General features: G+C 41.0%; 11 protein-coding genes and 1 non-coding gene across 13 annotated transcripts in view; 9 read left to right on the top strand and 3 right to left on the bottom strand.

Annotated features, from left to right (window-relative positions):
* The window catches only part of and2 (actinodin2), a 5964-nt gene extending 1946 nt beyond the window's left edge, over nucleotides 1-4018 (top strand). Inside the window, 5 exon segments of the mRNA XM_068748855.1 lie at nucleotides 845-923; nucleotides 1034-1129; nucleotides 1995-2158; nucleotides 2537-3427; nucleotides 3629-4018. Of these exon segments, the coding sequence (XP_068604956.1) occupies nucleotides 845-923; nucleotides 1034-1129; nucleotides 1995-2158; nucleotides 2537-3427; nucleotides 3629-4018 (1620 nt within the window).
* Nucleotides 4019-31668: 27650 nt separating this feature from the next.
* LOC137904564 (RNA-binding Raly-like protein) lies at nucleotides 31669-48610 on the top strand. The gene is made up of 7 exons (XM_068748760.1): nucleotides 31669-31924; nucleotides 45451-45526; nucleotides 45899-45946; nucleotides 46729-46925; nucleotides 47468-47581; nucleotides 47827-47981; nucleotides 48578-48610. Exons 1-7 carry the CDS (start codon nucleotides 31669-31671, stop codon nucleotides 48608-48610), a joined length of 879 nt encoding a protein of 292 aa, XP_068604861.1.
* A 3488-nt stretch (nucleotides 48611-52098) lies between these two features.
* Nucleotides 52099-64846, top strand: lrrcc1 (leucine rich repeat and coiled-coil centrosomal protein 1). Its single transcript, XM_068749094.1, has 19 exons — nucleotides 52099-52142; nucleotides 52769-52974; nucleotides 53146-53211; nucleotides 53291-53458; nucleotides 54454-54617; nucleotides 55438-55632; nucleotides 56005-56204; nucleotides 56844-57012; nucleotides 58363-58511; nucleotides 59384-59588; nucleotides 60054-60193; nucleotides 61217-61418; nucleotides 61902-62087; nucleotides 62328-62502; nucleotides 62930-63093; nucleotides 63250-63458; nucleotides 63738-63875; nucleotides 64093-64228; nucleotides 64736-64846. The coding sequence occupies exons 1-19, from the start codon at nucleotides 52099-52101 to the stop codon at nucleotides 64844-64846; spliced, it is 3027 nt and encodes a 1008-aa protein (XP_068605195.1).
* A 1260-nt stretch (nucleotides 64847-66106) lies between these two features.
* Nucleotides 66107-70346, top strand: e2f5 (E2F transcription factor 5). Its single transcript, XM_068748854.1, has 8 exons — nucleotides 66107-66223; nucleotides 67584-67693; nucleotides 67965-68126; nucleotides 68430-68538; nucleotides 68866-69184; nucleotides 69513-69638; nucleotides 69764-69802; nucleotides 70270-70346. The coding sequence occupies exons 1-8, from the start codon at nucleotides 66107-66109 to the stop codon at nucleotides 70344-70346; spliced, it is 1059 nt and encodes a 352-aa protein (XP_068604955.1).
* Nucleotides 70347-73449: 3103 nt separating this feature from the next.
* On the bottom strand, nucleotides 73450-74562 carry ackr4a (atypical chemokine receptor 4a). The gene has a single exon (XM_068749134.1). It carries the CDS (start codon nucleotides 74560-74562, stop codon nucleotides 73450-73452), a length of 1113 nt encoding a protein of 370 aa, XP_068605235.1.
* Nucleotides 74563-79097: 4535 nt separating this feature from the next.
* Nucleotides 79098-90515, top strand: myripa (myosin VIIA and Rab interacting protein a). Its single transcript, XM_068748852.1, has 13 exons — nucleotides 79098-79222; nucleotides 80596-80817; nucleotides 82156-82274; nucleotides 82942-83022; nucleotides 83152-83249; nucleotides 84592-84666; nucleotides 84873-85022; nucleotides 85675-85810; nucleotides 86560-88598; nucleotides 89054-89233; nucleotides 89973-90134; nucleotides 90238-90304; nucleotides 90400-90515. The coding sequence occupies exons 1-13, from the start codon at nucleotides 79113-79115 to the stop codon at nucleotides 90513-90515; spliced, it is 3555 nt and encodes a 1184-aa protein (XP_068604953.1). The 5' UTR covers nucleotides 79098-79112.
* A 2664-nt stretch (nucleotides 90516-93179) lies between these two features.
* On the bottom strand, nucleotides 93180-97739 carry LOC137904320 (caytaxin-like). Its single transcript, XM_068748484.1, has 9 exons — nucleotides 97663-97739; nucleotides 96250-96308; nucleotides 95960-96187; nucleotides 95211-95369; nucleotides 93973-94075; nucleotides 93746-93877; nucleotides 93559-93645; nucleotides 93352-93450; nucleotides 93180-93219 (listed from the first exon to the last, which is right to left on the bottom strand). The coding sequence occupies exons 1-9, from the start codon at nucleotides 97737-97739 to the stop codon at nucleotides 93180-93182; spliced, it is 984 nt and encodes a 327-aa protein (XP_068604585.1).
* An 8546-nt stretch (nucleotides 97740-106285) lies between these two features.
* LOC137904827 (retinal homeobox protein Rx2-like) lies at nucleotides 106286-109808 on the top strand. The gene is made up of 3 exons (XM_068749032.1): nucleotides 106286-106565; nucleotides 108947-109203; nucleotides 109371-109808. The coding sequence occupies exons 1-3, from the start codon at nucleotides 106286-106288 to the stop codon at nucleotides 109806-109808; spliced, it is 975 nt and encodes a 324-aa protein (XP_068605133.1).
* Nucleotides 109809-113654: 3846 nt separating this feature from the next.
* Nucleotides 113655-117186, top strand: LOC137904211 (calreticulin-like). Of its 2 annotated transcripts, XM_068748360.1 has the most exons (10): nucleotides 113655-113792; nucleotides 114203-114304; nucleotides 114562-114765; nucleotides 114851-114945; nucleotides 115166-115375; nucleotides 115626-115739; nucleotides 115824-115967; nucleotides 116049-116141; nucleotides 116253-116417; nucleotides 116548-117186. In XM_068748360.1, exons 1-10 carry the CDS (start codon nucleotides 113696-113698, stop codon nucleotides 116596-116598), a joined length of 1275 nt encoding a protein of 424 aa, XP_068604461.1. In that variant the 5' UTR covers nucleotides 113655-113695; the 3' UTR covers nucleotides 116599-117186. The 2 variants fall into 2 exon arrangements, with proteins under 2 accessions (XP_068604461.1, XP_068604460.1); XM_068748359.1 differs by having other exon boundaries at nucleotides 116253-117186.
* A 659-nt stretch (nucleotides 117187-117845) lies between these two features.
* trnat-cgu (transfer RNA threonine (anticodon CGU)) lies at nucleotides 117846-117919 on the top strand. The gene has a single exon. It is a non-coding gene; the product is annotated as a tRNA-Thr (tRNA).
* Nucleotides 117920-119206: 1287 nt separating this feature from the next.
* On the top strand, nucleotides 119207-133843 carry LOC137904315 (epidermal growth factor receptor substrate 15-like 1). Its single transcript, XM_068748479.1, has 25 exons — nucleotides 119207-119236; nucleotides 119728-119769; nucleotides 119918-120007; nucleotides 120110-120157; nucleotides 120259-120354; nucleotides 120450-120515; nucleotides 120590-120715; nucleotides 120807-120866; nucleotides 120982-121233; nucleotides 122234-122391; nucleotides 123113-123278; nucleotides 123418-123438; nucleotides 123646-123672; nucleotides 124578-124663; nucleotides 125278-125350; nucleotides 125802-125963; nucleotides 126599-126796; nucleotides 127044-127208; nucleotides 127397-127505; nucleotides 127692-127828; nucleotides 128059-128119; nucleotides 129227-129312; nucleotides 129591-129651; nucleotides 131751-131767; nucleotides 132272-133843. Exons 1-25 carry the CDS (start codon nucleotides 119210-119212, stop codon nucleotides 132416-132418), a joined length of 2481 nt encoding a protein of 826 aa, XP_068604580.1. The 5' UTR covers nucleotides 119207-119209; the 3' UTR covers nucleotides 132419-133843.
* A 1120-nt stretch (nucleotides 133844-134963) lies between these two features.
* On the bottom strand, nucleotides 134964-137269 carry klf2b (Kruppel like factor 2b). The gene is made up of 3 exons (XM_068748630.1): nucleotides 137089-137269; nucleotides 135920-136832; nucleotides 134964-135788 (listed from the first exon to the last, which is right to left on the bottom strand). Exons 1-3 carry the CDS (start codon nucleotides 137158-137160, stop codon nucleotides 135613-135615), a joined length of 1161 nt encoding a protein of 386 aa, XP_068604731.1. The 5' UTR covers nucleotides 137161-137269; the 3' UTR covers nucleotides 134964-135612.
* Between the last annotated feature and the right edge of the window lie 4546 nt (nucleotides 137270-141815).

Below are 141815 nucleotides of genomic sequence, written 5' to 3'. Positions count from 1 at the left end.
AAGTGAAAAATGTCTCATCAATAACAGGAACAACTGGGAAAAGGACAGCAATATTAGAATAGGTTTTATTTTATTTCTTGTAATCATTTTCATTCCATGCTTGTGTTTTTTTTTTTGCCAGAGGTGAACTGTATGAAGGTATATTTACTCAAGTACTGCACTAAAGCAGATTCAGGCAAATTGATTATTTTTCCTCCACTGCATTTCTCTGATATCTTTCGTGATGGTTTAGCTGGCCATTTTGTTGATAGTACTTATACAAAGACTGAATATTTACTTCAGTAGACTCTTGAACGCAGGGCCTGCACTTGCACTTGTCACGCAGTATTTCTTACTGCTGCATGGCTACTTTTACTGGAGTGATTCATAGTGTCAGTATTTCTAAGATCCTGTCTGTGGCCTTATGCACATTAATAATGACAGAATTACAGAGACAGAATTACCCATATCCCCCCCAACACTGAAACAGCATGACATTTTGATGAGCGCAGCGGCCTCGGAGCACTAAATCCTTCCAGAGTCATTAAGGAGACATTCGTCCGTGCACCGCTGGGAGCTTCTTCCATAATCAGCTGACTTGGCTGTTAGTTGTAGACATCTGAAGAAAACCCCTAATGGAGCAGAAGACACCCCACCTGTGGAAGCATGAATGTAGACAGTCAATCCCCCCTCCCCTCCCCACCTCCCCTAATTTCCCTTCCTTTCACTTTTACAGTGTTCTGGTAATTGTTTTTTGCGAGGGCTCACACTTTGTGGTTTTACAGCTTAAAGAGGCCTCCAGGAGTTCTATAAACTCCATCAATCTGGTTCAAAGTCTGACGGAGTGTTTTTGGGGCTGTGTCAGGGTCTGGGGGAGGAGGGAGCGGTGTTTAATCAGCAGGCTGCTGCTTATGTCAGGGCGCCAGAGCACCAGCGCCTGCAGGGTTTCACTGAGGGGCTTATTAGCCAACCAGCGGTTTGCCCTGATGTTGAGGGAAAGCTCAACATCTGGACCTTATTAGCTGATGTTTCTGCTGCTGCTTGTCTTTTGTAGAGTTTCTGGGGGCGGTTCCAGTGGAGCAAAGCAGGCAGGAGGATGGTGAGGACCAGAGACGTGGCATGTGGGACACGTTGGCTTATAAGTCATGGAGTGAGGAAGACATTTATAAAGGATCATTCAACTAGCCTCCTTTTCGCCTATATAATAATATAACTTTCAAAGTTTAAGAAAATGTTTATATTGCTCAAATTAAAGCTGGAAACCAGTGTTGACATTTACAATATTTATTTTATACTGGCATTAATGAATATAAACTTTATTAACTGATTAGTCTATCCAAGCAAATGAACTGATGAAACTGAAACTATGAAAGTTACTACCAGTACAAATGTTATGATGTTCGGCTTAGTTGGAAGTGTCCCAGAGAAATAGCGTTATTAAGAATGATGGTACAATTATTTATTTTCTTTTATTGGGTAACTTTACATCATTTGAATTCGTTACTGTGGAGCTCTAATATCAACAGCACCAAAGAATACGGTGTAGAAATATTTCACCTACAAACAAAATACCAAAACATTATAAATAGAAAAAAAACATTCAACATCTTTTCAAACACAAAACTAATCACATACAAAAGAATGGGTTGATGCTTTTGTGTGACGGAGCTGTGAGCTGAAAATGCTGCCGATAAATGCTGCACTGTCCATGGTGCTGAAGTAGTAGCAGGCAACCGTGTCTTTTCTCTCATCTCCATCATTCTTCCAGTTTCCTCTTGGATCTCTAATATTCTCTAATGTATCTATTTTATATAATACATTTTATTCCATGCTGTCGCCTTTATATTCTATAGACTAGTATAACGGCTATCCATGCGGGAACAGTGTGTCGTCACAGCGGAGTGAGAGAATAACAGGGACTCACTTTACTGCCTGCCTAATATTTGTACACGTTTATGCTGCTTCTGGCTCCACAGCCCATCATTCAGCCTCGTTGCTGTCTCGTCCCGTTTCAGCGCCTGCAGTATCTGATGACGTGAACGCCGAGGCTGCGGCGAGCTTCACTAAGCTAATTCGCAACAGAAGGAATGCCCCCTTCATGGCGGCGCCCCAGTTCAAACGCCTGCCAGACTTCTGGGGCTGGTACAAGCACTTCATGGACACTCAGAACCAGGAAGGAGTACGTTTGTTTCACATCAATTATCCAGTCTCTCAAGTCAGGATTGTAAAAGAGACCCCCCCCTCAGTCTTTTTTTATAATTTCATACAGTTTTTAACAAGTTTCCTGGCTTTCCTCTGGAATAAATAATTTATTGTCCTAGTCATGATTGCATAAATGTATCAATTTGCTATTAATCTTTTAATAGCACGTCTTCAGTACAAGACGAGACAAGCCACGAGATGATCAGCTGAATATGGACAGACAGTTCTTTATAGAGGATTTGTGTGAAACTAGCATCTCTATTAAGCGCTTTGAATTCCTTTATGTTTAGCATGTCATTTAGCTGGAAGTGGCAAACCTAAATTCATTTTGTTTCCTGCCCTATAATCATGTTAGGTTGAGGATCTCGATCGTTTGTACGTGGCCTACCTGCAGAACAAGCACCGATCAGAAGAGGGTCCAACCTTCAACCACTACCTGACTCACCTCAGTGAAATCTACAAGGCTTGTGCCAACTCGGATGATCCAGAGTGCATCGCTGAGTCCACCAGCAAACCGAAGGCTGCAGTTGTGATGCCCGCCCCCATTAAGTCTGCCGCCGTCAGGTTGTGCAACCCTTACCTCGACCCCTACTGCCGCTTCCCTCTCACTCCCAATGCTGCTGCTCCACAGACAGCTCCAGCCAAGGCGCCAGCACCTATCCTCACCCCCATCTTGCCCTCACCGATGAAGGGCCCCGCTGGCTTCTACCACCATGCCCCTGTCCTGGAGCCGTTCCTGAGTACTGAGCAGCAGACTGAACTGATGAGGATCTGCAACCCTGAAGATGTGGAGTGCTTGCAGTATCACCTGAGGGCAGCTTACGGCTACCGCCCAGCCCCTGGCCCCGCCCCATCCTATGCTGCTCTCAACTGTGACCCCAAGAACCCCTACTGCATGCCTCCCCTGGTCCACAAGGCCCCCACTGGCTTCTACCACCGGCTTTACCCCACCTGTGACCCAGCAGTTGATCCTCTGTGTGTGGCTAAAGTTGCTGCTCCTGCTCCCCTCGCTGCAGAGGAGGCACCAAAAGAGCAACACTGCAATCCTCTGTTTGATGTTGGCTGCAACCCCCTGACTGCCACCAAGTTGTCCAGCCTCACCAAACCCGTGCTGCTTTACGCACCCAAAGACGGGCCTGCCCCTCCTGCTGCTCCTCTGTCCTGCGACCCTCGGTATGACCCATACTGCATACGGGCGGCCGCCGCCGCCCTGCGCAGGCCTGCTCCACAGATCCCCGAGCACCAGGTCTGAATCTGAAGTCCCGATACTAGAAATATAGAATTCAATGCTTTGACTAAACTAGTGTAATCTCGCTTTTGGCATTATTCATCTTTTTCATCTTTTATTCCTTTTCATATAGTTAACTCAAAATGGGTTAACTCAAAACGTCTTCACTTTGCATCTGTTTTGAAACCCCCCCCCCACACAAATCAATCAATCAACCAGGTTCGCTACTAACTTGGTGTCCACGGCAAGACCAAGGAGGGCTACGACTGCTATGTGCACTATGACAAAGACTGCACCCCTGTCCAGTCTGACCACAAAGCCAGGGCCATCAAGGCTCCAGTCAAGCCCTTCTGCCATCCATACGACCACAACTGTGGCAAGTTTGCTTCACCCGTCGGTATTGAGGAGGCCCCAAAGCACGTCAAGGATGGTACGATCCTGCCCCACCCAGACTGTGACCCAGAATACGACTACAACTGTCGCCTGCGTCCAGCTGAGCCCGCCATAGTGTCTGAGGAGCCAGCTGCTGCTGAGGGGAAGGCCGCTAAAGACGCCACTGTCCCACGCTTTGGAGACTTCCTCAGGAGCATCATGCGCCAGCAGAAGTAGGAATAACAACAACTTTACAGACTCCATGGAAAACAAACTTCCACCGAATCACAAAGTATAAAACATATAGCGCTTAAATTCTCTGATCATCTGAAGTGAGCAACATAGATATTATGTAAAACCCGTGGGATAAACATTTCATGTATGCACGTTTGTAGAAGAGAGTCATGTGGATATATTTGTGATAGATAAAGGCTAGTTAGAATTTGACTGTGGGCAAGAATAGCTCTCTTTTGTACATTCTCTCCTTCCATCTGAGTAATCCTGAGTGTATTTAATGTTGTTTCCCTGAGTTTTTTCTGTCGCTCTAAACCTCATGATACTTAATTTGTGTAGTTTTTATAAAGTTCTAAATAAAACAGGTTTGAAAAATGTCTTGATGTTTAACAATCACATACACATAAACATAAAACGTCACGATGGCAGAATGTTTTACATTCACTTCAACCAGGATGCCTCTTCTCTGTGTTCCTTCCATACAGCATTTCAGTCTGCTGTTGCAATGCAGGATGCAGCTGAGCCTAGTATTCCTGCACCAGTTTATCTTCCACCATTACTGCAATATATTATTATACTCCTTCCATTGTAGTTAATTTATTTTCTTGAAAACTATAAATTAATTCATGCTCTTTACCCACCAGCCCATACGATGCAAAACAAAAAAACACGACAAAAAAACAAACAGACAGAATAAACACCCACAAAACATAAAGAAATGGAGAATTTATACAATAATGGGGAGCCTACAATAAGGAAAAGGAGATAAATATAAATATAGGTCTATAAAAAAACAAACACTTGATCTAACCAGATCAGAGAAATCATAAAAAACCTGCTCTCTTTGGGGTCATAGCTGAGGTCAGTGTCATAAGTTTGGAAAATAGTAATTAAGATGAATTCAATTCATTTCGAGACAGACAGAATTTCTGGAAAAAAAAAAAAAAAATTCATGCCATCCATCCTATAGCTTTTATTGAGATGTTTAGGCCGGACCCAAACCGGTCGATCAATCAACCAATTGCTGCCATCCCTGGTGAAACGCTGCTAGTTGACTCCCACCGAAGTGCTAATCCCACACAAAAGCCAACTGTTTTCTCGTTAAAGAGGTGTAATCCAAATACAGCTTGTACACGCAGTTTATTTCTCCGTGAGCAAATTCATTCTTTGGTTGTGACTTACAGTATGTTTAACACACGAACCACCAACATTCAAGAAATGAATAACGGAATGATGAGCTGAGGCATTTTTTTCTCCCACAGCTGAAACAGTGCAGTATATTTTAGAAATAAACCGTAGCTGGAGGCTACAAGAACTGCAGCCTGCTTTGCAAGAACCAACATTTAAGCAGCTCCAGCTCTTGTCAGTCTCAAGAAGACGCTGCTCCTGCTGTTGGGCTTAAAGTCAGATAATGTATGTCCGGGTGGCAGTGGCTCAGTGGGCGGTGCCTTGGGTTGGGAAGCGGAGGAGTCCACCGGTTCAAGTCCCGGTCCGGACAAAATGGGGAATGTGAGGCGGTGATTTTACCAGTTGTAATAAGTTCAGATGTTCACATTTTGTTTTATTTTTTTACACTTTCCAGTTAAGTCCCGTAGTCCTTTAATTAACTTTAATCTCCCTCATTCCCATAAATGAATTTCTTGATCAAAACAGCCCTTATTGTGAGTTAAAGCACACAATGGCAGAGAGGTTTCCACTTCATTTTGGTGCTTCCGTGTTTACATGCAGTCTTCCAGGTGGCGCTGATCTTCCAGCACTGATGGCTGTGAAGCTGTCAGTGGTTTAGTTAATGCAGGTCTGCCATCTGTGTAAACCTGCTGTCACAACTGCCTCCTTAAATGAATGTCTGTCTCCATTACAGTTTGATTCTCATAGCCTTTATTAAAAAAGAGAAGCTCAACATGTAAAACATTCATTAATAAAGCATATTTAAGTCATCTATCCTAAAGCCGATTATGTCAGTGAAACATTTTTACTGCATCCTGTACATCGATTAGATGAGAGTTCCATATCTGAATGTCAGTCGTGAAAAAGGTGCGCAAGATGTTGCTGTTTAAAATTTACTTTTGTCAAAGGTCTTTGCAGGGGAGCAGAGATCAAATGGTGTGAGGAAGAAAATAAGAAAGTGTTTGGAATCAATTTCACACTTCCCTGAAGAATAATTGCTGTGGATTTGAAACATTATGATATTAAGATAAGCCCCTTTCACATTGCTGCAGCGGAACAGATTTTAGTCTCCCGGATCATCACGGCTGCCTGTTTCGTGTTAATTAGTAAATAATAGATGCATTTATCTGCTGTGAAAAGATGTTTTCAACCAGACAGACAGATAGATATACCCCATCCAAACTAAACTATACTCTCCTGACATTTTCTTCTTGAATTATTCACAGCAGAGCTCGCTCTCTCTCTCTCTCCCTCTCTCTCATATTTGTGCAGCAGACCGACAACTATAAATTATGCATGGCCTCCATGGTCATCTTATGCTTTGTGAGGACAACGTCTTTGTCACAGACAAGCGCAGCGTTTCCTGAGTCGCATGCATTCATACTTTGACTCCATCCTTTATGTGGAGACAGCCGGACAAAACGAACAGCATACATACAGCACAATAGTAACTCTGTGGGAATTCAACTTTTCAGTCGACCAGAATGTATATGGTGTAGATAGAGTCTGCGGCCAGTGTTGGTCTCTCTAACGGAGTGACAATATAATATTGCATTTTCTTTCGTCCTTGTTATCGCTTCTCGTATGAAGCCATAAATTGCGTGGGCTTTTATATCCAGCTGTTTTTAGGGAACCTTTGCACGTGTGCTAAAGGTGATTATTATGTTTTGTCGACTGCGCTATGTTCTCTGCTTTATTCTTTGCTTTTTCAGGCAGGTGATGGAAAATGCAAATGATTTGCAGCGTGGGAGACAAAAATTTGCGAGAAAGTGAGTGTGACAGGTGGAGAGTGAGTTATTTGAAAGGTCAGCGCTGCATAAGCTCTCGCTGTGGCTTCGATTTAAGTAATCTAATGAAGGTTTTGCATATAGACGTGTTACTGGCAGAGCTAGTTTATGTATGCATTTACTTTGTGTTGATTTTGGTCTACTGTATCACATAGTTTTCCTTATTAATTGTATTAACACATCCTTTAATTGACAATTTTAGGTGAACGAAATAATGATCCCTGGCTGCAGCGCTGTTAATGAATATGTGGACGTGAACCAAAAAGTAGCTGGAGCTCAGTAATCACCTTGTTGTCTTATCAACATTCATTGTGATTCAAGTCAGCAGGAGGCCACAGCAAGACCTCAAACATGGAGAACCCCCCACAGAGATGTTCAGCTGTTGAACAGAGCTGCTTCTGTTCTTAAAATATTTTTCCCTGCATAAAAAAAAAATCCTCTAATAAACCCAGACTGCTACACTTAAAAAAAAAGCCTGCTGCTTTGTAGAGAAGATACTTTAAGAGTGTAATCCCCTGCCAAGCATATATGAGGCTTTTTTTTCTTTTTCTAAAATGTAAAACAAAGGACACTATGCTGTTTGAGTAGATTAATTTAAGTTTCTTACTCTTAATGGGGATGCTGCTTTGCTTCTATATTTGAAGGACCTCATGGTGTTGAGCGCAACTGTTCTGACAGACTTGTGACCGTAGATAAATAATTCAACACACACACACACACGGACTTAATAAGTGTTATTCAGCTTGTGTGTTGATACTGCTGCTTAGTCATTTATTATTTACCTGTTATTTTCATTCATGATTATTGACACATTTCTCTGTGAGTCGTACTTTTCCCTTTTACAGACAGCCTGTTCGTTCCATATAAACTCCACTGAGCTGAAATCAGCTGCAGTTTACCTCGAGGGCATGCAAAGGTTGCAACCCAACATGTTTTAGCAAAGTCTCCCGGAGTCTACAGATGTCTCTGAAATTAAATCAAATGAATATCTAAAGTAAGACTATGTGGTATGTGATGTCACAACTACTTCAATATTTTACAACTAAATCTTTGGAAAATCTGAATATGTATTGTATTTAATCATTATTTTGATAACAACATTTGATGGCACATCCCTTTTCTTCCATAAATATTGCCTCTGTCTATGTGGATTAACTTTAAAATTAGTGTCTGGACACTTTAAAAGATAATTCATTAGCCGTGTGCCGCATGGTCTTTCCGATGCAATCTCGCCTTGAATAGCAGTGAGCGGATCTGACAGCTTTTGCCATAGATCGGTTGCAGCTGGGCAGCTTTGCCAGCATAGATCAGACCTGTGGGTAAACCTGGAGATGCCTGACATTCGTCAGGAATTGACTCACAGTCACACCACAGTCACATGAATGGTGACGGATGGTGGGGATGAGGGAGAGCTGTGGTTTAGGCTGGATATTTTACAGGCAGACACAGTGAGCAGAGAAAATGGAAACCAGAGATGGAGAAACACAGATGGACAGATTAAGACTTAGAGAGAGGCTGACGGGAGTGAAACAGAAACCGAAGGAAGGAAACAGGCAGACAAACAGACTGTGGGAGTAGGGGTTGAAGGAGTCAAATGGAGCACTGGTATAGTATCTAAACTTTTCCATCGTGATTTAAAATTTCCATCTTGTGAATTGAATAGAAACTGCCCAGTCTAAAAACACCAGACTCCATTATTACTATTCAGCTGGAATCCTATGGGTTTTGTGGGCTACAATTTTAGCTGACTCGCTACAAACACATCTCCTGTCTAAGTCTTGGCCTCTGAGGCTGTGAGGAAGACCCTGGTGTCGTGGGACTGCTCTCTGCTGCTTGAGTAAGCATGGGGGAGGTTTGTGCTGACTGAGGCGCAGTGAGGCCCTGGAAGGGCAGGGAGCAGAGCAGGGGGGATATCATTAAATCCAATCAAACCTATAGTCTGTGAATCCCAATGAGGGTGAGTAAGGTAACTGAAATTAGCTGCTTTGCACATTCATTATCTCCAGTCCTGTTGCTGCACTGTCTGACATTGAGGATTCTGCACACATTCCGGGCATCAAAAGAATTAAAAGTTACGATTTCAGTGTGAGCATTCCTATTTCAAATTAAAGTTACATTATTCCAAGAGACAAAATGCAAATATGAATTAAACACATTCAACAAAGATGGCAAACACAATTGCATTTGTGGGGTGATTGTTGAGTGAGTCACAGTCAACGATCATGTGTGCGGGCAGATTTGTGATGGAAAAGCAGATGTACCAGAGGATGGAAATGCACAGAGTTGCATGCAACTATACATATATTTCATCAAACAGGCAGCAAGGAGCAAAGAGTTTCAGGCCTGGTTCAGGAGGGATGCAGTCATGTTGAATTACGGCTGTTACAGCCTCATCTCGTAAGATGTACTGAAACAAAGTGCAGACAAATATAGCATTTTTTAAAACATTCATTGGAAATATGGAAATGCTTATTTCCAGTGCTTACCGTTTTCTTCTCCGCATGGTTTGCATACAAATTTGGTTTGTGTTAATAGGAGCTGCAAAGTGTTTCCCTGCCTTGGGGGTTATTTATAATTTACATTTAAAAGAAATTCTCACATTTTTCAAAAGAATAGGACTGTGCCTCATCAACAACTACAACACAACCTTTTTAAAATCCACATCAAAACTCAGACAATGTTAGTTTTACAATAAAAATGGAGCGTCACTGTAAATTAGATCATTTCTTACCTAATATCTGGTGGTGAATTTGTTTATATGTAATGAGCAATATATTTTTTTTATTACTCAGTTATTTTAGCATTGCTTCATTGCTTCATGAAGCATTTTTAATCCCGTGACTTCCTAAATTCACTTGTGCTGACCGTATACTGAATGGAAAAGGAAGCATTGACAAACAAACACACATACCGCTCAGCATTTGCATTAAAAGACATGATATGCTCCCCACAATAATCCTCTCAGTGAGAATGTCTCACAGCTGTTACATATTTAGTAGACGTTTGATCAAAGCAGGAGTCAAAGGCCAGAGTCTTGGCAACGTTTTGAGTCAAATACCCCTAGATTGCTGTCAAAGACAGAGTTGTATAGAGAAATCATCTTTCATGGCATTTAACTGTAAGAAGCATACCTCTCACAATCTCAAGGGCAGCTGCATCTATCTGTCTATCTATCTATCTATCTATCTATCTATCTATCTATCTATCTATCTATCTATCTATCTATCTATCTGTCTGTCTATCTATCTATCCATCTATCTATCATCTATCCATCATCTATCCATCTATCGATCATCTATCCATCTATCTATATATCCACTGCAGGGTTATGGTTAGGGTTGACACATTGCATATTCCTTCATCCCTCTCTGCTGACTTTGGAATTTCACAACTCATTTACTGAAGGTCAGTCGTTGGCTGCAGCAGAGAGGAAATGAAAGGAGAGCAGAGGTGAAATGACACATCCTTTGTCTGTGAAATCAACACATCATTGACTTTGTCAGACAGTGATAACTGGCAAAGCCATTTTGTGTTGCTGGCTTCCTTTACCTTCCTTTTCCCAACAACACTCCCAGTGTTGGAGCTGCATGATTTGATGCCCTGAAGGTACATCCACATCATGTCTTTCCTTTCATTCTTCACTGATTGAAAGTCCTTTCCCTGCATAAATGCAGGATCATCTAATTTTCTGATAATAAACATGCAGTGCATTATTTCTATCTTTATATATCTAACTCCTATTATCAGCTCTCATATTGTCTTCTTGAGACCGATAAGAGCTGGAGCTCCTAAAATGTTGGTTCTTGCAAAGCAGGCTGCAGTCCTTGTAGCCTACAGCTACAGTTTCAAAAATACAATGTACTGTTTCAGCTGTTGGAGAAAAATTCCTCAGCTCATCGTAAACTAGGGGAGCATACGAGCTCTACACAGATAGGACTCGAACCCCGTATCTGCTGGCTGTGAGGCAACAACACTAATCACTCTGCCACCGTGCGGTTTGCTAATAAACAGACAGACAGACCGACCAAGACAATGTCCTCTGGATCTGATCCAGAATGAAGTCAGGAATAAATCTGACATTTTAACATTAAATCGAATTAGGAGGGGTATGAGCTGCTTGGCGGAGGTTTGCGCTCTGTGTGCTTTTCTAGTTCTAACTACATTTTGGTTTATGATACAGTCTTTACGCTAAGCTAAGCTAACAGCTGCTGGACTCTCATATGACTTCTAAGAAGACAGCAAGTAAGAATATTCTAAAATGTCATTTCCTTTTATAATCCATGTGGAACTAAAGCAAAAAAAAGAAAAGAATATGACATAGAGATCCTCTACTTTATTTTCCATCACTCTGCCCTTCAGAGAAACACTGACAGCTCTGCCCTCTCGCTGTGTATTCTGTCCAACATTCATTTTTAAAAACACATTTCTTGTTTGCTTGCTGTTTACTTTTTTAAATAAAGATTAATGTACTGCAGCATCTTGGGGCAGATGAGGTTCTGAAAGATCTTGGAGAACTGCAGAAATGATTATTAACACGATAGCAGGGCGTTTAAGAGCTCTTAATACAGTCCGTCTCTGAAGCACTGAGGAGGACGTGCAGGAAGGAAAGCAAATGTTTGTCAAAGTTAAAACATGCTCGTCGGAGTTCTCCTCTCCTTCTGTTTAATAGCCAGGTTAGGATATGCCTTTCAGCTTGAAGGGGGGAATTGGTATGCACTATATGTTTGGAGATTTTGAATGCACCTAAGAAGCAACATAAAACTGGAAACATTTCTACATGGGGAATTTTCAAGCAAAGTTTCCTTTGTGTTTCAAGATTGAGTGTAGGAAAAGAAAAACACAGATCTGGAGGGATAAAGTTATGCAGTCATGAGTTGAGGTGATGCTTGCTGCGCTCTCATGCTTTGATCGAAGGTAGGTAGGTGCCAGCCACAAAGAGAATAACTTCTCCGATTCAACTTGAGATGGAACCCTGCTTCCTTTTGAAACCTATAAAGGACCACCGCCGCTCATCTTTTCACTAGCAACATGAGCGAAGGAGAGTCAGCAGGGAATGAAGGAAAGACAGAAATGGAGAACGCATGTAGACTGCCACGCTGCATTGTTCCAAACTTTTGACACATGTAGAACACACTTATTTACACATGACCAATTTTCCTTTTTATAAATTGAAGAAAGCACAAGGAAATGATACTGAGCAGCAGCATACACGCATGCATGGAAGACATTCCTTCCCCTCGCTCAGGGAGGATACTGTGACTGACAGCTTGTGATTTATGGCAGACGAGAGACAGAAGGCTTCAGCTTCTTTTTCATCTCTGACAGTAACAACTTCTCAGTGGAACAAGCCCTCCTATTAGATTAGCACAAGGATTCACAATTACTGCTCAGTTTTCTCAGCCATTCTTCTATGCACTGGGCTTCACACTTCATTCGCAAGAGGGATTTTGCTTTGATTTTCACCTCATGCCTTATAGGTTGACTCATTTTTAGCTTTTATATATATTTACCCTTCTTTTGTTGTCTTATTGCTTGAGGATAAGCTTTGCATAAACACAAACAGACCATTTTAAAAAAAGGAACAAGACGATTGCGTTGTTCCGGAGAATGGCACTAATGCTGCAATATGAACAAGACACAATCAGAGATTGCAGACCCTCGCCTCCAATAGACTATTCGATCTTGTGAGACAGTAAACAGGGCTTCCGGATCAGAGGGGCCAAACCTGCTCTAGCTTGCTGCTCCGGAACGGGAAAAGATACAACTACAACTGTAACATATATGAAACTAGAATGAACTATGAGTGTGCACACCAAATTTGAAGTCTCTAGCTCCAGAATTGAGGTCAGGATGGACTCCTGAAAAATGCAGATTTTGAGAATGATCCGGATACCTGTCTGGGCCAGGGTTATAATAGTTTTGGATTTTTTATTATAGTTTAGTTTTAGTTAGTTTTGAATTTGTTTTCTCTAATTCAGTTAGTTTTTAGAGTAGATTTTTTAGTTTTAGTTTTGTTTTTATTAGTTTAATTTAGTTTTTATTCGTTTCAGTTTTTCATACTTTGAGTTATTTGTCAGATGCAGGATTAAAAAATAATAAAATAATACAACTCAACAATAGATAACATAGATATAATTTATTCAGTAATTTTAAACAACCAACCGTAACAGTCCGCAGCATAGCTGCCTAACGTGCTACAATCTCGGACCAGACTTTGTGATTAATACTTCATTTGCCGCTGATGATTTCCTGACAGCGTGGACGAGCTTTCTTGCTCTTGATATCAGCAAGTCAGTATTTGGGTGCTTCAGCACAGCGTTCAGGGTGAGCTGAAGGGTGTGAGCCAGACATGGATCCCCTGGAACTTGTTGGTTTCTCCATCTGGCAGGTCAAGTTCTGAGCAAAAAGAACAAACAAATGTAAAACACACAAAGAATAGTACAGTTTAATCATTATTTATGAATTAGGACTTTGTCTGTAATAACACTTGTTTTTACAGCAGGGATAATAACATTACTTGTTTCATGATATTTAATTTCTTACACTGTTAGCACCCTAAATTAGTTTCCCCAGGATAACCCATTTAATATTGTATATTTATAATGAAGCCCAATATTAGACATGAAATCATGACATGACAGTAACGATGATGTCAGTGTGACAATTATACATTTCAGGTTTTAGCAGATGGAGGCTCTAACATTTGTGATTGGCATTTTAGGTTTTGGATCAGAATGAGTAAAAGAGACCAAATACATTTTATTCCTCTCCTTTTGGGACGTTATGGGGTTTTAATACCACAAAATAAAGCATGGGTGGAGAGAGAGGGAGAGAGAGAGAGATACGATTGAATTGTCTTTACCTCCATCAAGTCGGTTACGTTTTTTCAATTACTGCTTTATCTTTGTGGTTAGATCAGAAGGCCGAGTGTTGTCAGTGTCAGACGCCAGGCTTGGGGGGAACCCAAGCTGGCTGGAGACTCAAAAGGAGCTATTTCTCATCACCTCTAACCACAAAATAAAGCATGGATGGAGGGAGGGATGTAGATAGATAGAATATGGTGATTGAAGTTGCATTACATCTGCAAAGGAGGCTATGTCTTTGATCCTATTTCTTTGTTTGCTTGGGGGCTTGGTTCGTGAGACAGACACCATCTGTATGTTCAAGAGTAGACTAAAGACTTTCCTTTTTAACAAGTACTATAGTTAATCGATACAGTAATCAATATGCTGTCATAGGCCAGCACTGGTGGCTTAACATCATGACACACTGAGCTCCTCCCTCTCACCCTGATTATTCATGTTATTAATATATGTGAGTAATCTGTCTCTATTCCCTGTAGTCTTGTGTTCTCTCTCCCTCTGTTTGTCCCTCTTTCTCTTTCAGGTCCTTCTCTCCGTGGTGCTGCAGAACTTGAGCTGTAGTCCTCACTGCTGATGTCCACATCGCCGGCATTAGCATTTCTAGTCTTATACATATTGTTTTTGTCTCTCCTCCGACCTGCCATTCTCTCTCTCTCTCTCTCTCTCTCTCTCTCTCTCGCTCAACCCAGCCGGTCAGACAGATGGCCGTCCACCATGAGCCTAGGTTCTGTCCAAGGTTTCTGCCTGTTAAAGGGAAGTTTTTCCTTGCCTCCGTTGCCAAAGTGCTTGCTCTTGTGGGTCAAGTTGGGTTCTGTCTTTCCCGGCAGGTCTTTCCCTGCTACTCCTGTAAAGTGCCTTGAGATGACTTTCTGTTGTGATCTGGCGCTATAGAAATAAAACTGAATTGAATTGAATTGAATTGAATTGATGCCATTTCTTTCTTTGCTTGGGGGGTGGACTTGTAACAGCAATTCCTTGTTGTTTCATTTTTCATTTATTCGTTTATTTAACAGGGACAGCGCACATTAATAAACATTTCTGTAAATGTGCCAGAATTAGCCAAAAGGCTATTTTTCATCTGTTGTCCCTGGAAAGAGCTTCCAAGGCACCCCAAATATATAAACTTATGAAACAAAATTAACAAAAATACATACTGCATATAAAATAACCACTTAATTAAAAACGATATCAAATAAAAAATTTCAAGTCACCGTAAAACATGATGTCTATTGACTTAAAATTTATGAAGTAACTCAAACCATAAAACAGGTGACAGTAAACAACAACAAAATAAACAGCAGTTTCTTTCAGTGGTGACAGAAGTGTGTGCTAATGAGCCATTCCTTAACTTGAAATTTAAATGCATTACAGGTCTCTTGATTTCTGACAGTCACTGGGATAGAATTCCACTTGTGTGCAGCTTTAGACACATACTTTGAGATTCCGTAGAACCCGTCGTAACTGACTCGTCGTGAGGACCAGCTGTATTCAGCAGTACATCCACCAAATACGCTAAAATCATAATAGAGGAGAAAAACTTTGGACTTACCATCAGATGTCTTCACTACGAATCAATACGTCTGTTGTTATGGTTGAGTGCAAATGCATTAATGATGTTGTCGCTGTCCAGGGCCTTGATTTCTCAGCATGTATAGCAGAGAGAGAGAGAGATACAATTGAATAGTCTTTACCTCCATCAAGTCAGTTACGTTTTTTCAATTACTGCTTTATCTTTGTGGTTAGATCAGAAGGCTGAGTATTGTCAGTGTCAGACGCCAGGCTTGGGGGGAACCCAAACAAGGAGCAGAGGGCGAGCGGGGGACGGGAAGAGTGGAGGAGAGAGGTCAGAGAGGAGGGAGGGGAGGTGAGGGGGCCATGGCCGCGCCAAAGTCACCAGCCGGACCCGGGTCGCTACTACCAGCGGAGGAGTGACAGACTGCGCCAGCTCAGCGCTGTCCCGGACGCATGGGCCAGCACCCCGGCACGGCAACCCAGGGAAACACCGGGGGCCGCCCGAGAAGCATGCGCCACCCAGCAGAGACCAGAGGGGCCGGGCCGCACATATCAAGCCACGGGGACAGCCCCTTAAGAGTTGGCCCAGCATGCAACAGCCCCAGAGATCAACCATCCTTGTGTGAAGAACATTGAGCTGGAGACTGGAGCTGAAACATAGATAGCTAGAGTGGCTGGGAGGTGATGTAATTCTCAGGTCCACTCGGTCCTGGTGACAGAAACCGGGTTCCTAAATGAAAACAAAACAAGATGAGTCATGCAAAAAATGTAAGCAGCATCATCATTTACATCGCTGTGGTGGCTTTTGCTAGCAGGCAGAATCAGATTGCTACAAACTTTCTGTCAAATATTTCAAATGTTTTTTATTTATTTTTTTGGAGGCAGAGATTTTCTCCATTTATATGTGTTCTGTGAGGAGGTTCGACCAATGGTTGATGTTTAAAGACTGTTTATTTTTCCAGTTAACCAGGATCGTTTTCTTGGGGAGGGCTGAGAGTGTGGGGTGCGTTTGTTTCTTTGAAATAACGATTTCTGCTAAGTCGCCGAGTAGACACGTGATCGGAGATAAAGGGATCGTACAATCCAAGATGGACAACAGTTTATGTGATACTGCGACCTGGATGGGTGAGCACAACCATAGGGCATGGAAATAAGTGTCAGCAGTATTTTGGGAGCATTGAGAACAGATATTAGATTTGGAAAAGCCCATTTTCTTCATCATATACTAATGTGTGTTCTACGAAGGATTTTATATTGGATGAGTTGAAGACAACTTAAATAACCCTCGGTGAGGGTTAATATGCCTGCAAATCCTTTTCCGAACGTATCCTCAGCCAACCCTCAACTACCACTAGTTGTAAATGATGATTTATTAATATGTTAACACCCTCCGATCATGCCCTGTGTCGTGTGACCGGCAGGGAGAGGATTCCGGTCGCACCTGTCAGTCAGTCAAACACAACCTATTCAATAATTCAAATGTGCAGGGACCCACATGGCCTGAGGAAGCAGCACACTCAACTCCAGCAGGAACTTACTGCTCATCATCAGCCGCTGATGGCTAATGAATCTTAATGAGCCCACATGGGCAGAGAGAGAAATGAATGAAAAGCCCCAGAAGTACAAAATATTCACAGCGGGTATTTATATTTGAAGTACACGGTGGCCCAGTTGGTAGAGTGGGTTGGCCAGTGACTGATAGGTCAGAGGTTTGAATCCTGGCTTTGACTGTCCACATATTGAAGTGTCCTTGGGCAAGACATTGAACCCCAAATTGCTCCCAGAGGAGCTTGGCAGCGGTTTGCACTGGAGTGTGAATGTGTGTGTAAATGGACAACTGTTTAATGAAGCTGTGGAGGTGTGGAAAGCTCTTTAAAGGGGCAGTACATTTATACATTATAATGATCCGCCATTTCAAAGAAAAGGTTCATATTTTGTACATTTTCACATGGTCCAATAAGAACTTGCATTGTGTAATAGGAACATACCCCCAAGTGTGCCATGATACATCATGGAGACTGCTTTGCAGGCAAGCCACTATACATGTAGTTTCAAATTTGCAATTCAGAGCAGCAGCTCCCGCTACTTCAGCGCACTCTGTCATTGGTGAGTCCCTGTGGCGCTCAGAAAATGAACCCTCGATCACGTCTGTATCGATCCACCCGAGAGTCCTACCTGATTTACATTGACAAGAGCATTTGAGTCCAAATGAAAGTAAGCATGCTTTCCAAACTGGAAACACGAGGGACATAGACGGATAGCTGGGAAGGTAAACATTGACATTTGGACTGAGCTCTGGATGCGAATGAAGGCCGACTTTCTGGCTCGTTCCTTGAAAGTTAGTGTTCACTTTAATGAAGTATGTTGCCAGGCTTTAAGCAACTTTAATATAAGCTTTAATCATAGCACAAAAGTAGAAGCTAGACTACAATGGCGACAAAAACTTTGGATGTTTCATCATTTTGTTGCAGATTACAGATTAAGAACACCTCTGTCTAGGAGGTCCAATCTGGTTCTTCAGTATTCCTGCTCCATTATGATAAAAGAATCATCCAAGCAATCACAGAAAAGTCAGAAGATAGCTATACAAAGATTCAGTTAAATCCATCATTAAGAAATGGAAAGCGTGTAGCACTAATCTGCATAGAGCTGGCTGTCCTCACAAACACAAACTGAGGGAGGCCATCAAGACATGAACAGCGCTCTGAAGGAGTTCAAAGCTTCAGCGGCTCAGATGGCAGAAACTGTGCCTGCTGACAGCCTTTATAGCGGAATATAGAGCAATTTCATCGCGTGATTTGATGCCAAAAGCATTGACCAGTGTAGTTTTCTAAACTAACACTAATACCAGTACCATTTTTTAAAACTGGTCCTGCGTTCACATCGATACATGTTATTATGAGGTAAATTACTGAGCTTCCCTGCTCCCTTCAGAGTATGATATGCAAACCTGCGTAATACAAGTTGCCATTCTAAGAAGCCATCTGAACAGATGGAGTAGAAGCCGCACAGCCATTAGAGGCCGGGGCTCATTTAATAGTCCGTATAGTAAAATGGATGTGTGACTTCAAGTTGGCATTGCTTTTTAATTTCAGAGAGATGTAGCTGGCAAGGTTTTATGAACACAGAGTGAATGATCTGTCAAGTTCCTAAAAAAATATCTGCTTAATGATTTGAGATGTTGGTGAAATCCATTTGAGTGAAGATGATGGAGAGAGAGCAGGATTGTGAGATCTGTATGACAGGAGGCAGATGAGGTAGTGAACCTGATATAATTGTGTTGTTGATACCCAATTTTGAACGATATAAGAGATGACGGGGCCAGCAGCTCGGGGAAATGTGAGTATATAGAATGCCAAGGGATTTAGAGTCTTAACTTAAGAAATGTCAGCGTGCAGACACATCAAAAGGTTACACTTCATCAGTTGTATGCATGCCGGCAGATGACAAATACGGGTTCAGCGCATGCACAAGCTCTTGCTGTCAACAACAACAAAATATTAAACACACTGCACCCCAGACACACACACACACACACACCAGATTCGTCCGTAAATGACTTTTAGTCTAATCGTCATTTTTTACTGCAAATGTTTTTTTGTGTGTGTTTTTTTAATTGGCTGACACTCAAATGACTTCCTGCTATAATTATAATAAGAGAAATAACAGCATGTCTAAATAAAAGCCTGCATAATAAGAAACCAATGAACAGAGGACAAGCCCTCAAATGTCTTTCGCAGCTGTAACTGGCACCATTAAAATGCTTGATTTCTTTTTTTCTCAGAAGACCTTGAATAACGGGACAAATAAAATTTGAGTTGCATACTGTATAATAAACCTCACTCACTTCCATTTGCTCTCCAATTTTATGAATTACACGAATAGCTCCAATCATTGTGGGGATTGTGAATCCCTGTTGCTAATGTACTTTTCGGGTTTGAAAAGAGGACACTGTGCAGCACACATCAGTCCCTTTGCCATTAGCGTTACATTACAGGTCCTATTCCCCCTCGATAATTACCATTCTTGCTCTGGTGCTCGGAGTGTACTCTGAAGTACAGAATAAATCTCAGGGGTTATAAGGACGTAAAGAATTGCCTATGTCTATGATCAACTCCTTCTGCTGATGCATGGCAATTACGATACAAATAATCATCAAAATAGGCAGCCTTTTTCTAGCAGTTTTTGGTTTTCCAGCTGTTGGTTTTCCTGTTTGATCTCACTGTCACTGTGATCAAATCCCTTTAGGTGGCAGAAGGCAACTGTTTTAAGCAAAAATAAATAAATAAAAAAACCAGCTGTTCACCACAAGTTATGGATTCACTGGTAAACACGATGGAGCATTTAGCAACTAAAACCACATAATTCTCTCAGAAGTTGGTGGAGTTCAAAACAGAGCTAAATGAGCATGAATATTGAACTTCAGCCTAAAGTGTTAAAAAAAAATACACTAACATTAGAAATTTTGATTTTTTTTTATTCATCTACCGGTACTTTTGATGAGAACTAGTTTAAAATAAGAAACTATTTCTTATGTTTGTATTATTTCCCCCTTGATCTTTTATTATTTGGTGTCCCCCTTATTATTCTTATTCAGTTCATGATTTGGACCCTCCTGCCAAACTTGCTTTTCATATTCTTTCATCACACAAGTTGCTGCATGGAGCTTATCCCAGCTGACTACGGACGAGAGGCGGGGTACACCCCGGAAGCGTTGCCAGTGCATTGCGGGGCCACACAGAGACAGGCAACCATTCACACCTACAGACAATTTAGACTAAATATTATAGTGGTCAATTCACCTAAATTGCATGCTTTTGGAGGTGGAAGGAAAACCCACACACGCTGTGAGGCTACAGCGCTACCTTCCACAGAGGATTTATACTGACTGATTTACTGAATGGCACTCAATGGAACCAGCTCTTGGTGATTCATGCAGCAACTTATTTGTTTGTGACAACATTTGACAACAGCATTTGACAGATTGAGGGTACTCCGGCTTCGTCACACAGCCCACAAACATGTAATAAAGTTGAATTAATGAGTTTAAATTGACGTAGGAGGGAGTGTGAGTGAGTGTAAATGTCTGTTTGTCTTTCAATTTGTTAATCCTTTTATGAGCTGGCAAACTGTCCAGGGTGCAGCCTAACTCTTGCCATCAGCTGGGATGCTCTCCAGCCTCCATGCAAGGAAAAGATATCAGAGACAATGAACAAATCTATTTTTATAGATTGAGATTGAAGCAACATCAGACATCTCATTTCACGAACACAAGAACATGTTGCATATAATGCTGCTCCAATGACAGTTGCCCAGATCTATCAGGAAATCAATCTATCCTTGTAAAAACAAGACATGGTCGGAAGCATGCCACCTTTGCATCTCACTGTCTCTGCCTATCTCCCTTTGGAAACCGCTGATCCATGCAGAACCTTTTGCTCATACACTCCGCAGAACAGCTTCTGTTCCTGCCTGACAGCATGACCGCTTATGTTTCCGTCAAGACAGGGGACAGGGTAGAACCCCTGGAGCTGTCAACCTCACAGACTGAGATGAAATGAAACACGACGACAAGCCAGCCTGCGTCCTTCAGTTCCCTTAATGTTTCAGAAGATGTTAAATCAGTATCGATTTTCACCTGTGGGCTGTACGTGAACTCGTTACTTGTCATGAACTAAGTCTTGAATCATCTCAAGATCTGTCACTGATAACATCGATATTGATGATCAATATAAATGAAACACTGTATAGAACCTCTGTTAATTTAAATAGTTTCTCCTGACAGATGTGTGTGAGTGTGTGTGCGTGCATGTGTGTGTGTGTGTGTGTGTGTGTGTGTGTGTTCTCAAGCTGTCCTTTGACAGCAATGATTGCAGTTTACAAACAATCTGGTTCTGGTTTCCTCGAATACATAATATGTGTAAAATAAATGATTACATAATATTGGGGAGAAGTCCAAGAGGTGTAGTTTATTACATGAAAGACTCAGGGGAGCAATGAAAATTTCAGAAGTGAGGGGGCAGACTGTTCAGGAATAAATAAATCTTCCTTCTTTCCAGTTAAGATTATCTGTTCAAGACTCTTGATCATTAGCACGGCTGTATTTTTAAAGTGTTTTGCAAATTGGAAACTCTTAACACCTAACCTTGAAATATTTTGTTCTAAGCAATCAACTGAAGAGGGAGGTACATTGGATGGACAGTTTTAGACTTCAGTTAAACAAATACATGTCAAGAAATTAAAAATTTGGAGTAGAAATTAAGAGGCGTAGTTTAGTAAAAGCTGTAAAAATATATAACTTAAATGACATCTTATTCAGTCCAGACATTTAGCATATAACCCCACCACACCTCTGAAGCCTCATCATGAACATTCGATTTGCCTGCTGCTTGTCCTGATCCCTCAGAGACTGATCCTTTCCATGCTCTGTCTATTAAAAAAAAATAGGATTAAATCAATGCTGAAATTCAGAGCAGAACAGAAAGTAAGGAGAGAGGGTCTTGGACTCGCTGGTGTATCAGAGCTGCCACATTTCGGTTATCTATACTTTAACAAAATTAATTGTGTGGGATTTGAACCAATTTATTTAGTTCTTTCTTAAATGAGACCTTATAAATTCCAATTTTATTAATGCCATTAAAAATAATGAACTATTCTGTAACCAATTTAACTTCATTTCAATTGTGACTTCAAACAAAATTGGACCAAAACTCCTTTTCAATGCTTACTACATTTATCATCAACTGAGCAAATGAAATTACTGTACATCGAAGCACAATGTTCCAAGATGATAACTGACTATAAAAGTAGTCCTGCTGGCTTTGATTGAATCTATTACACTTAAACATGAATGAGCCAAATTGCCTCGGCTAGCAAGCGGACATGTCAGATGATCAATGAGCCTCTCAGGCAGTCAGCCCTTCAGTCTCCTTTCAGAAACATGCCAATTAGACCTGCCACTAAAGTGCTGAATTTTCCAATTAAGTGAGGGGACACAGCAAACAGTTACAGGAAGTGTCTGGGGTGCCCCACATGTTCAACATGGCAGCTCCGCCCCTGAGAAGATCATCAGCATTCCGATAATTTGTTGAACGCATTGATGAATGTAAAGTTCATTAGAAAGAGAGATAAAACTGCTCCTGTTTGCATTGAAGTTTTGAGCTAAAATGGTTACAATGGAGTCTTTATGTCTTCTGTTAATGTCTGTTTGCTTCCAAACTAACATCACTAGCACTTGATGTAATAATGGATGTAAAAATGTTTTTAAAAATGTAGAACAATTTATAGATTTTACTTACCGGTATTATATATTTTTCCACATTTCCCTCTTCTCTATACTGATGACACACTCGTCTTTTTTAAGATCTGAAATCAACCCTGATACGTAGCATAGTAAAGTCCTGAGCCTGGACCTGTTTGACCTTATATGTCATGTTTCAATGTTAAGGAGTTGCCAGGAAAACATCAATCCAAGTGATGGGTTTCAGGTCTGTTTAGGTAAATGTTCTATTTCATCTTAGCATTTAATTATAATTTCCATAATTTCCATAAATGCTCGGGTGGCTGGAGTCTCTAACATTCTACACAATGAGAAGTGATTGTGTCCAACATCAGTAATCTCCCCTCATGGACCGGCAGAGCCTCCAGATGTCAACACCTGGACTGTGGCGTGTGTGGAAGATGATCTCCACCTTACAGAGTGTAGTTCAGGGCTCACCATCGCCCTGAACCCACGTCTCCAGCCTCCAGCATGCCAATGTCTTACTGTCCCACCCATTACCCACGGGAGATGCCCCTTTCAGGTTAAAAAGGATCAATAGTCCTAAATATATTAGCGTGAGAAGGTGATTTCTGATTGACCATCGCAGCCTCGGATGCGTCGGAGGAGCCGATTCAAAAACTCGGGCCAACCCGAGTCACGTGACTCCGTCTCCGGCAGCGAGCGAGAGCGCAAAAGGCACGCAGGGATCCGGTATTTACCAGCGTGCACGTCGCCAGCCCGCCGCCGCGGTACGGCCCGTTTCTTTTTAATACTCCCGGTGAGTACATCAATGCCATTTTGCTCAAGCTCATTTTTTAAATCCTGTTTTTCTCTTCCTTTCTTTGGCGTGTTGCGACACGGGCAACATCTTTTCTCGCTTTCTGCATGCAATGATTCAATCTTGGCTGCTGAGCGTTATTGCTCCAGAGACATCCGCGCAGAAGCATCCATCCGTACGTGCTCGCGGGCGTGCTTGATCTTTTTGCCTCCTCTCTCCCTCTTCTTCTCCAGACGAGGATTCTTTACCAGCTCACTGTTCGCCTCTTTTGCCTGTTTTCAGCTTTTCTCCTTTGCCATGGCTTGTTTGGATGTGGTTTTTGTGCTTTTCTCTGGTCTTGCCGTGTTTATCTGGTTTCAGGGACGCAAAAAAGAGTTTTGATTTTCATCTTTGAAGATTTTGCTGTTCTGATAGGTGAGATATTTAAGTCAGCTCGAGCTTATTTACCACTTCTTTATGCAGCATTGCTGGAGCACACATTAACTTTTTTTTTGCTTTGTGTCAGACACAGCTGCATTTGTGTCAAATTTGAGAATTTCTCATTTATACGAGCAGATTTGCATCCAAAGCTCAGCAGGCACACATTCAAAAGAGGATGGAAAGTTGAATTAAAGTCATTTTTCATGTAAAGTCACTATCCTGTTTCTGTAGAGGAAGAGAAGAGAGATGATACATCACATAATGCAGGGTTTGTTAAATTATTCTTGATTTTATGTAACCAATATTTGGGAAGTCTTAACGAATGCAAAGAGAACCGTGGAAACTTCAATAGGACTGAAAGAAGCAATGGACAGGTGGGACTGCGAGGAAGATTTCAGGCCTAGTTAAATTTTTCCATCAGGTCGTTATTACAAGTCAGACTGTAGATTTCATTAATAGTTTGACAGGCAGGTAGATCTCATCCATGAAAACCGCAGGGATCAAAAAAAAATCCCCCTAACCTCCTCCAATGAACGACTAAAACAGCGGCATTAACCGTTTAGATGTCTCAAAAAAGATAAATAAATCCTTGACCAAAGTTTTGTTTTTGTGCTCGGGGAAACTGCTCAAGAAAAAAAAAAACATCCCTACTCAATCATCCTCTTAAAAGATATGGGGGAAGGCATTATACATTTTTTTCCCAGCCATCAGACTTTGCAGGTCAGGGAACAGGTGGGGGAAGCCGAGCATGAAATGTGCAATAAATAACTCTCTTGCTCTGAAAAAGCCAGCCCACACTGAATCACCACGAGGAGGTAGGAAGGGAGAATTAAAGTTTAGCCAGGCGTTTCTTAGTTCACGGGACTGGCCAGTAATCTGTCTCAGCTCTGGCACAGCCTGCCTTTTATGTTTCTGCCCTCTTGGGATCGAGAAGATCATCGATCCTCGGCAGGTGTACGATGTGGGCTGTCTCAAGAGCCACACGACGCAGAGTCCATCTTCTGCATGATAAAGATGGAAAATATACGAGCGCTGCTCCGGCTCCAAAGCTGTAGGTCAGAAAACAGATGACAGAAGCTGCATGTCTCTGTTGCTTTTCATAAACCTGCGTGTGAAAGCTAATCACGGAGGAAAACAGACGGATGAGTCACACAAACGAACATGATCTGTAATGGCTTGCGAGTAAGAAAGTGCCCTCCACACAGAACAGCTTTGTGTTGCTTCATACACATCCACCACTCCTCCTTGGAGAGCTCTTATTCCTGCGTGCGGATGCTCCAAGTCTGAATTAGTGATATTTTTCAATGTGCTTTTCAGCCGGCGTAAAGCAGGATTTTAGATAAGCCTCATGCACAGCACACACACACACCTGATGCTCAGTTCTGTGAGACGTACCATTAACTGAGCAGCATCCGTATCTTAGCGCCTCAGTCGTCTCCCTTTTTCCTCTATTCACAGTGAGAGAGAGGTTAATTTCAGCACCATGGACAGCAGACACTTTATTACTCTGGCAGCTGCAGCAAGCTGATGCTTGTCTCGGAGTCTGGAGTGCCACATCTCACTAACCCCTGCCCCCTCCGCAGCACCTGCCTTACTCTGAGCTATTTAAAGCTTTGTCACGACCCCCCCCCCCCATTCAAAAGGCTCAAAAAGAGCCCCCTTAGATGAGACACAAAATAACGACGACATTTTCTCACAGTTCCTGTGGACTATATTTTAACACAAGCTGAAAATATATAGTTAATCTGTATCTGTGGTTTTATTTGATTTAAACAAAAGATGTAAAAGCAGGACAACTACAGGAAGCTAAATTTACCATTCCTTTGGTTAAGCTTATCTCTTACTAATCCCTCCAGAAAACAACCATTATGAGCGCTATGAATGCAGCTCCTTTTAGGCTGCATTAACGGTGGACTGTATTGTGTAGCTGTGGCAGATTACCACTTGAATTGTGTCCTTCAGGAGGTATAGTGATAGATTTTTCTTATTGAGAACAAATCCTGTGAAGAACAAACAAACCGATAAAGGAATCTGTGCTGCTGTCAAAGATTGGTTATGATTGGTTGGATTCTCACTCATCCTAACAAGTCCAGCTGTTTCTGATTCAACCTAGTCAAACCTAAGATCTTATATTGATCGCTACGACAGGCCCGTGACTCGCAATCGTTGTATGTTTAAAGGAAATGAATGCATTTACTTTGAAAAAATTAAATCGCATAAATATTGTGGCAGACATAAACACATAAATAGGATTACACATTGGTGTGTCGATGATATTTAGTGTATTGGTTGTATGGTTGTAACACCATAAACTGCGACTGAAACCAAACCATGACAACTAGTTAACGTGTAAAAAAAAAAGAAAAAAAAGACCAAGCCTAGAATAATTGTTTGCTGGGTGGAAAACACATTGAAATACATTTCAAATATGGTGGATACTTTATGAAGCAGTGCTTCATTTAATCTGATTTGGGAAATCACTGCCATAAACATCTATTATCCACAATGTGTTCAAATAAACTCGATATGCCCCACTGTTGCACTAACATTTCCCTTTATGGCCATGAGTCAATATCGCATTTATATTGAGTCTCTCATACTTTGTGCTTCCGCAAATATGCTTTATTGTTCCACTGATGCACTATTTATTGCTGTTTGAGCAATGTTTGCTCAAATCTATATTGGGTTGACGTTTAAGGGAAAATATATATATTTCTGCTAAAGATTTAGATCTTTACTAGGAATGAAAGGACGCATGGCTGAAGACAACAGCATGACCAAGAGAATTTTAAGTGGAATGAACTCGGGCATCATGGTTGTCATCTTTTATACTGCATTTTGTATTATTCAGGAAAGAGACGGGAAAGTGATGCCTGCCTTCTTTTTTTTTTTTAAAGCATTCTTATTTTAAATACAATAGACATACTTTTAACATGGTGTGTATGCACCTTGCTGTTATTGCCCCTACAAATCTGCCACCATTTGTTATGTTCATGTCTCATCATGAAAGTTTTAAACCATATACCCGGTCATTAAGTAAAACCTCATGTAACCTCATGTAACACAATTCTAGCACAGCTCCACACATGTAACTATTCTCATTAGATAAGATAAGGGAATAATCCTCTACTGCATGCAAACTCTTCCCCACTCTCACCTCTGACCTTTGACCGTCACAATTAGTCAGCTCATTACCTCACACTAAAGCCTTCTGGTGCCATAAAGGAGAAATCAGCTAATTACTCACAGCTCTAGTGACCCAGTTATTGAGCCTAGTCGAGCGGTTGCTATATTTGGCAGTCACATAAAAGAAGAATTAAGGAAATGGAAAAATACATTTGTGCCAGATGTGGGAAAGCATGGCATATGTTCATATACCCTCGAGGAGAGCTGAGGACTCCTCTGCAATAACAGCAGGTGGAGTCTCTTTCTCCCCTTTTTTCTTCATATGCACATATTGGTGCAGGAATAATCCTCCATGTCTTCCACAATGCCAGAATGAGAAAGACTCTAAATAAACAAAAGAATAAACTTGAAAGTGGTAGCATGATACGCTCTGATGTAACAGAGAATCTCTAAAGCAAAGCAGTTGACAAAGATCGTCAGTGCAAAAGAGAAACGGGGTTTAAAATAATGATTAAAGTCACTGTGGAAATACTGAAGCAAGATTTGAGGAGTCGTTTGGCATCCAAAAAGATCTGAAGCTAGGCTAAGAGTGCTACACACTGACCTCAAGGTTTGCAATTTGTAATAAATCCATGCGCACAAGATGCAAGAACATGCTGTATAATTTTAAGATATATTATTTCATCTCGCCATGCAGGTCACATTGTGCTTATATCTCTCAGCTGTCATCTCTGGTTGAGGCTATAGGGTGCTGAAATCAGATTATGCTACAGGCTCCATAAATTCACTTTTGTTTAGGGCGGTGGGGGGGGGGGGGGGGGATAGAATGTAATATTCCGTACAGGATCACTATATAACCATGAACATGTGAGCATCGACACAACAAAGGCCCACAGGTGGAGAAAGCCAGTTCATGAATACCATTAAAACTGTAAATGAGAAAACTCTGATAGGAGGGTTATATAAAAGAATAGTCATAGCAATCATTTATAAGCTCGCATTATTTACCTACCACATGGTGCATGTCTGCATCTTCCATCTTTGATATTCTGCTCTCAAGCCCACTTCTAAGCTCCTTGAAAATGACTGGCATTGAAACTATCTATTTCCCCCCCTCTTTTTTGAAGTTCCTTCATCCCCTTTTATTTTCCTCTTTTCTTTCCTATAGCTCTCCTTTTGTTGCCATTTTCCACTCTCCTTCCTCAATTCAAACCTCAAGACAGGTATTATACAGAATTTAATGGGGTATTCTGAAATAAGAATATTGTTTGACAGTCATCCGCCCGTGTTAGGATCAGCAGCAAAACAGCCTCAAAGAGAATCCAAGCAGTAAGCAGGCCTCAAAATTGATATTCAAGTTGCTCATAATGTGTGGGCAATAAAAGGCTATTCTCGAACTTGTTTGTGCTGTTAGCCCGTATTTACTGTACATGTACTGTCGGAGAGATTAGACTCCTCTGGGCTTTTCTAGGAGCAGAATGTGACCTAGCAAGGACCTCTATTCGTTAAGCTCTTAATTGCAAATTGAGGTCTTTGAATGATTCTGCAATAGCTGCTGCCGTTGGAGCATTAGCTGAGTAATTTATGGCTGTGAGGGAGCAGGAAAGAAAATGAGCAAGGGCAAGAAAAAGGGCATGGGTGCTTGCACAGTGCTGTTTGTTTTTGTCTCAAGAGGCATTGCAGTGGCATTTTTATTGCAGAGTTTCTCCATTTTTCTCCATTAAATTAATTCAGTTGTCTGAGTAAATGTGATTTTTTTTTTCTTGTCAAGGCATTTTATTTTTTCTTCGTGAAATTTGTAATGATGATCTTTGTAGAGAAACAGTCATTCATTTCTGTTACCACTTATTATGGACAAGGTTGCACCTATATTGCATTATTTGGTTGTTTTCAGAGAACAAGAAGCAAACCCCACACATGAACATGCAAACTCCACACAGAAGAGTCCCAGGTGTCGAGACCTGGTAGCTCTCAGCTCGGTCTGGAATCATCATTATTCTTGCTTTTAAATGCTCCAGTGACTTTTTAAAAGCATTATTTAAAGAACTACTAGGAACAGCATTTTGATAAATCCTATTTTATGCTGCATATGTTCTCATAATGTAGCGGAAAGGGAAAGATAGGCCCATACCTACACCGCAGAAGAGTTAGTAAATCAAGATTGTATATAGAAGTAATTAGATTTCAGTCCACATGTATGCCCTCTTACTGCCTTTGGCTGTCTTTTAAAAAAAATGATGTAAAAAGGAGAAAATTATGTTATTATAGACTCTCATGCAGATATTTTTTTTCCAGCTGAGAGACACTAAAAGTTGAGATAGGGAGAAATATCTTTGAACTCGATTGTGACGATATCTACAAATTATACTTTGCCTCTTTTAGCAACAACTGAGATGAGGTATTTTGGTTTTACGCTGCTCAGACAAACACAAAAGCAGTGGGAAGTAGGTTTAGGCATCGAAGCCCAGTTAGGAATTGAGACAATTTCTAAGGATCTTATTCCATCGAGATCATGGAAGTTTTTGTGCTTTGATTCTGCTTCATTGGATCCTGAACACTTTTCACTCGCACTCTCACTTCATTCTACTCCCTCAGTCAGCCAACATCCAGCAGCACCTTGTCACAAATGTTCAGTGAAAATTAAATCACCTTCGTCCTGTTCTCAACAGCGAGACAGTAAACATGTTATATTTAAAAATAATAAATCCCTACAATCTGAGTCAAACTCATAATGCAGGAATTTATTTTTTCATAGATGAACATCTGCAGATTCCAATTACAAGCAACCAGTTTATTGCTGCTACACTAGCAACAGTGATCCCCCAATGTGATATAAACATCCAACAGGTATTTACTGCTTGAATGGGTACAGCCTTTATGCGGCTGCACCTCAGCAGCCACATGAGACCTAGAATTGTGAGTGAACTTATTTCACATAAATCTATACGAGACTAGAAAACAAATTGAAATACAGAACATCACAAAACACACAGAATGGCTTGTGTGAACGTTTTTTATTTTTATTTTTTAATTTTTATTTTATCTGTGCAATGAATACAATTCCCAGCCCTAGTAGCCCGGCCTAAATGTACCCTTTACATCCTAGTGTTAATCATATTGAATCACCATTTGCCATCTTTTCTGTTACGCAGTGAGGTGGGATCAAGAAGAGAGCAAAGTTAAATTAAATATATAATATATGAAAAAAAGAATTATATTTGCCACTTCCTCAATTTTCTATTCCCAGAGCATTCAGTCTGAGGCCTCTGGCAGTCTGTGTGTGAAAGGACCAATCAGGAGCCGTGAAATACTTACCGGTATACTTAGACAACACAGGAGGATGCTGTGGAATGCATTGCAGATACATTCACTTCTAAAAAGAATTTTTAGAGAAATAAAAAAATGTCTTTGCATACAAAGCATGCATGTGATGCATGCAATGTCATATTACGATCACTGCACTATATGCAGAGTCTTAATTTCTTTTTATTAAGTTTTGTTGAGTGGTGCACTGTTGCTAATAGAATTTCCACCTGGGATCAATAAAGTATTCTGATTCTGAAAGTATTCACAGCCACACTGTGATGCATCAAAATATTATATAGCATTCATTTCTGGAACTTTGTGAACAAGACCAACATTTTCCAGCAGCTACGTGACATGGCCTTCTTAAAAGGCTTTGAGTATCTTGGAAAGGAATAGTCATAAATAAGATGGAGGATTAAAGAAAAACCTTTGAGACCATTTTCAATAAGAGCAGCAGACAAAACAAGTCTAAGGACCTCTGGGGGTTTGATGCATGAGGAGAAAAAGAGAGATGACCGGCCACAGATTTCCTGCAGTTGTTTTTTCTTTCTCATTCAAAATTCCCATTGCAATTCATTCAATGTTATTACATTGCTGCTTGTAGCAGTTTGGTAGGTTTAAAACTGTAGAAAACCACAAATCATTCATTGAATTAATGCCTTGTGTCCATGAGCAGGTTTACAGAATCTCTGAAAAGTTTTTTTTCAACATGATACACAGCAGCTTGTTCATTTTCAATTTGGTGAGAAAAATAATAGATTTGTTTTAAATGTATTCAAATTAAACAAAAATCTGCAAAATTCACTAGTTGTTTTTGTAATAAAATTTGCTGACTTCTTTTTGGCAGTCAGATTTGTTTGAATGTTCGAGTTTTGGTTGAACAAAATAAACAATTTTAAAGTGAAACTGCTACAAGCAGAATCACTTATTTGATCATCAGAAGTTCTTCTTAAGTATAAATCGTCATGTGTACACTTTTATTTCATGTTAACTTTGAACAGGGACAGCACAGAGGCGCAGTGGTAAGCGCTGTTGCCTCACAGCAAGCAGGTCTCAGGTTCAGGTTCAGATCTGAACCTTTGCAGCCTTTCCAAGAGGAGTTTGCATGTTCTCCCCGTGTCTGCGTGGGTTCTCTCCGGGTTCTCCGGCTTCCTCCCACCACCAAAAACAGAAAGGTGGATTGATATATCCGTATATGTGAGTGTGTCTGTCTATGTGTGGCCCTGTGATGAACTGGCAGCTTGTCCAGGGTGTAACCCCGCCTCTCGCCCATTGACTGCTGGGATAGGCTCCAGCACGACCTGGTAACGGACAAAACGGTGAAAGAAGATGAATGAATGGATGATATTTTGTAGACCTCCATGGTCTAACCTTCCCGTCTTTCTGAGGAATGTGCAACTGTGTCTCCCAGCAGGCGTTTCTGCAGGAATAGGATGACTGGGAAAACCCAGACCAGCAACGTGACCAACAAGAATGACGCGCGATCACTCAACTCCCGCGTCTTCATCGGCAACCTCAACACAGCTGTGGTGACCAAGGCTGACATTGAAGCCATCTTTGCCAAATATGGCAAGATTGTGGGCTGCTCGGTGCACAAGGGCTACGCCTTCGTTCAGTACGTCAGCGAGAGGAATGCCAGAGCAGCCGCGGCCGGAGAGAACACCCGGGTCATTGCTGGACAATCACTAGGTAATGTTGTCCACTGGACTCGGTTTGCAGCCCAAACCTTTAAGTGGAAATGTATTGTTCATGAATGGTACCAAAATGGAAAATACATTTCCTTTTGCAACCTGCACACACTGGACCTACAATATATAACTCATTAGCTTAATATAAATCAGATAACCTTATCTTAATTGCTTACCATGTAACGGGCCCCTTATTCCCTCACCATTTGCCTCCTTTCCCTTGTACTTTTACTGGTATATATATATATATTTAGATAGATAGACCTGTTGGTCCTGGATAATTGCACTGCTATTTGCAGACTCAGACGTGTTAGCAGTGCATTACTGTAGATTGTTTGCATGGAAAAAAAGCAATTTATTTGTTCTCTCTCACACACACGCACACACACACACAAGAGCAACATTTTCTCTGTGTCTGTGCTGGTTCCCTTGTGATTCTGCGGCTTGCTCCCACAGCCCAAAAGCATGCATCAGAGATGAATTGGTGACTCTAAATGGCCTGTAGGTGTGAATGTAGGTTTGTCATCTGGGACACGCTGCAGCCCCTAGGGACCCTGCACAGGATAAGCAGTTAGAGAATGGATGGATGGACGTAACAAAAGTAAATCCACATTAAATGAGGAGTACGATTGGAGATTTGACACAGATTGTATTAATCTCAGATCTTGAAGCATGTTATTTCAAATTTAACATGATTATAATTATTTTTAATCAATGTTACTCGAAGACGTACATTTTCTGGCTAATAGGTGGATGTTTTTTTATGTTTATTGAAGGCAATCTGATCTCTATCTGTCTGACCACTAAAACCTTGAAATAATTGTGAAAAGTAAGAAACATCCTGTTGCCACGTGAGAAAAGGATCCAGTATCCATTTTTCGAGGTGAACGCCGCAATGCTGCGAGGACATAAGGACAACTCTGAAATAATGACAGATTGACAAATGTAGAGACGGCAATAAACATTCAGTCTGGCATTCAGTGGCTTCCTGTGAATCGTCTTATATTACTTATTGATTCGTTTAACGCCTCCATGGAAAATAAGCATAATCGTCAACTCCAACTGTGTCATTAAATATGAATATATGAGAGCATCTGCAAGTCCGCCCGCTTTCTGCCCAGTGTCATGCATTTTTATGAAATTACATGCATGTATATAAGCTGTAAAACTAGCTTCGTGTTGTGTTCACATCAGTCTGCCAGTAACTATTCAGGAGGTATTTATGTATTGCAGGAAAACATAATGACTAAGACTCCTTTTATACCTTTAGAGCAGGGGTCCCCAGACCTTTTCCTGTGAGGGCCACATCACTTTTCCCTTCTCTGATGGAGGGCCGGGGTCAGTTTGTACAGGAAAAGTGTGATGATGGCAGGGGGGTGCCTAAACATTTAGGGGCCGAATGCAGAGGCGGGCTGTAGTTTAGGGTTCATCTCACCATCACAACTACATACAGTGACATGAATGGAGTGTCACACACGCAATGCCTCTCACACCCAAACTCAGTCTCTCTCCAGCACTATCACGAAGTGCAGAGGCAAAGAACGACTGGATCAATCAGCTGATCCAATACAGCTGCAGAGGACCAAACAACAAACCCCAAATTCTTGTAAGAAACCCGAATGCTGCACACCTTGGTTCCGAACCCAGGATCTTCTAGCAGGGAGTCAAGTGCACTACCCACTACACCACCTAGACTTTACCCCATCAAACATTAGGATAAATAGACAGTAGCATTGTTGACTTTAGACTGGTTTTGAATCCAGTACGACGTCACCTACAATATCAACTCCGGTAACAGGGAAAGGACGAGTTTGGTCTGTTGTTTCATAGAATTCTCGGCTTCACATTTGATATCTTGATTAAAATGGTTTTGTATTCAGCCGCTTTTACACCTTTCCCATTCTGAATCAATTCTTGTAAAGTATACTAAACCTAAATAAATGATGTGCCTGTAGTTATCTCACTCGATGCACAATATGCTTTGATTAGATTTGATTGAAACGTTATACACTCTACTTTGAGATATATTGGATTGGCCAAGTCTTTTATTTAGTCCTGATAGGTTTGCTCTACAGCTGCCGTTTGTGTTACTTTTAATCTGAATTGTGGGACAAGGCAGAGCTGCTGTTCCAATCTCTATCAATAAGACTTGAGCCTCTGGCAATTAGCGCAGCAAAATGTCATTAGGGGAATTATCCGGGAATTCTGAATATAAATTGTGTTTTATGCAGATGATTTGTCGATTTCCTTTTTTATTGGACCGCCCATCATCCCTCTCTGCACTCTAGCTGCTTTAATCTCTTGCTTTTGAACCTACTAAACTTTAACAAATGATTCATTTCTGGATATTTTCTCAAACACGGTGTGTAATTGCAAAATGTATTTAAGATAATGGCATCCCCCAGATTTATACTTTGGTTTCAAAACATTCCAATTACACTTTTCTCATTTTTTTTATATTGATTCAATAATAATGGCACTTGTTCCTGAATGTGAATGCGGTTAGCAGGAGCTAACATAGCATTGCCAGTTTGTCCCTTGTCCGGATAAATGCAGAGTTGCGTCAGGAATGGCATCCGGCGTAAAATTTAGCCACAAGAAGTTATGCAGATCAATGTAAATAATAATGTAATCGTGTGATCTGCAGTGAGAGCAGGGAGAAGGTAGAAGAGAATTTAGAGAAGTGGAGCTCTGCTCTAGAAAAGAGAGGAATGAAGTCGAGCAGGAGTAAAACAGAGTACTTGTGTGCAAATGAGAAGGTCCCAGGGGGAACAGTGAGGTTACCAGGAAGAGACGTAAAGAAGGTAGAGGACTTCAGGTACCTCGGCTCAACAGTGCAGAGTGATGGAGAGAATGTGGAAAGGAGGAGAAGAACCATGTGCAGGCTGAAATGGGTGGAGGAAAGTATCCGGTGTGCTCTGTGATAGGAGAAAGTTGATTTGCTGTGGCGACCCCTCACAGGACAAACCGAAAGTAGAGTAGTAGTAGTTGCTGTTTGGGCTTACAAAATCCATTGAATCACAAATACTCACTTAGACAGTCCTAGAAATGTGGAGATGTATCTAATATTATTACTAGGCTGATAATGGTAGTCTTAATTTACTAGAAAGATTTGTTTGCACAAAAAGTGAGCTCTGATACACCCAAGTGGCAGCAATTGGAGTCTCATGTGGCAAGAAACTGTTCTCTTTCTGCTCCTCTGTTTTCCAGAGAAATGTTTTGAGAATAGCCCCGTGTGTCTGCAAGAAGATTAAAATTCAACTTTATAAATCAACAATAAGGTTGCTTCAAGAACTCAAACTTTCTGCACACTAATCAATTAGATAAATACGTCTACACTAGGAAAATGTTTGTTGTGTCTAATTATAGGTAGTTAAAACAATTTTACTTCCAAATTTGTGCTGCCGTTTTCTAACTCGTTTTATTTACCATTTGGTCTGATCAAATTTGCAATCAAGGCAGAAGAGGCAATCATCAGTTTATCTCTGCGTAATGACAGGTTGCTCCTAATCCGTGAAAAGATTAGGTACATTTTTAAGATTAGAAAAATATATTAACTCACTAATGTATTTAATATTTATGACAAACACGATGTACTAAATGTTCTCCAGGTCACATGTTCTGGCTTGGTCCACATTCATGTGTGCCACGTGATTTGTCTGCATCATTTCATCCCCTTTTAGAGGCTCCTCTCATTGTCATGCACACTGAAATACCACCACAGGTGTATAATCTGAGAAACACAACAGACACACGGAGAGAAAGAAAAGAATAAGTTAGCAACCGATTAAACTCAAGTATTCACTTCCATAGCAAGGAGTGCTTCTGCTCATTGTAGTGACACCAGAGGTGCCAAAAAAATAACGTCTCCCTCTGCCATGGAAATAATCCCTTTATTCTCCTCCTTTATTCTGATGTGCTTGTGAAAGTTAAACCTTATCTTTTAAACATGAACTTTATATTAGATTATTAGAGTCTGGACTTATGCTGAAGATATGCTGTTAGCACTAGGTGCTGTCTGCAGGATGTATACATTCATATTTTGCAATGCAGTCCAGTTTTATTGAATTACACACAGTGAATATTGACCTGAGCAACATCTATGTAAACTAATGACATGTGGCAGGAGATGAGCAATAAGTCTCCAGCAATTATTTTACTAGATTTAGCCTCTTTGGACATTATCAGATGAATCTAAAATTAGCAAAACATTTAAGAATACTATTTCGTTATTAAAAGAATTAAAAAAAACAGTATAGTGTTAATTTGTTTGATTGTAATTGCTAGATGGAAACAATCTGAGCCTTAATTTATGCTTTGATGAATTTCCACCTTTAAACACAAGATGGCGATGAAATTATAGAAATGAGGGCACTACTTTCTCACTCTGCATGTATACGAAACAAATGCTGTCTGCGTTTAGTTTTGAATATTCAAGGACATTTTTCTTTCTATCAGAATTGTTCTTTTTTTTTAATGACAAGAAATATTTTCTATGCTAGAGTGTATCATGTTTTCACAATTGGTATCAATAAATGGATTTATGGATATTTGGTATACACAAACAATATAAAGGTACAGAAATGTCGTTGTCCTAAGAACAGCCTACAGCATATCCAAATCTGAGCAGTTTCAACACTATATATACACCATACAACAGTATACTGGAACAAAGAGAGCTGCACATTAGTCACTAAATTTAGACCATGCATGAGGTGGACAACGGCATAAAAATTAAGATTTCATAAAAACAAATGGGTTGCAGGTAGGTGAAACAAAACATAATTAGTAACAAATATTGTTATTACCTGCAATGACTCCCAAGCAGTAAAAATGAAATATGCATCTTCATATTAAAAAAGGACACTTTTGCTCAAGGCGTTTAATAAAACCTAAAATGTATTCTCTGTACTGTGCAAAAATTCTGCCCTTTCAAATTTACAAGTTATAAATATCAGCTTTTAGCGGTACCGCTGTAACATTATTACAGGCATGGGAACATTTATCTTGACACAGAGAGCTGCCTCTCTAATTTTGAAAGTAATTTGTTGAAACCAAAAACTCAAGGGTGGTGGGTGGATGATTTATGCCTATTCAGATGACCTGAGAGCCAATCTGTGCATCATTAGTCACAGACAATGCGGCAGTGAAGTCTCTGCAATGAATTATTTTTAGCTATTACATATTGCAAGCCATCCACTTCGATTTGCTGTCCTACTTCAACCAGTTTATTTTTCGAAATCAGTTTTAGGTTTTTTTTTGTTAAGATATTTTTTTATACTGGTGAAGACGGTTGTGCAGATGCACTTGAGGAAATGTTACGTCAGCATATTTATGCACTGAATGCTCATTATTTATCAACTGCCCTTCGATTGAAGTGGTCCATTTCACTAACTGCTCAGCTCCATCTTTGGGGTACACCCAGTTACCCTTGAGCTTGATTGAATTTGAATCGATCGGAAAAGCAGTGTTGCTCCAGTGGCCACTTAAAGAAATACCGTAATATAGAAGAGTACAAAACAATGTAGTAATATTATAGTAATATTTTCAAGCTACACATACAATATATTCAACCACGGTTTACCAAATGAAAATTTACAGTTTATAAAAACATGCATGATCCAAATTCAAAGCAATAGTTATTTTTAAAACAGTCCTAATTGATTGGTTTTCTTTCTCTTTTAAATTTAAGATTGGATAAAAAAAATTCACTGGTCAGATAAAACACAACTGGAAAAAACATTTGTATCATTGAATCATTTGTAACTTTTGTTGTCTTGATAAATATTTGTAAATGTAATAATTTGGCTGACATATTAATTATGTAAATCATGTGCAGATTAATCCATGAAAAAAAATCCATTGTATTCATAGACATGATGAGTAAGAGAGTAAGACGTAGACAATTTTATCAATTGAAAATGAAAAAATACAATATTTATTCTCCACAAGGAGAGTGCAAGTGAACAAATTATTCATGTAAAAGCAAGGTGATTTTTTTTTTTTTTTTTTGTGGTTGCACTGGGAGAGGCTTCATTAAATTCCTGGCTAGGGAATTAACAATTTGTAGCATGATTAATATATTGAATAAACAGTTACAGAGTAGCTGTAGTACCATTTTCCTCTTTATCCATATTAGTTACTTCAATTTCTTATCAATTCTCTCACGGTAGCAGACATTTAAGGGTCCGAAATGTAAATCTTCTTAAACTGTCACTCCTGATTTTTGTTCAACCTGTGTGTTCCTGCATCTGGAGCAGAGTGGAATTCTTAAGGCTAGAGTTCCCCCTGGAACCGTTTGACGAATGGTATATTCTGAAGCGGCTGGGCTGTGAGGCTGGAGCTGGAAGTGCGCCTGGCACTCAGTCTATTTTTGGGCAGAGAGTAAGGGAGGCACAATCGACACAGTAGAGCCATCACCTGTGTTTGCCCGCTTGTCGTGACAATGTACAAAGGCAGACGTCGCAACCAGAGATGTAAGTATGAGGCCTTGATTTCTGCTAACATGAAGTTAATGCTGTTGGTTTCAACTTAAAGTTGATAAACCTAGGAGTTCCTAGGGGTCTAGGGGTCGTTTACTTATTTTGCAATGACATTTCTCCTCTACAAGAGATTCTTAATTAATCTGTAGTATTATTAAAATACATTTACTGTGTGTGCAGCTGACTTTGCAGTGGTTTTCTGTTCAGTTTATTGACATCTGTATCATCTGCAATTTGTCTCTCCTACTGTGGATCAGGATGTGTCTGCATTTGCGTGTAAATTAAAAATGTTGTGGGGGAAAAAAAATGAAACCCTAATTTGATCTTGAAATAAACTATGGAAATCATTCACGATAATCATGCATTATAGAGGTATTTCATCCTTTTGCTTTTCACTGGGATTGTATGAGAGATTCATTTTTCTGCTGTGCTTTGATCACAGCAAGGAAATTGCTGCCTACATGGCATAACATTTCTGTAGGTCGACTACTGCTTTGGATTCATAGGGGCCGTATCCATGTCTTGATTGGACTGCATAAGTGAAGGAAAACACTTCTGCAGTCATTGCTTCAGGTGTGATGTGCGCCTGTGTGCATGAGAGGCATCTGATGGGAGAATTTATGCTTGGTTAGACGAGTGGCTTAATTAATAATTCATAATATAAATTATTAATATCTATATCCACATTTTCATTTTCAAAATCCATTAGTATAGTCTGTGTGTTTTGCATTTGAAATAAGATATTAATATTTATAAAGCTGTAATAAAGTTAAGGCTGACGGACAGAAAAACATTGTCATTAATAGAATTAGCAGTGGCTCCGTTCCAGTCGAGTGTCCCGTATGACCATGTGACAGGGAGCCAACTGAAACCGGAGCAGTTAAATGGAATGAAGTCCTTGTTGTGTTGTTGTTGATGTTGTTGTTGTTGTTGTTGTTGACGTATGCAAAACCCGTGTCAAACTGTGACATAAAAAGTCCCTTTAATTAAATTAATGAAAAAAATGAAACCATATATTATAACGTGACTGTTTTTTGCTCTCTCGACAATTTACAAAATTACAACCACATAAGACAACAACAATCATCACAAACTTTATTTCAGTTATTTAATGTATTAATTTGAAATGAATAAAAATCAATGATTCCCAACCTTTCAAGGCTTGTGATAGTGTAACAACATTTCATTGTGACACCTTTTTAACTCTACACCTTTTAAAGGCTTGAAGTTACCCACTATTGTGTATATATATATATATATATAAACAAACATTAGGAGAATATCTGAAAAACATTATTAGTTTTCCTCTTATCCTGTAAATTGTTTAAAGAGCACTCTTATTTTTATTTACAGCACTTTAAAAGTGGCACAATTTATTGAATGGCCAAATGTTGTTTTTTTTACGTTTACGTTTGCTGCTACATGAAGTCTCCATGAACAAGCCCAGTAAAGCACAACGTGGCACAGAAGTGAGTTGTGTGCCTCCCTTTTATGACTCTGTTGCTCATCGGAGGTGAAGTTTCAGTGCAGGCATACAAGTGGTTCCAAAGAGGTTTCAGCAACCAGATTTCTTTCCAGCTTTCCACATAGCTTCATGAATAAGAAATACTAAAGCGATGACCCAGCTCAAGAAGTTAAAATGTTACAAAATAGTTACATCATAAGCAGAACTCCAAAATGGCAAATAGGGAAAATCTGCACTAATAGTTCAAGGGTGATGAAATGCTATACTGACTCTCCCGAGGCCATGGTGATATGCTCATTATGATTTAATGCAAAAGTCAACACATAACCGTGTTGGGATTTTCACCTTGTGCAATACTTGGTGATTGCATACAAGAGCACCCCCCCTCGAACAAAATATATATCCAATGCAATATATGGAGCACAGTCGATGTGAACATTTTACAATTCCACATCATGTTCCACCTAATGGAGCATAACTCAGCAGGACTAATGAAAATAGCTTTATTACTGGTAGATACTCTTAGCTTGAGGACAGGCTGCCAAATTTCTGTGCTGCCAAGTAACAATTTTCTTTAAGAGGACGAAAGAGCAACGTGCAAGGAATGCATTAAGGCAGGACAGGCAGCTGAGCAATGAATTTACCCGGCGCTCTGTAACCAGAACTGCAGAACTTTATGACACTGTCCAGGTAGGTAAGATAATATTGGTGATTGTCTATATGGCTCCACATGCAATATAACACACTGACATGATTCAAAGTTAGGATATTCTATCCATCCATGCATTTTCTATTAGATGAGACAATCGTCTCATGACATCTACAGCCACTTCTCCCAAAATTTTGGCAAGTAAATTTAAGATATTCCTTGAATGCCAAAAATAACAGTAATTAAAAACATATGACAAGCATGTCTGATCTGAATGTGCGTAAACGACCTGGATGCTGCACCCTTGCCTTGCCTCCAGTCATTCATGGAATTCCTACCCCAAAAAAATCAACAGTGGCTAGTAATACACAAAGATCTCACAGATCATCTTTAAAAGCCAGCATATGGAAAAACTGCTGACCTCCTGGACTGCGACAGGGGAAATCTTGACCTTTAAAGATCAGAATCTGTTGTTTTCTGTTCAGTTCTTATTGTACCCACTTTAAAATAATACATAGGCTACAATAGAAAACATGGCCCAAAAACACATTCCATCTGCTTCTTGTTTGCTTCCTGTGCATTTTACATCGGCTGTCTTGTTTCGTCCATTGTGCATGAGATGGGATTGCAAAAGGATCCTCTCTATAGTAAGTGCCATTGTCCCATCCATTTAGTTTGTAATCAGCGTTCGTTATAGGAAAGTTTAAAACAATGCAAATTAAAAAATAATTTATAAAAGGAAGGAGCCTGTTTTGGAAAATGTGAGAAGAAGAAAATTACAGACTTGTGTCCTAAATTTAGTCTGTAAATGTCAAGGTTGTCAATCTAAGTGCATTAACCAAATATTTGGACTTTGTTGCTTTACATCTCTTGTCAAAGTCCCTCTTTGCTTTACTAAAACATTTCAGTAATTTCCATAATTATCAATAATTACGGTTTCTGGTACAATTATTAAATAGCAATAAATGAATCTACAGTTATCTGATCAGGAAGATAAATGTAACTCGTCCCCACATTCACAGTGACATATACAGATACACATTTACACTGTCTACGCTTTCCATCTTGGACACCCTGCCCTACTTGAGGAAACACACCTTCAGGTATGAGCTGAAGCCCCCTTGTACCCTTGCGCTGAGATCAGAGAAGATTCATTTTCCCCTGTCAGATTCACAGGATGCAGGAACACAGTGTAGATGGAAAGTGTGACGACTGTCACGCAGGAAGCCTCTTAGTGGCACATTTGTATTCACGCAGCTCCCTGCATGATCTCTTAATCAAATACTGCTCGCTTGCACTCAGGAAGACTGCTACACTAAAGATGGAGTGTGTTCTGAGTCAGGCGCCATCCTCTGCCTGCCAAAGATTATGTTTAGGCATTATTTGAGGCAGGAAATGAAATGAATTGACCTTTTCAGTTGCTTAGGACAAGCCGCATTGTATTCTACTCATTTAACCGTTATAATCACTTCCTAAGAGCCATAAAGAAAAAACAAGTTGCCATGTGAATTCTCTTCTGATGCATTATTTGAATAACCTGAATAAAGAGGGAAATTGCTATGATGCTATAATTCAGCTTCTACTTGTCTAAAGAGAAGCAACAAAAGAGCTATACAGTTATTTAACTGCTTTTTTGTTTGAACTCAAACTCATCCCTGTGGGCTGGTTCCTCTCTCTCCCTCTCTCTCTCTCTCTCTCTCTCTCTCTCTCTCTCTCTCTCTCTCTCTCTCTCTCTCTCTCTCTCTCTCTCTCTCTCTCTCTCTGTATGTACCACTACTTATTTCCTGCGCCTGCTCTGGCTATAATGGCTCATCCACACATCCACAGATCATGAGCTCAAGGGCAAGCAGAGCTGACAGGTCAATATCCAACTAAAAGACACACACACACACACACACACACACATGCATACACGCGCAATAAAGCAGCAACATTCTCACAGGTAATTTAGCTTCATTAATATGAATGAACAAAACTGTGTCAGAGGCCTCTGGAGTAGCGTTGATGATGATGATACCGCTGAAGGATCCAGTGTGGATGGATTAAAGTGATGCTGACCTTTGTTGCCGTTGGAGACTGTCAATTAGAATGCTGGAGATTAATGCTTTCATCTGGGACACTGAAGAGGGAAGACGGTACGAAAACATCCCTGCAATCTCGGAGTGTGACAATCTAGAATGTGCAGGATTAAAACCAAACGTGTTTCATCGTGCATATAAAGTTCTTTTTACGGCTGAATAATAACATAGAGTATAAAAATATTTCTAATTTCATTTATAGATTTGTAACATTATATAAAATTGGTGTTAACTAAAATATCAGCTGAGCCTGTTTATAATGCTGACAAGGTTCTCCTTCTTTCACACACACACACACACATATATATTTTTTTGAATACGTCTTTGGCACAGTTAAGGCCATTTCTGCGTGCGTATTTTGTGTTGTTCCTGTGCTTCTGTAGATTTCCTCCACATCATCACCCAGGGATAATTCTCCTGTGAGTTGTCCTTGGCCAAGGTCCTTGACTGTGAAGTTGAACTGAATGGCTTCCCGCTGTTCCTCAGGAGAGGAGGTGAAGAGCAGTGAGGGGGGTTATTTTCATACAACTCTGAAAAGCAAATTCCTCTTTATTCCTCTTATCGTTCTAGAGGTTGGCCACTGGTTTCACAGATTGAGTGTTTGATTTAGTTTGAAGCAAACTCATTTTCTTTCTTTTGTTTTGTTTTGTTGAATTGATGTGGCCCACTTGTTTGTTGTTTGCCTGCAACATGAAGCGACCCTTTACATGCCCTTCAGTGCAGTGCGATGCCAGATATCGTATGCAGTATCACTCAAGTCCTAACTGGCTATTGCTTAGCAACACAGTCTCCATCTTCCCCATCTCCATTCACCACCTTTTTATAGCTACACATTTAAACATACAAGCAGAGAGTCCCTCCCTCCTTTTTTTCCTGTACATAATTAGTAGAATAAGTGCAATTAATCAGGAACTCAGTTTTTGCCTGTCAAGTCTGGATGGTCTGGATGCTGTGAGGTGGTGGCTTTCATTTCTGAGTGCTTTTTAATGCTTCGCTCTCTCTATAATGACCCCAGCAGGGGGCCAGTGGAGCGCACACTTTACATTGTGAGCCATTTATCACATCTTCATGGACCCTAATGATAATGATACAGTCATCCCATTGCGCCTGAGAGCGGTTGATACATCATTGCATTAGTCCAGTTGGTAGAGAGGTGAATGCGGAGGAGCCAGGAGGAGAAGGGACTCCAGGAAAAGCAGCATGCATGTTCTGCATGGAGCGTGTTTGAAGAACTGGACAGGTGCAGCCGCTGGTGTGTGTGTGTGAATATGTGACATAAAGGTGCAAGGAAAACAGAGATTGTACATTGTTGAATTCATAAGCATGATGTGTGAAAGTCGCCTCTCCTTCAATTATCATTTCTACCCGTGAGAAAAACACAAATCAATAGCGCACTCAGGTGAAGATTTGATTTCAGTTCCTGCTATGACCTTTGCAGCTGGACAGGTTCCAAAAAAAAAATTAATACAGAACCGATTCTTTATCTGTGCAAGTTGTTATAGCCTTCACGGGTGATTGATCTATCAGACAGGATCTCTCCAGCGTGTGTGTCTGTGTGTGTGTGTGTGTGTGTGTGTGTGTGGGTGTGGGTGTGTGTGTGCGTGTGCGTGTGGGTGTGGGTGTGAGTGTGCGTGTGTGTGTGTGTTTGCAGTTTTTTGTGTGACCGCCTCACCACTCACGGCTGATTGGGTATGAGCACTCAGACAGAGCACGACGATACCATCCTGGTTCGGCTCGTCGTGATCTACTGAAGTATTTCAGTAGGATTTCATTTTTACTTGACTTTTTAACTCGGTCAGTAAACAGCTGATGCGCTGGTTGGTGCACTTTCAAGTCGGACCATCTTTCACCTACAACTGTTTTCTGACTGCGCATGCACACACACCTCATCCCTCTATTTATAAAGTCTCTGAAAAGGCCCAGTTATTGTTCTGGCTTTTCTGTTAGTCTGAGCATTTCAGCTATTTGTAACGCAGCCCCAGCCACAGGTTCAGTAGGTAAGTTCAACCAAAGCTTAAAATGCTTAGACGCTACACAGGTAGTCCGACCAGGTTCAGCTTTTATTTGAGATTATAATCGGGTGTCCGACCATATGAATCAGCACAACAGAGCTTGGGAGCTAGGAAGAAGGAGAAATATGTCGATTTGGTGGATACCATATAAAAGTAGAGGCCATCCGTCTCACATCCAATCAGTCACGGCCCAAACAGAACACACGAGCAAAAAAGAAAATCCAATGTCAACACAGATACAAATTATAAGGGACATCTTTTTCAAATGTTGTGTGAATCTGCAGAGGTTCACTAAGCCTTGCGTAAAACATTTGAGAAATCTCCCACAGCAAAATAATTTTATCTGCCAGGATACCGGAGAGGTTCAGTTTACAATTCAGTGTGAAGCCTGAAATGGTTTGATTTGATTACCCTCTGGATATTTGTCTGCGACGCTCTTCCTCTAATCTCACTCTGTTTCATTTATTCCTCACAAACTAATGCTTTTTTCACAGGCATCACCCAGCTGATGGAATGCGGAATATTTTGGTGCACATTTGTGCAAAACTTTGCAACATAAGTGGCATTGTGCTTTGTGCTTTCACAAAGGCTAACAGATATGTTCCACTTGGGTTTCTGTCGTTTGTCGAAACACATGATTTATAAAGAAAATCTGAAAAGATTAAGTTTAAGCTTCAATTAAAATCCTATTGAATATGTGTTTTCATTCAAACACAGTAGGTGTGTAGATACAGCCATATCCTACACACAACTGTCTTTCGCTTGTTCAAAATGCGTCCTGCATATCATCAGCTTCAACTGTGACATCAGGACATTCTTATTCTTATTTTTTTGTCTTTAGATATCAACATGGCAGGAGAGCCAAAACCATACAGGCCTAAGATTGTCTCCAAGAGGCCTCTGTCATCGCTCTACAGGTCTGTCTGAAAGTGTGAAATGAACATGAAGATAGAACCAGCCTTGAACAATGATCTGAGAACAAGTGGGAAAACATGGCGGCTCGAAATGCAGCAGAGTTCATGAGTAGTTTGGGCAGAGGGCTGCCGACTGGGCCGATAACTGAGACAGAAGTCAGACGTTCAACCGTTATGGATTTCTTGACTGAAGGAAAGCACCAGACAAATGATTCAGCTTAGCTGTATATGTGGTCAGGGCTTATTGTTTATAACCCGTAAATAAAGACGGTAACTCCAGATGTTGTGACTTCCATGCTAACACATGCTCATATACTCTTAGATGCATTTAACCCTCTTGCAGAATAATGGATACAGCCTCCTTTATCTTTTCAGTGGCTACGAGTTTGACTATGACTACTACAGAGATGATTTCTACAGCAGGTATGTAGAAAAGACAATCTGATCATAAATGGAAGCACAATGTGGCTGAAGAAAAAAGTGAAAAGTGTCCTTTTCACTTTCCGTATTGTTCGCCACGTTTTCCTAGATATCTTCCCCTTGGTGTGCCCTTTCCTTTCTTCCCATTTCCAAGTCAGCTACTTAGACAAAGATGAGTTTGGTGCAGAATAGCCCATTTCCATCTGAGACAAAGTAACTACGTTATCATAGGCATAACGAATGTCATATTAGGGAGGTTTTTATTCCTCCCCGTTGGGCTTACTAATGATGCTTTTATCCGCATAGGCGAGTGTGGAATGTCAGATAGTTCCCTGGCTGGTCATTTGCACTGCGCGGCAGAGAATGTATCTTCCTCCTGACATTTTCATTGGTTTGTTTACTTCCTCTATTTTGCAATATCTCAGAGAGTTTAATGCTTCAGCTTTGACTCAATTGGATGTGTCATAGGCAACGGGGGGATACGACCTGGCTGGATGGCTGCGTTTTCAATAAGTACACTGGCATTAAAAGCAAACAACAAATGCTGTACAATCTTTTTCATCACGCCTGCTTTTCTCTTTGCATGTGCTTCTTATTTCTTGAATAACGATATGCCAGGCATGTACAAGTGACTCCTAGAAAATCAATCTTGATCGCACAACTTGCCCGTAATAAATGGAGATCATTGCTTCCTGCGTTCCATAAAAGGCTTTTTCTGCACATTGAACATTCTGCAATACTTCTATTGATGGTGTGGTATATACTATTTTCCATGCTGTCCTCAGACTCTTTGAGTACCACGGCCGTGTTGCTCCTCCATCCCGGGCTGTGATTCCCATCAAGCGTTCTCGGCTAGTTGTCCCGCCTGCTCGTAGAGCCAAATCCTCCTTTCCAGTCAGGGTCTGTTCTTCCTCTTCGTCGTCCTCCTCCTTTTCCTCCTCCAGGGTTCTGAATGTTGGTTCTTCAAACGCAGCTCCTAAATGTATGTCTCATTTTGTTTCCATTAAGTCTCTGTGTTCCGATTTATTTATATTAAATTATTTGTCTTAATTTTAGAGAAGATCTTTTTTAGAATAGTATTGTATTCTCTAATGAGTATTGTATTCTCTAACGAGTAAATGATCTGTTAAATAATACAATAACAAGGCAATAAATACATAAATGAATACAGAATCAGACAGACTAATCATGAATTACTTTCCCAACGCTTCAGGTAGCTCGGACACTTGTAGTTTGTTACCGCTATACTCTTCATGTGTGCCTTAAGGATGTAAGGCAGCAGCTGACTAGCTTAGCTTTGAACAAAGATATAAAGATGAGAAACATTATTAGCTTCTAATCAGTATTCTGCCCAACATGTGTTATAGTGACAAGTAATAATCTTTGACTAACACCCTTATACACGATTTTTAATTACCTTCATTGTAAAATGCGGGAACAGTACAGAGGCTGTTATAACTGTGTAAGTCTCCTTGTCAATCACCAAGTTAGTTATGCTTATGCTGGATTAATATATGCTCGCAGTGAAGACGGATCAGCTCCTAACAATCAAAAAGGAGCTGTCACAGATCAAGACCAAGATCGACTCGCTGCTGGGAAGGCTGGAGAAGATTGAGAGGCAGCATCGCTCTGACATTGGTAAGATTTGCAGGGTGGGGTGGGGCCCTGCCTGCATGCACATAAACAGGGCTCCCCCTGTGTAAATGTGCTCATGAGGCAAGGAAATGAAAGACATGCAGAGGGCAAAACGTTAAAGTAAATGTCAGAGCTTTAAGGAGCGGCTGAGCTGAAAGAAATGGCTTTCTATTATGAGAAGTGATAGAGCAGATCCAGAAATCCATTATACTCTGATGTTAAATGGCAGTCGCTCCCTGTTTTGCCAGACTTGCAGAGGAAACAAGAGGAGGCGTGTGAGTGTCGCCATGGTGATTCACCAGACCACTCTGGTGGAGAGGAAGTAGAGGGGACAGCCGAGGCGGAGGCGGGGGAGACGACGGACGGCTGCGAAGACTATGACGATGGAGGCGCCAGTGATATGGTGAGCAGGCCAAGTAGCCACTTACAGTCTGAACGAGAAGTGAGTGGGGTGAGATGCGCAGCTTCTGATGTACATGCATGATTAACTCTTTGAGTGCCATTCACATCTAAAGATGTTTTTTGAGACCCAAACATTCACTGCCAACCCTGACATTGAAATCTGCCTCTCTTCAACGGCCAATAACTCCAGAATGAAAAATGGTAGGAACACACTTTAAACTTTAATCTTTCATTTGGTAGGCTCCGCATTTGCAGTCAGTCATAGGAAAGAATATTCTGTGGGACTTGGAAAATTGGGAAAAAAACAATGGGGCACTCAGCATATAGCTGAGTTTGAAATGGTTGGCACTCAATGAGTTAATGTACTCTTATTGAAGCTATAGTGCACTCTATAATAAAAACAAAAAATAAAATATCTTCTTGACAAATATTATATTATATTATAAACAATAACCCTACATGAAAACAACACAAATGAATTATTTCACTAAAAATAATAAGGAACTGAATAAGGACTGTATCTTACTGGTCAGTAAACCCACTCATCTTTCTATCAAAGTCACAACTAACTGTTTTTTCTTCTTCTTTTAATTGCAGGTAGAGAATCACATATCAGACATTGACAACTGAATACAGGTCAGTATTTGGTCTCTGCTTGAAGTGCCACATCTATATCTTTATTTATGTGAGCACAAACTTGGATAATATAATCTCTGCCATGACATTTTATGAGCTGAAAGTTTAAAGCGTGTCGATAAAATATGTGTAGTTACCCCTGTGCAGTTCCAAACGACCCATAGTCGGCGTGACACAAAGGATTCGAGGCAAATGTTTCCTCTTTTAATCAGTGAGACACTGAGAGAAATAATAAGAGTTCTTAATGGCCTGTCATTCTCCCCATCTCGGAGCGTAGAGAAAGCCAGCGTCTCTGCAGTTTTCACTGATGAGAGCCTGAACAGCCACAGAGATAGGATGCTGTTTCATCCACAATTTCTATCAAAAGACACTTACATCCCCTGCTTTTCTTTGTATGAATAAATAGTAGCTACGAGATTTAATTTGCCTCCTGCCTGGCACTTCCTACCTGCTGTCCTCAAGTGCTTGATAACAGAAATCTCTTTCAGCCGCAGTCTCAGTGGTTGCAAAGTAATATCAGGAATGTTAACAGTATTCCAAGCACCCCCCCCCCACATCTCCTCTGTTTTTACATGCATCTCGCACAACTAGCTGGCAGATGGTGTGTGAAACTGTGTGAAACACAGTCTGGTCATAATAATGAATTTGTCTGTCTGTCTTTTTTTTTTTTTCTGCAAGTTTGGGGAAAAAGGAAGCCTGCAGCATCAGACAATGAGAGAACTGATACCAGCAAAACCTGCATTTTCAGGAAGATGTATTTTAAATGAAAGAAAATCATTCACGAGAGTGACTGACAGCAGAGGATGGCTTTACCCAAACTTGTGTGTTGCTTGTTTTAAAACTTGACGGTCCTGATGTGTACTTCCTCAAAATGCTGAGTAGGAATAGTGTCCAGACTGCTGCAAGATTGACTGCAAAGATCAATAGATCATTTCTTGTCATACTGATCACCTCTCTGAAAAATATGGACAATACATTGTCTGCTTAATATATTTATGATCTGTATTGTGCATAAAAATGCAGTTAAGTGATTGATCAGATTAACCATGGAATGCCCTCCTTTTGTTATACTGCAAATGTACATTTATTCTATTCAGTGCATTAAATACTACAACAAGCTACAAAGCTGACAGAGAGCTAAATCTGAATGTATGAGGAACATCTTTCTTTGATTACTATGTGATTTACTCTGATCACCTGAAAAAGACTCCACTCAGTACTGTGTGCATATAATGTTTATCATTTCTTAAAGTCTTTTTGATGCATCTGGAATTATGTTTACTTTCGGTTAATGGAGAACAAAAATGACTATTTTTGACTATCTGCATGTTAAAATGTGGTTATTATGTTATTTGTATTATTGCCTCTGTTGTACAGCTGTCGGTGATATACATTTTTGAAATAAACCTGCTCCTCCACACATCAAAAGCCTGTCATAGTATTTTGGATTTCATTTTCACAAACAGTCAAATAGAAGAACACGGTTTTTCAGTAGATGATCTTCTGCTTGTTGCAGAATCTACCAAACAGGCTTCCTCTCACCTTAAAGCATTTACAGCGAGATGGCAGCATCAATATGTCGATCGGTAAGTCTGAGTCTGAGTCTGAGTGTAATTAAATAACTTCAGAACTATTTCCATTAGCCTTGACAACATTTTTATTTGAATACTTTGACCAAATGTTAGATCCAAGTCTGATAAACTCAGAAATAATAAACATTTTCTATTCTTATTATTTGATGCTTAATTGATCAGAGCAGTATTATGTATATGCATATATATAAAACTAAAAATAAGTAAATAAGTAGTATATTGTACTATTTATTTAGCTTGAGTCAAACTCATTATTCTGTGTACCGTAAATCTTTACTTCACCATCAAAATATGATTTGTAAAAAATAAAATAAAATATGTAGCACAGAATTATGCTAAATATACTAATTTGCTTCTCAAGTTTAATTGAAACATAAATTATTCCTGTTCTCTAATTGGCTGAGATGAGAATATAATTTCATTTTTAAAATGCAGTGTCCTTGAACACCTCCTATGAGAGATAAGTGATGGTGAGGCAGATGGCATTTCTAATTCACTCACTTCATCAGCACCAAATCATCATTTTCACAGGTGAAGGAGGGCTTTTAGCTGGGTTGCAGGTATAATTGATTCCATCGTTGCTGGATAGCATCCAGGGAGTAAAATGATCAGTCATGCAGCTCCTCTAATATGGACAATGTTAAGTGTGTGATGAACTGAATTAATCACCAGCCTGTAGCTGCTGGATGAATTATGAGTCTAATAGGGGTTAGCCAAATATGAGCAAGGATGCATAACGCTTGTTTGTAGCAAGCATTGTTTCACATGCCTCACAAGTCAAAGACAGAAAAGGACAGAAATCTACAAATTATCTAATTATCTAGACAATTTGTATTTGGGATTATACTCAATTAATAATGCCAGCATTGCAGTCTTCAATCATTAACTTTATATACTTTTAAGTTTTTATGTCAAAGTCTTTTCTTATTTCTTCTTTAGCAAATAATTTTGTAAGGACCATATCCTTTACTCCGGGGCGTGCCAGGAAGCATCAGCAACGTACAAAGAAAAAGTATACGAAGATGTGCAACATAGTCACAATAATAATAATCCTAGATATACATATATTATATACACAGTTTAGTTTTAAGATTGTGGAAAACTGCTCTCCTGAATTTGGTGAGACTTGTTAGATAGCATCACACTAGGAAGAACCTTTTACAATTTCGAGAAGATGTGGGGAACATTCAACTTCAGCTGAAGATAACAGGGATGCTTTGATCAAACTTAACTGGAAAAAAAGAGAGATTCTAATTATTCGAAAATATGTAATTTATATATGAAAATGTAAATTTTACATGTAGACGTTTTACATTTCTTTTTACTAAACCCTCACAGGTTAAACTTTTTTCATGCCAAATTTTTAGTTCACATTTTAAAACAGTAGGTGAAATTGTCAATTCATTTCCAAAACTTATGAGAATGATTCAAATTGTACATTATGTTTTTGTATGGTGAGTTACAAAATATGATTTCAGATTAAAGACTGATCTTTTTCCCATTATTTTCGTGTAATGTGGTTAAACCGCAACATTTCATGACCTTGAGACTTCATGGCGAGTTGCATTATGAAAAACTCTGTTTCGGCGCATATATTGGCGCATAATAGCATTGAACTCTACTATAATATAATATTATTATAGAGTTCACTGCGTAATAGTACAATGCACATTGTAGCGCGCAAGTGTGACCCGGATGTTATGTGTCAACGCCTCGTGTAAACCGGAAGAAGATGTCATGGAGCGGCTTGTTCAATTCAAACAGGATGCTAGGTGGCTAATTCCGAGCTAGTCCTCTGCGCACTGTGACAGCAGCGTCTGATTTCTTTGTTTTGTTATGTCGCCGGTTTCCTTGTCAAAGGAGAAACCTTAACGATCGCTGCGTGTTGTTATGGGAGATAAAGAGCTGACGCTTATAGACAGGAATATAAAATGGTAAGTTCCAGTTCCTCGAGTCAGTCATAGCTTTTAGAGCGTTTTTCAGTATATTTGGGTGCAAGTAAAACCCATTAAAACATTTGCTATGTTATTACAGTCAAAGTATCGACATAATATGTTACATGTACTTCAAATGTCAAAAGTACTCATAATGAAAGCAAACGTGTTTTAATGTTTTGGCAACAGGAAGTAAAGTTATGTAATTTAATTGTTCATGAGCAGCAATTCATGAATTCTTATGAGTCCATTATATGTTTTGTACTGTACTGTAATAAATTACTAGAATAACGCATTTAGATAGAATTATTAAGTCCAGAATGTCCAAAATTTAGTAGATTTGAACTATATAAGGCATACATGCAAAAGTTGGATTTAGACCAGAATCAATTACTTAAGTCCTGATAGTTTTGATAATCATATCGAACTTTAATGCCAACATTTACGAAATTGTAGTACTTTTTGTGTTGGATATTTTTTTACACTCTTTGTGAATTCTATTGGGCTACATAAATATTTGAATGATTAAAAATGTTGTTATTGCCACAAATCTTCCAACATATTTCCTGCAGGGTGGATGGGCATGGCTTTCTTTAAATCGTTCATCCTTGTTTCTTTCTCTCTAGTTTATTAGATGTCCTCCTGAGTCCCACTATAACATCACTTAATCTGCACTGCAATCGCATTCAGAGGATCGAGGGCCTGAACTCATCTTGGAACCTTCGGCACGTGGACCTTTCCTCCAACTGCATATCAAGTATTGAGGGTTTAACTTCCCTCACGTCCCTTAGGACTTTAAATTTATCCTGTAACTTAATTACCAAGGTTGAAGGTGAGTCTTGAGACATCATTTTATTTGAACAATGAACACTTCAGATTTATGGGTTCCCTTCATGTAATAATTCCACACTACATGGAGATTATACACTGAACTTCTGATTCATCAGAAATTGTTGGCACCTTTTTATGAACTGTAAAATCACTCAGTTGTCACTCAACATAGGTCTGAATGGCCTCGTCAACTTAACAAGATTAAACCTGTCCTACAATCAGATAAACAACCTCACTGGTGAGTTAATATCAATTGAACAGTTTTTCTACACTCACCAGAAAACGCAAGTGACTGATTCTTCAATGTTGTTCAATAGGCTTGTTGTGTCTTCATGGCTTGGAATACAAGCTGAAGCACATCTTTCTCCAAGGCAACCACATTGACAGTATTGATCACCTCCTGCAGTGCCTGCTGGGATTGCAAGGTTTAAGAGAGCTCACTCTGAGCAAGCATGACACGGACAACCCTGTGTGCAGGCCAGCAGGTATGGTATGAAACGTTCTTTTTGAGCACACTCGTAATTTGACCTTTTATTTTTGACTTTTAAAGATGGACTGTATACCTGTTAGCTGAAATGCAAAATAATAAATAAATAAAACAAAAAACTGTTCAGACACAAGGCTTTGGCATACTTGACCTGCATGTAAGATTGTCGCTGTATGTATGTATTTCTTTTATATTTGTCTTTCTAATTTTGCATGTATTTCCAGTACTGATCATGCTTGTAATAATTTGCTTGGGCATGTCTAATCTAATGTGATATATAATTTATTATATGTTATACAACAGTCCGATATAAAAATGTACTTTTCTGAAGCTTTTCCTAATGATTTTTTTTGCTTGCTATTTTAGAGATGTGTTGAGTAACCACTTTCACCATTTCTGGAGCTTTGTGTTTTGTTATTCTTTCCAAATGTATACAAAGCAGGTAGAACAAATATTACATTCAGTGCATCTCTCGGTTTAGTGGTTTACAATTCAACAGCACCACAAAGCACAGCCTCTAATTCCCTGTTTTCTTTATGCTGTGCACTCGGGGTAAGGACAGCCAGCCAAGCCACAAGTTGTACAACACTGTTTACGCTGTTTGGACAAATCACATGGTTTGAGCTATTTGGTTGGATAAATTAATTTTAATTTGTTCGCATGGTGTGGATCTGCTAGTCATTGAGGATGTGTGAAGTATTAAAGTATGGTGTGGACACTATACGGTTATAAGGGTCTTCCTTTCCTTTAGCAGCTGTAAACTGTATGTAGTTTAAATCCTTGAACACAAACTTGAGGGCAAATCCTTCTTACAACCCTTTATGCCAACATGTACACATACACTCATGTTTGCTGTGCACAGATCTCATGTGCGCCACATGAATAGTGCATATGAAGATAGCACATACATGTCATTCAGATATAGAGTATTTAATTGTCTTTATCCAGATCACAACCTTCAATATGTTTATGAGTGTGTCTGTCTTGCTGCAGGCTACAGGGACTTTGTTCTGCAGTGTTTGCCGCAGATCTCTGTTCTGGATGGGCTGGACAAGCTGGGAAAACCATCACATGGGGAAGAGAATCCCTGTGACGTCCCTGGACTGGAGGACTACGTGGACCTCTTGTTCTCCTCAGATATCAGTCACAATGAGGCGGTAATTTTTCATGTCACACCACCGTTAGGATATTACATTTTATTAGGGACCATTTTTTATTTCATTGTATACAATTAACGCTTTTTTTTTCTTGGCAGAAAATGTTCAACATTAACTTACAACAACAAAATAGGACATGGGACACATGAAAGAGGCTTGAATGTCAAATAGATGCTACATATAACATATTACACAACTTAATATTTTAAATATGATATTTTTGTGATGTGAAGGAAGTATTCCAATTAATTTTAATTTGTACAATCGAAGTAAATACTTTCTATCCCTATCTACTGTGTATATAAGCGTATAGAAAACATGATCACTCACATAGTAACACTTATTATACTTACTATAACAAGCGCCCTAATCCAAAATACTTGTAGCATTGAGGGGAACTCGGTAATGTAAGTTAGTGGATGTATTTAAAGTGATTTACTTCAGAATGGAACTTTCAACGATGTTTTTCTACATATAGTATGTACCTTGATTTGCACTTGCTAAGCGTGCATAAGAAAAATGACTGACTGGATGCATTGGGAAGACTTAATGAAAAAAACGCTCTTACTGTGATGTGAGTGAAAGTGTTGATCATTGAATCACTGCCACACCAGCCAGTAGCATATTTCTAGTGTTTACTTAATTGCTGCATCATTATTTATCTCTGAGGACTTATACAAGGTTTTTAAAAAATGCTAAATGTGATTTTATTTTTTTGTAAATCATTTCATTAGATGGTTTTACCCACAGTAGAAACACAGAGATAGGAAGATGGTGTCCCAGTGAAATGGAATACATCTCATTTGAGTTTCCTTCACAGGTTAGAGAAGACGTCCCTCTCCCCACACCTCGCATTGATGAAGTGCTGACCCAGTTCCGTCACCGGATTGCCTCCGAAGCAATTACAGATCGAGTCTTGCAACCAGTTAGTTCCACTGCAGATGATCCAGCAGGCCCTGTTAATGAAGAGCGCATCAGGAAACTTGAGCACCAGGTGTCCCGGCTCATCCAGCAGGTCGCTATTTAAGACTGCTGACAGCCATTAACCCGTTTATTTAGAAGTGCTGATGTGGGTTTTGGTATATATTTACAGTTGGGAGAGAAAATTCTTCTTTACTGCTCCTTTTGATTAAGACATAACCTAAATTTACAGCTTGTGGTATGTAAGCTGTCAAAGCTTTTATATTGCACCTTATTTATTTATTTTTACTTTTTAAGCATATGTCGTAGTCTTAACATTCAAATTACATAAAGGTTGTTTTCTATGTTCCAAAACAAGTTGATCAAATATTCCAATATTTGACTCATTTAGTTTGTGTTTATCCAAATCATCGCTTAGATATTTTTGCATACTATTTTTATGAATATTTCTGCGATATTTACTCAGGCTCCTGCAGGTGATAAATCCAGCAGCTCCATTCATTCTGTTGTGACGGTACGGAAAGCTAAGAGGGACACAGATCGTACGTCAGAGAGTGAGTATGACAGCGGGAAGGAAAACAGGAGACAATCTCGGATCCCAAAACCTCGGAACAGTTTGACTTCGCGGATGTCACCCAAGGATACCAGGGGTCGTAGGTCAGACAGGTATGTTACTGAAAATCTCTGCTCTAAAAACATGCTTACACTATAAAATACTCAGATAATTTGTTATACTATCCTGGATACATGTATCTTTCCTGAGTTTTTGTTGTCTAACTACCACCACTCTTGTGTAATGAAAATCACATTCAAACACTCAACATAGTTTGTCACAAAAGCGTTAGAAATGTTGTAATTTACTGAATATGTCCGAACATATGCTGGATATTTTAACTTTGTTCAGCTTGCAGCAGCTTGAACTCTAGCTCTCTTGATAAAGTAAATCATATTATTGCTCAGGTGGTAATTTTTCTCCAAGTGAGGGTTTTAACTTTCTTCCTCTGTTAGAAATCATTTGACTCCCATGATTGATGACCGTACTGACCCCCTCATATTACTTCATCAGCCACTGATGACATGTGCTTAGTATTCACTCATTTGTCTTAGTCAGCTTCCAACTATCCTCATGAAAATTAAAGTGATTTTACGATACTAATTTCAGTTATTTAAACTTTGACTGCGTATAAAAGATGGAAAATTCATCCACTTTGACCTTCACAGAGCCAGACAGTAGCTAGAGAGCTACTTATAATCAACTCTACAGCTGGATCAATACCTCGGATGTTTTATTTTTTTTGTCTGTAGTGATCAGGAAAATCAAAGGAGTTCAAAGTCAGCTGTGGGAGCCAGGAGGAAGGCTTGTGGTGCGGGAAGTAGAAATGCATCAGAGAAAACAAGAAGGGTTCCTTCCAGAGCTGTGAAGACATCAGGCGATGTGAAGCCCAAATCCAGAGAGGAGGAGGAAACCTACAGGGTACTACTATGAATAGTTCACCTGCTCACTGAATATAGACTTCTATTTTTTTATCAAATACATGTAATACGAAAAGGTTATGTTCCCGTACGAGTGTGGATCAAATCTCCCTGAAATCGCACTTTAATTTCTATTTTATTTTGTTTTCAGATTGTCTACACCGTAGCTTGGGATTTGAGTTTAATGAATTTCCAGGTCTGTCTTACATGAAAAAAGAAGAGGAAAATTGCATTTGTGATTGCCTGGTTTTTTTAACAGTTGAAAATGGAGTGCTTTTCATGTCACATGGAGAAGACATCCATTAATGATTTTGTGAGGCCATACTGGGCAGAACATGCTTGATGCGTGATAGTGCTATTCTTTTTTTCTTTCTATTTTTGGTTTATTGTAATTGAGAGAAGGGAGATAATTCTGCTAAATGTCTGAATCCACACTCCTACATATACTTGCTTTCTGTCCTGAAATCCTGGATGGTTTTAAAGAAAATGCAGGAATATCACAAATAAACAGATGCTGGTCTGATGTGAAAGCCCCAAATGTAAGGCCTGTGTGGTTAAGGAATCCAAATAGATAAAGATATTTAACATATCTGACATCTTCCACAATCTGTTGGAATTTTTTTTATTATATTCTAGATAATCAAGTTATTTCTGCTCATATGTTAATCTCGTCTGTATGTTTATGAAGAAGTATGAACATTTTATTCTGACAGTTTTGTGATGGAAAATGCATTAAAAGAAAGTATGAACAAAAAAATCAAGCTCAACCAAGGACAGAAATAAAATCAGATACCCCCATTTGCAAAACAAAGATGAAATGAAAACAAAATATAATTCTTTCATTGTTTTTGTGATCCTGTAATTCTAATCGGTGTGTCAACAAATGTTATAAGGAGTGCACCATTTTTCTCTCATATTTAAATCAGTATTTACCCTGGCTTCCACTCAATCTCCATTTGGGCATTTTGCCATTCTTAATAGCCATTAAAAAAAACATTAGTTAATGTAGCCTCAAGCAGATAAAAACTGGGCAACCGAGTTCGAGTAAACACATTTACAAGCTTGAATTTTGAATTTTGTTTTCATTTTCTGGCTTGTACTGCTCAGACCACACTGATGTTGCCTCAAACGACATCACTTCAGGCCTTTTATCAGACTCTGCTCAGTATCATCTGAAGCCATATTCTTTTGCTCTCCCCAGGAGCGGTAAACAGACTTTGATGTATGTAGTTAAAAGAGTTCCTTCATTCTTCACAAAACTTACCGATACTTAAAACATAAACTTTCAAAACAGTCAGGATTGTTTTGTTTTATGACTGATCATTTAATTTTGTGTGTGTGTGTGGTGCAGACTATAGTGGAAGAACGTGACCAGGAAAGGGAGAGGCGCTGGAAGGCAGAGCAGGCTGTGAGGAAACTAACAGAGGATCTGAAATGCTTGCAGACAAAGGTCAGCGAGGAAAAAGACCTGCAGAGCATGGCCCTGCACACCACTGACCGGTAGGAGGGAAAACTAGATGGACACATTCACACAAGCGCCCACGTGAATTGGTACATTAGGTACCAATGCAGAAATAATGATGGAAAGGGATAATTGAACTCCTTAGTGGATTTTTGTTGTTCACTTTTTAATGGATTCTCATCCATTTCCACCCCCTTCATCCTTTGTATTGGCTTTCCTGAGGAGGACCTGCTGTCTGTCTCATATGTGAACAATTAGTATTCAGCCCACCATTAAAAGTATTCGCTATCATTTCACACGTAGCCTCCGGGGATGAAATCAAGCACACACTTTGGCTCCATTAATCCCAAGCCCTAAAGTATGCCTGCAATTTTTTGTCATAATATTGCTATAAAGAATAAATATCACTAGCCTTTGCAGCTACCATGCTCATATGCCTTATATTAAAATTCCAGTGGCTATAATAATCCATTATTAAATATTCTTATCTCTTCCCCTACACCCACATGAGACAATTTGGCCTTTGCAGTCCACAGATAGTCGTGCACAATTGTTTGTTGTGCAGTTGTTTCAGTTGGATCGCACATTGCTCAGATGAATCTGCATAATGGATGTAATTAGAGGAGAGGTGATAAGCATATTTCAGGAGTGTTACATGAATCCATCATCGCTGTAACGATGCTGCTGTTGTTGACTCGTAAAATCATTAGACAGATTGAAAAACGAGTCATTGTATCAAATGAAACAGATGATTGCTGTTGGTAGTCATAGTTTTGTAGTCATGCTCTGTGCTGCACTGTGCATGCACACACACAAACACGCATATGTATCAGATTGGGTTTCTTCCAGCATTTCCACATTTTAACAGTGGTAGATGGTGACATTGTTATTATTACTTTTCACAATCCAGACTGAAGGAGTTGCTGCTAAAGGAGCGATCGGGGTGCGCTGAACTGCAGACTCGTGTTGATGAGCTGCAGGGGAGGTGCCAGTCCCTAAACCAGCAGCTAGAGCATGTCCGAAGCAGTGAAGAGCAACACAAAGCGGCTCTGCACAGACTAGAAGAGAGCAGCTCTCAGGGAGCAGCACTCAGGGCTCGCCGACAGACTGAGGAGGTACAGTAGATCGTTTAATATGCCTACAGGAAGTTGAAAACCTGATCCGATAATGAAACATTGGAATTGAAATATTAGTATTTTGAAAATGTATCAGTACTGAAGCAAATATTTTTCACTGAAATTTCAACTGAAACATGAGAACACATATTAATGAGAAATGTCACTCTGCTCAGGAGCTGCTGAATAAACACGAATGTACGCTCACACCTAGCATAAAGCTAGCATGACTTCACCTGAAGCTACCAAAACACACGAGTCTCATTCAACGGTTTCATGTTGAACTGTGTTTTAACACATCTGGTGATATAAGCGCTCCAGTAGTTAGCTAATGTTCACTATTGCCAGCTATCATAGCTAACAATTGTTCAGAACGAATAATACAGACAGATGAGAGGATTTAGAAGACAGAATCATTTATCCAACCGTCCAGATGGGAATAAGATGTGTGTCGCCCTTCCTCAGATGAAGCATCGCCAGGAGTTTGAGAATAAGGCAGTGGCTTTGAAGAGAGAGCTGGACATCCAGAGGGCCTCAGTGCGTCAGCACAAAGACAGACTTCAGCAGTTGCATGAACTACTGGCAACCAGGGAGCAAGAGCACAGGTACAGCTGAACTTCTTCCTGCGAGTGATGTGCTCCTTTACAGACGCAGCATTTATCCTGTGTCCCTGAAGTGCATCTCAAATGATTAACCAGGTCAAACACAAAGAGAAAATATCACACAAACAGTGCTGAGAGGATGTTCACTGAATGATTAACCGCCACAGCTGAAGCCTCATATTCGTTTTACATAAAGGCTTCAAAACAGTTTTGCATTGAAAATGTGGATTTTGTCCATTCGCATGCATCGAAAAGACTTCAGTAATGGTTGAATGCTCAGCATGAATAATGACTACGGGAAGAAACCATGGACCTTTTTCAAAACGCTCTGAAGCACATGGTCTAAACACCATGAATCGCTAAATGGCACGTTGCAGAGTGCAACATGCAAAGGGTTTGTATGTAGTCACTCAATTATTCATAGACGTGTGTAGGCCATAACAGACATTGATTAAACCAATCAAAAGTGTCATTCTCCATTCGCTGTAAATGTCAGGCGTCTCTGCACCATGGGACTTTGTGATTTAAAAAAACTCCAAGCATCTAATTGAAATAATAAAAACATTGTCTCCCCGTCTTTTGTTCGATAAATGTACGTGTCTGTGTGTATGAGAAGTGTAGTTGTGGTTCTGTACCGACAAGGTCATGACAATGATCATTCTGATTTACGGTAGATGTAAGCTGGAAAAATAATACTTTATCAATAAGGAAAATATGATATATTTCCTGACATGCCAGAAGGATCGAGCAATCTACATTCAAAAGTGATACCGTGTCAGCCACCTCCTGTTACGTCCAGCGTCACTGGGAGCGGCGCCGTAAAATGTCCTCGTACGTGTGAAACTGTAAATTGGAGAAATGTACAGTTTCACACCTGCATTAAATTTCATTGTAAGTGGTATTAAAAAGGTCTTAAAGTCTTATATTTTACCTGGACAATCCTGGAGGTTCCTCATACAAAGTCTGAAGTGTGGCGATGCATCGGTCAAATTCAAGTTCACCATACTTGTTTTTATTATTTTGCAGAAAACAGCTGGACATGCAGTGCCAGCCTGGTGGGCCAGATTTCTGTGAAGCGGTGGTGAAAGAAGTTGCATCAGCGGAACAAAAACATGCCATGAGGGAAGCAGCACTGCAGGAAAAACTGGAAGAGGGACGGAAACAGTACGCTGCCCTGGAAGACGAGTTTCGCGTGGCGCTAACAATTGAAGCTGCCCGATTCTCAGAGGTCTGCTAAACATGAACAGCTGCCATACAGATGGCCTGGAATCACTGAAGTGCTTCCCTAAATTGTACAAATTATTATTGTAAACAGTGAAAAGGGAAGTAATTGAACTTTAATTGAACCCAGAATTTGATGGACTGAATCATTTCTCTGGATATGTATGTGTCATTACAACTGCAGGAAAGTTCTAAAAGAGGATTGGATTTGAATCAATTTGAACTTTCTTGTAATGGTTACAGGTTTTGTTCAACATTCGCCCAAAATGTAATGTAATATCTTGACTGCTACCATTTGCACAATTTTCTACTCAGTTTCTTATCTTTTTGGAAGATGTCTTTTGCCATTCACTTGTAAAATCTATATTTTCTTTATATAAACTTTAGTCACTCTTTCATGCTATGTTATTTGATGGAATGTATCCCAGAGTTCACTGTGTTCAGCTCCTGGGCGTCTCGTTCACATTTCGCATCCGCTCTGCTTCTGTAGGTAAAGGACGATTGTGATCAGATGACTGCAGAACTGTTGGGGCTCAAGGCGACCCTCGCCCAGTCTCAGCAGATGGAGAAGAAATCCGGCTCTCTGGTGCGGGAGCTCACGGCCATGGTCAAAGAACAGAAAAATCGCATCTCTGAACTCATCAAAGCCAAGAGAGCTGCTGTCACAGAGCTGAAGGTACATGCCAAAGGATCTCATTGTTTTCTCACAGCATTAATTAAAAGATGTGTGTGTGTGTGTGTGTGTGTGTGTGTGCGTGCGTGTTTGTGTGCATGTACATTGTCGATGAAAAAGAACTGAGCCCTGAGGGCACATTTTTGAAACGCATGAATACTGAATGACTCCTGCGGCTTTTCCTCCTGCTAGTGTTGCAGATGGCTGTTTTTCATTTCCATCATCGCATTGTGTCTTTGCCAGGGCCGTCTGCACTCCTCGGAAGCAAAGGTGGAACAGGACCAGCGTGTTGCTCTGAAGCTTGAGTTGCTCAGAAAAGAAAAGGCACAAATGTTTTCTCAGCTCACAGCTCAGGAGTCCGTGATAGATGGCCTTAGGGCAGAAAGAAGGATCTGGGGCCAAGAGCTCGCTCAGCAAGGTGGGAGACGTCTGGAGGGCACTGAGTTAGCCTCATGGTGCAAGACAAACATCACCTTATCATTCAATGCTAAGACTTTTCTGTAGACACTCTCACTCCAGTCTGTGGATGGACAAAGTGAAAGTCATAATGTTTAGGAGATTTATTTCGTACATTTAGTACAAATGAGACATTAACTGTTTGTATCAGGTAAGGTCTGCCATCTTGTGGTTAAATGGGGGAAACACGTCAGGCCACACAGAATACCAAAAACGACTGAAATGCTTTGTAGAGGGAATAAAAACAACACAAAACGTTTTAAATACACCAACACACAAAGAAAAATGAAGTAATAACACTCTAACATTGTATTTTTTAAATTGTTAAGGTCATGACTGCTAACCTGTGTGATACAAAATGTGTATTTTGATGCGTTTTTCCTTGTAAGGAGTGTCCCTGGCTCAAGATCGTGGACGCTTGGAGGCCAGAATAGAGGTGTTGGGCACTGAGCTGGAAACTCTAAAGAAGCAGAATGAGAGGGACAATGATGCCCTTAAAATCAAAGCCAAAATCATCGATGACCAGACAGAGACCATCCGCAAACTCAAAGAGGTGGTAGAATACTTTGATACTACTTGAAAATTGTAACATGATACTAGAACCAAAGAGTGCATTTTACCATGAGCAATATTTTTGAGTTGTCAATGTGTATTTATGTATTTACATGAGTATGCCTTCTTTCTCTCCTCCGCTGTCCTGCTGTTGAAGACTTTGCAGGAGCGTGACGATCGGATCCGCAGGCTGCGAGAGGAGGCAGCTCAGGCCCAGAGGAGGCTCCAGCAGCAGCACGAGGATGAAACGGCTCAGCAGACCGAGCTCAGAGAGCAGCTGCAGCATCTAAGTCTGCGCAAGGAGGAGTTGAAACAGCAGCTGGAGGAGAAGGAGGCAGAGCTTGAGGAGGTGAAACAAGTTTACAGGCAAGTGTCCATCACAATTATATGAACACACACACATGCTAAAAATGGTCTGCCTTTTTGTCATGATTGTAATTTACAACAGCATTTTTGTACTATTACTAAATAGTAAAATTAAATCTAAGGAAGGAAAAATTACATTTTATAAGTCGCCATACTGTTTATAGTGTAGCCAAATATACAAATGGGTGTTTGACAGCGCTCACTTATGATTTTTAGAATGAATAATTTTTCCATCATATTCATTTTTTTCCTCTTATCTATATCTATTCTTTTTATAAGTGCTTCACGCAAGAAGTGGCAGGAGAAGGCAGAGCTGCTCACTCAACTGGAGAGCCAGGTGAAACGAATGAAGGAGAACTTTGAAGTTAAGGAATGTTTGCTGCTTGAAGAAAGAGATCAAGCAACGGAAGCACACAAGTATGATGCATATCAAATCAGTTCTCCATTTTATCTGGTTAACAAATCCTGCTTGTATAACCAAAATGTGTACAGTGGTGGAGTGATTACCCTGGAAATCAGTATGTCACAAGTCCCTCATATTGCACATGCCCGTTGTATCAAAGGCAGCTACTTTACGTCAGCATTTTCCTTTATATTATATGTACAACATTGTGGTTTATTTGTTGTCTTGCAGAGCTGCTGTAGATAAGCTCCACTGTGTGGATGATGCATTCCGTAGGCAGCTAGAGTCTGTCCAGACGGCACATCAAGCTGACCTGCTTCGACTGGCAAATGAAAAGCAGAAACGGATCGAACAAGCCAATCAGAAGGTAAGATTTTCCTCATGACTCGAGTGAAAGGTTCTCTGTGAGTGTGAAAAATCTGCCCAAAAGCAAAGTAAGCTTTTGCTCCAAGAGTGTTAGGAATAAGTCTACATGGGAAGTATCATATATGCCTTTGTTCACTGCACCACATACAGAAGGACCTGCAGACAGAGACAGAAAGAGGGACAAACGGAGGGAGAGAGAGCACAAGACTACGTAGAAGAGAGAGGGATTACTGGCAGGAGGAGCTCAGTATGTCCTAGGAGGTTACGCCACCAGTGTTGGTCTATGACAGCATATTGATTATTATATTGATTAACTATAAGCTTTGTTAAAAAGAAAAATCTTCAATCTATTCTTGAACATAGAGATGGTGTCTGCCTCACGAACCACATCAGGGAGCTGATTCCACAATAAAGGGGAATCGGCAAACAAAGGAAACGTGCATTAAATAGTGAAAGAATTGACTGTTTTCTGCAGCTGAGGATTCTGTGTTTCTGTGTCTGACTTCAGGTTTATGAAGTGGAAGAGGAGATGCGTCAACTCCTCGAGGAGGCAGAAACTAACAAGAGAACCGTGGAAGAGAAGATGAAGCGTCTAACTAGTGTCCTAAAAGACTTTTGAGATATGACATTTTACTTTTTGCTATTATGGCAATGTAATAATTTGAAGCTAGAGGATAGTTTAGAAATATATTAAGTAGTTTCTATTTTTATGACATTGTTCTATTTTAATATATGACTATTCAACAAATAAAATTTGTAGCACATTTAAGCAGTACAATGTCAACTGAATTCAAGATTTTAAAAGTTAATAAAAAAAAATAAAAATATGCTAAAACCATAACAAAACTAGAAAAGCTATTTGAGAGCGCAGACCTCCACCAAGCACCTCGGACCCCATTGTGATTTACACCAAAAATAATGGCCCTACATTTATTTTATCTCTATTTTTAGATTTCTTAACCATTAAAACAAACCTTTAGCAATTTGAACTTCCTTTGTGGATGAATAAGAGAGAGATTACTGAAAGTGTCCAGAAATAAAATCATTTTGTTTATTGAAAATTTACCCCGATTTCAACTGGATCTGTTTCCTCAGGTATTAGATTGGTGATTGGTGACTGCAGGGTAGAGCAGCCATCCTGGTGTTTCATAAGTTCTCTGACTGATTAAACTGCTTCTCCGCTTGATGCTGGGAAGTCACCAAAATGTGAAACAATCAAGTTGCAAGTTGTCTTGCTCAAAAAGGTACACACATGTTTCAATATTTGATTACAGAACTACGTAAACTACGCAGGATTGACCAGAGTGATTAATTTAGCAGTTTTCTGGTTGGTAATGACCCAAAACCACCAAATATTAGTGTAGAAACATGGGGAAAGCATTTTTTCACAATATGTCCGCTTTAAGTTTAATAAGTTGGTCAAAAATTAAGAATGTCAAAACATTATGAGCTTATTTGAACTATAAGAGTATGGTAATTTCTTATCATTTGGCTCTTTGCTGTAAAAATGTGACTTTGCACCTCATAAATGTGCATGATCGGACTTTAACACACCATGAATATTTTATAATGTACTTGTTTTATATGTCTTTTACATGCTTCCACATAGTACTCGTTGTTTGTTTTATGACTTTTATAATTATGGTGGAGAGGTGGGCGGGGTCAGGGTCTGGCTAGGGAGGGACTTCGTAGATGAAGAGGGCGGGACGCGCGTTGCTGTGGCAACCACCCTAACGAAAGCTCCGCGGACATTCGACACTGCCGTCGTCCCGTTGAGGGAACGGAGTTTCTTTCTTCTTGGAAGGAAATGCCCGTTAACTTGTCGGCTGACTGAAAATAAGCGAGAGTGTGTTTAATAGAGCGAACGAGGACTTTTGAGATGGCGGAGACGGTCCGCTCGACACCGAGTCGCCACGAGAAAAGTTTGGGGCTCCTCACCATGAAGTTTGTCCGACTGCTCCAAGAGGCTAATGATGGCGTCCTTGATTTGAAAGTGGTCAGTGGAACAGCGAGGGCAGGTTCCGGTGTTCACGGCTGGTTTCTTTGCGCTGTATTAACCGAGGTCGTTCGGCGGGACCGTTTTCATAATAGCTGTGAACAAAGGGCTGCCGGACAGAAACTCAGCCGGGCAGGTGCACTGATTTGTTTAGCAGGTGCGCAAGCTAGCCGCCATTACCCGGGCCTTCCGGTAGGTGGGCTCAAGAGCACCCGGGACTCCAGAGAGCCGCGTTTTGTTTTGTTTTACATCAGAAAAGGTCCCGCGAAAGCTATTTCTGAGCTCATTCATAAAGTAAAATTAAATAAACCAAACTTTGTGAGGCAATCAAATGTTGCTAGTAGCTGTGCCTGGAGCAGTTCATATTAATAGAGCCGCTTGGAATAACAGAAGTAGAAGTAGAATATCAAATTCAGTGCGAAACTGCTAATTATAATTTAGACTCTCTTGACACCCACATGGAGGTCCCCAGAGAGGGGCCATTAGAAGAGCCGCTGCAGGCCGTCTAACACAAGGCTTCCCAACCCGTAATCTATGTTTCCAGTGATCCATGGTTTGGGGGTTTTTGTTTTTAGGTTGCTGGTGAAGTTAAACAACAATTCCAACAAGAATTGAAAGCTAATTTTGCATTGCAGTGATTATTGAAATGTTTCCTATTTATCTCTTCACCCTCTGGGATGTCATAACTCCCATATCTCTATTTTGAACTAGGTGGACAGAAGATCTATGGGATTCCAGTCTTATTCTGATGTGTCTTTGTAGATGTATATATATATCAAATAGATATGAAAATAATGGACAATCTATTAAAATGATAAACTTGGAATGAAAACAGTTATTAGCTTCAGTTTTTATTCCTTTTATATTTCCCTTATGCCTTCTTTGAAATTATTCTCTCTTCATGGATATCTACAATCAGCTGCTACGTAGTGATATAATATTTTTAGATCCCTCCCTATGAAATATTATAGGTGGTATAAAGTGTTGCTTCATCTTTCTAGGTGGTATTTTGACTTTTCTGTGCCAGATCTGCCTGAAGTGTCCAAATATCTGTCATTTCTTTAAATCATGGGTAGTTTTTCCTCTCTTTTTGGTGTAATGTTTACACAATAGGCTCCTTACACCTCTTGCCTCCTCCCCCTTTCTCTAAGTGTCTTCCCCTGCATTCGGGCTCATTTTCTGTTTGTACGGTTTCATTTGGTAAATCCTTCACTGCTTGCCTCTTTTCACCTCAAGAAATATTTCCCTTAAACTTTCTCTGTTTTCCATTTATGCCTGGTAAAACTGTGTGTCTTGTCAAGCAAATTTTTTTTTTTTTTTTTTTACAATAATCTTCCGCTGTATGGAATTGTCTTAACAGGCTGCAGATAGCTTGGCAGTGAAGCAAAAGAGAAGGATCTATGACATCACCAATGTATTAGAAGGAGCCGGCTTGATTGAGAAGAAAAACAAGAATGTCATCCAGTGGAGGTTTGAAATGTATCCATCAATGAACGTTTTTATTTTATTTTATTGTATGCATGTAAGTATTGATGAAGCTTTGGATAATGTTGGTAATATAATGGTCTTCTGACTTCAGGATTCAGAAATCATAATCTGCCTTTAGCAGTCAAATCTGATTTTCAGTTGATTATAAGCATGTAAGTTTAGAGCAAATACTGACTAGTACTGTCACTCTGCTGCTAGTAAAAGACTTAGATTTGCTCTTCACATGTCTTTCTCTCATCTTCTTCGTGTCCAGGGGAGAAAACTCCAGCAGCCAAACTCAGGAGGTTGTAGAGCAGGTGAAGGTTCTGAAGGCCCAAATCTCTGAGCTGGAGTTCCAAGAGAATGAGCTGGACCGGCAAAAAGCATGGCTAGAGGAGAACAATGAACTCCTTAAACACGATCCCATCACCAGCACATATCCTTTAGAGTATTTAAAAGTACAGTTTACCCCAAAATACAAAATGTATATGGTTACTCTGGACTGCAGTGCCGTTTAGTTCAGACCCGACTCGATGTACTGTAATACCGTTTTTCTGCTTACACAGAGAAAACGCTATGAAGGGAGGATTAAATATGTCATTGCTTTTGTGAGTTCTGAAACCGCAGGAGGGCTAATCCTAACTTGCACAGTGCTCAAGGTGTTGTTTTTCCAGTTTCTTGTGGCCGTCCTCCTCCCCTGAGTAGTCTTGTTTCCGTTTCCTTAACGCTCCCTCTCCACTTATAGGTTTGTGACACCCGAAGACCTCTGCGATGTCTTCGAGGGAGAAACGCTCCTCGCCGTCGCCGCCCCGGTCGGGACCCATCTGGAGGTGCCGCTGCCCGAAGTGGTCGGTGAAACCAGTTCGTTATTCGTGGGGATAGTGCGAGTCAATAATTCAACATACTTGTTTTCTATGTTAACAAACGTCACCGTTCGTAAAAGGAGGCAACATGCGCTGTTGAGTTTCTTGTGATGAATAAAGGATATAGCAAATTGTCTCAACACAGATAGATGATTATTCACAGACTAACCATTATAAAACTTAAATGCTGAATTATGCTAAAACATGAATAGTCACTGTAGCTTCTAAATGCGAGTGCCGTAGAGTCGCTCCGTTGTGTGGATAGAACATTGGTGGCAGCAGCTGGATGAACAGACGCCTCTCCGCACTCAGGGCCACGGCGGTCAGAGGTACCAGATGAACCTACGCAGCCACTCCGGTCCGATCCAAGTCATGCTCATCAACAGGGAATCGGACTCCTCGGCGACTGTGGTCTTCTCTGTGCCGCCCACTGATTGCGTCTGTCCGATGCCGTCGCCGCCCACCACCCCCACAAACCTGCAAAGGTTCCCCCTCTCAACGTGCCAGTACTCCACCTCGAACGCCGCCAACTACGATAGCCAGGACTCCCTCTGCTCAGACCACCAGATGGTGCTGCCAGGACACGATGACGTTCTGACGCCATTGTCTACGCCTCCTGATGTGCAGCTGGGTAAGGACAGGGATTCTGAGGAATGCGTCCTCTTGAGAATCACCATCTGCAGTTATTACTGACTTAATCAGCAACATCTGGATTGACTTCCCACTCTGATTTTACTATTCTGTCTAGTAACACGTTTTATACATGCAATGACAGCTTCAGTAGCTTCAGAAAGTAAGAGTACTGCAAATTTTAAGAAATATATATATATATATTTTTTCAGTCTACACAATATATGTAACAATGGTGAAAGCCATACCTCGCAAACAACAGTCCCTAACTTTAATTTGACTGTTTGAATATTAAGGGCCGTTCCTAAATCGTTAAACACCGCCCACAGAGTGTCCGCCAGCAGGAGAGCTGCAGCAGATGGACCTGGTGGACCAAGAGTTCCAGGCTGTCCTGGATGTCAACGGCCTGTTGAGGCTCAGCGCTGCTGGAGACCATATGAAGGACGACGGAGACGGTGAGGGACGACGGTGTTGTTCAGTTGTGTCTGACGTGCAGAGAAACTGAGAGAAGATGGATTCATAGTCCATTTAGTTCGCTGTGGAATACAGAAAAAATAAATCTGATTTCATTGTTTCGTAGAAGCTGTCGACCTCATCGACGACTTGATGTCTTCCAGTGGTAAGCATTTGAATTTATCAATGTGAACTTGTACTAGGACGGAGTGGTGCTGTGAGGTAAATGCTAATGCTGGCTTGCTAACAGGCTTGATCTTTACCATGTTCAACATTAGGTTTAGCATGTTGGCACAAAGTAAATCTGAGGCTCATGAAGTAATTAGTAGTTTTGCATGCAACTGGGCAAAATATTGGAAGATCCTTGTAATGAAATGAGAAACTGTTCAGGTAATCTTTAGAAGAGATGCCAAGATAATTGAAAAGATAAGGGAAAACCTGGAAATGTTGGTTTTGCTAGAAGGAAAGTCAGCGACAGGATTGCCCAAGTCGGTGGGACAAATCCTCTAAACACTAAATATCCGCTCAATTTAATGTTTAATATAGAGAGCGATTTTGACCTTTAATACTTTGGCTCTTTGATGATCATATTCATGTATTTGTTCTTGTTAATGCTCTTCTCTCCTCCTGAAGGTATGGACTACAGCTTCAACCTCGACGACAGTGAGGGGGTGTGTGATCTATTTGATGTGCAGATCCTCAACTACTGACAGGCCTCTGGAATAACTCTCTAGAGGAACCCCGTCCTAGTCTCTTTGAAAAATCTTCAAAGATGCATTTTCTATGTTTTTGTTTGCAGTTATATATATATATATATATGATACTTTAATGCACTGTCACAGTCCTGGAAGAGTTTTACACAGCTTTCTTTATACCAGCTTTTCCCCCAGCCAACACAAAAAGAAGTGCCTGAATTCTCCTCCTGCCATAAGTCTGTTGCTGGCTAAATATCTAACATTTCAGAGAGTGAGTTGTGGTTGTCAGCGAGGACAATTCTTTCAGCCTCCTGCATTTAGCGTGTATGCCTCTTTATTTTCTTTGAACTTGCAGTTCAAATAATTCAGTATTGTCTTACTACTATTTGTTGATCTCGTTCAGGGAATATAAGTAACTTTCTTTACGTGGAAAGGTTTTTGAGTCAAAACCTCACAAGTTCCGTCGTTATATTTTATAAAGTGGCATATTGTATTTGATGAACAAATGTTTTTGTTGTTTTTCTAACCTTGTTCTTGTATGAAAATGCCACAAAATTGTCTTTTCTAAATTATCGTGACACAGCTTTTTCAGGCCAGGAGATTTTGTTTAAAAAAAAAAGTCTTATTTCATTTAAATATTTAAATCTTTTTTTACTTAACTTAAGAAATAAACATATTCTTTTTTTAGTGTGTTGTGTGTTGACACTGAAGGTGTAATGCCTAAATTATAATTTATAAAGTGAGTTGGCCCTCTTTCTGATATGATGTATCACATGTTACAGAGCCTTAAATTATATTTTTGAATATATTTTTCTTTGATTACAACAAGTAATGTTTGGTACATTGTTTTTTGCACATTTTGGAAAGTTAATTTTCTTAATAAATTGATTTATTGACTTAAGTATTTGTTTTCTGACAAGCAACAAACATGTGAGCAAATAAAATAAGAAAAACAAGTTCTGTTAAGAACTGTGAGGTTTTTTTTTATGGCTGAGTCAAATGATTTCCACATGAGATGGTACAGCGCATGACCTGCAGCAAAAAAAAAATGTTTGTACCGGCTCCAGGAAGACATCTGGGAGAGGGTTTTTTTCTTTTCATTTTTTTATTTAGGTACTTTACTCAAAACAGGCAGTGAATATTTAGTTTATATTTACCTGATAAAATTATAAAGTGTACCTGACATAAAAAGTAATGAAATACACAAACATATAAAGTATTTATGACTTCTTGATGCCGTCTATTCAACAGCATCTGAAATCCTTTAAAGATCTGCCCACAGGCTTTTTCTTTTAATGTTTATAACTGCACAATATCTTACTAATGCATCTTTTGCATGTTGTCACTCCTTCCTCACGCTCATGCTATTCCTCCAGACCTTAAGATTATCTGTGTCAATCCTGGAAGTAAAGTAATTTAAATCATAGAAATAAAAAAAAAGGCCATTGTTGGCAGGTAAACAAGTCAGCAACTGACTTAATCACAGACAGTGGAGGTGTGTCGGTCAACAGATCTTGGTGCTGCCTTTGACATCTTCCCTGACCTGCAGATCTGAATCCAGTTGGGAGGACAGAGTGAAGTACTACCTTGTGTTCACACTTACTGAAGCCTCTATTCTGAAGCCAGTCCTTATACAATTTGTTACAAGACAATGAAATACACAACACATATAGTAACCATAGATGTACCGGTATGTGATAATGAGAGCAGGTGACTGTGATCCTTTGTAACAACTTAGGGTGTGTGTTGACCAAAATGAATGACCCTTCTTGTTAAACAATGGCATGCATCTCTTCTTTCTGGCTTTCCATCTTATGAACGACAGTTTTATTTGTCTGTGTCATGTTTATTAGCAGTAAATGAATGACACAAACGTGCTTATCGAACATGGGGTGTGTTGATACTTTGTTTCTAACAAAAGTGTGAGCTTCAGTGAAGCATATTTTTGTCATTGTTTTTTAAAAAGCCTGTCTTCCTGTCTTGGCTGTCTGCAGGCGGCTAGTCTGTGGTGTGCAGGAAATGTGTCTCAGATGTTTTCAAGGATTCAAAGCACCATTTTTCTGATAGGAAAGGGAGTTACTGGACAGATTTGGTGCAAAAAAAAAAAAGTGCAAAAAACCTCTCTCATGTTTGGAGTGACAATTGATATCTTTAATTGTAAATATGTAGTTCAACCAAGTACTTTTACAGAACTGTATTAGAGAGCCATACCCATGTTTCCTCACTCATTATTAGTGGTATATTTATAGTAGACTCACATCTGGTTTATGGAGGACATGCAGATGTCCAACATCAAGGGCGGGCGAGACAGATGTTTTCCAAAGAGAAAGGTGCAATTTCACAATTCGATCTTGTTTTCTCTTTTCCCTCTAGTTTCTCTTCTATTTACTGCCTATCATGGAAAAGAGTCTCAGTCTTAAGTTTTAACTTCAGGATATCTGTGTGGACAGGTATATGTTTCTGATGATATGCCACGGGAAGATCTGCACCTCCTAGATCTGGATAAAGCAGCCATACTAAAATTGTGAGTTATCCCGCAGAGGGCATGTCTGTTTCAAAACTCAAAGTCAAAGGTGGAAATATTTGGTTATCCTGCCTGCCGTAAACAATTGATGTTTGAAATATTTATGTTCCACACTTAACATTTGTCCGGCTGCATATTAGCATGATGACATTTCAAACGCAGTGAATAAACATTATGCAGGCTAAACATTAGAAGCTGTGGGTATGCATTCACGCTGCTAGCATTTAGCTGCAGCTCTTTTTTGTTAGTGTACTACTACACTTATAGTTTGCTGCCATCTCGGCGACACAAAAGATGTGCGCGTGAAATATCAATTATTAGTCCAGGATATAGAAACAATACAATCACCAAATGATAACGAGTATTTCCCTTCTTTTCTTGTGTAAAGGAAAAAACACTTTGTTGTTGCTTAAAAATACATTTTCATGAAATGAGTTTGAAATGAAAGTGGTGAACAAAAAGGCATCAACACATCAGGTGTGGATGGAAGTCAGTGTTAGAATAGCTTTTGCACAACACTGCGATCTGCTCCTCTGCTACACAAAAGAAAGGGCTTCACGAAGAATTCTATTGCTGAAATATACTCATGATTAATCAAATAGAAAACGTGTTCGTCTCCTGGGATGCGCTGCAAGAGTTACACGTCATCTCCATCCCTTCCTCCTCTGCTGGATTTGCCTTCGTCTTTCTCCGCTTTCTTCTCTTCTCTCCTAACCGTTTGGCCACTTTCATCAGGTGCTGCTTGAAGGAAGATCCCACACAGGTGTAGAGGATCGGGTTGAGGCAGCAGTGAATGAGGGCCAGGCTCTCGGTCACCTGAGACGCCTGATCTAATGCTTTGCTTGTCCCGCAGTGGGTCACTAAAGTGTAGACCGAGTCCATTGCTCTGTAGACCTTTAGTATGTTGTAAGGCAGCTGAGTGACCACGAAGACCCCCACTACTATCAGGAGAACTCGTAAAACCCTCCACTTCTTTCCTCTGCTCTCAACAGGGAGGCTCTTGAGTGTCCAGCCCAGCTTCCAGTAGCAGATCACCATCACCAGGAGAGGCAGCAGGAATCCCAGCAGCACCTCTGCCATCTCCAGAGCAGCTTTCCATCCTCTAGCCATTGATGGAGGGTAGATGGCCAGACAGACGCCCCTATTAGAGGCCAATCGCACCTCTGACAGTAGTAAATCAGGAAGGCCGAGGAGGAAAGCTGTCGCCCAGACAACAGCACTCATTTTCCAGCAGTGCCTCCTGCTGAACAGCTTCTGCAACCTCCCTCTTTGCTCTTTCCCCTGAGCCCTGACTAAGGCTAAATAACGGTCCAGACTGACGCAGGCCAGCATCATCATGCAGCAGGTGAAGTTCACTGTGTAGCAGGCCGACACCATCTTACAAAGGCTCTCCCCCAGGTTCCAGCCCTGCACTGCGTCAGCAGCCCAGAAAGGCAGCGTGGCGAGCAGGAGAAGATCAGCCACAGCCAGGTGCGTCAGGAAGGCATCTGCCATGGTCTTCAGGCGCTTTTGGTATGCATAGACAGCCACGACCAAGGCGTTTCCTGCCAGCCCCACCGCCAGACACACGGCGTACACGACGGGGAGGAAGAGGGCAGCGAAGGAACGGATGTCCCCCTTCTCACAGACGACAGGGTAGTCGTCGTAGCTAAAGTTGAAGCTGATGTTTTCATGGTAATAGTAGTCATTCTCTTCTGACACATCCATGTTTAAAAGACGAAGCTGCAAGGAAGGATATTTTGAACATTTAAAACTCTGATCATGCAACGGCGTTCAATACTCCAAGTGTCGGATATAATCATATACGTTTAAGGAAATACTAAATGTTAATTTGGATAAGGAAATGCTCTAGAACTAAGACTATCCTTTTCAAAATCCCACTGATAGTTGTAATAGGTCTAAAACCTTCTTACAGAAACAGCATGGCTCACGTCATGAGCTTAATTTAGGACGTTGTTTTCAGCATTATTCAACATTTCTGGATTCCTTCAACAGTCAAATGTTCTAACAGTAGATAGAACAACTACAAAAAATAAAAAAGCAAGAGAAGTTTAGACAAGCCTTTTGAATATGGGTAAAAACATGTCAGAGACTGTTTGATTGTCCACAAGATATATTGAAGAGTTGCCAACAGATTCTGATTCTGAAAGCAAGTACCGGTACGTATTTGAGTCGAGGTGGTTCCAGAATCATAATTTGGATCTGACAGATTTAAAGATATATTTGGGAGGGAAAACAGAATGTATTAAAAACATTCACAACTTCAGTTTGTTTCCTGGCAGAGAAAAAGAAATATTATGTTTAAGAGGAACAGATCATTATTTATAATCCAATGAAGTCACATGCAGCTGTCGAGGCAACACCCAGATTTTTGAGCTGTGCTTGTTTTAGTGCTAAATGGGATTAGAATTGGCTCCAAAATGAAAATAAATCCAGTGTGGGAAAAGAAAATAATCTGGTAATTGCAGGGAGGAATCATCTCTAGAACAAGCATCTGAGCAATTTTATGATTGTCGGCTCATTACCTGCCTGGGATAAATAATGTGGTCACATTTCCTGTCTGTGCTGTGATAAGTGCAGGAGGGTGGGACAGGATCGTGTGCAACGTTTTCACTGGTGTAGATTCTTCCACTTATCAAATTTCCATGGACATCTTCTACTTGAGAGTTCTTGTATGTGAAAATGAAATTGATCATTGATTCAGATACTTTAAGTATAATTATGCTTGACTCTTACTCGGTTGGGTAGTTGTGAGGTGTTTGCTTGTCTCAGATAGTAAGGTAAGTTATATCATAACAAACAAGGTAATGCACTACCTACATCACCATTATTTAAGTTTCATTTTGTGAGAGCATGGCAATAATTTACGATGATTGGTGACACGGATGTTATCGTAACTATGGTTACAGGGCAGAAAGAGAGTCAAAGACATGTGCTTGCCATATGTTCTATCTTAAATAGCGGTAAGTGAAAACGCTGAAAATCTTTAAAAGTCAGAATTAATCAAATGTAAAAATACAACTGAATCCATTTCCATTATCTATTGCAGCTTTAATGTAACAACTTGATTTGACTCACATCTGTAAAATGAATACAGCAGATACTCAGTCTTACCTTTGTTTCTGGGAATCGGGAGTCTGAGCCTTGCATCCGTAAACACGCTTCCGAGAGGAATGATTCAGAAAGAGGAAGGAAGAGCGAAATCGTAACCAGCCCCTTTCCAACCACTGCTGTGTTTTGAAATCTGCATCGCAGTCAGAGTGAGACAAAAGTACTAACCCAAGCGATGAGTCACAGCCACACATGTACACAAGTGTCCCAAACTAGAAATGGTTTTGTGAATAAAGCAGCCACACGGCATGCTGTTTCTGTAAGAAGGGTTTTAGACCTATTACAACTATTAACGATTAACACACATAGTTTGTGGAAATAGATCACCATTGCCATCTTCTTCATCTCCAGCATGAGGGCACTGGAGACAGATGGTTTGGAGTTAGAGGAGTGGGGGAGGTTTGAGGCAGAGCTGGTCAGAGGAAAAGTAAAAAAGTAAACACAGCACGTTTTCTTGCACGAGGAGGAGTGTTTACACTTACAGAGTTTACTCCTTTATAGGCGGGCACACATGGTTCCATCCCCAAACTTCACGGAAACTGTCTGGGTAGGTGAGAAGTGTATATTTTTGGGCATAGCCTCAGAGCCCAGAACAGCTGAACTCCCTTTACGTCCTCTGCTTTTACAATGGACAGATGAGGAGCTTTTGCAAAGTGTTCTACAAGCAGACGATGCGAGGAGTTTCAACGTTCAACAAAGAATGATGCATTCCAGTATTTTCCATCAATAGTAAATGGAGTTCTGCAAGACATACCCCAGAATGTTTTGTGTGTAAAGGAAACATGGCCACCGTTCCAGTGAAATATGTGCCTGAATGTAATAGATCTTTGGAAATCAAAAATGTGAAATATTCATGAGGATATCTGATTATTGTAGATACAATTGGATATGCTTTTAGATCATTGTGACACGCACCAATATTGCTATTTATGTATATTTTGCATAGTAAATATGCACATTGAAGTCTTGCTGCTGTAAATATAATTATTTGGCGACTTCTCTGAGGTTGTGAGAAGTAACCGAATGTGACTTGTGCTAGCGAACGCCTCACACGGATTAAAGCACAATAAAGTGCTATTCTATTCTACCTCTGGGGACCTGGCCCCCCCTAAAGGTCTGACCCTAGAACTGCCCCTGCTGTCTCATCTTATTATTTATCTAACCCATGCACAGCGTGTTTTCTGATAAACTCCTTGTCATGTGGGCCTTCATGTGATTCCTGAAATGTAATTAAATTATATTCATTTCATTATTTATGAATGCATTTTATTGCATGACAGGGACAGGTAAAATGTAACTTTACTGAATTTCTCCATGGGGGAAAAAAACAAACATCTTGTAATCATGAATCCATATTTAATGCGGTATGATCTAATAATGTTTCTCTAAAAAAGTTAAGCTGTCACAAAACGTCGCCTGATTCGTTTCTTGGCAGCGGAAATGTGAAAGCTGATCCAGTTCAGGCTTGATCCTGCTTTTCCGTCAGAAACCAGGACTGGCTGCTGCTTGGATGAGACCTACAGGGAAGCTTCTCCTCAGCTTTCGATACGAGAATAAGTTTTAGGGGGGGTTTAAATGGCCATTAACAGAAAAGCTCTCACCGCGCGTTGCTTTATATGGGTTTATTTTGCCCCTCGGTGCGGCTGCTAAGGCGCGTGGATTAGTTTTAAACGTCAAGGACAACGGAACGGAATCCCCGCAGGCTATTTGAAACATACAGGTAGGCTCTGTGTGACAACATTTGAAATGAAACAGTTGATTAACAGCTGTGTGTGTTTGGTTAATGGATGTGTCTTTAAGAAAACGTCCCCTTGAGTTGTGCGTCAAAAAACAGGAACAAAACAAATACTGAAATAAATATTCCTAAATCAAGAGAAATCCTCCGTGGTCCGCTGTCACATCATGTTTGACTGAACTCCAGATAGTTTAAAGTGGTTATGATAAATTAATATTTCAATATAATCTCTTGTCAACAGATTTAGAATTTTTGGTATGTAAACATCTCAAACATCATTAGATGTATTTTTTTTTTTTTTTTTTGAAAATAATTTCCAGGCTGTGGTAAAATAGAATCCTGGAACAATTCAGCGGTTGTATCATTTCTGTGTGGTGATTTCGACATAATGATGTTGTTTTAGTGAGATCATGGCATTGGTATCATGGTTTAAATATCAGAATCAGAAGTGGTTTATTGCCATTGTCAGTGAGGGTTCACAGATTAGGAATGTTTCTCGGTGATGTCGTGCTACATGTAACAGTAACTAATTTACAAAAAACATACGAGTACAGAACAGATCACAAAACAGCAGCGTCAGGAGTGGATACACAGATGTGTATTATCAACAGTATAACTAGTATAATCACGCAGTGCAAACAGAACAGTGCAAGTTACAGCTAGTAAAATGTTCATGAGTCCGGAACAGAATAATTAAGTGTTCATGTGTTAAGTGTTTAAGAATCAATAGTCATTATAGTTTGAGGATATTCCATAATGCTGGATCGGCAGCTATTTATTTCCAGCTATAAGCTATTGGCTTTGACAGATACACAAGATCTATAACGATATTAATGGCAGTGCCGTGTCTCGATTTGGATAGGTTGGGGTAATTGGAGGTTATCTGTGAAACACTTCACTGTGATAAAATAGAGGTTGATGTTAACCCTATTAAAATATAGGGTGACCATCTGGATCCAAATGTAAATTCTCAGTGTCTCAGAATTGGCATTTAAAAAAACTACTTTTGGTTAATTTTATTTTTGATAAGTATAAAATATTCACACAAAAAAAGTGACCTGGGACCCTGGGATATTTTACATATATTCAAACACAAATGTGAGTGATCAAATAACCTCAAACTCTAATTGGCAGAGGTAACAAACTAAACACCACGACACGACCTTCATGGAGGAGGGATTTGTAGTAAGTCTGCAAATTTAGCTTACAAACAGGGAACCTATTATATCAATAGGAAGTAGTATAAAGTTATAGTTATACCCGATTATCTTATGAATAGTCTTATTCGAGTCCCTCGTAAATTCAGGGCAGAAATGTCACTCGTTTCCTGTTTGTGTTGCATGTTTGTCTCCTCTTCGGATGATATCAGCAAGCAGCTTGTGACCGGTCGGAGGAGTTGAGTGTGTCAGTGATGGGTCGCAAGCTAGATCTGTCGGGACTGACGGACGGCGAGGCAGAGCACGTGCTGCAGGTGGTGCAGAGGGACGTGACGCTGCGCAAGAAGGAGGAGGAGCGCCTCTGGTCAGTCTGCGGGGAATGTTTGACACACCAGATCATTACTTTATTAATACTTCCTGATATAATCATGTGACTCACAGCCTTATGAAGACAATAATTGGGGTCAGAGGTGAAAACTTTATAATAATCGATGGCTGGCCTGGGAGTCTGGTGACTTCAGGTCAACTTGCAAGAAAGAAGATTGTTGCTTGTTGGCGCTGGACAGACTTCTTTTATGGTCAAGATATAGATAATTACAGCTTAATTTATAATCAATGCATCCTGTCTCACAGGTGATTTCAGGATAAGTAAAAAAAAACAAATCCTTCAAGAGAGAAAAAGAGATTCAAGAATCTGTGAAAGAAAGTAAAGACAATGGAAAATGGAAGTTGTGCATTTTAATATATTCAGTTTGAATGTAAGGTCTCAGATTGTGCTTTCCATCTTCTCTGAAGTATGTTCTCAAGCACCGAACAGGAAGCCGCCTCCCTTTCCTGTTATACCCAGACCAGCTTCCTTAGTGCATCAGTTCTGCCTCTAGAGCCCGGACTTTGAATCCAAAGACAGAATGATAACCTCATTGGGTAGTGCAACTCTTCATTAATCAGATTACGCTGGTAACAGGAAGGCTTCTATTCAAGATTACATGTTATTCATAGCGATTATAGTGGTGGGGACTCTATTTCATTCAAGTGAGGCAAGAAAGGTACTTAGTTCATCTTGTTCAGTGTGTTGTTTTTGTTTGGAAGAAACTCTGAAGGCCTTTTCTCAGTGTAACTTGCTGTGGAATGCCCAGCAGCACATTCAGCCTCTTCACCAGGAGTGTATTTACAGCTGAGATCCCGTACCATCATGAGACATCGCATCAAATCCCAAACGCGTGCTGCTATTTCATTCCTCTCGCCCGTCGATCGATGGGGTGCGATTTGACTTGTGCTTTTCAAGTTCTGCACCAATGACCTCTGAAATGAGCTGATCGGCAGGAGCAAAGGGAAATGAACAGTGACGTTCAGAAAGGAACACGGCTGAGTGGTGAATACAGATTTTCACAGACTTTATCTGAATATAAATAAATAGCCTGAGATGACTATGCAAGATTTATGCGGATTATTGCGACGGCCAACACTAATCACACTTGCTTCACATAGTTATTGTAATTAATCCACTGTAATCCTTCTTAAATTGTGGATAACAAACCATAGTTTTAACCTCCAACGTGCATCAATTGTTAATAGCATACCTTTTTTTTTTACAGGAAGAGTTTAAAACATTGTGAGACCATAAACTCCATTCATTTTATGCATGGACTTCCTCTTCATCCTTCTTCACTTTCTCTTATGCACACATTTCACGCTACCTTCCGTCCTCCCTCCCATTCCTCCTGCTCCTCCCCACAGCGAGCTGAAGCAGGAGCTGGATGAGGAGGGCAGTCGCTGCCTCCTGCTGTCACGCCAGAGCTGCTTCAACCAGCGCTGCTGCATCCGCTGCTGCTCCCCTTTTATCTTACTGCTCAACCCCAGGCGCCAGTGTCGAGGCTGCCGTTACAACGTCTGCAAGGCCTGCCGGGTCTACAGCAAGCAAGACAAAGCCTGGCTCTGCTCCGCCTGCCAGAGGAGCAGGTGAGCATGATTGTGATACTTGTGTGTGTGTGTGTGTGTGTGGCTAAATTAAGGATGAAAGGGTGACAGCAATGTCAAAGGTTTAAGGGTCTCAATTTACATTCAGTGTTCACTACTCAAATTTATGAAACTACTGCCCTTGGATGTAATATCACAACGATGACAGCAAGGCAGTGGAAAAGAGACTTTTTAAGCTGTTTTGTGCAGAGAAAAACGGCACCTCTAATCCATAGAAATAACCACAAACATCATTATTACCATGTTCTGTCTCTATCCTCTCCATTGTACTCAAACACATTTCATCCTAGTGATGACATGTTTTTAAACAGCTCTCAATGGTATAGTTTCTATGAAAAAATCACTGCAAAATGCCACAAATAAGTAAAGCAGCTTTTTTCTTTTTCTTTCGCCAACTTTAAGCATCAGGAAAAAATAGTACATTTTGCCAAAAGAAAAAAATTGAAGGTAGTACAAATAGCTTTTATATGATAGAATTGTGTTTAGTGCCCTATTCCAAATGAGAGTCAACTCTATTTGTTAAGACCTATGTCACTCTGCACATACAGTATGTAAACGTGCTGATCTTGTAAGTAGCAGCAGGATAATGTTTCTCACATGTATGCACATTAAATTCCATAAACTGTGTGCTTCCATCGCAGCCTTCACCTTAATTATAAAGGCATTACACACAGTTTGTTACCTCAAATTCTCAGCAGCACACTTGGCTTGTTACGCTCACACTCCGTTCACACTGCAGCTCAGCAGCACAGCGAACAGATGGAAGCTCATTAAGCATGCTCGCATGAATATCTCTGCAATATGTCATTCTGTAAGTCAGTCAGAACCTAATATTCATGTCAGTTCGATTAGAGCTACATGAATAGTACGTGGAGTCAGTGGTTGGATCATCACTGGTGGACAAATCGGACTGTAGGAGACAGTAATCTACACCCAAGCAATGAAGGTATGATTTATTTAACTTTTTTACTTTTTCCAATTAAATCTTGAATTGATATGATGAACTTGTCAGAAAACTGTGGGTTATTTACACCTTATTTACTCCTATGGAGGATTATATGGACAAACTGTCTTTAATCCGATCAGAATTAGGTGAATTTGTGACACTAAATTGTCCATAGGTGTGAGTGTGTGTGAGAATGATTGTCTGTCTATGTGTGGCCCTGTGATGAACTGGCGGCTTGTCCAGGGTGTGTAACCCCGCCTATCACCCATTGACTGCTGGGATAGGCTGAATCACGACCCGGTAACGGACAAAGCGGTTTGGAAGATGAAGATGTATTGCGTGTGTGTGTGTGTGTGTGTGTGTGTGTGTGTCAGGCTGCTGCAGACGCAGTCACTGGAGTGGTTCTACTCGAATGTGAAGAGGCGCTTCAAGAGGTTCGGCAGCTCCAAAGTGCTGAAGACTCTGCACAAGAAGCAGCTGGTGGAGCTTACTGGTAAAGCACTCTGTTTGTAATGTGGCTATTTTCTATTATGTTTGATTGAATGAGTTTTAATTAAATTGAATTCATTGTAGTTTAAATGACTAGTTTGTCCTTCCTTGATGGTCCCACCTGGGGTCCACCCGCACCAACAGTCCTTAACTTGTTTGAAATACTGAGCTCACGAGGAGGACTTCTGAAACTCCACATTGAATCTAAATTGAGTCTGAATGTAATGACTGGCATTGGAAATAGGATTTTAACAAAATAATCGGTACTAAAAATGAATTGTCTGCAGTTTAAACATTGTGAGAATATAGGCTTTGTTGCTATGCAGATGTAGTGCGTTCCTCTCTGTGTCCCTTAAATATTGGACGTGACCCAGTGCACTCTGCTGTACTTCTGAACCCAGTGCTCGCTGCAAACGGATCAGCCCGCCCGCTAATACCACATGTGATGCCTCTCTAATGCACTTATATAATTACCAATGGCTGCATTGTCCTCGGATACTTGCATCATGTTAAAGGAGCTCAAAGCTTAAAGTTGGAAAGCCACGACTGATTTCTCTCCCTGAATTTAGAGAGGATTTATTTTTCTTTGTCCTAAACTGTGCCACTGACATTTGATGTCTGTGTGAATGTGTGTGCGCATGCATGCGTCTTTTATCCCGTGTGTTTTTTAGAGGGCAGTGCCTACGAGGAGAGTATCTATGATGAGGGCAGCGTCTGTGGGAGCGACTCGACTTTCTATCGGCAAACTGAAGGTACACAGTCGGATTTCATCTTTGTTTAAAGCATTCATTTCTGTCACCTCAATCTGTGCTCAATCTAAATGTTGGAACGATCCCCCCAGATAACAACAGAAGTCTTGTTTGTGTTTGTTTCGTGTTCAGAGCACAGCATGGCACAGATGCTGACTGTGGCCATGCGGGTGGCAGAGGAAGCCATTGATGAGGCAATATCCAAGGCTGAGCTCGGCACCGCCTGTCAGGTTATTTGTGTTGTTCACAGCTTCACACCACATAAGCAATTTAACTGAACATTGCAAACATTTAGATATTTAAAGCTGTATGTTCCCAAATTAATCTATTTTGTACTGTAATACAAAAAAACCCCAAAAACTTAAATGTCACTGACATAAGAGTTATATAAAATAGTGCTCAAAATGATTGCAAATATGAAGCTTATCCCGGGAGGGGTTGCCATAGCAAATCAGCCTTCTCCACTTCACCCTGTCCTTTGCATCGTCCTCCCCAACAGCAGCCACTCTCATGTCCTCCCTCACTACGTCCATGTATCTTCTCCTGGGTCGACCTCTAGCCCTGTTCCCTGGCAGCTCCATCCTCAGCATCTTTCTACCGATATAGTCCCTGTCTCTCCTCTGGACATGTCCAAACCATCAAAGTCTGTCCTCTCTGACCTCGTCTCCAAAACGTCTAACCTTCACTGTCCCTCTTATTGTCTCATTTCTAATCCTGTCCAACCTGGTCACTCCCAAGGAGAACCTCAGCATCTTCATCTCCTCCACTTCTAGCTCCGCCTCCTGTCTTTTCCTCAGAGACACTGTCTCTAAGCCGTCCATCATGTCTGTCCTCACCACTGTCTTGTAGACCTTTCCCTTCATCCTCGCTGACACTCTCCTATCACAGAGCACACCTGATACTGTCCTCCACCCGGTCCAGCCTGCCTGCACACAATTCTTCACTTCCTTTCCACATTTGGGATTATAGATACAAAAAGCAGCTATAAAGAGAGCTATCATCTTATCATATCTTACCACGCCTGACATATGATCAATGACTGTATAAAGACACAGTGACTACAAACAGAGCCACTGCAGGAGACAAAAAAAACACTAAATGGCTAGAAAGAAATACAAATCCACAACAGATACACCATAAATAACAACAAAGAGAACCAAAAAAAGACACAAGAGATACAATGCATGTAGAGTAATTTACAGCAAAGCAACAAAAAAGGATTCATAAAATGCACAAAATGATTACAGATATGACATAAATGATTCAAAAAGAAAAGCTAGATCAATGCAATAACAAGGAGTTGTAATTCTACAATAAGCAGGAAATAAATTACAATTAAGAGTCACAAAACATTTAGGAAAATATTCAAAAGGACTCTAATCCTAACCCTAAATATATTCTTCATTTATTTGCATCATTGGCATCCATCATCAAGTATTTCTGGTTGCACAGCTACTTTCTAGTATCATTAAATATGTACATTTAGATGCTTTGTGATGGTGTGTGTTTGTGTGTTTGTGTGTACATGCTGCTGCTGAATAGCTTTCTTTTGCGTGCTTCTTTGCTTACCAGCAGAAGGAGGCCTACTGTCTGCAGGAGCACAGAGGGGAGCTCATTGAGGAACTGGCTAAAACTATTATGCAAAAAGTAAGAATGATAAAAGTGGTTTTGCTGTCTGTGCTGCAAACACAACAGATGTTTTACTGTTTGCATGCATGTGCAAAACGCCATTGCTTGATACTCACACGCAATTCAGAAAGAGGGACAATGCAGTCGATGCATATTGGAACAGAAACAGATTTTTGTGTCCCTTGTTGCATCAGAGGCTTTGATCATGTCTCTGTTTCTCCTAGATTATCAGCAGGAAGAAGAGTTTGGCTGAGATGAAGTCAGAATTTCAAAAGAATCCACCACTTCAGCATAACACTGACCTTCGTCATCATCGTAGTCTTCAGTCCACCTGTAATCAAGCTGCTATCCTTAAACACCAACCAGGCCTTTTGGTAAGGAAGGACACATAAGACACGATCAATCCAACAAAGTAAGGTGCAGGAACTGTGGAGACAGGAGGGTGTTGGTGACACATAAGTAGTATTCTCACTCAAATAACTCACATTTAGTTTCTAAGATGAAAGCAGCAGTTCAAATTAACCTTTAGATAAAAGCGAGTCATGAGCTTTTGAGTAGCTAGCTTAACATTTCCCCTCAAACAGGAGAAATGATCCCAGGGATCAGTAATAAAAAAAGCAAAGACGAGAGAATATTGAAGATTTCTTCTTTCCTCCTTCAACCCCTCAAAGTACAGCTACGAATACGAAGCAAACATTATCGCAACCGTATTACCGGTAATTAATTATGGACATTTTTTTCTGCCAAATAAGCGCTTTTAATATTGGTACATTTTGCTGATGATGCTTATCATGTATACTTACTCACTTGTACTCATATACTGAGTCAATGAAAACACAGGATTTGTAATTTTATTTTAGGAATAAATGCCAAAACAGAAATGTCTCTTGTTCCTCTAGTAGTTGAACTGTTGTTTTTCTACCGAATGTATCATCGAATCGCTGATCCTGGAAACTAGAACAGGTGACTAACATAAGCTACAAAAAGGTTTTCCCCACTTTTCATTCATGTCATTTGTCTCTCCAGAGGTCACATTCTGCCTTCTCGCTGCTGGACGCTGGCCCTCTCGGTCAGACACAAGAGTCTCCATGGGTGTTGAAGAAGGACGGATGTGGGTCAGTCATGTCGACCTGGAAGAGTGTAGACCAGCTGGACAGTGCTGGTAAGACGGTAGTGCTCGTTCATTTAATATCTGCAGCACATAACTGCTCTTTCAAGGAACCTTTTACCTTTTTTGCAATATTTAATTTACAACAGCAGCTTTTATGTTTTTGTGCAGTCTTCTCTGCCAGCAGATGTGACACGAGAGCTCGGCACAAACCTGTGCTTTGTTCTCTCGATAACATTGTTCAGAAAAAAAAATAGAAGAGCATCTTGCTGTCAATAAACAGGCAGCCGCTGAAACCAGACTTGAGGAGGAAAGACAGCAACTCACACACAATACACTATCCTCATCATTAACATGAACAAAAGCGTGAATGAATGAATGAATATATTTATTAGATAGAATGTTAGAGTACAAGTACAGTCACACAGTAGCATGTATTACAGTACAAATAAAGTCAAACATCCTGTCTAAGAGGAGCATTTCAAAAAAGCCCTTGCGGTCTTGTTTCCGTTGAAAGTCCTTCGTACATAAATCATCCACAATTAACAATACAATACGTGACGCCAAAGCAGAGAGAAACTCGCATCAGAGATCATTCTGGATTTAAGTTGCAATTCTCTTCAGCCCCTCTCTAGTTATTTGCTAAAATCACAGATCGCATCATCATAATTAACTTTTAAACAGAAAGTTATGATGTCCAAGTGATATAATAATGCGTGTCAGGCAATGGCAGCTGCTACATTTTCACCTTTCTATTTGTTAATTTTACTGTGTGTGTGTGTGTGTGTGTGTTTATAAATAAGAAGGTGGCCCCCCAGTGCTAAAGAGCCCAGATGGGAACTGGATCGCCCTGCAGAGCGCCCAGCTGTCCCGTCCCACAGAGCTAACCAAAAGGCTGGTCTACAGTACCTTGGAGAGACAGTCTGGGATAGTGTCTGCCTGCGAAGGTTTGGGCTCCGATGACAAAGCCAAACCTGAGCCCGACAGATCCTGGGGCCTTCAGGAGATTCACAGGAAGATGACCAACAGTCACTTTGACCCTCAGGATTCCCCAGGCAGCAGAGACTCCGAGAGGAACTGGAAGCCCAATAAACATTTGCTGGCTCTTCTCAAGAGGAATGTGCCTGCAGAGATCAGACATCCTTCATCATCCCGCAGGACCAGCATCATCGGTTTAAACTTTAACGTAGAAGGGGCTGAAGAGGAAGAGGAGATAAAGCAGCACACCTCTGATGCTGTGACTCCTGATACTTTGACCTCTGGCGCTGTGACGCCCGATTCTGCTGAGCAGGAGAGTAGATTCAAAGGAGACATGAAAATAGACCAGGAGCTCACAGTAAAGCTGCAACGGCTAGTGGGCCGAGTTTCTGATCCCTCCACCAGAGGAGAAGAGAATGGAGTGGGACATCCTGGTAGTAATGGACAAATGGAGGCAAAAGGTGACAGAGATGACGGAAATGAAAGTGTGCGTAGGATGGACATCGAGTGGGACGAGGGCAGAACAGAGAACGAGGACAAAGAGTCAGAATCAGACGAAGAGATGAAATGTAGATTATACAAGCTCGTCGCACAGTCCAGACTCACATATGTCACATCTACTGACGACGACTTAGACAAGGTTAGCCAGAGTGAAGAAGAGTGGGAGGAGGGCAAAGATGAACGTGTGGGCGGGAGTAAAGAACAGAAAGAGGAAAATACGGGCAGACTTACTCATAAACTCTGTCGGCTGGAAAAAGAAGTCGGTGCCAACCAGTTCTCCTCCACAGAGGATGAGCTGGACGGAATTGGCCTCACAGATGAACAGAAGACGGGGGAGGATGAGGAGGATGAGAAGCATGCGGAGCTGGCAGTAAAAGTTTGGAGATTAGCTAACCAAGTCAACGCCACCCAATTTTCCTCCACAGAGGATGAGTTAGACAGAGCAGGCAAAGGCGAAGAGGAGGAAGAGGTAATGGATGAAGAGACCCCGTGGAAACTACAGGCAGGACAAGCAGCTCAGCTGTGTGATTTATCCACTCTAATTGTTGCGTCTCGGTTTTCTCCCACTGAGCATCATCTTTATGGAGTCAGTGGAGGAAGAGGCGCCTGCGTCTTGTGGGATGAAGCCTCTGGACAGAACCAGGGTCGGAGAGAATCGTTTGGCGATTTGGACGTGAAAATGTTTGATTTCAAGGATGACATGGAGGAAAGACGGAGGAGGACCAGCCATGAAGAAGTAGCAGCTGAGAATGTTCTGGGTGTTCAAACCAAAGATGAGGACGAGGATGAGGAAGATGTAGAGTTTGATAAAATAATCGGCAGCATGTTGATGATGACTTTGGAAGACATGGAGGGAGAGAGATTAAAAGATGAAGCTGCAAAAAATGAGGTAAAAAACAGAGCGCCAGAAGAAGGACAGATGAATGAAAACATAAAAATAGAAAGTGGCGCAGAAAGCACAAATGCATCAGAGAAGACAGGAAGTTCAGGAGATCCTAAAAGTCGAGGCAACAACGCAATGGCAGAGTCAGCTGTAGATGGGAGCGATGGAGAAGAATCAAAGGAGTTGGAAAAAGATACGGAGCCAAAGGAAGAAAGACATTTTGCAAAAGACAAATCTCTAATTCTAACAGTCAGCAAGACTCTTGAGGCCGCTCAGTCAGGAATCCATATGCAAGTGGATGATGAACAAGAGGACAGGAGAGGAAAAATCACAAGCAGTGAAGTCACACCGACGTGGAGACATGCAGGAGGCTGTGAAAGTAGAGACAAGGATGGACGACTCGGGGAAACTGCAGACGGCAGGAAGCAGAGCAGCACACCTCCTCCGGAGGGTTTACGGCCACCCGAGGAAATCCAAATAGTAAGCATTAGCTGGGATGCTAACCAAAACAGGTTATAATAATAATAATTATTATTAATAATAAATACAACATAACACATTCCTTATTTTACCTAACTTAATTTTTTGTTTATATTTTTTTAAGGAAATTAAATTACATTATGTTTATTATTAATTATAATAGTAATATTATATTAATAAAAAAATGTTTAAGATTTAGATTCATGATTTTATTCAATATATTTTCAAGAAAAAAATGACAAAGTATATAAATGCTGCTACAAATGTGCTAAAAAGTGTCTTTAAATATTTCACACAACATTTTCAAAATTATAATACATTATATATAGTTTCTAACCAGCATTTACATTTAATGCTGGTAGTTTGAAAACAAGCAAAGGTCAAATGAAACCTTTTATGCCACTGATCTGATTACATTAGTCTTCTGTAGAACCACTGCCTCCTGTGTGTTCCAGAGGAACTCTGCAGTGTCTCTGTGTAATATCACCGCTGAGGTTCTGAAGGTGCTGAATGCCACTGAGGACCTGCTGCAGGGGGTGGATGGAAGAGATGAACCCCGAATCTCCACCGTCTCATTGCCCCCCAACACCAACCCCAGGATACTAGACCAGCAATTCTCCAGGTTGGAGGAGAATGTAAGTGGATCTTCACGTCGGTTTTCATTTGATCCACTATGCATGGTGCAGTCTGATGAGACTATAATGATGCCGGTCACTGTTTTTAAAAGAACAGACTTTCATTATGAGCTTACGTTGTCTGTTACTATCTGCAAGCATTTGAAAATGATCTTAACTCTAAGAAATGCTTTCATTTTTACTGTGATTTAAAGCTGGAGGCAAACATGAACAGTTTAATAGTTCAGTTCAGATCGACACTATTATGTTTTCTCAAATATAATACAAAATTATACGGACTACTGAAGTCTCAGAATAGTTAAACCTCTGCTGCAGATGTGATGCTTATCCGCAAACTTGCATCTGGCAGTGTCTCTGAGGAATCTTAGCCCCTTCGTCATGGACAAGGACCTCCAGTTCTGGAATATTCCTGCGATCCCGTGAATACTTCAAAGTCCAGTTTCCTGTGTTAGTGTTCTTTTCAGCATATGCGTCATTCTTCCTCTGCTGATCCCTCATTTAAACTTTAGATCAACCCTTCACAAGCAGTTTTAGCTGCTGTTTTCTGTTCGTAGGGGAATTGGTGCAATGCATGCACAGTAGTAGCCTTAAGGTGTGAAGAAGTGCAAATCTGGAAACAGGTTGTTTGTTAAGATTTCAAAAAGTATTTCTCAAATCGGAAAAGTACTCGGCTTCAAAACAGAGCGATGCAATGAGTTTCAAATATACAATGTTGCGTGTTGAACTGTTTGTGCTGCAGGTTTATGTGGCGGCTGGTGCGGTTTACAGTCTGGAGGCGGAGCTAAGTGACCTTGAGGAGTGTGCCAGGGGCATCTGCAGCACCACAACTCACATGGAGCTGTCCTCACTGGAGGAGCAGGTAGCGTCAGCGGCTGCTAAAGTTCAACAGTCTGAGCTACAGGTGGGTTAAAGCGAGCTGTGCACCCACATTAGCATGAATGAGGCCTTGTGAATGTTACTAAACAAAGGTCATACATGACATAACACCAGTGTTGTTTCTTTAGATTTGTGGCATCTCAACCAGAATTGCCGCTTTGAGGAGTGCTGGCCTCGATGTGGACACGCAGTCACGCGTCATGACGACGACGTTCATTCCACTCAGGGTGCTGTAACACTTCTTGTCACAAGAGTGGAATGAGCAAAACAGATTTCTGCCTTCTTTAAAGAACGTCCTTGTGCTTTAAATGTGTTTCTGCAGGCTGCCACCCGGGACTCATCGAGACAGCTGAGGAGACGGCTACCCGCTCCACCAGTAAAAGGTACCAAACTCACGTTCTATTGATCAGATAATGGTATGCAGAACATGGGCTAAAGGTTGTATAAATATTATAATATAATTCAATCACAATACAGGAAAAATAAATAAAACGCAGTTTGTAGCACATTACACAGTTATATAGTTATTTATTTAGCAACACAGTTTTCTGTACCCACATTTGTATCTATTAAATGAAAATCACAGCCACAAAAGTGCAACATTTGTCATTTTGCAGAATTTGTGAAATATCCACCCACACAACAGATCGTGTTTGATCTATTCTTACGACTTTTATTGGAGTATAAACCATGTGTACGTTCACTTTTGTGTAATCCTCTCTCAGAATACAAAGAAACATAAGTTCTGCAGTCAGGACGTCTGCAGATCCTCTGCTGCGATGGCCGACACCCTGCAGCCCACGGGCCTGTTTGTGTTCACACTCACACACACTCACACACCACTATTGCCTTTAGTTCAATTTAGACTAAACACACCTCAGTGTGAGATACTCGTGCTGTATGTCAGACTGTTGAGTCTGACTTCAGTTTTGTAATAAAATAAAAAATATATTTTTTTAGATTTCTAAAAGATAAGATTAATTACAGTATTACATGATGCACCATGCACATAAATCCTCACGTTTTAATTAAGTAGACTTTATTTTCACACTTTTTTGACATAAAATATACATATTACACTTCAGTGGGAACAACTACATCATGTAAGAAAAATACTGCACTGTCTAAAATAAATAGAGTTCAGGCTCTCTAAATTACTGATCCATTAAAACCATCTGGTATTTCTGAAACATTTAGGGGAAGATAGGTAGATAAAAATAATTTGAGTATTGTGTGCACAGATATTGCTTTATTTTATATACTGTTAAACACCAATTAAAAAAATACACAATTGAACCAACAAATATGACTCGTGATTTCCCGGGCCTCAGCTCATGGTGAGTGTGTACCGACGGCCCAGATGTGTTTGGAAATGATGTGGTCAGGGGCTATGCAGCGACAAACATCCCTTTTACCCCGGGACAGTCAGTATTACCTTATTGTTCCGTTTCTTTACCGTTGATGTCCAGGTCGTTGGGCGTTTCTAGGTATTCTACCTTATTCCACATTAGCAGCTACTCACCCAGCGCTGCATGTGGTTATTCATACATTTCTCTCCCTGAAAGCAATGGCTTCTTTTTCTCGGGTTTGATATGATGTTGATTGATTTTTCTTCTTTTCCATCTGAGAATTGTGTGTATTTCACAGACACACACGCACCATTCCCATGCATGTTCCAGAACCCACATGGAGACTTCAGAAGTTCACGAGGTGAGATGTGGGAGGAGTCATTTTTCTGTGTCTTTAGTTTTACTAAATATTTACTGCTCCGTACAAGCCGGGGGAAAGGGGGGGTGGCGGAGCCTATCTATGATCACAGGTCAAAAGGCCAGAACAGATGAACCCCAGAATGCGGAGAAGAGACAGAGTGTCAGACCAATGTCTTTAATAAAGGTTTCAACCAAAAACACTAAAAGGTTACCGAGGAGGGACGGGCTGGAACGTCCAGTCAGGCAACACAAAATCACAGCCAAAAGAAAACTCGAGCATGCCAGCTGGAAATGTTCAAAGGAGAAACCAAAAATCACATCTGAAGACAGTTCAAAGACAACGGGCTGGAAAAACACAATAGTCCAAAAACGCAAGCGAACAATCACTAAGAGGGAAAAAACTGCCAGAGAACGGAATGGTGTCATGCAGCAGGACACGAGCCAGATGCACATGCAGGCACGGGAGACAATCCGGGATAATCCGGTGACCAGTGGCACAGGTGAGCAATGATTTCATCAGGTGGTTGATGGGAGGATGGATCGCAGGTGTGTCTGCTCTGCTCTGCCGATCCGTCCTCTGCCACACCCACTGCTGAGAGAGAGAAACACGGAATGAAAGACTGGAAATACTACAAACAAATGACCACAATATGCCATAAAAAAAAAACAACTCCCGACATTAACAATTGCTGTCTTTTTATCTAATCCAGATGTTTAGACTTTCACTGAGACCCTAAATGTAGAAATCAATGGAAAGATCCATTGAAGTTGCAAATGCAACTGCTTTTAGAAATTACACCTAAATAGCTATGCATAAAAAAAATAAGTTATATCTACCCACTTCTTTCTCTATTTTGATGTGTCTAAGCTGCGGCATATATTTGGAGGCTATAAAGAAAAATGTGAAAATGCTCCCCAAGAATTCTTACTTTAATGTCAGGTGTCACGGCCAACCTCTGCTATCATCGACCTCGGCCTGGAAATAACAGATTAAAGTTAAGTCATAATCGACTATTATTATGTCCATGCAACTGCAGAGCTTAAATATTCAGTGCCAGATTCTTAACTAAATAGCTATAGTGACAGTTAAAAGTGAAAATGGTTGCAAACTTCCTTTTAACCAATAGAATATAATGTTTCAAAATGTTCCATATTCTTAAACTTTACTGCTGTGTTTACAAAAGAGTTCTTATTCAAATATTGTAAGGTACTTTATGTACTGCAAATTGAGATCACCTTTCTTCATGCAATGTCAATTCACTTGGCTTCTGCTCTTGCTCAAGTCTGCAAATAAAATGACAAACTATTAAATCTTAGATGCAGAACAAAAAGGAGGGGAAGATAAAATACAGATCCACTGCTCACCTTTCTTTCTGTGTTCTTATCCTCTCATCATCATACCTGAAAAATTGTTTAAAAAAAATGAGAACAGCGTCAAGTTTACTTCAGTCGCCGTACTGTTAACATGAATTTGTTTATAGTGTTATGACTGTGTGTATGCAATAGTGCCCCCTAGTTGCTCAGTGTACTTACTGCAATACACACTCTGGGATCTGCACATGCTCCATGGGAATGATCTGACTGAGGTCTTCCAAGGTATGAACGTAGCGGATCTTATCCATGAACTTCACGCTGCAGGAAATGTTGACAACATGCAAATTATTTTCAGGAATACACTTGTCTGAAATCCATATGTAATGGAGTAATGGACTGTAAACAACTTTGAATGTAAGTGTATACCTGATGAAAGGTCTCGAGACAGCCAGTACTGTGCGAATGTACCATGTTGGGTGGGCGATGATGAGACATTTCAGATTCTTTCTTAATCTGTAGAGGACATTGCATTTTGAATTTGTTCTGTGTGCAACACGCGTCATCTGTTTATTTCCTAACATTAACACCAGAAACGTCAGGTTTGCGTTCGTACTTCCTGTCAACCATTTGGTAGCATCTCTTCAGCCAGCTGATGCCAGGCATCTTCCTGCGAGGAGTAGCCCCGTTCATGTACACGATCATGTAATCTTCTGCCACGAGCAGCTCCAAGCTGCTCACAACATATCTGAAGGAAAAACAACAACAACAACCTCAGTTCAGACTATAAGCTGGGCTACCAAATGGCATGAAATTACCTAAATAGGCCAGACTGAGTCGTACAGGAAGAGATTCTCCATGATGTATGTGTAGTCCTCGCAGCTGCTGTCAGGCAGGTAGCAGGCTGCAAACACGATGATGGCATTCAAACCCTCACCATAATATCCTGGAAGAGGATAGAGACGCTCTATTGACAGAGCTGTGACACTGGAAATGTGTTACAGCTGGGTTAAGACGAGTCAAGCTTGCATATGCTTCATCACCTTGAAAGTAGCCAAGGATATTTTCTTTCAAATGTTGGGTTTCAATAATGTTTGGCACGGGTAAACTACAACGTTTCAGGTGTACGACCTCTTCAAGACGGGATTGCCACAGAGCTTGAGGATGTCTGTGAAGATTCGTAGGGGCCGAGATCATGGCAGATCTCTGTTTCGAAGAACGTCAACTGGACTTGAAGCTTGAAGATGTTCTTGTGCAATGAAGAGTGGCAGGACGAGGACCGTCAGCGAAGAAGCGTGCAGGAAACCCACCCACACATCTAGAGTTGAAGAAAACACCATCCGGCCTAAAATATACCCTCAAATACAGAGGGAAAGGAGAAGGAGGACTGATCAAGTGGATAGCAGAACAAAGGAGATCTAAGGTCGATTTCACACTGGTCCAAGAGGACTCGGTTCGATTGGGGAGCTGAAGGTCCCAACATTATTGCATGTATAATTTGTTGAAAGGTCTGCTTTCACACTGCGGTTTCTAACGCGAAGCGAACTTTCTGAGCAGCATCGCTTGGTTGAAAGGGGTGCTCGTCGATTGGTTGGTTGGTCGATAAGGCCTCAGAGCCGGACTCAGCAGTCCATCTGCACCTGAAGAACAAGGGCCATTTGTTTAAAGATAACAATGTGCACATCTTGGCCTCTGAAGACCGTAGATCTGAGGGAGGGTCAAACTTGAAAGGTCATCCCTCACGTACAAGGCGAAACGTCTCGAAGCTTTTTAAAGTCCAGTTGACTTTCTGGAACACAGAGCTTTAGAATTCTCTTTCATTTAAGACAATCCTCAACTGGTAAGAAGAAGAATCGACTGGCTCCGTGATGGAAAAATCATCGTTCCCTAATATTAAATCCATCCACGTTCACCGTTGTATAAGGTAGCTAGCCGTTTTATAAGGTGCACCTAACTAAGAGCAATGCAGGATTATATCAATGCAGTCCTGGATCCATCCGACCGTAACAATGGTCATCATGTTCAACAATAATCCCAACAACTGTCAATACAGATGTTTTATAAACTAGACACTAACACACCTCCATGTGTGACCACCCTCATGTACGGTCTGATGACCTGCATGTCGATCCGCTGCTCCTGGTCCCCGATGATCACTGTTCGCCACAGACGTCCACACGAGTCTCTCTCCTCTTCACTTTCACCAGGCAGACGTTTGGCTGTGGCCACAGGAGTGTCGTCTTGATAAAAGGTGACATAAATGTAAAATTCAGTCAATGTGACTCATATAAAGGTTAATGAATATTTAAACTATATTTTATGTTTGAACTTCCTATAATTGTGCTAAATAAATAAAAAAAGCACTTGCAGGGAATATAATCAATGGAAGTATTAAAGCAACCTTTTTTCACGAGTTGAACTAAGACTGGACCGTAAAGCTAACACAAAACTCCAGTTGATTCTTTGCTTTTACTCGTCGTGATTTACCTCAACCTGGATTACTTAGAACCTACACGGTTAAATCTACTGCAGCAGTGCTCCAAATTCAGCCATCATACCTTCCTCAACATGTTGCCTGGATTGGATAATCGACCGTCCTGAGTTGACCAACAAATTAATTGTTTCATGGTCTAAAATTGTTCTAGAGCCATTTTGTAACATATTCCGACTATAAGTATAACAGGAATATATGGCTTTGTTTTATTCACAGGGTCAACATTTGTAACTGGAAAGTCAAACGCAGATAATCCCATGACATCTGTGACAGGACTCAGCCAACACTGCAGGTAATAGGATTTGATTTTTAAATCAATTACATCCTTTAACAGACCTTCCCATTCCAGATCGTTGCCGCTGTTGATGAAATCAAATGAGTCTGTCTCATCAGGAGTCTCAATGTCATCCACGTTGATGTCCAGGTCGTTGGGCGTTTCGAGGAAGTCATCGGAGAGCACGGAGCCCTCACTCTGATCCAGGGAGAGATTCAGGACTGGGGCGACCAGAGTGCGGCGCTTACCCGGGGCCGCGGATTCTCCCACATCCAGAGTGGTGGGAGGACCTGGTGGGACAGGTCAAAAGGTTAACTCTAACACGCACACACCTACACACACACACACTTACTGTTACTGCTGTCAGCGAGGCCACGTGGGGAATCAGCATCTCCATCCTCTGGTAGCGGTCTGCAGAAATAGATGCAAACATACAGAACACTGATTACACAACAATCCAAGTAAAAACAAAGAGATATTGTGAGGCTTACAATGTTTGCTTATTTTGTACAGCCGCGGGAGGGCGGACTGATCGGAATGAGGCACAACTGCAAATGTAAATATATGATGCAAAGTAATTGGAATTTCTAGATGGCCTTTTGTTTTTTCGTCCTGCCAAATAAAGATTTAGTTATTTTTATTGATGCTAGTTGGAACCATTCATTCATCTTTTTAACTGCTCATCCAAAATTTTGGGTCGCAGGTTTTACTGGTGCATCTTGGACGAGCCGCCAGTTCATCGCAGGGCTACACAGAGACAAATGATCATTTGCACAAATTTACACTTGCAGACAATTTAGTGTAAACGATTCACCCAAGTTGCATTTTTTTCATTAGTGGAAGGAAGCCGGAGAACCCGGAGAGAACCCACGCAGACACGGGGAGAACACACAAACGCCACGCAGAAAGGAATTGAACCTGGTACCTTCTTGCTGTGAGGCAACAGCGGCATCCACTGTGCCACCGTGTCGCCTTCTAGTTGGAGGTACTGACATTTAAACCAAGCTTTGTGTACGAGCTGAGAGAACGATATTGCTGATACAAATGGCCGACATGATTCAGCCTCAGAGATTGGATATTTGGAGGGAAAGCAAAATGGTATCTAGTATAGTCTGGGCAGAACCAACTAAATAACATTCCATGGGTACATCCAGAACTTCCTACAGGAACTGTAAATCTAATCTAATCCGACTCCTCTGGAGGAGATGGACATATAAGCCATCAGGATACTGACACAGATCAGCCAAAGAAAATGAAGGATGAATTTAAAATGAATCATTATAATAGGTGAGGTATTTGCAGACTCTCCTTGAGCATTAACAACGCATTGTTGGCAACAATATGTGTTGTTTGAGCGAGCAGCGCCAGTAATTACCAAACTCCCTCTGACATTAAAATACCTCAACCCTCCATGCTGCATCAGGGGAAAGCAAAGTGGTATTGCAGCAGATTGTGCTCAGACAAGAGACAAACATACATGCATGCCTGGACCAACACACCCTAAGATAAACACAAGTTGTGTAAATAATTGTTATTCTGTTGTCAGCTGTTTTGTCAAGGTGTGTTCAAGAGAACCCGAACAGATATTCAGCAGCAAATTAAATCCGGGGGTGGAGAAGAAAAAGTGTTTTACAGTGTAAATGTGTTCTTGAATATTTATCTGTGGAATGACTGGCTGTACATTTTACATTATGAATATAAAAAGAGAAGACATTACACACACACACGCACACACACACACACACACACACGCATGATTCATTACCTGGGGAAGTCCTCGTCCTGCCATTCATCCTTCACCTCCATGCTGTCCATGCACAAACCAGCATCGGCTGTACCCATCCTCTGTCAGGGAGGACAAACACATGAAAAACAAGTCATTCGGTATGAAAGCATGCGTGACAACCTTGCAAGGACACTGCAGCCGTTTCCTGAGGACGAGTATTCCACCCACTTCAAACCTATGACAGTTATGATCTCAAGGTGTGGCGTTTGAATGTCATTGGTGGCTACGACGGTAGGCAGGGAGGGCACAATGAAAGACGGTGTTCAGATACATTATGAGTCAGTGATGTTGAAACTTGCACTAATTATCAATTTTGGGGGGCTTCATTTGATAGTGATTTTTTTTCACTGTTCTAAAGTAGCAGAATCTTAGGACTTTGTTACGATCCTGGATTTTGCCCGATTTGTGAACAATTGTACTTAAAAATATGGAAACACATTAGACCTAATCTTTACTATGAGATTGGATGTTCATGTTTCATACATTTTAGAGGTACCGGTTTCTGATATGTTTTTCAGTGCCTCTCTAACAATACTTAATATGCGTTCAGCTATCTGTCCGACTCCGTCCGTTAGCAAGATAACTCAAAAAGGTTCAAACTTGTAAATCACTTCTAATTCCCACACGATGGCCAATCTTAGTATATTACTTTTTATACCATTAATTTAACAATGCTTTTTTAATTTCCTTGTTTTTCTTTGGTTTTAGTTTATAGTTTCAGTGTTTAATTGTTGCATGCTTTATTCTGTTCAATGTTTTGTTTCTACTGTAAAGTGTATTCTGGCCATGATGCATGGTGATTTTCTTTACTTTAAATAAAGCTGATTGACTAGAAATTAGAAAAAGAAAATATCAACATCTCCACTACTACTACTAATCCACATTATATTTTTTGTAAAAATAGTGCAAAAATAGACATTGTTGTAGTTCATCTGTCATTGTGTGGAGGGCACAACAAATAGTGTGGGTGTAAAGAAGAATGCAGCAAACTAAAACCCTACAAAACCTAAACACCTCTGAAACAACCAAACTAAATGACCAAAATAAAACAGGAAACACGCTGCATATCTCAGCGTGTGGAAATAGAGACTCATGTGTCTCCTGTTTTTGTGACGTCATGTGCCAGTCTCATGTCAGAAATGTGGGGGGGAGGTGTGTCCTCCGTGCATCACTGTTCAAGCCAGTTTTTTTTAATGTTATTCCAGTCCATTTGTCCACTGGCATGGAACTGATGCGCTATCTCGACACGTGCTAGAAAAACAAACAAATGTAGGCTAAAAGGCAAAGGCCTTTATGCTGCATGTCCTGTGTGTGTGACTGAACTATGCTGGATGAGAATACATTCATACTATGTTATCCCAAGAAATACTTCCTGCGGTAACCCATGATGTCACTTTTATTAAAGACGGTTCTGACTAAATCCCAATTTGAGTCACTTTCTCATCTCATGAAATGAGACAGTAAGAGGGACAGTGAAGGTTAGACGTTTTGGAGACAAGGTCAGAGAGGACAGACTTTGATGGTTTGGACATGTCCAGAGGAGAGACAGGGACTCTATCGGTAGAAGGATGCTGAGGATGGAACTACCAGGGAACAGGGCTAGAGGTCGACCCAGGAGAAGATACATGGACGGAGTGAGGGAGGACATGAGAGTGGCTGCTGTTGGGGAGGACGATGCAAAGGACAGGGTGAAGTGGAGAACGTTGATTTGCTGTGGCGACCCCTCATGGGACAAGCCGAATGTACAGTCGTAGTAGTAATGTAGCCTGCATTTTAAATGTATGTTGTTGCTGATACAGCTGGGAGGCTATTTTCAGATATGTTAGTTATTTACAGACAATGGCGTGGTTAGAAGGTTCTCTGAGTGGTTTCGGGAAGAAAATGAGATTGTAATGTAAATGCAGGGTACTCACATGTTGTAATTAGGAAGACTTCTTTGTTGTCGATTTGAACGTTCCTTAGTGTTTGCCTCGTCTTTATCGTCTTCCTCCTTCACCTTAAACCTGGCTGAGAAGAGCGAGGTTCATCACTGCTTACATCTCCAGCTGGTACGGCCGTGTGTTTTGGACTCTGTATGTGAGTGGATGAGCTGTGAATGGAGGCTGGAAGTGAAACTGTGTTCTGCTGTCGAGCCAAGAATCGTGTCAGGATCATCACAAAGCAAACGCAATCCCGCGCCCATCCCTTCAGTCTCCTCTGCTATTTGACACAGAATAATCCATTTTCATGTGCTTTTCGTTTGTGGCAATTTGTCTCCCTTTCTTTCTCGTCTCTGCTGAATCCCTCCTCCTCCCTCAACCAACGCCAGTGTTCCCACCCCGGGCTGTAATCCCGCTGTGATGATGTCACCCATATGGGAGCTGCAGTTATGTAATAGCATCTACTTACCTTCTATTTGATTTTCAGGGTCAGTTGTTTTTCCTCTCATCACAATGAGCCCATTGTGTATCCATGATTTGACGTGTTATCGTTCTGTATCCTGGTGGATGACTTGCCTTCGTGGCTGTTCCCTGGCAACAGCATCTTCCTGCCTTACATACACAGTCTGCTTCTCTCTCTCTCTCTCTTGTAATTTTTCATCAAATCTTTTAAGGTCTCTCATTTTTCCTAAAACCCCTCCTCCACAAGAATTCCCCTTCTTATTTTGGCGGCCATAGTTGACCTAACTTCCTTTCAGCTGTGCTTACAGCTGCACTGAGCTCTGGGTGGCGTCAGTGGCATCGCTTCCACTTTGCAATCGTCACCCACAAGGAGCAGCCACATCTTTCCATTCTTTTCCTGCTGTTTGTTGGACTTGAATTTGTCGTATTACACTGTAAATAACACTGTATGAATGCATTTACATTGTCCATGGCAACGATATTGTTTTTCTTGCAGTTTGACATCGCTGTCACTGGATAGTGGTTGAGATTTCTGCAATGATGAGGGAGAGTGTACCGTACAACTCGTCACATTTAAGGTGCATGAATGGAAAGTTTATTATTATTTTTATTTGATTATTCTTGTCAAATTCATCAAGTACCGATGATTACGTCTATAAAATCATTCCTGAAGGTTGAAAATATGTTTTGTGGCTACAGAGCGACATTCCATTGTATAAACTAAATGAGTAAAGGAATACTTCTTATAGACATACATTGGTATACAGTAATGGGAATTGTCATTCTGGAATAACGCATCATATGAAACATATAATTTGGAATCAATGTTGTCAAATCTCGTGATGCTCTTAATGGGAGGTGATGCAGCTGTTTCCTGGACAGATGCTGCACGACACCCACACCGATATATTCACCCAGGACAGTGATGGTGGTACCGAGTCAACAAACGTCAACAAAGACAAATAAATATCAGTCAGCGTTATTAATTTCAGGACTACTGAATATCTCAAAAGTATCAAAAACTGCATTGCCACTCACGTACAGTCAGTGTCCCACAAAGTCTTTCAGAATGGGTGTCTTGAATGGGTGATTTTTCTCCTGCTACTCTTAGTGTTGTCAGAAGAGGGCGCTATATGTGCGCCATTACGCCATCCTGTCCATGCTGTAGTCGTCAGTATGTGTTTAGTGCGTCTCAGTGTGCTGCAGAGGGCGCCCGTCACACTGAGCTGTATGCACCAGAGTACTACACCTCAGTCTTAAAAGTACGGAGCCTCTTAGAGAACAGAGAGTTATTAAAAAAAAATGAAGAGGAGAAATAATTAAATTAAATCCTGAGAAACTTTCACAGCATTGCAATTTAGTTTCTGGGATTTGTTTTTTTTCCCCCTCCTCTAATTTTTTTTTCATCCTCATGTTCCGTAAGGGGCTCCGTATAAAAGTATAACATTAACTTTAATTTAAATTCCACTGGTACACTGTCAACTACATGGGTCACAGAAATGTTGCCTGAAGTTGTAGCAAACAATAATAAAGATCAACTATCACTATCTAATCACAACAATAGAAAGAAAAAGAATCTCACTTGTGTCACTGGTGTTATTGATGAGACTAAAACAGTGAACTGTTTTATGCTTAATAAAAAAGAATGAACAAATGCTGATGCCCTTTATCTACTAGTCTATATATGAAAACAAATCATCTTCTTTACACGTCTTACTTGTCTGTAAGATGTTTACACCAGATTGGGGTCATCAGGTTTCTATGAATCAAAAACACATTTTATTAAGTGCTGTAATTTCACCTTTATCAGCACATGCTACCTCATCATCCTGGGAAGACTTTGATACATGCCTGAGAAGAAGAACAACATATTTTAATCTCACAATACAAAACAATTGAAAAAACATATAGGTGGTTTTAGATTCTTTAGCCTCCCTGCCCTTCACTCCCAAAACACAAGTCAGAATTTTCGCCTTCCACCCGAAAGACAAAACACCGAGACACAAACAGAGCAACGTAGTGTCTGCTGTCCAGTGCGGTGAAGCGGCCGGTACTTTGGGGGAGACCAAACAACTGCTCCACAAGCATATGGCTCAACACAGGAGAGAAGCCTCCTCAGGACAAGACTCAGCAGTCCACCTGCACCTGAAAGACACAGGGCACTCCTTTGAGGACAGTAATGTCCAGGTTTTAGCCAGGGAAGACAGGTGGTTTGTCAAACTGGAGAAACCATCCCTAGATTTCAAAACCTGCTTAATTGTAGACTGTGGAGTGTGATACATGTGTAGTGAGCATACATGAAATTAAGACTCCACAAAAGTAGCAGACATGTATCACATTAAACATCCTGGAAATTGTGAGGCACCAGTGCTACTGGTTTAGGATTAGTGAAGACCTCAGCTGCCCTTTGCTCCGGATCAGTTGTAATGCTGTACGACCTCCATATGGTGATGCTAGGACAGTTCCAGCGGAGAGAACTGGGAGACTGGGCACAAAGCAGAACAAGCAATTGCCCTTTAGAATACCAGTATACTGTAAAAACTGCATTCTAAGTAAATGTTGACCACAGTTAAAATAAGGTCCTAATCTGGATGAGTGGAGGTAACGCCAGCTCCTAACCATTATGCCAGAACAAAAGATTAAAAGGTGAAGCACCTGAATACTCAAAATATTCATTTTTTCCATGAACTGAACCAGACTTAAAGCAGTATAGTACTATGATGAAAGTATGTTTGTAAGTTATAAGCAAATTGAGTAGCATCCGTGTATCCATCAATGATGCCCTTCAGTTACAGTAAAGCTTCTTGTTGCTGGATGTGGTTTATGTGACATTATTTGACAGAGATTTAGAGATGCATGAATTTATGGGGCACATTTATAGACAGAATAGGGGTAAGCGTTTACCCTGATGCCTGCTGTTCTGCTCCAATCATTAACAATCATCCATTCACAGGGAGAACATTCAAACTCCTCGCAGAATTTCGGCTTCGAACCCGTGACCTCCTTGCTGTGAGGTAACAGCGCCTACCACTGCGCCACCATGTCGCCCTCCATTGATTTATGGTCAAACGTATTCCTTTTACTTAAATAGACATGTGAGATGTGTTTAAATTATTGAAATGATAAATGATAATCATGACTTTTTAAATGTAAAAATGACGAATGCACAACAATATCATATCGCGATGCAGAACATTTGTGGCTGGACTCGATGTGAGCGTTTTCCTTCACATTTCAGGTTAAGCTGATCACATGACCTGTCCATCAGCTTTTTACCCTCCCTTTCCACCGTCTACCTGTCAACCCCTGCTGCTAACCATCCCCCTTTCCCCCAGTAAGCTGACACAGCTCATTTGAGCATTAGCTGCTTTATTACTAATAGGATATCAGAGGCTTATATTGTCATCTGATAAAACTAAGGCGCTTGAAAGCTATGCTGCACCCTCTTAACCAATTTGCACTCAATTAGGATAATGGGGAAACAAGCAAAGAGGGACAGCTTTAATATATTGATGTGATAAAATGATTATCAATTTCCCTTGTCTGGGATTGTATTAGAACTCCTTGGAAGTCTCATAGAAATATTAGGTATTAATGAAGACAGACAAACAACAAAGGCCATGAGAACTATTCAAATTAGATCTAACAATGCATTGAGCCTGTGTGTGTGTATAAATGTTTATATGTGTGTTATATGTGTATATATGTATATATGCATATATACAGTACTGTATATACGTATGCATATATACTGTGTATAGGGATGTCTTGAAATCCTGATTCAATATAGTATATTTGTCCAGAAAATAATTCATTAAGAATATGTGTACTCTACTTATAATATTATATAGTACTATTAAATGCACATGATGCACAGCAAAACAAGGGAAAAAATGACATTGTTTTCAATTTAATGTTCTGTTGTCACCATATGGTGAACAACTTACGGTACCTCAAGCCACCTTTAAGGTTTACACTTTAACAGAAGTAAACGTTGTCGGTCCCAGGCAAGAGTAATGGGTTGGGTAATGTTGGGTAATGTTCTCTCTGTTACTTGGAAAACAATATGACATCAAGGTAAAAGTATTCAGCCTTGTACTCATAGACAGTATTGACAAGGCAGCCCAGTCTTACCAGATGGTTTTAAACTGCTTTAAATGCTTCAGTTTCTTGGGCACAAATCAATAGTGAAGACAAATAGGTTTCCATCTGCCGGACACCCAGGAGTTGATGTTTCAGTGGACGCAAACCCCATGTTACACTTTAATGCACATCCAAAGGTATTTCAAAATCACTGTCATATCACCTTCTACTAAGTATACGCTTCTAACGATGCTCATCATTCTCAAATGCATACTATGGGAAGGAAAAAACCCAAATGCTGTCAACAGGTTTTGCGTGCAAACTAAAAGAGAGGAGTGAGGGCAGAGGAAATCTCTGGTGAAGTCTTTAGGCTCATTAAGGACAGGATTGATCTCTGCAACACCTACTGGAGCCGCCACAGCTTTAGTTGTGCCAGCTGGCAAAGGGGAATCTCACAGGATGCAGGATAAAACGCTCTTGTTGTCCCTAACTAAATTCTACCGAGGCTGTACAACAAACAGACTTTTCTTATCTGCCAAACAAACTTTTACTAAATAAAAATAATATATATATATAATGATTATTATTTTTTTAGCTACTGAATTACTTGTTTTATTAGAAGACCAACTTGTCTTTAAAAAAATACTTTGGATAAAGAATTTACCGCCTACATAATGAAACTGTTTTTCTAGTAGTCTGCCGTGTGCAACCATTCAAGTTAAAAGTGCATCTCTGTCTTTTCTGCCTTACATTGTCTGTAATGAAGGGATTAGCTAAAACTCTCAGTACGAGCCATTATCTGTCAGACAATAGCTTTTTTGAAAGAAAGTTTTGTCGAGGCTTCATTAGTAATGGCCTCCCTCTGTGGTCTGAATGCAGGGCACATTTGGTGCAATTACTTGACCAGAAAACAACTGTCAGTCATTCTTAAAGGGGAAGTATTCCAATTAATAAACCTCTTAAATCCTTGCTTTTACTACCAGTCCCCTGCAAGCTTTAGTGTCTTGTGTGGTTAAGGAGAGTTTTGCCAGGAGGGAAAGACATTACACAGGACTCCAACGGCTCCCTTGCTCACTTGTATGCAAGGGATTTCAAGGACTTAACTGGGAGTAACAAGTACCTACAGAAGCTAATGTTAGTGTCATTTGTCTACTTATGGACTACAGAGCCACCACGTGCGAAGCGTAACATGTGGCGCAGGCCTGAAATATGGTAAGATAACTTTATGTTCTATAGTAAATTATAGCTACTGACTTAGTGGTTTTCTGTAATACTCATTTTTATTCAGGTAAGAATTGGAAATATTGTCTATGTGCAGATGACTTTATAGTGTCGCAAATATCTACGGGTATATTTTAAAATGAATCAAATTCATACTTTGCATAAAGAATTTGACTTACTTCACTTTTTCTAGAAATTATAAACTAAACATTTGCTGATAAAAACAAATAGCTAAGCTAATTAAGTGATGGACTTTTTTCGGTCTTTATCCAGCAACCTGAGACTGTTTGTAATCAGGAAAATTCATCATATATTACTAACATAATAATAAGTTCCACTTTCCACTTGGAAGTCCACACTCTCTATTTTGAATAATTTATTTAATATCTGAAACAATGGAGTCCTCTTCATAATACATGTCTCACATTAGCCCTGCGATGAACTGGCGTCTCATCCAGAGTGTATCCCGCCTCTTGCCCGTAGCCAGCTGGGATAGGGGTAAGCGGGTAAGCGGCTGAAGACGAGAAGATCTTCATCAAAAAGATGAACGAATGAATTTTCTGCTTGAATTCTTTCATAGAACAATAGCAACAAAAAAAGGAACATTAGTAGGTCATTACATTGATCATGTAGATTAAATGTGACAACACTTATATGCTGTATTTCTTAAGTCTTACTTTTCTTTTCTCTTTTTCTCCAAAGATGTGAGATTGCTCTGCTTTTGCGTCGACAATAGAGGCAGCCTCACAGAAGTAATCCTTGAAGGATTCTGCCTTTCTGCGTCACAGATATTAAATCTGGTCCATTCTACTTGAAGTACAACAACTACTTTGTACAGCAGCTCAGCCTGACTTTCCAGTATTTTTTTTTCCCCCTTCATTTTGCAAAGAAGTGATAAGTTGTCTCCAAAAGCTCGGATGCATTTGTCAATGGATAATATCGGTATAATGGATGATCGTTGCCTGGACAACTACGATATGGCAAAAGGAGCGGGGTCAAGTGGCGGAGGCAGGGTCCACAGTATCGACGTCATTCTTGGATTTACTAAGGATCAAGATCCATTACTCCATTCTGTAGGAGATGATGAAAAAGCACAAAACACAGACACACCACAGCACCCCGACAAACAAGCTCAGGGAGACCCCTATAGCCACCTTGCAGAACTTGGGGACAGCTCCCAAAAATCTTCCTACCATGGTGAGTCTTTAAAAAGAAATTCAGAAGCCCTCTTTTTCCTTTCACTGTTCAACAGGCAGGTATTAGAGTTGGACTTTTTTTTACATGTTGTTGTTGTTGTTGGTTTAAAGCCCTTCCATTATGAAGTTCATTGTGGGCATTACAAGCATAGTACTACATTTATTATTGCTAATTCACGAAAAGGAATATTTACAGCATTACTTTGCCTTTGAAAGGCGAAACACGTGTTAGAAATGTATCAGAAATGTTATTTTACTAAGTGCATCTGCTTAAAGACAGATGTATTACTGACTCTTTGCAGTGTGTGGATATTGACATTTTTTTGCTTGTCTGCATGTTCTAAATTGTATTAAATCTGCACGATGCATGTGCGGCTGTAGCTCAGTTGGTAGAGCGCGTCGTCCAGTGATTAGTAGGTCGGTGGTTTGAATCCCACCTCTGACTGTCCACGTGTCGTTGTGTCCTTGGGCAAGAAACTGAACCCCTTGCTCAGTGTCTTGCTGGTAGCACCTTCCATTGCAGCACTCGCCCACTGGAGTGTGAATGTGAGGCTTTACCATTTTAAACTGAGTGATATATTATACTCATTGAATCTTTAGTGTACATCAAATCTAAATAAATAAATAAAATATCTAATATCTAAATATATTTAATTTATTGTACATTACCGGTACTTATAAAAACCTGAATACATAATAGTGACCATTAGTGGGTCTGGGTTTGAGATAAGAGATTAGATTAGCATGTTGCTAGCTATTGCAGCCAACTGCAAATCAGACGAGGTTAATGAGGGTATTAATTTTTTGATACTCCACATCTCCATTTTTTCTGACACCATAAACATTCTATATATTAGAATTTTAAATCCAATAGGTATCATGTGTTAGACGCCTCCTCACCCAACCTCAAATACTGCATATTTAAGATATCTAACTACATATCCGTAAACAGTGGCTGTGCCTGAACGAGGTTTGCAATCTACTAATCATCACGAGGGCGCTCGTATGCCCTCATAGAAAGACAACAATAATCATTATGATTATAATTCTAATGTTTTGATGCTTTGAAAGGTTTTCAGTATCGGTGGAGGGACACTCTAATTAAGTAAAATACTAAGCATTCGATTTTACTAATCTTCTAGCGCTACCCTTCCAGTAGAGCAAGTTGTTGTTGTTATTGTTTTTACATCAACACACTTGCACACTACTCTGTTTAAAGTTGCCTATAGTTTATGCACATGTAATACACATGTAATATGTGAAAGTCACAGTTTGACAAACAAAAACTGTTGTTTCTGCAAAACAATGAAACTTTCTTTGTTGACAAAAAATGGCCACACTTTTGATGAGATGGTGCAGATGTGGAATAGCTTTTTTTTTTTTAAAGCATTCATTAAATAACACAGAATGACATCATAATATAGTTGGTGTAAAAAGTTATTTTTCTCCTTAATTTTAAATAATCAAAAACTACATTTAACCCAAGGATTTTGCTCCTTGAGATTATAATCTCAATTAAATGATCTGTTGGAGGTAACGATTTTTTACAATTTGGCATGATTAACTAATTAATTTGTCTCATCAGAATCATTTAATCTGGAAGTTACTGTTTACTTGGCTTGTGCAGAACCCAAGTAAAAGTACATTAGAGCCTTTTGTTTTTGAGCAGGAGGGGACTCGCAGCTTTAAGTGGGAGCTTCTTTTACTGTGGGATTACAGCAAGGAAAGACTTCTGTTAAATGTGAATGTCATTTAAATTTGACAAACCCCTGGTGTTTATAAGCCTTCAACTTTAAAAAGGAAATCATTCATTAAGATTATCTATAATCAGGAGAAAATTTGAGATATCACTTTCTTTGGCTGTACTTTCCAAAAAGGAAAAAAAAAGGCAATGAGTATAATACATTTAGCATAATACATATTACTTTTTTAGAAGTAAAATGGAGCGGAACCATGTTAATGCATCTCAAATCATTAGAACAACAAAATTCTTGATGGAATGTCAATTTATAAAAAATGACGTGGATGCTAAAGCCTCACTGTGACATAGCATTTTCTGTATTAAAATGGAAAATTATTTTGTGCAAATATCTGCTGGCCAAGCCATCTTTGGAAAACTTTAAAAATGTTAACTCCAAAAAAATGTATTCAGTTGACGAGTTATTCTTTTGAGTGAGAAGTTTGCTTTTGAATTTTAAATGTGCAGTAATCCAATCTCTTACAAAATAATATCTGTCAGAATAGTAGCTTTGACAATACTAAATATTAAATTATTTCTTGGCTCGATGCAATTTGAACACTTTTCAGTGTAGCACAAATTCTGATTGGTGCTGATGGATTTATGTTTCAGATGCATTTTTCTTGTGCCCCCCTTCATTTCAGAAGCTGACCTTTTTTCTAATGACAAGTGCGAGGCAGAAATAAGCCTTCTACCGCGAGACCTGGCTGTTGCAGAGGGGTCTCCGGAAACCATGAAAGAGGAAGAGCATGCTAAAAAGAAACACAGAAGAAACCGAACGACTTTCACCACCTATCAGCTTCATGAGCTCGAGCGCGCCTTCGAGAAGTCTCACTACCCGGACGTCTACAGCCGGGAGGAGCTGGCGATGAAGGTCAACTTGCCTGAGGTTCGTGTTCAGGTAAGAACTGTGACATGTGGCGGTGTACTATTGGTTACACTCCGCTGTGCTGTCTGAACAGATAAATACACCATCAATTTATGGCTAATCATGATAAAGAATTGGCTTAAGCCTCATTAGGCCTGAAGCGGTGAACAGCTCGTACCACATTCTCTTTTCATCTCCAGGTTTGGTTTCAAAACCGGAGAGCCAAGTGGAGACGTCAAGAAAAAATGGACACTAGTACCATGAAGCTCCATGATTCTTCCATGTTATCCTTCAATCGCCCCCCAATGCCTCCGAGTGTTGGGCCAATGGCTAACCCAATGCCCCTCGATCCCTGGCTTACCTCACCCATATCCAGTGCCACGCCCCTGCAGACCATCCCGGGGTTCATGGGATCACCTCAGGGACTGCAACCAACCTATCAAAGCCACAGCTTCCTCGGCACCCCACCTGGCATGGTCCAAGGTATGCAGTCCATGGGGCCCCCTCCCTACCAATGCCCCGGCGGCTTTAATGATAAATACCCCATGGAGGATGACAGGAGTTCCAGCATCGCAGCACTCAGGATGAAGGCCAAAGAGCACATTCAGTCAATGGATAAAACCTGGCAGCACATATGACCCGTGAAAGTACTGTGGACAGATTGTTTTTGAGCTGCTCATGTAAATGTTTACAACCTTTTTTCTGCTGTTTGTTTCAAGTACCAGGAAAAAGGCTACATGATACCAAAGGGCTTATATGCACCTCTGAAAATGAATGAGTAAAATTCACTTTCTTATATAATTCATTATGGTTGAATTATATTTTTAGCCTCTAATCATTGGAGGTCACTTATCTAGATTTAGACCAAAAAATGTGATCATTGATTTAATGAATAAAAGAAAATCTTCAGTATACAAACCCGTGTCGGCTCGTGTGAGGCAAACCAGAGCAATGCATTCATTTGAAAAGCTTTTTTCTTTCATTTGGAATTTCAGTAAATTCATAGGTTTTCTGTATTAATGGGAAATTGTCCTTTTTGTAGAAATATTTTTATGAAAGATACTGGTCATATCTTTGTGGACTTTATTGCAGTGAAAATATCTTCATGAGTATTAATGAACCCTGTGATGTGTTTTGAGAATGGTGCTGGTATGTAGTTCCTCAGAACTAGCCAATTTTATTATAAATTTGCTGTTTAGCTCCTATTTTCGATCTTCAATTATTTTTTTCTTGACAATTAAATATTTCCCAACATTTTTCTTTCATTCTATTTGTTGCTTTAGTAATAGATGCGTATTTTTTAACAACTTTTTTGGCAACTTAAATTGGGTTTGTAAATAGTAAATGCCTTTATTATCCTTTATCCAAATAATTAAACTGGACTTTTAGAGAGCATTGAGTCTTGATGGGGGTGGTTAGCGGAAGTCACAGAACATAATCTGGCTCAGACTCTAATTTAAACAGACATGCATACCTCTTGACACCTAATTACTTCTTTAAAAGCGATTAACCCCGGCTTTTCAGCCATGGACAGAATGCTCTAAGGTGCCCCTGAAAAACCATTTTCAAAAATTAATTAAGGAATACTCCACCCCTAAATCATACACAATGAAATTATTTCCTAATTTCAAACATGTCACAACAATAAATTCTGTTTTTCTTTATGCAATATCCTAATCCACTGGTGAAAGGCTGTGCCTCATTGTGGTGTTAACAGTATTATGTTAAAGTGGGAGCGTTAATGGGTGTTGTCAGCCGCGCTCACCACTTGGATATATCACAGTCTGATGTATGTGTTTGAGGAGAACTAGAAGGAAATGACATTGATCAGAGAGATAACGGCATGCTGCCAATATTGTGTGTTACAGGTTTCCAAATTAAAAATTCTGGAATCCAGGCAGATTTAAAAATATATATATATATTTCAGTTTTATCAATACCTTTCTAAATGTGTGGGAAAAGAGTGATGGGGCAATTATATTTCCAGGAGAAACCCCTGTGGATAATGAAGCATCTTTTGAAAAATTGCGGTCTTTAGAAATGGCAGAATCCAAACTGACAGTTTGTTTTACGTTTTATTTCAGTATGATCCCTGTTGAAAGCAGTGGTTTGAAAAGCCAAATAAATAAAAACATATTTCTGTAAGACACACAAATATCTGAAAATGTTTGTTTAATTGCCCCCCCCCCCCCATCCTTGTCAATATTAAAAAATGTCTTGTCCTTTCGTGATTTAAGAATGTGACTTTTATTTTCCGTGGGGCAAACCCCAGAGTAAAGTTATACTAGTACTACTGTGATTGTGAAACTTGTTGTTCTTTCTGTTCATGAATTAGTGAACCCCTGACATGACTTTGTGCTGTTAATGAGCGCCGGTTTACAATAGACCATGTAAAATGTGACCGATGAGCCGGCCTGGAAACCTGTTGTGTTTGTCCCGGCCTGTGGACCTTTGCCAGGCCGTTAAACAGATGAAGCTCCACTCCATCAGGCCCAACGAGGGGTGTCAGGAGGCCCCGTCTGTTAGGGTGGAAGGGTTCTAGCTCTAATTGCCCTCCAGTAGTCCATGTGGCTATGCTGCTCCATCTTATTTTTGTATGCAGGTTTGCATATACATGTAGGTCTATTTTGCATGCGTGTTTTGCAATAACCTGAAATCAAGTTTTTAAACATCTTCTGTCACACTGTCAACTTCATTTTGATATGTTAATCAGACACTTAGTGTTTCATGCCCCCCCCCCCCCCCCCCACACACACACACCCATTGTGAAATTGATTAGAACATTTTCAGATTTTAAAAATGGCTTACTTAGGGCTTTAGGCTTCAGAATAAACCCATTGCTGTATATTTTAAACATAATGAAACTCGACCAAAAACAGTTCACATAATTTTTTTATTTTGATTAATTTTTCCGTATATAAAAAATACGGAACAATCAATCAATAATAAATGATAAATGTATAGGCTGGCTATCCTTCAACTAGTGATCATTTTATGTAAATAAATTAGCTTATGCTATATGCTATACCAACTCCAAGTTAACTTTGAGTTAAATGAATTTGAGTTATTTAAAAGCTGTTATCGACCCCCACAATAGCACAGAGGTGACTGCAGCGATACATTTTAATTACTGGTACTGTATTTTAATAATAATTAATCATTATTTTTTTTTAAACAAAAAACAACATGAGATGCTGATGCCTACAAAATTGCAATTCATGCTGTCTGGGTGAAATTTAATTGCCCTAACACCTATTCACTTGATACCATTTGGCTAAAATTAAAGTTTTAAATTCTACCTCTAAAACTCTTCACCCAGTAGATGGCAATCTTGCTTTACATGGGTGGCTGTTTTAAACTGTCATTGCATTACAATGACAGGCATTGTCACACTACTGTTGGTTGCAAAACCAGTACAGCAGTATGTCTGTGTAGGTTCTCAGTCATCCAGGTCATGGTAAATCATGAAGCGCAATACTGTACTACTACTTCAGTACAGTAGTATTGGCATTATGATTTAACTGGGTTAGTTTCAGGCAAACATAACTCTTGTTTTTCAAAATAATGTAAACTTGGAAATATATTTTTTCTTTCCTAAATATTTTTTTACTCTGATCGTTTGTGTGTGTGTGTGAATGATTGCCTGTCTGTGTGTGGCCCTGCGATGAACTGGCGACTTGTCCAGGGTGTACCCCGCCTCTCTCCCGTTGACTGCTGGGATAGGCTCCAGCACCACCCGCGACACGGTTAACGGACAAAGCGTTTCGGAAGATGAATAAATAAATGAATGTTTCTTGTAAGTTTGTTTAGTTTCTGCCTCGTCTAGAGTCAGTCATGTTATAAAATTAAAGCTACTTCCGGAACATATTTTATCTTTAAAGTCTCTGTTTTCAAAGCTGAAAGCTCAACACTGTCATTGTTGTTGTTGTTTTGATTGTTATTAAACTGCATTATCATTCAAACCAAAATGCCACGTGGTGCGTTTATTAACCATTGGGGGTAGAAACGGTAAATATCTGCAGTTAAAGACAACTGTTGTTCGCTTTTGGCATTTCCTTCCATTTCGGAGAGTTGCGACAGATATGCTCGAATTTATTCATGCACTTCCGTCAGTTGTAGCTCTTTTAATTTTGTTGGAATTCTAGTAATATGGTTTTTCTTTTAATTACACTGAATTCGTTATTTGAAATTCTAAGTCGACAATCAAATCAGAAACTAAAATGATCTTTAATGAGAATATTTTGTGTTCTATACTTGTTATGTGGCACCCCCTACTGGAATGTTGATATAAGTGCAACATCTAAATGATTAAAAACGATCACGGATCCTGGATCAGCCTCTAAACACGACATATGGTTCGTGGTGTAATATCATTGGTCCAGACGCGCTATTTTATTGTCCAATGACAGACAGACATCTGTTCGCTGGAGCGACTCTAAAATACTCTCTCCTCGGCCCCTCCTCCTCCACAAGGTTCCGCACATTACCGAGTTCGGACGTGAAATCCGTGAAAAATAGAGCCAGGATGGGGAAAATTCACGTCTTAGGTGTAGTATCGGTAATAATGACCGTGTACTGCGTGCATGCACGTGTGTACTTTCGGGAGGAGTTTTTGGACGGCGGTGAGTAATGTCTTGTAATTGTTTGCATGTTATCTGTTTGCCATACATTTCCTCAGATGGCTACCAGAATTTCACTTAAAAGCCTGTTGACTGCGTTGATATGTTACATTTTAAACCAAGTTTTAGTTCAAATAAATACATAAAATAGAAATCCTAATTTAATGTGTCATTCTAAACTTGCTTATTAGCAAGCTGACTTTAACAAGGCCGCAAAGCCCCTCCTAGTGACATGAAGTTGTAGGTTAAATCCTAAATTGCAGTACAAAATTGAGCTGTTTTTTTATATATAAATACATTTAAAGGTGGACTATCGATTTACTGTGATGGCATGATTATATTACGTATTTGGAAAATAAAAATGAAATCTTAAGAGTCGACAAACGTCACATTCCTTCTCGCTTTCTGTTCAGATGAATGGACGAGTCGCTGGGTGAACTCCAAACACAAATCTGACTACGGAGAGTGGAAACTCACTGCTGGCAACTTCTATGGAGATGCAGAGAAAGACAAAGGTAAACGTTTAACTTTCTGAACCATTTTTGACTCGTGTTGATTTAGAACAAATGTTGGTTGATGTCCAATAGACCAAGATAAGTGCAGCGGTTACACAAATGCTTTCTGTGCCCTGGCATGGTCATGAGTGGCTCTTGAACAGCGCTCCTAGCTGAGACAATTCCTCATTCCAGTCCGAGCTTGATTATCTTGTCAGATGAGGAAATTCATATTTATTTGTCTGGCTGAACATCTCCTTCTGTACTTTTTTCCCCAGGTCTTCAAACAAGTCAGGATGCTCGCTTCTACGCCACCTCGGCTCGTTTTGATTCTTTTAGCAATGAGGGCAAGCCTTTGGTCATTCAGTTCTCAGTCAAGCATGAGCAGAAGATTGACTGTGGCGGCGGCTACGTGAAGATCTTCCCAGCTGACTTGGATCAGACTGCGCTGAATGGGGATTCCTCATACTACATCATGTTCGGTGTGTAGTGACGTTCGCATAATGGGTATTAATCATTACATTTTTTTACAGCAGCGCTTTTAACGACCAAATGAATTTCACACAGGCCCTGACATCTGTGGCTACAGCACCAAGAAGGTCCATGTAATCTTCAATTACAAGGACAAGAATCATCTCATTAAGAAGGAGATCAAGTGCAAGGTACTTTGGACGTTGTTAATGTAGAAACTGGATTTTATTTTTTACCACCCTTGAAAACCAAACGCTATTGCTGGCAACAGGAAAACGGGTAATTGTGTTTCTGATGTCCTTCATTTCCCCGTCGCTGGCGACAGTATTCGGTTTTAATAAAGGCTTAATTATGTAACATGCACTAACTTGTACCTTTTTGTTTAATCCAACTTCCTCTGGTTACTTCTAGGATGATGAGCTGACCCACCTGTATACACTGATTCTGAACCCAGATCAGACTTATGAGGTGAAGATTGACAATGACAAGGTTGAATCGGGCAGCCTGGAGAACGACTGGGACTTCCTGCCTCCCAAGAGTATAAAGGACCCCGAGGCCAAGAAGCCAGAGGACTGGGATGATCAAGCCACGATCGATGATGTTGATGACACAAAGCCTGAGGTGAATACGCTCCCTAGTATACTAAAGTATAGAAGTTAGTCAAACACATCCTTCATTAGGTTTGGCCTTTTTTTCCTCATATGTGCTGACAAAGTGCTGATATTTCCGGGGAAATCGACTGACGAGAACAGAGTTTTTATATTTATGTTCTGATTTCCACAGCAGTTGAAAGCTCTAAAGATGTGTAAATTTATAGTTTTTAATTCTCTTAATTCAGCTTGCATCTTGGATTTGTTTAATTTATTTTTAGGACTGGGACAAACCTGAAAACATTCCAGACCCTGATGCTGATAAGCCGAGTGACTGGGAGGAGGATATGGATGGAGAGTGGGAGCCACCTATGATTCCCAACCCGGAGTACAAGGTAGGTTCAAGTTGGCTCCTCATGCCCAGAGCCCGTACTAATGGTCGCCACACAATTTCTCTGACATCACTGTTTGTATCGCAGGGAGACTGGAAACCAAAGCAGATCAAAAACCCGAACTACAAAGGCGCCTGGGTGCATCCTGAGATTGACAATCCTGAGTACAGCCCTGATTCAAATATCTATAAGTTTGACAAAATTGCTGTTTTAGGTCTTGATCTCTGGCAGGTGAGAGAGGACACGTTTAAGTATTTGCTTTTGCTGCGGTGATGCTCGAGTTGCTGTGTGACATTTTATTGTTCATCGCAGGTGAAATCTGGTTCTATCTTTGACAACTTCCTGATCACTGACGATGTGAAAGAAGCGGAGGACATTGCAATGGAGACATGGGGCGTGACCAAGGTATGCTAGTGCTCGTAGCCTTCTTAAGCCATATTTGGTGCTTGGTGAAGAATATGAAGAAGAATATTGATTGGAATCTGGTTCAATAAATGATGTGAACTTGCAATGCAGGAACCAGAGGGGAAAATGAAACAGGAGCAAGATGACCTGAAACGACAAGAAGAGAAGACTGACAATGAAGCTGAGGAAGAGGATGTTGATGAAGAAGAAGAGGATGTTGATGAAGAGGAAGAAGATGATGTTGGTGGAGAAAAAGACGAGGACGAGGGGGAAGAAGACTCTGAAGACGCAAAGCACAAAGACGAGCTTTGAAGAGCTGTGGCCAGAGATTTCGTCTACCCCCCCCCCCCCCCCCCCCTTTAGAAACGCTGTCCTTTATTTTCCAGGGTTATTGTGGCTGCTGTGCATCCTTTCCCTGAGATTTGGACATGAATCGAATTGGGCAAGGCAAATGTAGTTTATGGTGGCAAGTGGGTGTTACTGGACTTTGTTTCTCTTTCACGTTGGTCATGCTTTTACTCTGTTGGCCCTGAATGGTAGAAGTGATTCTAAGGTGTTCAATTTTCCAAGGCTAAATTCCCCTTTCTTCAAAGCAGAATCAACTGGGCACTGGCATCGATGCAGTTCAATTTTGACTGTCCCTGGAAAGGAAACAGTTTCCTGTTACCCTTGGAAACATGTGTAATACTCATCATGCAATGCATAATTGATTTACTGAGGAAAAAACGGAATACAGACTAATCAAAACTGTGATTCATTTTTAATTTTTTTTCTTCCTTTTTGTTTGTTTGGTTTTTTTTTGCACTGACTTTCCTCCAAGGTGATAGAATGAGTTCTTCAGACACAAATTCATCTTCAGTGTGTGCGATGGAATTGATTTTCTACATTAAAGTTAATTTAATGCGTGGTGATGTAATGGGACTGCAGTTCTATCTTCTGCAAAAACATGCTGTGGCCCTGGAGTGATCAATGGTTTGAAGATTACACAGTTTTAAGTGGGCAGATTGTTATTGACACCAAGGTTTTTATTAAAAGACTAGCCTGATTTCCTGGTCATATCTTCTATTATATATATATATAATAGTTAAATGACAAGTTATGACATGTACAGAATCAAGGCTTCATGTTTTATAGCAGTGGAAAGAAGAAACGGATGAAGCGTGTATGTGAGGAACACTACATCTCTGGGTGAAGACTCAATAAAATAAATAGTTTTGGCCAGAAACCAACCAGTTCTGCTGCTGGAATACGATCCAAATCTGGGATTGTTGCAGGTCAGTGAAATTTAAATAATCGCAGTGCATTGTGTGCATATTCCGTCCCACAAAGTGGTGCAGAGCAGGTAGTGAACTGGGTGACCTTCAGGGCTCTTGAGAGCCAATCAGGATTTCTGTTTCTCAAAGGAAAAATTAAGACATGAAGCTTTGAGAGTACACAGATGTTGTGTGGTTGATGTTTGCCAGAACAAAGTAGAAGTATTGAATAGACACATTACTCATCAGTGAACTGAGAGATGGCTTTATGGAGGGACGAGGGAGCAGAGATTTCTGCCAATTTTAATTCATTTTGAAAAAAAATTAAATATTTTTTTTATATTAAAAGAAACAAAATCCCCCGACACTGACGACACACTCTCAGGCAACCACACACATCAACATGCCCCCACACATTTGAGGAGTGAGGTGCTTTTCAGTAATTATTTATTGCGCTGTGGCTGAGTTGGTTAAAGCACCTGTCTCGTAAACAGGAGATCCTGGGTTTGAATCCCAGCAGCGCCTTTTAGGGCAGCACGGTGGCCTCAAAGCCAGAAGTTGCCGGGTTGAATCCTATCTGTGCGGAGTTTGTGTGTTCTCCTCATGTCCCGCATGGGTTCTCCGGTTTTTACTCAGAAAACAAGAAACTTTATTTAGATGAATTGATTACTATTAATTGTCCGCAATGCTTGAGTGTGTCAGTGGTTTTTTGTCAGGTAGTGAAACGGTCCAACTGTCGGCCAATAAGTATACTTTCAATTGTATCAAAAATAGCGGCTAAAACTTTTAACAGCCCATCTTGAAAGTACTCCATTTGGTTTCCGGGCCCATCACTCCACAGATGGGCCCGGAAACTGTGTGTTGACAGAAAACATTAAAGGTCTGCTTGAAAAGAGTCGCTGTGTCGGGACTGTCTTTTCAGAGTTGCAAAAAGCCTTTGACTGCATCAGCCATCAGATTCTGTTATCTAGACTAACTCAGGATAACATCTCTGATGAAGCACTTTTATGGTTTAAATCTGATCTCTCCCTCAAGAAACAGTGGTTGCAGATGGTGTTAAATCCCCCCGCCTGTTTGGAATATCAGCATGGTGTTCCACAGGGATCTATCGATACTTAGCTGGAGCAAGGACTCATGCCTCTTGATGAACACCAGAAAAACTTATTATGTATTTTTCAAAACGTCAAATGGAAGCAACCAGGTCAGATGTCTTTCTGAATGGAGTAGAACTAGACTTAGTCACATCATTTAAACACCTTGGAGTTGTTCTAGATCCAAAATTAATGTTAAAAAAGTGGCACAAGATGTAAAAATTTAATCTTAAAAATTTCCGATATATTCAAAATAATCTAACACTGATGTACTTTTGCTCCCTGATAATTTCTCACTATGATTATTGATTGACTACATGTTTTTTTGTCTTGCTTCACAACCCTTAAAATAACATAAATTACTCGACTTTCAACACGTGATCAATTTTAAAAAAGCTTGTCTGACACACACAGTTCGACATTCCCTCCAACTGAAAGACTTCATCAAATATAAAGATAATTCACAAAGGGCCACGGTATCGATCGATACCCCCCACAGGCGCACGACCTTTGATCAGACAGTCCTCTCTGATTATTATTGTAAATTGATTATTATTATTTTATAGTGCCCCTCCCTCGCCCCCTTTGGCTACAATCCGGCATGTTTACATCCATGCGTCTTGTTGCCATGTCTGTTCCAAATCAAATAAATAAATAGAACATTTTACGCGCGTGGCCGCTCGGCTGGTGAGCGCGCGCGCACACTCCCGAGACACCAGGAAATATGGCGGCGCTCACGACGCTCAGTCAGGTAACAAACTCTCAACAAGCCCCAAAAGCGCTCAAATCCTCGATCCGATCACCGTCAAGTGACGGGGAAAGTCGTTACGCGGGGTTATGACGTCACTCCTTTGCGCGCCTGGTTAATATTAACCAGCTGAACTCAATTAAGCGAGCTTTCGTTGTCAACCAATTGAACATGGTTAGCTGGTTCAGTTATGGCTGACAAAGTTCCAGTTCGTTTGATGGAAGTTAAGAAGCTACGCTTAGAGGTTTCCGCTTAGTTGACGTAGTAACGTTATTATAGTATAAAAGGATATAAGAAAGTAATTTAGCAGCTCAATTTAAACCCAAAACAAACCTTTAGCGAGCTAGCTAATCTTTGTTTATCTGCTTATACCTCTGGTGGAATCGAAGCTTTTACAGTCTCATCGTGTCATAGCTGTTTGCATCTTTCCAATACTGTGATCGATTTGGCGTATGTTGTGACTTTGAACAGTCTTGTTTCTATTGTGTCTACAGCTATCGAGTGGGATGCCAGCTTATGAGAGTTATTACCGTCAGGTAATGTTCAAGTCTTGCTGTGACTAGCACTTCAACTCTCTGTCTTAATTCAGGAAAAGTATTATCTATGCCATAAAACAAATGAATTCAAAAAAAAAAGGTGCTCGCTATGTCATCTCCTCCGTTCTTCTCCATTGATCGCTCGTAGCTCGATCCAGCAAACACAGGCAGGATATCAGCCGGAGACGCAGCTCAGTTCCTCAAGAGGTCCGGCCTGTCAGACAGTACATTGGGGAAGGTGGGCCACGAACTAAGAATGTTTCTCCCCAAAAAAAATCCACTTGTTTATGTTGTTGATAACCAAAAGCAATTTTCTTATCGATTGATTGATTGCTTTCAGATTTGGGATTTGGCAGATTCAGAAAGAAGAGGCTACCTGGATAAGAAGGTGACCAACGATCTTCTGAGGGGAGTCGCCGTGTTTTTTTTGTTGCTGCTGAATTGTGCCTAAAACACTGAACTGGTTTGTTCCTCCTTCCTCTTTTCTAGGGTTTCTTCACAGCATTAAAACTGGTTGCCTCAGCACAAGGTGGAAATGATATCAGCCTTCACAACCTCGGCCAAAATTTAGCTGCCCCCAATTTTGTAAGCGATGGAATTACTCTCTGGCAAATAAGCAAGCCGCAAAACGTTGAGCTGTAGTTGGAACGAGAAAAATGAACGGGCATCTTGTCTTCCAGAGAGACACCGACAGCCCGTTATTAAGTGTTGTGAAGACGGGAGCCGACTCTCAGTGGGCAGTTAGCGTGAGTTGATGCTCGTTCTCAGGAGGGATCTTGATTATATAAATCAATCGACTTTATTGTTTTAATTTCCTCAGCCTGATGAAAAGGGGAAGTTTGAAGGGATTTTTGAGAGCCTGTCTCCGGTAAACGGTCTCCTGTCCGGCGATAAAGTCAGGCCGATTTTGATCAACTCCAAGCTGCCTCTGGATGTGTTGGGAAAGGTGGTATTATTAAAACCATGGCATTGTTGTGTCTGCTATTCAGAGCAACTTAATTGTGTTCATTTTTGGCATTTACTTGATGCGTCTGTAGATTTGGGACCTATCCGATTTTGACAAAGATGGACATCTGGACAAAGATGAATTCACAGTGGTGAGCTCGATGCCTTTACCTCTGTCGATATCCAAAATGAAGCTAAAGGAATTTGGAACGACCCGTATGTTATCTTGTTAAGGAATGACTGAAATCTGGCTTTCCTTTTTTCCAGGCCATGCACCTTGTGTACCGTGCCATGGATAAGGAGCCTATTCCGACGACCTTACCCACGTCCCTCGTCCCCGCTTCTAAAAGGAAGATGTTTGCAGCCTCTCTGCCGGGCGCTGTGGCTGTGCTGCCAGCGCTGTCTGGGTTCACAGCTGGGGCAGCCCCCTTCAAGGAGTCCCTGAGAAGCACTTCGCCTCTGAACAGCCCCAGTACTGTCAGCCCGTCTCCAAAACGTTCTTTTAAATCCAGCTCACCGGTATGTTGTCACACTTGTGGTTCTCTTGAGCTGTCGATGCTGTTTTAGTCACAAAACTCGGCTATCGTTCACTTTAAAAATAACAGCAATAACGCAAAAGGAAAACAACAATGCAAATAATTATTGTTTAGTGTTTTTCTTCTTTTTTGCAACTTCTTATGAAACAAAGAAATGTATTATCTTTTAATTAAACTTTACATGGACAATATTTTGAACCACAAGATCACGTTTTACATGTAGTTATAACGAGAGCTGGTAAGTTTCCACCTGGTCCTACTTTCATTTTTCTGACCAAGTGAAAGGTCTTTAATTTGGGTACTGATTTCAATAGACTGACTCTTCCATGCGTCTCCCAAGTAAAATGTCACGTGGGCAGAAAAACCGGCCTGTCGTGCATATAAAAACGTCTGTTGCCAATGGGTGGAGTTGATTTGCCACATTGTTTTCAGCGTTATGCAAAGCTTCGTGTTTCTCTTTCTCTTCCCAACTGTGGGGGATTTTTCACGCTTGACTTGGAGAAACAGGTTTCCTTGAAATACAGGGGAAGCAATCGCTAACATGCCTGCAGTGCTCACCTGCCATGGGGAAATATGGGCTTTCTAACAGCGACCATGACACTTTTTTCCCCCTCCCACTGTCTCGGTTTTTTAATTATTGAATTTCTTTTTAACTGTACAAATGGTAAAAATATACAATATCCGTACCAAAATTCCAAGCTCACTAACTTAACATTTGAAGTTTCAGTACCTTCAGTTGAATTATGTGTGAGGTCAGTGGCTCTTGCTGTAATAGTTCATTTATTTTCTGCAGCCACTTATCCTGCGTAAAGTCGCTGTGGGTCGAGACACGTTCTCTCTTGGCCAAAAAGTGCCTTCATCTACTTTGAAACAATTAATATCAACACCACGTTGCTGTTAGAAGACACGACTGCTTTCCTGCTTTAGTAGCCGTTGCCTCCTCCGTTTAATTAATACATCGTACATTTTGTCTTTTATTTTAGCCGGCAGCGAACTGGGTGGTAACGGCGGCCGACGGGGAGAAATATGCCGACATTTTCAAGAACACAGACACTGACAATGACGGATTTGTTGATGGGACCGAGGTCATTGAGATCTTCATGCATTCCAGTCTGTCTCAGACTATGCTGGCACAGATATGGTGAGAGCTCACTTTCACGTAGAGGCGATGCCCTAACACTCGAGGAAACACAAGCAAGCCGGGAAACATATTCACAAATGTAAACATTCTGTATGCAAAAGAAAAAGTGTTTTTCATGATACCTGGATTCCTGTATAGGCCTGAACTTCTCCTGTAAACCCAAGCACAGCTAGTCTCATTTTAATTCTACAGCGCCCTCTGGTGGCCAGCCAAAACCATTACAATTTCTCAAAAGATGTACAAGTCAATGCTTCGGTTATTGGTCAAGCAGAGAGTAAATGATGTACTTTTGTCAAAGCTACGCAGGAATAACAACACGGTCGGCTTAAAACGTTAAAATCTGAGCCACGCCATAAACACAAATCACAAAACAAACTGCTAAAGGCTGAGGAAGCTAATAGGAATTGAAGGAGTAGAAACGGGAGTACGAACTGCACGATTAATCATTATAAAACTGCAATCTTGATTCACATGTTATCTAATTTCTAAATGATGCCAATTCTAAATGGTAAAAGCAGCAACGTTCAGTTGGACTCATGAAGTTACATCAGGAACGCCCTCTGTTCGTCAGAACATGCTTACAGCATCAAAAGGACGTGAGCCTGCCTTGTGATGTGACCGATGATGACCTCACAGAGGATGTTGTTGTGATTCTGTCTTGTGTTTTACTCTGAGAATGAATAAAGAATGTCGTTTTGACTGAAGTCTCTCCTCCCGGCAGGGGCCTCGCTGACACGAAGAAGACGGGCAAGCTGAACCGGGAGCAGTTCTCTTTGGCCATGCACCTGATCCAGCAGAAGACCACTAAAGGCATAGACCCTCCCTCCACCCTGAGCCCAGACATGATCCCCCCATCAGAAAGGACAGCTTCCATAGCAGCCGGACCCGTGAGTCTTTCCTAGTTCTGTTCATCCTTGCCTTATATTATTATAGTAATATATTTGTGTATGTTAATAAATTGTTACTACTATTACTGCGACCCTTCACCTTATTGATGCAAATGACTCCTGAGGATTCATTAGTCAGGTTTTAATGACTCCAGGGGGAGTCTGATTGCCTTGGTGGCTTCAGTCTTTTCTTACTTAAACTCCCGTTGGAGAAGAAAAGAATCTGGACCCTCGACCCGTCCCTCAGAACTGGAGAAGCCTCTTGGATGAGAGGTGAAACGTTTCAATCAAACTTGGAACAAGTCCAGTTGATTCCTAGTTTTGTACCACAAGATGGCGCTATTGCTTGTCATATTTCCTTTCTTAGTCTGAAGCACTAGGGGAAATAAAAAGGGCCGACACTCACGACACACCCACAAAATGTGTGTACTCTTACATACACGCATTTTGTCCGCATTCTGATTTCAACAATTTATTATTAGGATATTTTTGCAAAACCTCTAAATGTCATCAGTACTTGGGGCAAACACTGCCACCTGCTGCCATCATCAGTCACTGATCTGCCACAGAACAGGGCGAACGCGGAAGGTAAATGGAGTGGACTTTTAAAGCACCTTAATGAATGTGGCTGAGCCGTTCACATCTAAGGTCGGTCTCTTGTGTTCATCATGAACAACCTGATAAATCAAGAAATACTGGGAAATCAGTTAAGCAAGAGCTTTAAAAAAAATGCAGTACAAATACGTACTCTGTTGTAATACTTTCACAAGTGCTGTCATTACAAACAAATAGCTCTGTTGCACGGTTCCCTTTTTGAGGTTGAACATCAAGGTTCAGAAATGTGTCAAGGGGGCTTAAAGCTTAAAATATCACTCGGGTCAGGCCAGCTTTTGAGGCATTGAGGAGGAGATTTCTTCAGGGAAACCTTAATATTTTTCTCCCATTTGAGCTTTACCTCTCTGAATGTAAGTCGTATTTCACGGCATTATTAAATTCCCCTGTATTATTTCGATGAATTTCTCATCCATAGTGTCCTTGCTCCTTTCCTAACCGTGTGAGATATTTGTGTTTCCTTCTTGTGTCTCTTTTCTTTTGGCTGCATTAGCAGGCAGCTCATTTCTGCCCCCCCCCCCCACCCGCATAACATTTGTGTCCCCCCTCCACCTTCGTCCTCGTAGCCTTTCTCTATTTGAGCAACGCTTCTCTTGTCTGCCCTGCCTGATGTCACTCTTTGTTGTCTTCTAAGCTCCTAGTTTTTGTCTCCCGTTTCTCACTCCCCCCCCCCCCCCCCCCCCCCAGGACAGCACCAGCTCCATGGGGATGGTTGAGCTGACAGGCATCAAAGAGCTCAATGACCTGAGCCAGGAAATAGCTCAGCTGCAGAGGTGAGCTCCTGAACTCTGGGTAACAGGAGGATAGCTTTGTTGCACTTCCTCTGGGGGGGGGGGTGCCCTGAAGTTTTCAGGATCTAAGCTTAGTTATATCTCCATCAAATAACATTCATGTTTATTTAATAAGATGCTCTAATCAGACTCTGTTATTCTAAGAAAGACTTAGCGATTCACATGACATATCCTGTGTGATCATTAGAGCCTTTATTACTTTGTGGATTTAGATCATTTCAATTGGAAGTTAAGATAGAGATAATGTCTTAAATAAAAATGTATGTATGGCTATATAAAATTATAAATGTATTACACTTTCCAGACCTGCAGTACTTGCAAATAGTACTTCAGTTTGTCCCTGCATAACGGTACTGATGCGCTGAATTAGTCGTACAGGCTTGTAGGCAAAACCAATTCTTTTACCTCAGCTTTGCTGCACGAGGCTGATTTAAAGTGACGTCAATTGGAGACGGTCTTTCATGTCAAGCACATCTAACGATCCTTTGTTCGACCCGGTTCTTCTTTACGGGCAGTGCATTTTGACAACATAGGTTTTGGTTTGGACGTGATAACAATAAGAAAAGCTTTTATTTTCTTATCTTGTTCATCTGTAGAGACAAATTCATCCTGGAGCAGGAGATCAGGGAAAAGGAAGAAACCATCAGACATCAAAATAGTGAAGTTCAGGTAAGAATCTGTTCAAGGTTACAATATGACATCAAGATTTGTGCATGACTGGCTCAGAGCCCAGAAACACACTCGAAATTTACTGCTTCAAATGAGGGAGTTAAATTATCTTTGTCGAGAATGATTTTACAGACTTTTACAGTGGGATTGATTTTCTGCTGGGTGTTTCAATGCGTCCTGCACTCTGGGTCTAAACTAAACTAAAATGTACATCCAAGTCGACCAAGTGGATCCATTTTGGTCCAGTGTTGTGAATTCTGAGACCCGCAGAAGATCTTCTGCTAAATCCGAGGACTTTAACGTGTATTCGGCTGGGTCTTGTGGATCATCTCACAGGTCACACTGCGGGAAAGGGAAAGTAATTTCAGAGGTAGTTGTTGAATAAAAATGTCTATACAATGCACCCACCACTTTGTGTGTGTGTGTGTGTGTGTGTTTGGCCGAACCTCAGGATATGCAGAGTGGATTGGACAAGGAGAACAGCAGCCTGCAGGGCCTGGAGTCACAAAAGCAGCTTTCCCAGGAACGTCTGGAGGAGATGGATCAGCAGCGTTCCAAACTGGAAGGAATGCTCAACGACATCAAACAGAAGTGTCAGGAAGAGTCTCAGAAGGTCTGACACATGACTCGTTAAAACAACAAGCTACTATACGTATGCAAAAGTGAATCTGATCCAGAATGAGGTCAGGAAAAAATATACAATTTAAAAATTGAAAACTCCATTTAGGGATTCAAAAATCAGTTAAAAATACACATGAACTCTGATTCACTTTTACTTTTCATGGTGGGTGTATAAAGATACCAAGAACAATTTAGAACCTTTTTGATGGTGATCCAGATCACCATGTGGACGGTGTAAATCCAACTACGAGGGGAATGAGCTGCTTGGTGGAGGTCTGCGCTCCCTGAGAGCTTTTCTAGTTTTAGAATGCAACACTAAATAAAAAATATCAATCTATAAATGAGGTCAGTTTAAGGCAAGCTTCATTTTAAGGATAAATGTCGTACAATAAATCTATTTCTAAAGTCATTTGGCGTTTGGATAATGTTGCTGTTTGCCTCTAACAAAGTTAGTTCATTTTTAACGTAGGTATAAATAGGATAGTTTTCTTATTGCAATGTCAAACATTTAAACATTTTATAACTTTGTGTGGTTTTAATAAAACTTATTGTTTGTATAAACTGGAAACTAGGGGTTGCGCAATCAATGAATTAAAAATATATATTGTTCCTGCTTCCGCTCTCTAGATCTCCTCCATGCAGAGTCAGATCCGCTCCCAGGAGACGGACCTCCGGAGCCAGGAGGATGAGTTGAGCCGCACCAAAGCGGAGCTGAGTCGGCTGCACGAGGAGGAGACGCAGCTGGAGCAGAACCTGCTGTCCGGGCGGGTTCAGCTGGACAGCATCGTCAAATCACTCAAAACCACTCATGAAGAGATTAAACAGGTCAGGGGAGATAACTAGTGGTAACTTACACGTTATATTTGGACGTGTGGCTAATTAACCTTATGATGAACACATTAAATTCTACTTGAGCTTTGAAAACACATCTTTATTCTTTTTATATTTTTTATTGTAGCATTAAAACGTCGACATAATTCAGGAGCCAAATTCCTTGTTTTGACGCCTATCAAAGAGAATTGAAAGGAAATCCGGTCGATATATTCAAATCTGATCTTTGATGTGCTTCTAGGCTCGTAGTAAACTGTTGCTGACCCAGGACACCCAAAAGGAAGTGACCAAGACCATAGACGAGTACAACAGAGCTCTGAGCGACATCAGCGCGGGGAACTTAAGCAATCTGCCTGACTTGAGCGAAGGCTTTGCTGAGAGGGAGAACGGCGGTTTTAGAAGTGCTGTAAGGGCATTATGGATCCATCTTTTACGCTGTCAGAAGCTTTATATTTGCCTGGGCCTTTTTCATTTTCCGTCTGGTTGTCTCTGAGAAATTCTGTATTTTCCCGTTAGAAATAATGGCACACCTAACCGTGTTTTGTCTTGTCTGGTAAGTCACCACCTGCAAACTGTCTTTTTTTTTGTCATCAGGGTGACTCTTTCAAGTCAAAATTAGCCAAGTTCAACAACAGCAGGGCGACGGAGCCGGCAGCAGACCCTTTCCAAACCGAAGACCCCTTCAACTCAGACCCTTATAACGGTCTGAATCGCTTTCTCATTTGCTCCTGCGTGTCTGAAGAGATCAGTCTTATTCTCTGCCATGCCAGCAGTGGTTACAATTAAGGACGCCAAATGATGCATTTAATGAATTTGAAATGTTTGCAGTATGTGCCGGTCTTTTGGAGAAACCCATCAAATCAGATGCGCTCTTCTCGCTGTATTCTAGATCCCTTTGGAGGAGATCCTTTTAAAGAAAGCGACCCCTTCAAAGGCACGTCGTCTGATTTATTCACGAGAAAAGACAAGACGGACCTGTTTGGATCTTCAGATCTTTTTGGTAGAAAACCCTCACTGCCAGCAAAGGTATCGATCATCTCTTTTCTGCACCAATAAAATGTCTGAGGACGAAAACTGTTCTTTTGCAAACGAAGAAACGGGGTTTCAGTACTGATAGAAACACTCATTGTGTTTGTCACTAGCGTCATTGGGGCAGGCAATACAGAGAGATACGTCTGAGTCATGCTGCTGTTTGTACTTTCAACCAAACTTTGGAACGCTTACGCCTCATGCTTTTGCTCCCTCCCTTCTCTCAGCCACGTGCCCTCAGCGGAAGCGACCCTTTCAGATCACACAGTCCAAAATCGAAGGATTTAGGTATGTCTCCGGCTGACACGGGAGCAATGAGAAAACCTTTCAGCTTGTTCTTTTCAGCTGTTTATTTTCATCCTATTGCATTTACTGTAGTAAGGAAGGTAAGAGGCAGTGCATATATGTGTTGCCCCCGCCTGACTTTGCCTAATGGGCGCCGGTGGAGAGTCATGCCTGGAGTGAATGCGTTTCTATTTTCCATGCAGATCTTCCAGAGTGTGGCTCTTATTGACTGAACATAGAAGAAGGATCGAGCTGTGAAACGCGTCACAAAGAGTCATTCTTTGCCATTCTGGGTGGCGTTGGGTTTAGATTTTTTTTTATGGGGGGGTGGGCATTGGGGCCAAACAATTTTCACTCACTGAGGCTTCAATTTTTCCTGTGGTTCTGGACTATTTTTAGTCGAGTACCTACGCATTTAACTACTGGGCAACTAAAAATACTCCCCCCTACCCTGGAAAAACAGGAGGCTCGAAGGAGCCAAACATAACAGAAACTCTGCCGCTGCCGCTCCTGCTATACGAGAATACACTGCCACTCCTTTTAACCAGTTCCCTGCTGCCCCTGTCCTGTTTTCATATCTGCTCCCATTGAACCTTTCTGCCGCATTCGGTACGGAAGTTGTTAGAAGTTGGTGGCTACCTGGAGTCGATGCTTTCACACAGAGGCAACTGTAGGACCTGAGCTGAGCTACTGTGCATGACAGAAAACACGGAGGACTTTGCATCAATGGGGTCTCTTGTGGTCGCACTCGTGCAGAAACCGTATTATGTTACCATGTTTTGTTTTTTCACTGTAACAATCCATGTTTTTTCTCATTAAGTAGCATAGTAGCATAGCGCTGCGCTTCAAACCCGCCCGGGCGCAGTCCTGATGCCTTTCATTAGCTGATCAGATACTTACATCACTTAAAAAAAAAAGGTTTTAGCAAAATGTCATGGAAAATTTAACAGTTGTCCTCTGAAAACAGCATGCAGGCCCTCTCAGAATAAGTAGTAAGGTGCTGAGGTGATTTTGAAAGTGCGGTTTGGTCTTAAATGTGATTACTTTCTGGCTCTTTCCATGAACAAGTTCAAATGTTCCAGTTTGCATGTCAGTGTGCTTTTGTCACAGATGTGTTTGGGACAGTGGACCCGTTTGGAAGCAACTCCTTTGGAAGTAAAGCGGGTGGATTCGCCGACTTTACTCAGATGTCAAAGGTACGCTCTGGAGTGCTGGAGTGATGAATCAGTCGTCCCATAAAGTGTCGTTTCCCACAGGCTGTAGAAAGCCGTGTTGTTATTTTCCCTCTCGCTTATGAGTAATTTCTTATTTCTCTGCCAATGCATGACTCCTATGAATGCAATGGCAGGTTTTAGACCAGAGGTTTTCAATTTAGGGTGACATTCTGTTGTTGTCATGATTGTGCACGATAGCTTAATCTTTTTATTTCATTTTCTTTTATGTTTTCGTCTTTTGCATTGGGTGTAAACTGAAGTCCAACAACCCTGCACTCCCATCAAAGAAAAACGTGCCCAACCGGCCGGCACCTCCCTACGGTAAGCACTGATTTTCTGTGGGGGCAGCATGTGTGTGTGTCTGTGCGTGCTAGAACATGACTCTGCAGCTTAACCTGACGTCAGTAGTTCATTGGTTGTCATGACTGACTTGTCGTGTTGGGCTTAATCACTAGAAGTCATGGTGCCAATGTGCTCAGCACGCCTGTCATCTGTATTTTCTTTCTGTTCTTGTCGGTGTACTCGAGTCATTGTGACTGCCGTCTCGTTGGTATGAGGAAAAGCCTTCATCTTTGCGCTAAAGCCGCAGCGTGACGACGTTTGAGTTTCCCTTTGCTCCACTGTGCAGATAGAGTTGGAGACGAGCAGCAAGGTGAAGCTAGTCAGCTAGCTCCACAGATGGTGCCTCTTGCATAGGGCCCATTCTTAAAAGTTATGGGCTACTTTAAATATGCACGGGACAGATTTGCTCCTGCTAGGTGGTGTTTAGCTTTTTGCCTACAGTTGAGTTGCGACTTTTAATAAGTATAACTGACATTATGTTGCTTTAATGCAGCAAGTCAGAATTACTGCACGAGTTCATTGTTGCATACTCAAAGTCGATCCTTAATTTCCTGGAGGGTCTCTTTAATTCGCAGATGCAGCCGGTGTGGTATTGATGCAGTTTGTGCAAACAATCATGGCTACGCTACAATGCCATCAAAACGTATTCTAGACGAGGGTGTGCTTGTAAAGCTTCAATGCATCAGTGAGTCTCACTCAGAGATGTGGTCAACACCTTTTCTGAACTGGCATCGCTTTCCCTGCAGTGAGAACTCTGCAAGCCATCCGCTTCAAAATGTGGGCTTCCTGTGAAAATACATCACATTAATGTACCGGTAGGCATATTTTCCCAACGGGCAACCAGCTCTTACCCTCTTAAGTTTGTCGTCTGATATGGATTTTAGTGTTTATTTATTTACATGCCTTCATCTCCGGTTCCGGCTCAGCTCAGTTTGACTGCATCAGGGCCAATCCAGAGCAGGAAAGACGCTTTAGTTACGACTCGCTCGACTAAAACATCCACCGACTGCCCTGTGGATTTTGCAGTTTGCCTCTAAGTTTAGTCTACTTACGGTTTGTTGTTGTTGTTGGGTTAAGTACTGTATTTCTGTTTGCACGATCTCGTCGTGTCTCTCGTCAGATTGAAGCTGAAAGCTTTAAGAGGTGACGGCTGGGGCTGGGGCAGTTTGGATAAAGATGGCCCCTGTACGTACGGATGGGGGCAGATGAACGTCAGACTCCCAGGTTAACCTGAAACGTTTCAAATGCACCAAGGGAGAAGAGGATGACGCCTCCACAGCGAGAACTCTGCCTCGATGAAACACGAGTCGAGCAAAGGGTTAACGTGGTTAAAGCTAAGCGCTTAGAGCGGCTGGTTGGAGAGGAAGTAAACTACCACTGCTGAAACTAAGCTGCTGATCAGGCTCTGCAGAGCGTTGGGCCAAACGTTGGTTTCAAAGGGAGCTCCTAACGCCCCCCCCCCCCCCCCCCCTGCGGTTTGACTGGCACACGAGGTGTTTCTGATCACCCTCGGGGTAGGAATCGCATGACCACAGTGTTGTGGTAACGTGGTTGTTGTCACAGCCCCGGTGTCAGCTCTCCGTCACCGGGCGTCATCCTGTTCATTTTCCTCACGGCGACTTTGAGCGTTTCCCAGGCTGCTTCGACTAACGGCTTGCAGAAACACGCGTTGGCTTGTTAAATGCGTCTGTATGGAAAAGAGAGCGCAGCATTTTCCCGGCGGACCGTGGGTGTCTGCCGCGTTTGTTGCGTCCGTCCGGCTTCGGCATGCTTCGGTGTTGACTCCGGCTTTTGACAGGAAGTCGGGATTTCTAGATTTAGTCGACAGGTTAGTGAGCGCGCCCGGTCAAGTCGGACTCGAGGAGCACTTTTCCAGCTGTGCAGTATAAAGCCGATGCCTGCTGTTAAAGCCTTGATGCACCTCGGCAGTCAAACTGCCTCTCCGTCCTCTTGTCTCCTGCTTCGGCTGGACATTGTGCACGGCAGCTTTTTGTGTCTTGCAGGTATAAAAGTCATTTATTGTGTTGTTATGTTATTTTTATGTCGTACTCTGCATTGTGATTTTGTTTTTCTGTCAGGATCTGACTTTGTCAAGGTAAGACACAGACTGTGTGTGCGATGGTCAATCCTTTGCATGTAAAAAAAAATAAAAACAATTCCTGTCTGCACTGCGTAATCAGAGTACAGCGATTCATAAGCAGCACTCTGCAAAGTGATCCAAGCACTGCGTGTTGATGTAAAACGTGACCAGTAATTTAATGCACCAGTGTCACACGATGTAGAAAGTTTTCTTTCAGCTTCTCGTGTTGCTTTCTTGCCTTTTTATTTTTCTTCTTGGCATTGTAGTGAAATCTAAATCACAATTTGCATTCGCTTTTCTCAATTCGCTCATGTTTGTCAAATGATTTTAATCATGTTTGACTCTGCTTTTGACATTCTGCTGAATTTTAAACGTTTGATTTTAGATTTGCATCCCCCCCCTCCATGTGTTATGTCTTGCTTTTTGCCCAGTTACCCCCCCCCCCCCCCTTCACGTTGACATGTCAGACAGCATTTCTGCATTTTTCATCCACACCTAATTTTGCTTTCTGTGCTCCAGTCTGGAAGTGAGACCCGGCAGCTGGAATGGGCCAAGCGGGAGAGCGAGCGTGAGGAGCAGGAGCGGCTGAGGAGGCTCCAGATTCAGGAACAGCAGGATCTGGAGCTGGCTATGGCTCTGAGCAGAGCCGGCATGCCGGGCTCATGACCACGCATTCCCCCGCTTTAGTGATCCTTTTTGCTGCTTTGCGCTGCTCCTTGACTGCCGGCTCACGACAGCAACACCCAACACTGGGCCGACAACAACTGTGCAGCCCAGTCACCAGTCTGTGTAGGAAGACCAGTGATTCTCCAGCCATGGCTGGACTCATGTCAAATGACTCCATAATTAGAAACCAGTTCATTGCTCCCAAACAACATGGCAACTGTAATCAGGGACAATATGGAGCCACTTGATTTAAGCCTGGCTTCATCCTGAAAGAGCACAGCCATTTAGCGCAGGCCTAACCAGCAGGATGCCCAACGACAGCCTGTATCTAGCTCCACGTCTTGTTTTGGCTAATCACCCAGATTTATTCAGAAGCCTTTCTTTTGCAAGAAAAATAACCTTTTAAGAATATTTTACTGTTTATTTGTGCACAAGCAATGATACCGTGGTGGAAGAAGTACTTGTAACTTGCACTGTACTGACTGTTTTATACGACCTTTAATTTCTCTGAAGGTTTCTGCTGTGTCAGGATGTCCTACGCTAACCTCACTGTTCAGCTTTGATGCCGTTTGTCCTATGAGAAACTCCATCGTGGTAACTATTGTTTCCTGTCCATCTTGGATTACTGGCGCCGATGATCAGATCATCAATGGCATTATTAAACGCATTATACGTTTTCTGACATATTTATTACTCTTTAAGCACTTGGATTTGAAGGCATTTCTAAATTTAGTCAAGCCGTCAACTGGGGATTTGGAAATGTGATGCTCTGGGTATCCTTCATGAATACTTAAGTCCATACGCGATTCGGTTCTAAATCATTGTTTTCCCTGTATATTTTATTCTAATTACATGTTGGTGAGAATCGAAGACGTCTTCCTTCCTAATGAACAAAGGTCAGTCGCCCTGGAGTAACCTTCTCAGGTGCTTTATCGTGTCGTATTTATGACCCAAACAGCTCGCACTCCAACTGAATCCACTGTGAAATGGAATTAGTGCAAACATACACGGTTTATTCTGCTTCTGTTCTGCTTAGCTTTGTCCTTTCTGTTCTTCTTCGCACTACCACCGATGCTCCGTTCACATGCTCCCCCAAACTTTCACTTTTGTTCTGACAATTTTTCCTTCTACTGATTTGTTTTTGTTTTTCTGCCCAGTAATATCTTATGGTCCATTTGGAGAATAATTGATCAAATACTTGGGATTATTCCATCATTATAATTGTCTAACACTAACCAAGATTATTCGGCGCATCATGTACGAACTTGTGTAGCCCAGATATTCCTGGATAAGTACAGAGTGACAGCAATTTATGTATCGGCATATCAACGTGTAACGTGTCGTATGACACATCTGTGTCGCTCGGAAGGTTGAATTAAACTGATTCTAACACTACACGCTGGTTTTGTCATTAAAATAAAATAGCGTGACAACCAGGGAGAAGTAGACTGGGTTACGTTTCCCATCGGGCAAAGAATAGTTCGACTATCAAGGCAGTGAATGCAGAATGTATATAATAAATATGGCATCAAGGAAACGCACAGCCCAACGTTCCTACTGCTGAAGTGTCAGGAAGTAGGGTGACTGGGTAGCTCCACTCCCTGACCTTATTCTCATACTTGAGAAGTGAGTTTAAGATGGATTGCGTGTGTTTTGCTTAGTTTTACACCGATATTGAAGTGCAAAAAAAGGAACATGAGAGTGGTACATTTGCATCTTACAACTGCGGATATTTTTAACCTATGGTACTTCCTCTTTCTCCAAGATGATATATTCCAGTACAGTTTTTGGCGACGCATCTTTCGGCATGTACATTTTATTGTCCTGGTTGAACTTAAGATGGAAGATGACTTGAACCGAGTGATGCCAGTTTCTGGAGTGGCTTTTTTTTTTTATCTTTATTTTGACGTTCTAATGCAACAGAGGAAGTGGCGCGTAAGAATCGCCACAAATCTGTTTGAGGAAAGACATTTTATTACATTTTTGAAATACCATCTGGCTTTAATGCGTCAACAGTATTTCTGATATGGTAGAAACAAATAGTCGCTGACACCATACAGACACGATATGCACGAACTCGGATACTTGGAAACTACAGTGCAGTGACTGTGTAATTGTAGTATTAAGGCTCTTTGATGTCCTCCTATAATTTCTACCCACCAGAAAGAGAGTCTAAGGGCTCACTGATGAGGGTTTGCTGTGCCCCTCTGTCCAGACGGCTCCTGGCTCACTCTGTAATTATGGAAATGGTGCATTTGTATTTATAGGCTGAGCCTCCAACCGACTGCCCTTCTCTGTCTTGCAGCTGCAAAACATCACTGTGGAAATCAAGTCCTCATGTTTTAAATTAAGGCGGGTAACGCAACGGCAACGTGTAAAACCCATTTAGTGTCACCGAGTTGATTATCGGCGGACCCGCTGCACCTACATGGGGCCGCTTGAGAAGGTTAATGTGGTGCTTTAAAAGAAACGTGTGAATAATCGGTAGCCTTGAAATGGCAACGGATGCATGAAAAGTAAAGATTCCATCAGTCAAAGATCCAAATTCAATGTGTTTAATATTTACAATAAATACATTTACAGTATAAAATCCATATACACATTTATATAAATTTAAGTGAAAAAGTAATGCACAGGACATCAAGCCCTGAGAGAGGGGCTGGATCCGAGCGCTTTCACGAGAGGAGACGACATCAACTCCAAATAGAGGAGAGGAATTCAAATACACTTCAGGCCATTCACACGTTGAGGCAGTTTAAATAAAACATTGTCGTTGCACGCGTTAGGCAACCGTATGTGCAGCTCACTCCTGTCAACCAGAACGTGCCCTACTTTGTGGCCGTGTCGTTCTGTCATGAAGAGTTTTACAGTAGCAACAATCATAGAAAGGCACGTTTGTGTCAAACACAGGATTCCAGTTTTGTCAAACAAGAGTAGTATATACAGGGCCAGCCCCTCCTCGTTCTGCCTGGTCGGAAGCAAACAGAAGCTTTTCTAAAGCTCTCAATGAACCAAAGTAGTACCAGCTACGTTATAAGGCAATAACACTAAGATTTTTAATTCAATATTATATATATATATATAAAAGAACTTTGGTCATGTAGGAACGATTTAAATAAAAAGAAAACACACCAGTTGACTCACAATAAAAACAACCCCTCACACATGAACCCCCAAGTTCTTATGTGGTCTCTTCACATGTGTCTCTTCATGTGGAGCGCCAGGTGATCCGACCTGGAGAAGGCGCGTTCGCACAGGTGACACTGGAACGGTCTGTGCCCCGTGTGTTTGCGGAAGTGACGCGTGAGCTCGTCGGAGCGGGCGAACTTCCACCCGCAGCCCTCCCAGCTGCAGTGGTAGGGCTTCTCACCTGCAGAGACGGGAGAAATCAGATTATTACTCGGTGACGAACGAACACATTTGAGTTGCAACAAAGGCGAGACCGTGCGTAATTACGCACAGAAAGCGGCCGGCTCGTGCAGGATTCAGCCTAAAGCTTACCAGTGTGAGTTCGGAGATGCGCCTTCAGGTGGGAACTCTTGGTGTACGTTTTCCCGCAGCCAGCGAAGCTGCAAGAGTGCGTGGCCGTGCGCTTCCGCGGCCACGTGCGCCGTCCTCTCTTGGGCTTGGATTCCATCAGCTCGAGGGGGGAGGACGGCGGCGTGAGCATCACCCTCTGCGCGCCCGGCTGCAGGCTGAGGCCGTCCTCGTACATGCCGAAGGCGGCGTGCGGCGCGTGGTAGGACATTTGCATGTGGGGAACCTGAGGATGGTGCGCGAAAGCCGCCGCTGCGTGATACTTCTGAGAGAAGTTCATGGGTTGGCACAGCTGCGCCTGGCAGTCAGAGGCTCCCTGGTCGTCGGGGCTGAGCGGCGGCGTCATGTTACCGGCTGCGCGCGGAGAGATGGCTCCTCGGGGCGGCTCGAAGGACATCATACACGAGACGCTTCCTTCTTGCTTGATTTTTCCACAGCTTTGGGGCACCATGCCCAGACCGGGGCCGTAACCGTCCATGGGCGGCTCCACTTTGATGCTCTGGCGGGGGAAATGCATGGCGTTGACGTAAAATCTCCCCTGAACGCCTGGGTTGCGCGTAACGCCGTAGTTGTTGGTTGCTCCTTCGGCGCGGAGGAGCTCTGTCATGAGGCTGGTGGCGTACGGGGGCGGCGGGGAGCGGTGGTCTTCCACCGCGTAGGGTGGCGCGGAGTTCCCCGTTGCGTACGTGTTGAGGTCGACCGTGCCCACAAATTCCGCAGCGCTGTCTGCGCCAGTTGTGTTGGCGAGAATAAAATCCAGATCCAAATAGTCACTCAGATCCTCGTCGTCCTTCTGGCACTGGTCGTCCTGGCTGTGCACCATTTCAAGCATGGAGCAACTGGTGGAGACGAGCTTGTTCATGTCTCCTTTCCACCTCTGGAAGGAAAACGCATTGATGGAATTAGAGCAGGTAAATGTGATGCTGCTGTTCATCCAGAATCTAGATCTGACCCGACTGGGTTCAGCATTCTACATTAAATGTGCTATTTGATTGATTTTAAATAGATATTCGTTCCAGCTACTTCGCAATACAATCATAAAACACCAGGATTACGCGCAGACGCGCAAAACCTCACCGCGTTCACTCATATCTCGCAGAATAGAAAAGAAGCAGGAATTCTTTCGGGCTTACGTTTTCCCAGGTTTTCTCTCTCTGGTTTGAGAACGTCGAAAATGACGGCAGCATCACTCCTGATAAGGCCATCGATTGGTCAAATAGTAACTTTCTCTTGTCAAAATCGTGCGTGCTTGAGCGGCTGCCGCGCCAGAGTCCGTGCGCCTATCTCACAGTCGCTTCTCCACAGTGCGCTCCGACGACATGAACAAGTTGAAAGTAGTAGGAGGTCCTCCGAACCTTATAACTCTGGAACCGGAGCGGGCCTGGCCAATTGTGAGCGCTCAGGAAACAACGCACAAGGGTCGGTAAATTTAGCTCTTTATAAAGAGATTCCTGCAGGCAGCGGGGCTCAGTGCGCGCTATGACGGGCAGGGCAGCGGAGCAGCCTATAAGACGCTGCCCCCCCCCCCCCCCCCCCCCCCCACGTCACTGACGCACAGGCCAACCCACCTGAGAGTTGGATAAAAAAAAAAAGTTGTCAAATTACAAACACAAGGAAATATAGCAACCATAGACAGTTAGGTAATATAGAGATGAAGGAGCCTAATGACCGCGCAGCCTTTAGATGTCAGTGATCAGCCAAATAAAAGGGAGATAGTTAACTAAGAATAATGCAATGTGATTGTGTGGCAGTTTAAAGTGGCGAGAAGGACAAGTACGAGTCGCTATTTAATAAAATGCAGACACAGAAATCTATAATAATCCAACATTTTGTTAAATTGGATTTTGTTTTTAATCTTTAGCCCTCAGGCGTGGAACAACTTTATTAGTTGACTTTCCGATGACAAAAACGACCTGAAACCTTCTAATCGGCTTCAAAAAAGTTTCTTTTTTTTTGCAGTTTGAAATAAAAAGCGTCTAAAATCTCGCGATGGTTTGCCTGATCGTCCTGCTGTGCGTCGCTGCCTCCACCTGTTCGGCGCGTTTCGCTCTCGGTTCATTATTACCGGGCTGGTTTTGTCGTGGCGCTGCAGGCTTGTCCAAACAGGCGCCAGGGTTCGTCTGAAACGGCTTTCATGGTTTTTTAACGCGCTGACCTGTCGTGATGTAAACATGATTTAAAGTAACATCCCCATTCAGGTGTAAATTACGCATGAGCGGGGAGCGCGGGGGGGCTTCGGTGTCGATTGGAGTTAGATTTGCATAACAACTCCTGTCTGCTTGTTGCACCTAAGACAGTTTCCCCAGCAGGAGTTCTCTGGCTCCAGAGGTCATTGGGCCACCTGGAACTTTATAACTGTCAGCTTTAAATGGTTTCACTCATTTAAAAGAAGTTTTGTTGATTCACTCAACCGAAACTGAATATTGATCTTTTGCATCGCCCTTTTTGAAATCCCTTCCATATGCAAAATAAGCCATCGACAAATGAAGCCACGGCAACTGAGTGGAGGCTTTAGCTTGGAGCATCAACGGTGGCAGAGGCAGCGTGCCGTTTCTTAATTACGACAAAGTAATAAGTATATCATTAAAAGCTGCAGCGATAAACTGATGGGACGTTTGGATCCTCATTAATGCTTTAACGTTAATCTGCCTAGCAACAAGTACCCGTCCAAATTGTAAAACAATTGAATCAAGTGACATCAAATGATAGTTAATTAAGTATCTTAGAATTTCCTATGTACGGTGCTCGGAAAAATGTACTTTGGTAAGCGCTAAATTAGAAGTTAAACGATACTCATTGTGATGATGACCCGTGTTCACCTGGCAGACATCGCCTCTCATTAAGCTGTCATGTCGGATGGTACAGTCAGACTCGAGCCGTGAAGTCGCCACATCCGGATTCCTGGACTGGCGTTTAACCCCTGACCAGTGACTCTGACCTGGGTTCTCTGCAGCAGCGGCAGTCCTCTCACTTCCTCTGTTACTCAGCTACTTTTACGGTTTTGTAATGCTCCAAGTTTTGAATTTAAGGAACTTTAGCACTGCTGATCTGTTGGTAGTACATCGCCTTTTGTAACGATGTCAGGTTGGAAATTCTCAGATGTCGAATATTCTGCCAGTGGACCATAAACGTGATTGCGTTTCGGTCTGTGAATGCTCGTTTCAAGGCGAAGCTTTTTGGAAGATGGGCGGAAAACATTTTTGTCAAAAAGTCTTGTTTGCCTTTCTACTGAGAGCTGGAAGAGAAGATTATTTAACTATACCGAACACCATGTTTGTGTGTTCAGTGTGAAGCTACAGACATGAGAGCCTCTGGATTTTACCCAAATAAACTTGCGCTGCGGGGTTAGCCGTTCCTTAAACACCGTTACATTTTTGACTTAACCAGACTGGCAGGAGATACACAACAGAGCTGTAAAGACTTCACAGCTTTGCACATGGATTTAAATGTCAGTCAGACCAGTAGAACAGAAAGCGATGCCCTTGAGAAGCCTGAAATGACACGAGACAGTGAGTCTCTCTCTACCGCAGGCAGCAAAGGGAAGAGAACGGCAGAAACGGACGGCTGTCGTTGGCAATTGTGGCGTTTCCCTACAGCAAGCAATCAATAATTCTCATGATGTTGAAGCGACAGGTTGTGTTTCAGTCTGACCCCGTCATAAATGTCATTGGGGATGACATATATCTCAAATACATTGAATAGCACTTTGTCTTTTACCTCATGAAGACATTTCTCTAGTAGACGTTTCGGTTAGAGTGGGAAGCTGATTAAGATGCGGTGCCCGTAAACTCATTCCTTTGGTTCGCCCCCATCAGCAGAGATAGCAGCCACCAGAAAGCGAACAAACGCATCGGAGCCCGCAAAGTTTCAGTATCCTCCTGCGATTCTTCACTCCTTGACCTTTTCTCAGACCTCCCATTACCGACCCGCATCCCCATCGGACTATATTTGACTTTCTTTCCAGAAGAGGAACCACTGAAACCATTGTTTAATTTTTTTTTTTTTTTACGTGGATGAGCAACATTTCCAAAGAATGTCCTTCCCTGAATCGGGATTTACACAATATATTTACCATTGGGTAAACGCGCTGCCATTTCACAACTTGTTCTACTACCGCTGCTTCCTTATGCAGTTCTGTTGCCAAGTTCTCAACAACTTGTCAGGTTGTTAGTGAGCCGTGACTTTGCTGATCTGTTCTTGCATCAGTGGCAGTGACAATATCTCTTTGGAATATTCTGCTTCCTTAGCACTCCTGCTCTTAGAAAAACTTTCTCATGACTTGAACAGTAGAAATATGTACATTCCTCGTCTGTTCTCTTCTCCAATACTTTCTAAAAAAAAAAATAATAATAATAATTTTTGAGGATTTACAATTCTTGTTTTAATTTGCAACATTATTAAATCAGAATAAATAAGGTCGTTTTTGGAAACGGAACTTCCCAATCCTGTCTTTCACACAAGTCTAAAGGGCTCGAGCAGATTATAACATGACTTTCCAAATGGAGGATGGTGCAATTTGGAGACATGGATACAAAAGTGCAATTTTTTAAAGGAATATCAAAGCAGAGAAATCTCCTTTTATACTTTTATATTAATAACCAAAAAAATGAAGGGTGTGCCACAGGGTTCATTTGCATGTCTATGTAATCATCATCTCATATGCTCCATGATGAAACTTGGTGTTGTCACCCTGTTCAAGTCACTGACATCAATACAGGCACATGTGATGTCTGGGTCGGGTGTGTAAATGTAACGTCACTGTGGTGAGGATTCAGGCTCTTCGGCTCTGCCTCACGTAGCGTACCCGGCTAGCTTCCATGGAAAAATAATGTGCAAGTTTGAGAGAGACGTAGCGCACGGGACGTCCTAACAGAGCGAAAGCCAGCGAGAGTTTGAGAGCGAGCCGGATCCTGCCCTGGGCTTATATAGTCCGGTTATTTTTAACCGCCCTCCCCTTGCTTATAACAGAGCTTCCCCCCCCGGACCACTCAGGAAGCACGTTTGGCTCCATTTCCTGCTCACATGCGGCCAGATTCCAAAAGAATTAAAGAATGATAGCATTGAGGCTCTCCATCCCCCCTCTTGGAAAAAGAAGGGGGTGCAAGAGGTTGAGAATGTTAAACCGAAAAGGTTGGCACGCGCCACCGTGACATTCAAAGAGCTGGCGCCGGTCCTGCTCCAATTTGAAAAACCTCAAACATTTGTGGAAAACCATCACCGAGGCAGACGAATGGTCCTGAACACGAACTTGTGTACCTACTGGGACAGAGACGGGGCTGCTGCGAGGAAGAATAGCTGAGTTTTACTGTTAAAGATAACCAAACCGAGCTGATGGCAATCTACTGTATATACAGCAGTTAACGGCACCACACTCATTTGAACAAAGTGCTGCATTACATTGCCAGGTACTTTAGACTGTTGCAATATCAAAGTAAATGAATTTATATTTGTGATGGAATACAAACCGCAGCAATAACCTGAATTTCTACAGTGAAATATAATACTTGTACTCAAAGTAATTTATTTTTTATTTTTTAGTTCTCCAGTGTCTGGAGAAGCTTTTATTGATGGCGAGCATTTATATTATTCAGGGGCAGACCGAGCAGGAAAAAGAAATTCTGGAAAAAAACAGAATACCATTACCACAAGTTAACAAAAAAAACTCCCTGTTTTAAGAAAGGAAGAATTATGGCAGGGATATTGATTTATGTTGCATTAAACCTCCGAATAATCCGGTGTGTCAGAGGTTTAGCAGAACATTTGTAGACAAAAGTATTAAAATACCCACAAAAATCCTCCACACTTTATCTATGGAAAAAAATGTTGAGATTTTGTTGTAAAACTATGCAGGTAATAAACC

Source organism: Brachionichthys hirsutus, chromosome 15, assembly GCF_040956055.1.
Source record: "Brachionichthys hirsutus isolate HB-005 chromosome 15, CSIRO-AGI_Bhir_v1, whole genome shotgun sequence".
NCBI lineage: Eukaryota > Metazoa > Chordata > Actinopteri > Lophiiformes > Brachionichthyidae > Brachionichthys > Brachionichthys hirsutus.
This window is presented reverse-complemented; position numbering and strand designations above follow the sequence as displayed.

Excerpts from the sequence above, each read along its gene's own strand:
- LOC137904564 (XM_068748760.1), top strand. The coding sequence starts at position 31,669 with ATGACTGGGAAAACCCAGACCAGCAACGTGACCAACAAGAATGACGCG. Across the intron at positions 46,926-47,467 it reads TTCAAACGCAGCTCCTAAAT|TGAAGACGGATCAGCTCCTA; the intron begins GTATGTCTCATT and ends ATATGCTCGCAG. Across the intron at positions 47,982-48,577 it reads ATGGAGGCGCCAGTGATATG|GTAGAGAATCACATATCAGA; the intron begins GTGAGCAGGCCA and ends TTTTAATTGCAG.
- lrrcc1 (XM_068749094.1), top strand. The coding sequence starts at position 52,099 with ATGGGAGATAAAGAGCTGACGCTTATAGACAGGAATATAAAATG. Across the intron at positions 52,975-53,145 it reads CTTAATTACCAAGGTTGAAG|GTCTGAATGGCCTCGTCAAC; the intron begins GTGAGTCTTGAG and ends CACTCAACATAG. Across the intron at positions 60,194-61,216 it reads ACCAGGGAGCAAGAGCACAG|AAAACAGCTGGACATGCAGT; the intron begins GTACAGCTGAAC and ends ATTATTTTGCAG.
- e2f5 (XM_068748854.1), top strand. The coding sequence starts at position 66,107 with ATGGCGGAGACGGTCCGCTCGACACCGAGTCGCCACGAGAAAAGTTTG. Across the intron at positions 69,185-69,512 it reads GCCTCCTGATGTGCAGCTGG|AGTGTCCGCCAGCAGGAGAG; the intron begins GTAAGGACAGGG and ends CACCGCCCACAG. Across the intron at positions 69,639-69,763 it reads TATGAAGGACGACGGAGACG|AAGCTGTCGACCTCATCGAC; the intron begins GTGAGGGACGAC and ends ATTGTTTCGTAG.
- ackr4a (XM_068749134.1), bottom strand. The coding sequence starts at position 74,562 with ATGGATGTGTCAGAAGAGAATGACTACTATTACCATGAAAACATCAGC.
- myripa (XM_068748852.1), top strand. The coding sequence starts at position 79,113 with ATGGGTCGCAAGCTAGATCTGTCGGGACTGACGGACGGCGAGGCAGAG. Across the intron at positions 84,667-84,872 it reads CTAAAACTATTATGCAAAAA|ATTATCAGCAGGAAGAAGAG; the intron begins GTAAGAATGATA and ends TGTTTCTCCTAG. Across the intron at positions 85,023-85,674 it reads AACACCAACCAGGCCTTTTG|AGGTCACATTCTGCCTTCTC; the intron begins GTAAGGAAGGAC and ends TTGTCTCTCCAG.
- LOC137904320 (XM_068748484.1), bottom strand. The coding sequence starts at position 97,739 with ATGGGTACAGCCGATGCTGGTTTGTGCATGGACAGCATGGAGGTGAAG. Across the intron at positions 94,076-95,210 it reads GAGGGTGGTCACACATGGAG|GATATTATGGTGAGGGTTTG; the intron begins GTGTGTTAGTGT and ends ATCCTCTTCCAG. Across the intron at positions 93,451-93,558 it reads GTCTCGAGACCTTTCATCAG|CGTGAAGTTCATGGATAAGA; the intron begins GTATACACTTAC and ends CATTTCCTGCAG.
- LOC137904827 (XM_068749032.1), top strand. The coding sequence starts at position 106,286 with ATGCATTTGTCAATGGATAATATCGGTATAATGGATGATCGTTGCCTG. Across the intron at positions 106,566-108,946 it reads CCAAAAATCTTCCTACCATG|AAGCTGACCTTTTTTCTAAT; the intron begins GTGAGTCTTTAA and ends CCTTCATTTCAG. Across the intron at positions 109,204-109,370 it reads TGCCTGAGGTTCGTGTTCAG|GTTTGGTTTCAAAACCGGAG; the intron begins GTAAGAACTGTG and ends TTTCATCTCCAG.
- LOC137904211 (XM_068748360.1), top strand. The coding sequence starts at position 113,696 with ATGGGGAAAATTCACGTCTTAGGTGTAGTATCGGTAATAATGACCGTG. Across the intron at positions 114,305-114,561 it reads AGATGCAGAGAAAGACAAAG|GTCTTCAAACAAGTCAGGAT; the intron begins GTAAACGTTTAA and ends TTTTTTCCCCAG. Across the intron at positions 116,418-116,547 it reads ACGAGGACGAGGGGGAAGAA|ATCCTTTCCCTGAGATTTGG; the intron begins GACTCTGAAGAC and ends TGGCTGCTGTGC.
- LOC137904315 (XM_068748479.1), top strand. The coding sequence starts at position 119,210 with ATGGCGGCGCTCACGACGCTCAGTCAG. Across the intron at positions 120,008-120,109 it reads CAGACAGTACATTGGGGAAG|ATTTGGGATTTGGCAGATTC; the intron begins GTGGGCCACGAA and ends GATTGCTTTCAG. Across the intron at positions 123,673-124,577 it reads CACTAGGGGAAATAAAAAGG|GACAGCACCAGCTCCATGGG; the intron begins GCCGACACTCAC and ends CCCCCCCCCCAG.
- klf2b (XM_068748630.1), bottom strand. The coding sequence starts at position 137,160 with ATGGCCTTATCAGGAGTGATGCTGCCGTCATTTTCGACGTTCTCAAAC. Across the intron at positions 136,833-137,088 it reads GAGAGAAAACCTGGGAAAAC|AGGTGGAAAGGAGACATGAA; the intron begins GTAAGCCCGAAA and ends TTTTCCTTCCAG. Across the intron at positions 135,789-135,919 it reads GCATCTCCGAACTCACACTG|GTGAGAAGCCCTACCACTGC; the intron begins GTAAGCTTTAGG and ends CCGTCTCTGCAG.